Raw genomic sequence first — 142,159 nt, 5'->3', positions numbered from 1 at the left:
TTTAGGTGCAAAGAAGTGAGAGGAGGGAAGAGAAGAATCAGAATTCATGCTTTTGGATTTTAAAAAAGGTAAAGGAACTTGTTATTTTTTCAATGCAATATTGTTTTGCATTTTGCTGTTCTTAAAAAAGATCAGTCACCCCAAAATCCTTTCTACAGAGAGACAATATTGCAGCTGAATTATTTTTCTTTGCATTTTTAAGCAGAGATAAGTACCTTATTCCTTATTTTAATGATGCTGAGAGATAAGGTGTAGTGACTTTAATGTCACATGAAATTGTATCTGAGTGCTTCATATTGAATGAAACGCTGGATATTTCCAGTGAAATAAATAGCTTTATGAGGAAGGCAACAAATTCAGAATCTCTCCACAATAAATGGGAGACATTAATTAACTCCAAGAAATACATTTGGTATTCACGCAATACATTGTTTTTTAAAGGTAACAATAACGGTTTGAGCCACAGTTGGGAAATCATAGAATCATTTAGGTTGGAAAAGACCTTTAAGATCATCAAGTCCAACCATTAACCTAGCACTGCCAAGTCCACCACAAAATCATGTCCCTAAGCACCACATCTACATCTTTCAAATACCTCCAGGGATGGGGACTCAACCACTTCTCTGGGCAGCCTGTTCCAATGCTTGACCACCCTTTCGGTGAAGAAATTTTTCCTAATATCCAACCTAAACCTCTCCTGGCACAACCTGAGGCAGTTTCCTCTTGTCCTATCACTTGTTACTTGGGAGAAGAGACCAACCCCCACCTCGCTACAACCTTCTTGAGCAATAAGGTCTCCCCTCAGCCTCCTCTTCTCCAGGCTAAACAATCCCAGTTCCCTCAGCCGCTCCTCATAAGGCTTGTGCTCTAGACCCTTCACCAGCTTCGTTGCCCTTCTCTGGACACGCTCCAGCACCTCAATGTCCTTCTTGTAGTGAGGGGCCCAAAACTGAACACCGTACTCGAGGTGCGGCCTCACCAGTGCTGAGTCCAGGGGCACTGTCACCTCCCTGGTCCTGCTGGCCACACTATTCCTGATACAAGCCAGGATGTCATTGGCCCTCTTGGCCACCTGGGCACACTGCTGGCTCGTGTTCAGGCGGCTGTCAACCAACACCCCCAGGTCCTTTTCCGCCAGGCAGCTCTCCAGCCACTCCTCCCCCAGCCTGTAGCGTTGCATGGGGTTGTTGTGACCCAAGTGCAGGGCCCGGCACTGAGCCTTGTTGAACCTCAATCATTTACTAAAGTTGGCTCTAATGACTACATGTACAGATCACCTCTGAGTAACATGATTCTTCTAAAGGGCAAGTTATTAGAGCCTGTAATTTGTGAATATTTCCTATTTTTATTTTCTCCATTGCCGTGGGAAGGCAGGGGCTGGGAAAGCAAAGGTCATGAGGTCTGAGTAAACCTTTTGAAGAGCTGGATGAAGTGGTACATGTGTCCTACAGATCCTTACCTCTGCACCTGAGGATGAACGTACTGAGCTTGAGTACAAGCTGGTGGTAAAGCTGGTATAACAATACTGTGGTAGGACTGTGATTTTAAAGATATATATACTGTCATGACATATCCATATCACAATACTAATCTCATGCTCCGTTTGGGTCTGTTGATGTGGTTTGCCTTGGTCTTGCTGTGCCTTGGCTTTCATTCTTTCCTCTTCTCTCCCCAGGGCTATAATGGTGCCCCATATGGCACCTCCACTCCAGCGAGAGAAGGGCTGGAGGCAAACAGCACTTTCATTCTCTTCCCCATCACATCCCTCTCTCTTCCCAGCAAAGCAGCAGAGCAGAATTGGCTGCCTCATCTGCAGTTGTTGGATCCTAGGAGAGAGGTGTGCTCAAAAAGGAAATCCTGTATGCTAAAAAGTAACTCTGCAAGATGGAGAAGGTCCCAGCAAGTGCATTGTCTCCCAGTGACAGGCTGTGGGGTTCATCATGGATGATCCCCATTCACCAGTGAGATTGGTGAGGAAGAAAGAAGCTAAATAAGAAAGAAACAGTTCTCTGAATTGCTACTGATGCCTTCATCAAAAGCTGTACTAGCACTACAGAATGTGGGAGCAGTGTGACACTTGTTTGATATCAGCATCATGAAAAATTCAGCCCAATCCACCTGTCCACCGTTCTGTGGTCTGACAACCACACACTATGGCCATGTTGATGACAACAGTGTAAGTGAGTGTGAGGGGCACAGATGGAAAGGAAATGCCTGCTTTTGCGCTAGAATTGAGGGAATAGGTGTAACCACTGTTGGGAGTACCCGCTTCTTATCCCACAAGAGCCAGGCTGTGAACTCAGCCCCTGGCAGGATAAGGCCCACCCAAACTCCTTTCTGGCAGCTCTTAAGTTTCAATCATGTCCTGGCAACATTTTCTCATTTTGGTTATATGGAGGAAAAAGGCCAGAATTCACTTGGAGTGATTTTATAGCAGACAGAGTTTGTAAGATATGGTCCTTAATATATTAAGTGACTTCACTTCTCATTGACTAGATGGAGACTTGAGAGCACTCAGCCCTTTCCAGGATGGAGATCTAAAGAACAGTCAGCAAGAAGTAGCATGCTACCTCCTGCAGAGCATTGCCTGTATCTAAGTTGCGTTCATGCTGAGAAAATGTGGAGATAAATGAACGTAAGCCAACACATTAAGGATGTTCATTTTGTGTTAGAGACAAAAATGGTATGCACAAATTGCATTTGTCATCTCATTTCTTTGCAGGTAAGAAATCTGAGAGTTCAATCTGAGAATGTGAATACTTTATTCCTAAAAATCCCCACCATATTTAATTGTCTAACATGTAGTTTACTTTTTATCTGATGCAGAGTAATTGCTCATAATGCAGAACAAAGCATGTCTGTCCCTTTCAATAGCAGCAAACCTGGGACTGGAAGAAATTCTCACTGTAAACCCAATCTTCTCTCAAAGCTTAACCTTCCACCTATGAGGAGTTAAACTACCACTTCAGATAGAGAAGCCTTTCCCTCTCAGATGTGAATATGAATCCCAAACCTGCAGCACAGCCCCACCTCCAATGTTAAGGCAATAAGTAGACAGGATGAGACTATAAGGAAAATAAGTAGCTATAAACCTTCAAGTGACCAGGAGTTTGAGTGGCGTGACCTAGTGTTTGGCCAACTCAGATACGCATGCTGCCTTGGCAAACCTTGGAGCTTGGAAGAAGGCAGATATTTGGGAATGCAGCCAGTCAGCAAGGGCCTATAGAGAGGGACGATGCTGGCATGCTCTGTGTAGCAGATGATCATGGACTGTTTTCAGGTGTATTAACTGCATTTTTTTAAGATGAAGTGATCAGATCATTTGTGGGGGGAGGGAGTCTAGGTTAGTCATGGGAAAGCAGAGTGAAAGTTTGGGTTAATTATTGACAGCAATTTGGCCTGGGCCTGGGAGAGGGAGGTGAAAGGGAGGTAGAAGAGGATAGGGCTGGCATTCTGGGACTGCAGGGGATATCTCTAATTCTTATACCACCCTCCCCTCTGACTCCACTTTTCATTCATGGGTGGTGATTCACCGTTGTCTCTTATTATTCTTTCTTCTGTGTATGGATTTAAAGCACCCAGTCAGTATGGAAAATACCTCTCACATAAATGTCATCTGCTCTGTGGAGAAAAAACAAAAAGATCATAAAGTTTCAGCAAACCTATGCCAGCCTCACTGGTGAGTAACATGCAAGTGATCTTCTTCAACTTTTGATGAGTTTTTGGGTTTGTGGTTTTGGCTCTGACTCTTCACTTTGCTGCTTATTAGCATGTTAATGTGTGGCATTTGGAGTAAAGATCCCTCTAATACGTCACAACTGGAGAGCTTGTTCCACTTGAGGAAAATAATGTTCCTTCCAGGTTATCAACAGGCAATGTTTCATATTTATCAGCTTGGCAACAGCAAGTGGTATGAGAGGCTTAAGAGTCCTCAGTGGTAGCAGTAACATTTCAATAAAGTAATTTTCTAACTTATTCGGAATACCACAATATCTTAAATAATAAAAAAAAGAAGTAGTAAAGTCGTTGCATTGAGCAGTTACTCTATAGTGTTAGACAGGGGATGTGGAATAATACTTTAACTCACCAGGTAACTGTTAATTATGAGCCAGCCAAAAATAAAACCATCACAAAACATGCTTTGTGCAGCTGCTTGCATGTCTTTTTGGAACAGCATGAGGAAGCATAAAATATCCCAGGACAGAGAATAATGAGAGTGCAGAACTCTGTTTCAGTGATATAATGGGACTAAATTAAATCTGGAAGTTACACTTAGGGAATTCAAACACCCATAGAAGGCAGATCATTGGGCAGATCATTGGGCTGTATCTCAACAGTACTCAACACCCATTGCTAATCCCACACAGTAACATACAGGAAAAGAGAAATAGAGGAGCAACAAGCATACACAGTAGGGAAGGATGGAGTTAGAAAGGACTCTCCACAGCATATATCAGATAACAGAAAGCCTGTGGAAGGCATTGGTCTGTCTGGTCATTTACACCAGAGATAAAATCTGTAAAATTGTGTTGATCTGTGCTGTCAAGGACACTGGGCAATAGACAGCCAGGTTCAGCTTTATCATAATCTGCAAAACATTCTGTGGTTCAGGCTCATTTGGGGCAAAGTTGTGAGGCGCAATGCCAGGGGTACACCATCTGTTTTCTTGTGCTATTTGAAAAGCACATGAAGAAAGAGGAAAAGAAGGACCAGGTGAGACAAAAAGATTCTCCACCCAGGACATCAATCCAGAGGGGATGCAGATGTGCTGCTGTAGCAAAAGAATTCAGTGCAGGTTGCTTTCATGTTGTTCTTCTGAAACTGCCAAAGCTCACGCTATCATACTCAGCAATGCTTGCATTACAGTCACCCTTGTGACTTGCTTTTAATGGCAGATCACACGACAGCATGACACATTGTCAAGTGTTCACACCCAAATGTTCATACACTTCTGTACTTTTTCTAGTGTCTAACGTGGCAACAGAAATGCGAGAGAAAGATTTTTGGGGAAGTTATTTTCAGCCTTACAGATTTCAAATTATTCCTTGTTTCTGCCTCAGGAGGGAACAATGTTTGTGCAGATTTCAAGTCTCACAGCTTAAGATGATTCAGGGAAAAGTTTTGGCTTCTGGCTTATGCCTCCCCTAACATTTACAGTTTTCCAACTTGTCTTGCTCTTTCAGGAACACTGTGTTCAGTTCAGTACCTAAAACTCTGAGGTTTCAGTGGAAAATGTTAGACTAATCCCTGGTAACTTTTGGAATCTAAGCTCTTCTGAGTTTTTTTAAGGTACATCTTGAAACCGATTTGGAATATGAATATTTTAATGAATGTTCGGGCAACATATAGGCTTTCCAGTGTAATGACTAGGAAGAATATGATCCCACAGTATCAAAGACACATAACAGCCTTTTATAGAACAAGTTTTTAGGAGGCAGGAATGCTGCACATGCTTAAGAAAGGGATTTGAAGGAAACACCCAGGAGCATAATTTCTCTGGCAGTTACGGAGCAGACTTAACATATTGTTAAGCATAAATTGAGCCTGAGAATTAGATCAGTGCTTATCCATTATTTTGTGCTAGTGAGGAGCATAAGTTTAAAAAGAACAGTATCTCTTAATAAAGCAAAAATATCATCACTGTCATTGTTTCTTATTTTAGCATAAGGAAATATGGTAGTTTCACAGTGCAATTACATTATTAGAAACAATTTAAATGTCATCTTATTTCTCTATAGAACATAATTAATACATGTCTAATATACCAAGAATGTTGTTGGATCTTGTACTAATTTCATTTTCAAAACACAAGAACTTTAGACATAGAAACCTTGAAACCCTAAGTAGCCACTAGCTCTCAGTATTAGGAGTTTTACAGAATATTGCTTGTTTACATGGAAGTGACAACTCATCTCACTGTTTCTGCTGTGACTGCAGTTCCCAGGAGCTGTGAACATCATATTCTAAAGACTAAGAGTGCCATTAGACAGGACTGTAAGTGTTTCTTAGACTTCTGCTGTCTGTATTGATTCTGTCCCCTTTCCTGCGCTTCACAATCCTTTGCTCCATAAGGAGACACTGAGCTTCATGGCTAATGGAAGTGCACAGGCCTCTGAGTATGGAGAAGGCTCCCCAGCAGCACAATAGCTGTGGATGGGTAATAAAGAAGAAAAATACAAGATGCACGTAGCTGGCATGTAACCAGGAACTTGACTGAACAGAGGGTTAGAGATGGTGCAATGAGGGATTCAGGTAAATATAGACTTTTGTGATATTGCTGTCACAATGGAAGGAATCTGGCTTTTCCTGTGAATCACTTCTGCGGACTGCTTTGAGCTGCTTTGAGGGGAGGCAATTGCTCTTCAGCTGCCAAGGCCCAATAGCTGCAGGTTCTACTTCGTATCTGTTGACTCCCTTTCTGCTGCATAACTGCATCCCTGGCAGATGATGTTTGTCAAGCTGAACCTCTGGGGAATGATCAAAAAGCAGGTCACTAGTGCCAGAGATTAGGCGAGGAGGCGTAGCAAGAGAGAGCTGCTCTTCCCCAGACAACAGCAGCATGCTCCAGCCAGTCACAGCTTTGCTGCCTTGTGCGACAAGCGGAGAATTGGACCCTCACTGAAGATATTCAGGCATTTTTCTGTGTACTGGGGCTGAACAAAATACTTAAGGACTACCAGGCAAGCATCGCGTGTCCCAGCCAAATTAACTTCCTCCATTTTCCATTGCATTTTTCAGCAGCAAAAAGTAATGAGAAATACGTGGCTACTGGTATTTTCAACTACATCTATTCAGTCTTCCAGAACCAAACGGTTCAGCTGGATGCTAGAATATCACAGCAAAAGCCTCCTCACCCATTAATGCTCTGAGACCAGCTACATTGGGCTTCTACTTCTATTGGCTTCTACTTACATCCTGTAATATGTCAAACATTTTTCAAGTCTGTTTAAACTCCTAGGAAAATACACACTTGATTCACTCTTGGACGATGCTGCGTGGTTCTGAGCCTCCCGCTCTGCATCTGTGAGTCAGGAGTGCTTTTGTCAGGTCACAGCCGTAAGCAGAAGAGGCCTGATGCTGCCCTTGTATGCACCGGTGTCAGCTGGCCTTGGTTCTTTCAGAGCCCCTGGTATGAATGTCTCTAACCAATATCAGAATTAGGCCTTGAGTCTTAACTAAAAGTATTGTGATACTTCTAAATTAGTCAGCTTTCTGTCTTCTATGCTTTATTTTCTCAAATAACTCTCAGCACATATTTAATTATTTGTACTGTGGCTATGCATCAAGGTCTGGGCCAGAATGTCCGCTCTGTTGTGCTCAGTGCTACATAGTCCCTTTCCCCATACTCCTTTCCCCAGCCCTGCCAGCATGTTACAAGAATAGACAGAGAAAGGACTGTGGGGTTTTTATAAATCCACTGAGTTTTAAGATTTTTTGGGGAGAGGGAAAAAGAGTTACCTGAAGTACTTTTATACAAAGGAATAATATTTTTGTCACCAATGTTTGATATGTCTACTGTTTTTGAAGGACCAAAGTCCCATAATTTACAGGAAATATAGAATCACAGTAATAATCTTTTCATTCAGAACTTCCTATTCATCCAAGAACGACCTAAGTACCTGCTTGAAACTCAAAAGCACCTAAGTGATACATGTGAACATACAGAAGGAGAGGTCCACTGGGACATCCACAGCGTGTAGTTGTTTCACTGCAGTTGACTTCGGTGACATTAGCACCTAGATGCCTTGAGACACTCTTAGGTGCTTACCTGTGTCCTTAACTGTCTCAAACTCATCTGTGTGAGTGACGGGATGGTGGGAAATCAGGGAAAAATAAAGCCTCTCTAGTAGCTTGAAAAATGGGATGTGAACACTTTTAAAAGGTACTTTGATTGTTTTCCTGTGCCCCAGTCTCCCTGTTTCTAAACAGAAGTGAGTGATCCTAGGTATGCTGTAGAGGTAATGTTTAGTAGTCAAGTACTGTCTGTTCCAAAGTGCTTTGCTCCTGAACCCAGTCATGGTTGCTAAGTGACAGCAACCTAATTGTCTCTCATAACTTTGACTAAGCCAAGCATTTAAAAGCAAGAAAGTGAAGTGCTGAGGACAGTGCAGCTCTCCTGCTGTCCATATAACAAACCAGGTTTGGTACTAATCTGTTTTCTAGAGCAGACAAAGGTATTTGTTTGCTGTTCTTCTCCAGTAACTTTATTATTCCCAAGAGTATTATAGAGAGTTACATTAATTGCTATGGTAATCATAACAGGAAGCAATTACTTTCAGCACATAAAAATTACTTCACCTTCCCAAATTTGTTTGTGACCACACCTGGCCTTAATCCCAGATTTATAACAAACATTTTTCTGGAAAGTAAAAAAGAATAGATATTGGTTGCTCTTTGGTCGGCAGGACTTGCAAATTGTATGCTAGGGTCTTTTCCCCTGCCAAACCCCAAGGACATAAACAGTTACTTAAAAATCTCATTATTTTTGTAAACATCTCATTGTATTGTCAGGGGTGGCTTACGACTGCTTTTTATTTGTGATTGGTAGCTTGGTGTAGACAAAAATGCAAAATACTAGGAGCTGGGAGAAGGCTTGAATCCATGTAGAAACTTGGACCGGCTTGGTTTCACTTGAGATAATCCACTATGTTGCTGTTACTTTCCTATCTAAGGACTTTAAAGAAGGTACCTATGTGAATATAGATTTAGGAGAAAATCTTAGGAGAAAACATCACAGGGCAAAACTGTTTGCTGTGTTAACATATGATTGTTACTATGCAAACTGATCAAATACTGTGGCATTAACAGTACTAAAATGTTATAGAATGCCTCACGAAGACATTAAAAGATGTCTAAAGATCAAATTCTTTAAGTTAATACCGTGTATAATAGCTTTCCCCTGTGTTCCTTTTGTTTTTTAAGCAAGACTTGTATTTTACCCGGTACTGCTTGATAAATTGCACTGTGCCTGACCTAGATTGAAAATTTTCGTTGATAAACAACTCCAGTAGTGTTCGGCTATTCACAGCAGTATTCCTCAACATTGCTAATATTCATTAAACCTGGCAGAATGAGAAATCCCTAAACTACTAATTACCAAGGTGCTGTGCTGTTCACATAAGTAAACTGGAAAACATTTTGTCCTTGTTTTGAACTAGGAAAGATGGATGGCATTTTCTGCTCTGTTTGTGCTCTCCAGTGCAAGACCACCACTGGAAAATACTCAGGGGTATTGCTAGTAAGGGATGCTTTCATCTAGCCAGGGTAGACGGGTAGATGGAGGATCGATAAGAATTGATGTCCTGTTCCCCACTGCGCTTCCACGTTCAGAAGTGTTCTTCAGGGACTCCAGAGAAGTACAATCCATAGCTGGAGGCTGGAGTCAGCACTGCAGGCTAAGAAAACGACAGACAGCTCTCACTAAGTTGGCTCACTAAAATCTTCCATATGTACTTGGTAGACCAGGTTCTGTTTGCCATGACACAAGTACATCCCAAATCCATAAGGTGTGTTTCATGCCTGTAGCAACTGTATTTTCTCTGGAGGAAGAGCTCTATGATGTTAAATAATGTTGATGTTTTTCACTGCTACTTATTTATCGTACAATGATTTATGGTCCTGGGCCTGATGGATAGCCAGAGTAAGTAGATTCCCTGTGGGTTTGCTGGCTAAGAACATTTGCCAAGCCCCGAACAGCACAACACATAAACAGTGTTAAGGCCAGATTTGCTTTTAATCTCTGCTTCTCTCTATGTGCCAGCAGTTTGGAGGAATAATTGACGTTACCTTGATATCCGACGGTCTGCCTACACATTTTTATGAGCAGACATGATCTCACTCTGTGCTTGCTAGGAAGGTACCATCTCCAAACAATGGGTTAGCAAAGCCCTGACTCTGTGCCGGTATCTGCATTTGCTCAGCTTCAGGACTGTGCTATCATAGCCGTACGGCTCACAGCCAGCCTGAAACACAGGCTGGGAGAGCTGAGGAGAGAGCTGGAGAAGAGAAAAGAAAGATGGGCCAGTCTTAAGGAAGTTGAAGAGAGGTTTATAAAATGGACTGTAGCCTACTTCTCCACCAAACCATGTGAGTTAAGCACTTTGCTGCATCTCCTGATACCTGAATGTAATTAAAAATCTTGCATAATGTGAATTAATGTGATTGGCATCAGAATTCATCTTGCTAGGTGCTTTCTTTAAATGAAATATAACCTAATTATACATACCAATTATCAGAGAAACTGTATCATAACTCCCTCAGCACAATTCCAGAATATAATCCTAATGGTTTGGTGTTTTACACAGCACAATGCTGCAAGTTTGGGCACCATGTGATTTTTAAGTGATATGCAAAAAGTATGTGAACTGCCATTGTGCACATATTGTCTTCCAATACACATTTTTCAAACAGCAGTTCAGTTTTCCAGTTTTGTTTATGTGGCTCAGAAGGGTAAAGGACTGATACAAAACAGCTTTCCAACGAAGCCATGTAATTAAAACCTGACACTCAGCCACTAAAGAATTCCCCAGTGGCCAAATGAAAACTGAAGAGTGTTGAGGGATATTAGCGATGTGCTAAGTCATATCTGGCTCTCAAATTGGAAACAATCAATCAGAATTAGTTGACAAAAAAAATTGCTTCATTCAAGTCAAATTTTAAAAGATACTGAATTATTAGAGTGAGGTAAATTCACGGGAAATGTGAAGGACAGCTGGGAATGTGAATTAATTAGCAATATGGATATATAGATCATGAAAACCAAATTGTTCAACAAAATTGTAGCAATGTTGGTTTTTTTCCCCTTCCCAGACAATTAACAAATTAGATCATCTCTCCATTTTACCATTGATGAAAAAGCTGAGAAAGTCCCCTTCTGATGTGCCAAAGGATTGCAAGAGAAGGCGTCCAATTATAAAGCCAGGGTACTGCCATTGCCTCATGCACGTTTACCACTGACAACTGCTCTACCAGTTACCTCCCTGAATACACCAGGCCAGCGGCTCTTCATAGCTAAATTCTCTAGATTTGCTGGGATTTCTGATCACCATTGTGGACTTCATCACCAGAAGAAAATAAAGAACTTGAAGCACAAATGATGGGTAAGATACTGTACCTAGTATTGCAGGGCTAGTCAGAGAGTAAACTACTTTATTTCTGAATTTATAAAATTAGCTCTAATTATCAGGATTTTAATGCATCTGACAGATTATGTAAAGGACCATGTGCAGTCCTCCTATGGGACTGAACCAGCACCCTCTAAAGATAAAGACTGAGCTGTTGCAAGTTATGCTAAAAATGTGACCATCTTTAATGTTGGGCATAAAATTCTTATCCTCTAGGGAAATGGCACAAGAAAGCTTATAATACTGGATGACTAGTGAGTTATATCCACAGGAGCTAACATCTGACTACAATCCTTTCAGATTACCCAGAATCTTACTGGAAGGAGAAGAAAGCATATAATTTCAGTAGCCAAACAGTATAAGTAATAATGAAGTAAATTATCCTTTGAACAAGCTACAGATCCTTAATGTGTATGTGTACATTCTGGGAATATGGGAATTTTAAAAACACTTGCTAAGTCTATATCAAGACTCCACAAAAGTGATTTCATCTTTATTTTATGCAATGCAAATGTAATTCACTTTTGCTATTCATATTCCCTGTTCAAGTGAATAAAAAAACATCTTAGACTTTTAAAAATTATAGTATTAGCATGAAGAACAATAGGCATCTTTCTTTTGGCACCATGGGAAAGCTGCAATAACCATTTATTTAAATAAAAGACATAAATGCCATTAATCTAAATTACCAGGGAGCAGATGAGGAGGCTAGCCAACAAATCATTTATTGTTATAAAATAAAAGCATCCTTTTATGCATATGAGCATCAGTGATACTGGGATAGTTAAGATCACATTAAGAAGCTTGAGAACCAAGTTCACTATTCCAGTTTCTTTAGCATGACCTCCATGACTTTTAATTATTTCATCATGCCCATGTGTGGTAACCTCATTATACAATCCTGCTTCCAGTCTCTTCTGGGAATCCTCTTCTTACCACCTTCTTGCTTTTGACGCTAGGCTTGCACGAGTCACAGTACTTAGGCAGTGTGTCCTCCTTCCCTTCCACCAGCCCATTGGATTCTAACACCACTTACCTGCTGTGCTCCTCCCTGGTCTTAAAGCATATTTGACTGCTTTTCATGCTAGTAATGAGTTCGGGTAAGATGATTATTAAATGCTTTGCCATGGTTTGTCTCCTAGGAGCTTGCACAGATCTGGGAGGAGACTTCTCTCTACAAGAGCTACACTGACAGTCTCCTGCTCAACTATGATTGTCCATAGACTTGTTTCAGTTTTTTGTAATCATTTCCACAAGTTGGTCTAGTGGAGCTGTCAGCCGCAGTGGTCTTTTAATTCCCTGTAGTTCCTCTTGGAATACTTTTTAAATCACACTGTTCACCGGGGAGCCAGTGAAACACTTGAGCAGTTTTGACTGTCACTTCTCTCCATCAGAGAACAGCCCTGGCATGCACAGGTGCTGTCCCCCTCCCTGTATGCTCCCTGGCTCCCTTCACCTGCCTTCAGCCAGAAAGAAGTAAATACAAGTGAGAAAATAAGGTGGAATCATACAATGTTCTAGGTTAAAAAAAAGAATTAAAATATGAACTAGGCTAATTTTAAGTTTATATTAGCAAACCCACCCACCCACCCAAACCATTCCCCCAAATCCTGCTGTACAAGCAAAATAGTTACACAGCAAATATGTGTAAAACGCAATGTCTGTCCCAGCATCAGGTGTGGGCTATAACATATGGCTTTCCATTAGGGATTCCTCTGAGAGTCCTGCAAATTAATTGCAGTTAACAACTACTGCTACAATTAGTCTCTTATTTTTAAAAGACTAGGGTTTTTCTTCTTCGTTGCATAATTGGTAGCAATGATGTTCATTAATAGGGCCTCCTTTCGGTTTGCAGTTCTGGTTAAGGACTGCTATGGATTGTCACATAAATAGAGCACTAGATAGGAGCAGGGTTTTGCATATGTTTCTCCTGTTAAAAAGAAAAGTCAGTCAAGGGAAGAGCAGCCCAACACAAGTTTTACACTGGCTCCCTGCAGTGTAGACTGGTAGAACAGAAGATGTTCTTTCAAACTAGTAATTGAGGAAGGGCAAGGGACAGACAAATGTAAACTTTTCAGCAGTGTGCCTGTGCATGATTCAGTACTCATTTCAAACATCAGAATTCCTGACTTCAGAGTTGCTGAATTTCCATCTTGAACCCATGCGAAGGTTCATTTCAATCCAGCAGCTGCCTCAAGAGTGCCCATTACCAGGTGCTTTGCAGGAAGGAGGTTAAAAAAACAGTAGTACATGGCTAGGGAAGAATAACAATGTGCCACTGAGGGAAGGAAGTTTCTTCTTTAATCTTCCTGGCTTTGTCCTGAAAGCAAGAATCTTGCTTATGTTTTGTAAAACCAAGCAGATCTTTTAAAATCAAAGCAAAATGGATACAGCTGTAAAGGGTAGATGCATCTCACCTTGTTTTAGCTATCTAAAAATTAGCTGATTTCAACTATTTTTCTCACCTTATTTTAACTATCTACTCAGCTGTTTGTCGACACTTTTCCTGTAGCCAATGGAAATAATTGACAGTAACCAGCACTTGGCAATTCATCCTGGCCCAGAAGAGATATTTCACCCTGTAGCAACACATGTTCCTGCCATTTGCTGTTGGAAGGGACCCAGGTGGCTGTCTTGGAGCAGAGGCCTGCCTTTCAGATATTTATAGGCAGGTGAGATGAACCCCAAACGGCAAGACTGCAATGTGCTTACCATTAACAATAGGTAAACACTGAAAAGCAAAGAGATACGTAAAGTTTTTGTCCCTCTCTCACAGTTCCCACAAATGTTTATGGAAGATGCCAAATGCAGATCAACTCACACTTTGATAAATATACTGTATTGACCTTACATCACTGAAATCAGCAGAAAAGCAAGCAAGCAGACATCCATTGGTACTGATACGAGTGAGCAAGGATCCAAAACTACCCATCATGAAAGCTGCTGGTAACTGCCTCACGATGCCCTCCTTGCTCCTACTGCTCTCCAACAAACCCATCAAACATTTGCACTGTGCCAGGAGGGAGGTGGCTCTGGTACATGGGTGCACCTCTGACTGAGAGTAGCAGGGAGGAGGCATTTAACATTTAAACCACAAGCAGTGTGTGATATCCTAGCAGAGCTGTGGGATGGCATCACTGCGTGTTAGAGCATAATGAAAATCTGTTAGATAAGGAGGTGCCTCAGGCTCAGAAAGGTTGAAACGTTAGTACAAACTGCAGATGGCTATTTTAGCGGAATATGATCCAGACATTTCATTGATTAAATGTTTTTTTCCTAGTCTGAATGAAAGAAATGCACTAAACCATTTATTCATTACTGAAACACATACTAAGAAAAAAGAAAACCAGTTAATTTACTAAAAACATGGAAAGTCAATATAAACTTGCTTTTTAAGAATTGCTATTATAGTTCACCTGTGAAGTGTCTCTCTGCTTATCTGGAAATGTTTTGAACACCCCAGAAGTTTAGGCTGCTTTAAGGAGTGGTTCTGAAATGAAAAGAGCATGTAAAAAGCAATCTAATTGTCTGCTCAAAGAATGACAATTTTGTCTTCTGACAGTCAGATTCTGACCACGTTGATCAGAGCAAAATCTCTGGGCAAATCTGGCCTGCTGAGTTTCTTTTACTGGCTCTTGTCCATGGCAAATGGACATTTTATTTTATAGATGCACATTACACTTACTCTTACATGCCATCTGCAGTTTTCATTGCTTCTCACTGGTGATTATTCCTCTTGAAAGGAAAAGATCAGGCAAATTAACGGACAGCATTTGCCACGAATCCTTCCTCCTTTTCCTTTAGGACATTCCTGAAATGCAAATGATGAGAACAAGAAATGGTTCAATACTCTTTATGACAGCTGTCTGTGTCGGGGTTAATTAAACTCCATCAGGTAGCCAGATATTCCTAGAGAGAAAATCTTTGTCATTAATAAACACATCTGGCTTAGATTTTGTAGCACATAGTCTGGTAATATGACAGAATAAAAGACTGGTAGCTGACGTGGGCTTTCTTCCCAGCCAGATTTGACTCTTGCATTTAAAATGCATTAAGTGAATTTGTCTTTACTGAAGGCCGAATTCTGACTTGAAGCACAACCCGTGGCCCAGATTCCCTTAGGTCAGAGACTGGACTTCAATGAGAAGGGGGGATCAGCATCCACTGTATAAATACAGTTTCTGGATGCTTACTTAATCAATTTGTCTTCAGTAATTCAAACTTTGAGGCATGCAGATGATTTTCTAAAGCCCCAGAATGAAAATGGGTCATGGGTTTAACATAAAGCCTAATCTAAACCAGGAAGCATTTAATGAACAAGGTTAATCTCATTGCGATGAAATCTGAGCTAACGGAACAGGTTATCACTGTAAAACCTTATTGCTCTGAAGGGCATGTCCACTTCTGCTTTGCAGTCCAGCATCCCTTTCTCCCAGATGATGCAATTCCATCGTAATCCTAAATCCTGGCATTGTGTAACATGACAATTGCATGCAGGAGGAAGCAGCGGGGGTGTCAGTTTGAGGCAGAAAGCTGTTAACGTGATGCTGCCCAAGGGACTCAAGCAAGAGCAGACCTGGGAAGGCACCTTGGCAGTTCTCCGCCCTTCTCAACCTTCTCTTCTCCACTGTGAGAGAAGAGGGTACATTTTCTATGTAGGACAGGAGATAAAACAGAGTTACAGAGAAAGGAATCATGGAAGACATCTGTAGCAGATGTGGGAAACAAAACCAAATTTCCTGACTGTCAGGCCTCTGCAAATGTGAAAAGCCCATATTTCCCTTGGTACACTTTAATACAATTTGCACTCTGAAGGGTGTTTTTCTTCCTCCAAGGTTCCAGTGACTTGTACCTTGCCTGTTAGAACTGCTTACCTGCTGGTGCTGGCATGGAGCAGGCAGGTTTTCAGCAGTTTGACTGCTCACAGCTGCCATCTGGCAGCTCCACAGAGCGTTCTGAGGAGAGACAAAGCCAAACTTCGCCAAACTTAATCTCATTACAGAGATTTTAATAATTTTTAAAAAATGCAGAATTACTACACCATGGTGCCATAGCAGAGAGCTTGCCATTATTTCTTCTCAGCAGGGACACAGGAGTTGCTGTGCTCTCTCAGATCAGTACTTCACGTGCTCCAGTGGTCTGGCTCTGAAAGCAGGTGGGATTAACTCCATCTAATAAGGACTACCACAGAGAAGACAGTCCTGGGAGACTCAGAGAAAGTTACTACCTTTTGGAACTGATTTATGCCAGGAAGCAGAGTCTTTTGCATCCCTTTCATGTTTCCCTTACCTGAGGTAATGACCATTCTTAATATCTGTGATAATGGACAAAAGGGATTTTTGCTAGAGAATTCTGTGCATGAGAAACAATAGTATTTAAAGCTTTCCTGGAGAGCCGGTGTATGCATGTACAGGCACATTGCATTTCAAGCATTCTCTTACTGACACATCCTTCCTCAGCATTAACCATGATGCATGAGCTGTCCCATCTTGGCGTGCCCAAAGAACAAACATTTTATGTATGATGAGCTCTTCACTGAGTCTCTGCAATACCCAGAACCACAGGTTCAAGGTGAGTGAGAAGGAGTCTTAGGCTTTACTACAGTAATAATTAAAATACTTTAACTCAGTAAAACAGGGCCTCAGTTTGGCCAACTGGCAGGCCAAATCCCTAAATTCGGGTGGTGTGAGAAGTTGTTTTTCTTCCACAATCTTTATTCCTTCCCTGGTTGCAGACTTTTAATCAATTTGTTTGGGAGGTGCTCCTTGATGAACAAAACACCACAGAACTGGGACATCTGAACATCCTTCAGTGACAAGGTTTGCCATTTTGCAAGTCATCCACCACAGATTCACCCTGGGAGAAAGCAGCTTTAGCTGGAGGTTGGAAGAGCGGGACAGGAGGCTGTTGTGATGTAGCGGGACGCAGGGAAGAGTTGCCTTTGCAGAGGGCTCAGCCACTCCAGCCAGCAGTTATGGAGAGGGTTAGTCCCTTGAGTAAACCCACTCTTAAAGGGCTGTGGGGTTTCCATGGAAGTGTGCTTCAACTCTCCATCTGCATAAGCAGGAATAAAAGTCACCTCCCCTCAACTGAAGGCCATGTCCAGCAAAATGCTGTTCTGAAGTTGTTATTTCTGGAAAAGAAAAGCAAATCAGATTTCATAGCCTGGGTTTAGTCCCACATGTGGTGGTTTTTTTTTTTCACAAACTAGGGATTTCAATGGCAAGAACCTCTGCATGAAGTTCTCTTTTTCCCCTTGCACCTTTGCTGATGTACCCGGCTGGGTGCTGATGCACTGTTGAGCAGATAGCGGCTATGATTATGGCCCTGCAACATTTTGGTAAGAGAAGTGCAGCAATTTTCTATGTCAGACTGTGATGCAGTATAAAAGCCTATTTGTGTTAGACTATTTCAGCTTAAGTACTCGTGCACTGTTCATGCCAGCCTCAGCTAGAAAATAACACTGTGCTGCATCATGAAAAATTTCTAAGTGAAGGTAAGCTGTTCCAAACGCAAAAGCCAAGGTATTCTGGACAGGTGTAAAAACACAAGCACCAGCTCTGCTTTGAGATGGATCAAATGAAAGGACTTTGAGATGGACAAATGAAAAGTCCCAATGATATTGGGACTAAGCTAAATTCCTGCATCGAAAAACTTGTGGAAACAGGGATTAATCACTACGGTAGTTGCAAAGATGGAGGCAGTTGCAAGCTGCAGTGCTGTACAGCAGCTCCCACTGCTGCAACATGTTCCAGTTTAGCTCGAGCAGGGTGCACGGCTCTCCCTCAGCCGTTGCAGGGAGCAGGAGCTTCTGCTTGCAAATCGGGCTCAGAATATGGCAGCTTAGGACAAAACTCCTCCCAGACAGAGCATGTCTTTAAGCTGAGAGAGATACTTTACGCTGCATCCCCTTTGTGTGCTCCAGTGTAAAACATTACCAGATCACGATGCTGCATTTTACAGATCCATGGTGAAGATGTACGTGATCACATGGTGGGTAGAGCTTGGGGCAATGAAGAGTTATTTTTGTTGGTAATGAAAAAAAAGGGGGGGGAGGGAGTCAGCATTTAAGTGAAGGTGGGGTCGAGAGAGCAGAGAGTGGCTTTTCCAGTGCAGGGGCTCCAGGGCCTCCCTCTTTTGCCATGAGCTGTGGAGCAAGCGGAGCCACGTGCCACAGGCGCTGTGCGCCGTGAATGCTGCACACCTCGGCTCTGTCCTGGCGTGGGCCTGGGAGGTGGAGGGATCGCCCGACCAGACAGGGTGTGCCGCTGCTCTCCTCTGCCACAGCCACAAGACAATCCACTGGGCTTCTTTTCTGGAATTTGTCTTTATTCTGATTTTAATTTTTCTTTCCGTTTTTCCTCTTCCAGTACAGGGTGTTTCCCAGCGCAGCGCTCTAAAGCAGAGCTGTCCCTCTGCTCTTCCATGGCTGTCCCCTCCCACAGTGGCTGCTTCTTGAACAGGAATCCAACTGAAGCAGCAAGTAGGTTTTGCACTCTAATGGAAACCTCCTCAGTGATTCTCTGCAGATCTCATTTGTTTCCTGTGTTTATTACTATGTGTGTAGTTTCCAAAGCACAACTCCCATGGAAACATGAAGCATATTTAATTTAGACATATTCTCAGAGCTGCTTTGCTGCAGACCGAACTTGCTCAAATGAGTAAATATATTTCATTCTGCAAAACTTACTGGGTTGTTTTGTTAGACACAGACATCACCCACAGCAAACATTTTAAATTACTGGCTCTCTAGCAGTCATGTTACCTTTCTCACTTGCCCTACATTGAGGACAGTTAGTTAATTTCTGTGTTTATCTGGTCTGCTTGGGATGTGCATGATGTGCTAATGAACAGGAAGAGAACAATAATGAGCTTAGCACTTATACAGCACTTATTCCATTTTGCTGCATAAATATTAACTGATGAATCTTCACAAGAGCCCCAAGGAATAGATTAATACTATTATCTTTCTATTTAGGGAAATAGAAGCAGAGAGGTGAAAGACAATATGAAAAAGAAACAGAAGTGCATAGATGTACTTTTCTAAGCTTTTTTTATAGCATATGAAAGAGGCCTGTAGATGTTGTTTATAATTCCACTTACAATTGACATTCAGGTGTAACAGGAGTATTAAATCTTGCCTTCCTCAGGCTTTACTGGGAACTTGACAAATGAGGAGCAGAAACATCCTTAGAATTTAACAGAGAGGTGAGAAAGTTAAACTATCAGGGAGGATTTTTCTTCCATATGTTTTATTTCAACAGGCATTAAAGATAGATAGTAAAGACTTGGAAACAGAATGAATGAAAATCACTTATCTCAGTTAGGCACTGCTTCCTTGCCATTCTGCTTTCTTCAGAAGTAATCATCCTGCTCCTTCATGCACAGCCCTGCTTCAGTACTTTCTGGGCTGCTTTTGTGTCGGGTGCAGGTCTCCACACCACAGTCCCTGGACCTGTGTTTTAAACCCAAACTGCAAGAAAAACAAGCAAGAAAAAAGGGACCTGTTTTTGGAGAGATGATAAGCACTGGCTGTTCTATTGTCCTCCCTTTGAAAAACTCGGCAGGACTTCTTTAGTGACATTGAAGATATTTAGTTTCAAAGAGCAGAAATTAATCCCTTCAACAATTAAGATACTTCATTCTCTGATAGCATGCCTATCCTTGAAGAAACACATACATAAATGAATTTCATAGCTCGTATTCCTTGAAAGATGCATTTGTCCTTTCAAAACAGAGACATTATGTTCTTAAAATCCATTTTGAATTGAAAAGCCTCCCACTGCCTACATACAGATGTGAATGTTTTCTGATTACCGCTAATCAAACTTCAGGGTTGATGCGCTTCCTCTTCAGGGGAGAGCGAGATAAACTCATGTTAATGAAAGAGGGGAAGCAACATTAGTCTCAGGGGTTAAAACAGACGGGCTTATCTTGACTTCCATTAAGTTTACAGAAAGTGAGTAAAAATTTGTTTTAGATAGAGCATGTTCAATTAGATGCAATGTTTTTATATACAGAGTATATAATGAAAAATGTGTTTATATACTTAGTGATGCCTACTCTGCAAGCTGAGGTACGAGTGTAACCATGTCAGTGTGCCTCCTCTCCGTATGAAGAGTGGTGCTGCAGCATCTTGTGGTTTAGCTTGTGGATAGCACAGCTGCACTTGGGGCCAAACACACAGCAAAGATGTCGCCACAGCTGATTTGCCAAGACAGCATTCACTAGTGGGTGAAAGGGGCGACCCTGATAAGAGTTTTGAGGCAGTAATGCTAAAACTGAAAGTGCTTCAGCAGGGCAATGGAGGTAGGTAAGTTCTCAGAAGTACAAGTCCTCCCTCCTGCTTGCCACGAGTGTCCCTGTATTGACACCACGCATGGTCCTGACATGCTTGCAACAGGCACCCTCAGTAGCTTGTGCCTCTGCTCTCAGGGGCTTGCCCGGCATGTACTAAGCAGGAGAAACTTTGCGAGTCCTCGCACAAGCCAGCACACACCTCACAGTTCTCCAGCTGCTTTGTCGGCACACCAGTGTAAGGGTGAGCCTGGTGTGTCTTGTCAAAGTAAAGGGTTAAAAATTTCTTTGGCATATAGGAACCAAAGCTAAAGACAGATTAAAGAGAACAAAACACATCATCTGTAGTTAGTTACCTCTGGTTTCAACAAGTTTTTCAGGATTTTCTTCCAAAGTGCCACAAGCTATAAGGTAACCTGGAGTTGAGGGCAGATTCTAGTAACCATTTCCAAAGCTGAAAGTGGTGCTGAGGGCCCTGCCCTCTGCTGTGATCATCAATCCATGTTTGTACTCCAGGTTCGTTGGGGTAGTTACCTGAGTACAGAAGATTTTCCTCTCCAAAGTCTTTTCTCTGAGGTATTAGCAAATGTACAAATATTACTTTGACATCCTAGGTAGACCTGCCTTCTTCAAGTCTTCCCTTAATGTATGCCTTGTATACCTTAGTTAACACATTGCTACTTCTTGTATTATCAGGGCTGCCATGATGCTTTATAGATCATGCACCATGAGAAACAGTGGTTCTGCTGTACTTTTGTAGAGTTGTGGCTTCCAGCTCATTGTGAACTTGGCAGTGAGTCTCTGCTGGTGATTTTGCTGTCTGTATTAGGTAAGTGCTTTTCCTCAGTTAATGTTCCTCTCTCCACCACACTTACTGTTAGTCCTGTAGTCCTGCCACCGCAGCCATTTAAGGTGCAAAATGCAATGTATGACCAGAGCCACTTTGAGAGTTCCTTGTTTTCAGTAAAAAAAATTACCATTTTCTCATGTAGCTGTTGCAGCAAATGTTGCAGTTCACTTCTTTAAGTGGATTTAGCCATAGAAAAAGGCTGTATGACCAGCAGTTTGGGGGAGACTGCAACCATGCAAATCTGCACTCACTGGCCTCCTAGAGCCAGGGTAGTGTGTGCCACTTGTAGACTCCTGCAATGTCTGCTGCCTTCTTTGATGGAGTTTTTGCTCACACCAGTTTAATGCTTTGCATTTTTTGGTTCCAAAAGAAAAACAGTGAAATTACTTGCAGTGATGTGCCAATAAATTTTCATTTCAGTAAAATATACTGCAAGTGATCATAAGACAGAGGCTGTTAATGACTCACACTGTTACTTTTTTAAACAATGACACCTGCACAAAGCGCTGCACTTAAAATTGTTCATTTGATCTGAATTGGCCCCATTAAATCTCCTGGCAATCAGAGGAACCACGAACCCCATCAATGTAATTTTATTTTCTTAAGTGAGCAAATGCAAGCATGTACTGTGTCAGTATGGCCAAATTGAACCTCGCTGCATCTTCTAGTCACTCTGAACCATTCGCAGGCAAAAATCTTTCTGAATCTTTCTCTTCCTTGCAGCTCCCCCAGGTACTTTTGGGGAAGGTGCCTCCCCAGCAGGGTCTGGTAGTTGCCTGTGGTTTTCCAGGGGTCAGCAAGGGCAGGTGGATGGGGCTGGTCTCTTGTATGAGCCCATCAGCTTTTGGGAGAGAGACTTAAGGCAGAGACTAGAACATGTTAAAAGCCATGGGATCCTAGCAAGTATGAAGAATGCAGTTGTCTCATCTCTCTGCTTTTTAGTGGAGATTGCTCCCTCTAATATATACAAACGTATTGATTTCTCTTTTGAGTCAATGATAAAATGTGTCTCTGCAGCTTTTCTTTTTGTTAGGCTGCGTTTGTTACTTGCGTCAATAACTCATGATGTTGAGCTAAATGGAAACTATGGTCTGTTACTGCTGGCGCTCTGACTGGGGCCATCAGTCTGTTACCTCCGAGGAGAGCAGCCCGCGGTCAGAGATGCTCCCTAGGAGCACGGCTGTGCTTGGGAGGCCCAAAGCAAGGGGGCTGGGAGTTACAGAGTCTGGCAATTCTTCCTAGTGTTTGCTGGACCTACCAAGCTAGCACTTGAGATTTTAAATTGTAAACTCTGAGACATGAGGGATGAAGTGAATATTAATTCAGTTATATATATGACTGAAGCCCTTCTGGGGAGAGTGATAAGGCAACACTGACCTGACAAGGGCAGCTCAGAGTTTTAATGCAAAAAGGAAATGGCAGGATGTGCAAACAAGATCTGGTGTTTTATCCCTTGGAAATCCAAGATAATTGTGTCAGTGAAGGGGGTTTGAGGCCTTCTGCTAAATGAGGTGCTTGAAAGGAAATGGGCTGAGTCGTGGGGTCACACCAAGAGCCTTTTTACTGAGCTGGGCGGGTGAATGAGTGCTGTTTTCACGTGGTCCTCACTGGGCTTCCTCTGATTTCCTTTGTCTGAAATGGGAGTTTTTTGGCTGAAAAAATGGTATATTAAGCCGCCTGTGCGGAGGACAATGTATTCTTCCCTATTCCATCTCATCAAACAAACCTTTAGAGGAACATTTACCAGATGAGGGCTGGAAAACCATTTCAGGCTGCTTAGTCAGATCAACAGCTTTGGCCTTGGCTGTGCTTCCCAGGGTCGTGACAGAGCAGGGCTGTCTGTGCCAGCAAAGGACACTCTGCCATGGGCTCTCTTTTCTGGGGAACTGAACCGTAGCACTGGAGAGCATTCATTTTCAAATAAAAGTATTTTAAATAAAATCAGGATGTAGTGCACTTTATAGCACCTCTCCTAGGACAGAAACTGGGAGCAGCAGGTTTCCACTATTTGCCTTTCCTGTAATTCCAGATGTTAGTCAGCTGGCTGGGATTTGTGATGCAATCTTTGTACTGGTGTGAAAGTAGCAGGGTATCGCTTGGCAGGTAAATCTCTTTTCTTACCAATAAATAAATAAAGCAGTTAATTTCTAGCATGTTATTGCAATGACAGCACTAACAATAAAAATGAAGAGCAGTTACACTTTGACACAGTTGGAAAATAAATCTGGGCCAATCCTACTCACTAATATAAGAGGCTATTCTCATTTATTCTGCCTCTCTCTTTCATTGCAGTGAACTGCATTTTTACATTGACCCTTTGCTAGTCATCTTTCCTGATGCTGAGGGATCATATCTTGTCTGCACTTCCCACCATGCTGAAAGGACTGTTGTTCTTTGCCTGGTTGTAGACAATGCCCTACTGTAGTCAACTTGAACTAAATAAACGCTCAAACCAAGTAGGATTTTCCTTAGACTGCCAGGTCTTCTGCGTCTGTGCTGCTGTTGCAACGGGGTCATCCTTGCTTGCTTGCATATTGCCCTTTTACTGCATTCATTCACTGTGTCCATGGTGGTTGAGGAAATCGGAATAGTTTGGGTTGGAAGGAACCTCTAAAGGCCTTCTAGTCCAACTTCCCTGCAATTGGCAGGGACATCTTCAACTAGATCAGGTTGCTCAAAGCCCCATCCAGCCTGAGCTTGAACGTTTCCAGGTATGGGTCATCTACCACCTCTCTGGGCAACCCGTTCCAGTGTTTCACCACCCTCATCGTAAAAAATTTCTTCCTTCTATCTAGTCTGAAGCTACCCTCTTTGTTTACAACCATTACCCCTTGTCCTATTGCAACATGCCCTGCTAAGAAGTCTGTCCCCATCTTTCTTATAAGCCCCCTTTAAGTACTAAAAGGCCACAATAAGGTCTCCTCGGAGCCTTCTCTTCTCCAGGCTGAACAAACCTAAGTCTCTCAGCCTTTCCTCATAGGAGAGGTGTTCCACCCCTCTCATCGTTTTTGTGGCCCTCCTCTGGACCCACTCCAACAGGTCCATGTCTTTCCTGTGCTGAGGACTCCAGGGCGGGACGCAGTACTCCAGGTGGGGTCTCACAAGAGCAGAGTAGAGGGGCAGAATCACCTCCCTCGACCTGCTGGCCACGCTTCTTTTGATGCAGCCTAGGATACGGCTGGCTTTCTGGGCTGTGAGGCACATTGCCGGCTCCTGTCCGGCTTTTCATCCACCATGATGAATCATGAGCTTTCTGCTGGAAAGATCAGTAAACACAGGACAAAATTCCCTGCAGCGATTGTGAAGCCTCCAGCAGAGGTTAGACAGGGCAGATAGCTGTCAGATACAATAAACACAGATAATTCTGGCTTGGGACAGAGAAATAGACTGCATAATTCCAAGGCCCCTTCTAGCTTAATTTGCCCAGGTTTCTATATAGCACATCATACATTATTAATATGCATATTAGTGTCCCAGTGTGGTGCGTTTTAATATCACTCATACTGCAATAAGATTTTATTTCCCCAGGAGAACATTCATACAAAATTATCTTGTGCCATCTGCAAGAATGAAGAGAGTATGACTTTTGTATTGAAATACAATGATGTTTTCATGACAGAAAACTGGTAAGAAGTGGCCAATATGCTGAAGAGCAGTGCCCAGTGTGAGTGTGCATTGCTGTGCCCTGAACAAGGCTGGGGCATGCTTGAAAGTGGCGCCTCTTGAACAGACTAGGAAAAGCAGAGCCCCGGGTCATGAGGTGATCACAAAGGATTGGACCACTGGGAAATAGCTACATTTGCAACACAGACAGAGAGAGGCTTTGTAGAAATAAAATGGAGAGCTCAATTTTTTTAATAGGAAGATATGAGCTGCCACGGTCTGGGCTGGTTGCCTAACTCAATGGACCCACTCACTGGACCCCCAGCACTTCCATACTCTTGGATTCAGGGCAGTTCTTTGGTTACGGCTCCTGGATGCCATAGTGAAGGAGAACTCTTAACACTTTGTGCAGCAAGACCCTACAGTTTAACCTCTTTGGCCTCTGAAAAGAGAGGTTTCAGCCCTCACATCTTCCCAAGAAGAAATGCAAAGCAGGTCTCACAGGCTCAGCAAACCAACCTGCTAATCACCTTCCCTCTGTTCTTGAACTAGGCAGGAATGGTGCAAATTCCTGGAAAACAGCTAAACTCTGAATGCAGCTCCTGCACCAATGCCTCCCGTGTTCCTCCCCCTCCTCAGGCTGCCTTCTCTATCCTCTGAGCCTTTCTGGTGGGCAAAGCTAGCAGCCCTCCTTACAAAGATGGGATCGTTCAGCCTGTGCACCAGGCATGTCCCTGAATTACCAGATTTGCTCATGTTGCCATCTGGTATAGCCACAACAGAAAATGTAGGGGGAAAAATATAAAAGCAGTATAGCCTTTCTGTATTTGTGATTTTTCCTCTTTTTCTCCTAATACAGATTAGTGGTGTCAGTATTCGCTTGTGCTGTGCCACAGGATTTGGTGATTACAAATCACCACAAGTCCTTACCAGGTTCCCAGCTACCTAGTGTACAACTCTTCATCCACTCATCACATTATTGCCTCGTTTTCTGAACTTTTGTGTGAGATCTGATGGTTTCTGTTCATCTGATGGACCTGTGTTCTTGCTTCCTCGTCTGCCCTGTCATTAGACTGGTCTCCAGTTTCTATAGAGACAGCAAGCTTCACCTTGATCTCTGAATCAGGGTCCCTTTGTTGCGTTTCATAACTGCAGAAGGACATTAGTTTGCTCCAGGCACTTAAGTAGAGAAAAAGATGTATTTGATTCCCTCAGCATAACAGTAATTTAAATGAGAGCAGCCTCAGACTATGAAGGGACTACAGAGAGCAGGTTATTGTGCAAAGGTCACTGCGCAGAGGCTTTAATGAAAAGGAGTTTCATGGAGCACTTGATGGCAAATGAAGGCAGGACCTTGAGGTCTTGAAAGGAGACAAGACTATTCTCACTCCTCTAATGCAAAAGCCACAATGTCCTTAATACAGAAAGCCAGAAAGATTAAGCGACGCTGATTATAGCTCCCAGGCATTAGCTGTGTCTGCTGTTACCTGCCCCTCCTGTTAGCGTGAGACTGGCTGCGCATGTTATGCCTCATGATGTACTGCTGATGATGATGCATGTGGCTAAAAAGAAATACATCTGGATGGAGCAGCTGAAGGTAGCGTGTGCTATCATCTCCTGTGCAGGAGGGCAGAGAAACAAGCCCCAAAACTCACCTCCCGCTAGCACTTCTCTGACAAGGCAGCGGCCAGCAGAAATACAGAAATCTACCAGAGCAGCACCTGGAAGGGAAGGGTGCAGCAGGGCAAAACCATGCAGTGGTGTCACCTGGAGCTGTTGCCTACCAGAAACCTGTCCAGTTGTGTTCCCTGTGCTCCTGCAGGAATGAAAGGAAAACGGAGCAATGATGTTTTCACCCTGTTAGCTCTGAGTGCCCAGATGCCAACTATTAGAGGCCAGCACTGGTAGCCAAGGGAACAGTCCTCCCACAGGAAAATAAGAAAAACACAGCTGAACAGCATGTAGAGAGGACAGCACACAAAAGGCTCACCAGATCATGAGAACATTTGGGTTTTGTTGTGGGGTTAGTTTGGTTTTTTTTTTTTTTCTTTAAATATAGATGGCTAGCTCTAATCTTTTATCCATCCCGAGTGCTTAGACCACCTGCAATCTAAAGTGCTGGGGCACTCTTCAGCCTTTAATGGGTTCTGGGAATGCTTCAAATACCTACTGCAATCCCATCAAATAAATGCACAGCTGGGTCTGAACTAAAAAACTTGCTCAGTTTCCAAAAATCAGACCTCTGTGTGTGTGTGTGTGTGCACCTACCCACTGGTTCAGCCCTGGCTACGGATAGAAAGTGAAGAAGCCCATGATGAAAGACTGTGTTTCTGTCCCAGCCCTCACCTTCTCTGCCCCACAGGGGTTTAAACTCTCTGCAGGCCCTAATTTAATAAATGCACACTAACAGCCCTGTGTTGGTGCCATAGGGGCATATTCCTGATGGGAGTTTCACCCCATATGGATCATAGAGGAATTAACAGAGGAGATCTTGCGCTTGTGAATAATTTCTGTTTCAGGTTGTCCAGACACTTTGCAGATATCTGAGAGCTAATTTGATCTGATTTGGGATTATATTCCAGGAAAGACCTGGTCTGACTATGCCATGATCTGGATCTGGTTCCTTTATTAAAGTAGCAAAATAGGCTTTGGATTGTGATGATTTCCTTTAGGAACACACATACCTGGGACCAAGCTCTGGAAACTGTCATCTGTTGAACTCCAGAGCTACACAAGGTAGTCTAGCATCTATAAGGAGTCCTAGCAGGCTTTCTGTTGCACACAATGTTACTGTAGCTCTTGCTGCATTCTGGAGACATCAGGGAAGAAAGCAGTTTGATATGATGCTCTCCTGGGATCAGGAGATGCTTCAAGGGCCAAATTGAATGGCTTGTCCTTTTCTTTTACTGATTGAGCAATGAAAAAAAATAGAATTCACTTTGAATTAATTAATCAGTTGATCTCATTTTGTGTAAGGACAGGTAAGTTCTAGCTAGAAATAATTCCTCTGCTATGCAATTTATTCTGGCACATTTTTTTTTGTGAACCCACCCTCCTTTTCAGATTCTCTAGTATTTTGATCCTGTTTTTCTTCAACAGCTCTGCTACGAACTGTCTTCTTGGAGTGTCTGGGCCAAGCTAAGTTACACTCCAGCAAGTCCTTTAAAACAATCAATCAATCATCACATAGGTCCCAGCTGAGGGAAGCTGATGCTTGATGTGCTGCAGAAAGTGTGCAGAGTCCCTTTGGTTTTAACTATATTCATAGGCTGAGCAGTATCGCACATAGCAATTTCTAACAAGAAACAGCATTTATGTTTGTTGCTTATTAGTTCAAGCCTCCAAGCACAGAGAGTACTCAATCAATTCCTCTCCACACATTCATCTGATCAATTTGCAATGTCATGACAAAAGCAGAGAAATATCCCATACCCCAGACTGCACAAGGACTTTCCTGAAAGAAAATTTTCCAGTATTAAGATTCCATGCAATTCGTTTTCAAGGATATATCTGTTTCCCAGTCTCACAATATCTCTGATTCAGCCTAGTGAACAGGAACTGAATCAAAAATCTTTGTTCTTTCATACTTAAACATCAAAAGACATCACTTTCTTTCTGTCACCTTATGTATGTCCCCAGGAAACGTTAATGCCTTTCAAGAGCACTAAGCGAAGTGTGAGCAGCCTGAAGCTTGCTGCTCTTCAGTAGTGTTAGCAGTAGGCTCCTGAGCACCAGGTGTCTTCGCTTGCCTCTATATGCCATTTTCCCAGGTTGTGTGTGCGATGCTGGCATTGCGCTCTGACAAAGGACCTCGCCTTTGGCTCTCCAAGGGGGAAACGTTTTGACTGGTGCTTCTAAGATGTAAAACTTTTCCACAATTTGGCTCGAAGTTCTCATAGATTGTTGCAACATATCTGGTTGTGGGATGACAGCAAGTATTCTGGCTCAGCACTGCAAAATGCTGAGGGAAAATATTAATTGAAATCAAGTGGAGGTTATTTATTTCTTCAAATCATAGATCAAAACCCTTGTTTGAAATTGTTCCCCAAAGATTACAATGGGGAAAAACAGTACATATAAAATGTTTCCAGGACTCTGCTATGGTATAAATATAGCCTTAGGTTGCAACTTGTAACTGCACAATGTCTAAGGCAAAATCATCCTGCATTTGAAAGGGCTGAATGCTTTATGTTCTTACCTAAAGACCACTAGGGACACGTACAGGTACTGCATAAGAAAATACATTCTGACCATAGGCTTTAGTTTAGCACACATATTAGGATGGCATTAGATTAGGAAAGAAAGTTCATAGAGAATTAGAACTGATCACTAGGGATCACCTATCTCCTGTCATTTACAGAACTATATTAACTAGCTTTTAATTTGTGTTGCAGTTTAAAACATCAATGGATCAGCATTGTCACTACGGTGTGATAGCGTGATCGGGAAATGTCCATAGCCCGTTGTGGGAGCAATGAACAGAACAGTCAGCAAGCATCACACTTAGGTGTTTCATGCTGTAATACACAGAAAACAGAAATTACAAAGCCAAGTACACTGCAGAGACAATTTGGTTAACTGTTAAATGGTGTGGGAAGTTTTTACTGTTTGCTATAACAAAACCTTTGTGCTCCTCCTATAGAAACCATCCCTTGTACTGAATTTGTTCACACATTCTGTGACTTTTGTAACTATGGTGTCAGTCCCTGGCATCCTCTGGTATCAGCTCCTGGGTTCTGAGGAACATGTAAAACTTACAAAACCCAGCAGAAAAGAACTTAGAATAGGCTCGGAGTTTCAAAAAGATCTAAAGATCTCAAATTGTATATAATCTCTCTGAGGGCCAGTATCTGTTCATCATAAATACCAGGGGGCGTAAGCTGCCAGTCTGAGGCAGGTTCAGCTCCCTGGGACAGCTAACGTCACTCTATCTCAGCCTACCTGGCAAGTAAGACACTATGTATTTCCTTTGTACCAACTGCAGAACGAAAAAGCAAAATAACGCCATAGAGAAAACGTTCCACTTAAGAAGGCACACAAAATAACTTCCCTGAAGGTAATTCAGCAAGACTGCTTGCAGTGCCGACAGTGTCACAGCTTCTTATTTTCTCTTCAGCAGTTATTAATAACACTTCTGCTGAGGTGGCTATTGCATCTTTCCAGAATAACACTCCACAAATATTATCAGAGTAACATTCAAAGGCCAGTTTCCCATTTTAGTGTTTCTTGGCTTGTAAAGAATTGACAAGCTCTTGCCATGCTAAATATTGTTTGGAGAATAATCAGTTTGGGCCCCTACTGACATCGTGTGACCTGAGGTAGAGTCAATAGCCATTCAGTGCCTTTTACTACAGAGATAATACAGGTTTCCTTCTCAGGAGTTTGCAGAAAAGGTTGTGGCAAAGCAATGAGCGTTTCCCGGGCAGGAAGCTCTATAGGAACATGGCGTGCTTCCAGTCGCAGGAGAGCTGGAAAGAAACCAGCTCACTTCTTTTTTTGTGGTTTTTTCCAGTGTTTTTTTGTGAGACAACGCAATGCTCAGACCAGGCCATTAAGTGTCAAACGAGGACTGTCAGAGTAAGGAACTTCTAACACAAATTCAGGTTAGCCTCATCTTCAAGTTATGAAGTTACATCATGGCCAAACAATTAACACTTTTCTTTGATAGCTTTCTTACCCCAACTCCGTATGTAATGGCTCTGTGAGCTGCAAAGCAGCTGTTTCTTGTGATTCACTGGGTGAAGTGCACTAGAGTGCTGCGGGTGACAGCTGCTGTATAAACATGCAGGGTTTTCATCTTCTTTCTTTCTTCTGTTTTACCAGAAGCCTCTCAGTTGCTAAGAAAAACTCTCCAGGGTATGTTTAAAGCACTGTATTTCAGTTTTGCATAGACAGAATGAGATCTTATAGAGAACTCCCACCATACTCATGAATTGGAGCATATGTGTGCATTACAACTATGCTGTTCACAAATCCCCATCGGAAATCACCACTCCAAAGTGGCCTTAATTTTATAATTCCGTGTCACACAAATCTCTTACTAGTTGATCTAAGGGAAAAAAGGATTACAAAAAAACTACATTACAAAACCATATTAAAAATAAGACTGTAAAACAAAGTGGTACGTAAAAAGTATAAAACATCATATTTGTAATGAATATACCATTGGTAATTGTACCTAATGTTAGAGTAGAAGACAATAACAACAAATTAGAAATATGTGATATAGTCTGAAATTAGTGTAATTAGTGGTTATTGTGTTTGCTTCAAGAGTGGATACTGAAAAATGAAAGCACTGGGAGGCTACAGATATGGCCTATGAAATTAGACATCATTGAAAATTTGGCACAGAATTGATCATTAAAGTCTTAAGAGTCTTGGAGGAACCTGTTTTGTGTGCATTCTGGGCCATATTGTTGATACAGTGTCTGGAAAATCAGAGCAGGGCACTGGCGATTGATACTGAAATAGGTACTACGGACTTGGTGCAATCCTGAATCTTAGACTGTAGGTCTCTGGGTCGGGGTGTCATTACGGGTGCACACACATGGCCTAATATCAGGACCTGAATTGAACCCAGCAGAAATTATTGCAGTGCTAGTACAACGGGATATAGTGCTTATTTTCTAATCTGTTTCTTGCTGTGCCATGACTCCTTTTCCTCCCTCTGCCCTCTTGCTTCACCCCCGAAAAAACCCAACCCTGGGCAGAACCATATCATTCTGAGGTCTAGTGGATGAGATGCTGGGAAGCGCAAGGGAAGGAGGAATTCTTCCTTCTCCATCTACCAAAGGAGGAGAAGAGCTACCTGGGAGGGTTCCTCTCTTTCACATGATGAACTGAAAAACTTCTGAGAGAGTGAATTTCTTTCCGCACTGAACAAAAAGTTTATGCTGTAACAAGGAACACTATTATTTTGCTTTCTTGGTGCGGCGATTACACCGGTGGGTGTGTATAGCTACAAGAACCACCTTCACACATACACTGCAGAGAGGAGTTGTTACTGACGGCTGAATAAAAGGTAAGCAAGCTGCAAAACTGCTTTTATTACAATATAACACAGAGACAGAACTACCAGAACAAGTCTGTTTTTCTGGTTCTACTACGTCATGCGGCTTCTTTACCGGACAGCATCTTTTGTCCAGAATTAACCCAAATGACACTTAACGATGCAACACGATGTGGTACCCGTGTTTCTCACATCTCAGTACAAAACCAGCGCTCCACTGGTGATCTTTTCACAGCTGCAGGAAGCATCCTGCAGTGAATGCTTTCATCATTTAAAGCCATGCATTCATAAGTCTATTTAATTAATTAGAGTTGATCACCATTCCTTCTGAAGTATATTGCTGCTTTATTAAAGGAGGTCGGCTGTATGCTTAGATCAATACAAACAAAAGAGAAAGCAGACAGTGGTTTAGGAGCTGTGAAGCTGAGATAAACTCCTTTATTTCTTAGACAATACACTGATCCTGAAGAGATCAACAGGTCTTCCATATTTCCAAGTATGCTATTATGATCACATATCTATCACTCTTTCTTTATGACCTCATAGGCTTTGGAGGAACAATTTTCTTCCCAAGAGGACATAAAATTTAGCCTTTGTAACATCAGGTAAAAAGAAAGAGCAGGAAGATATCTGCCTTTTGGTAATACCCTCATAATACCAGATCAACACGGCTATAAGCCAAGATTTCCAATTTTCACCTCTTAACAGATTTTGATTACGTCTCCTGAACGTAATCTCTAGGTCGAGAATAGACTGCTATTACTAGAGTCTACAATCTCTGCTGTCGACTGCATTAATCACGTATAATTTATAATACACTGAAATCAGACTGGCTGATCTTTTTTTTTGATGCTTTGTCACTTTGAAGGGACAACAGTCAAACAGGAGAGGGCCTTACCCATCCAATGCATCTGTTACAGCATCATGGATACCTGTGTAAAAAAGACATAGGTGTGTCCGGAATAGGCAGCAAACTGTTCAGAGACAGCCTGAAAACACTTTAGACTGTTTTTGATGGTGTTTTAGTGTAACAAAAGAGCCTTCCTTAATTTGGGTTTGCCTTGTCAGCCGGTGGTACAAAATTGGATGATACTTCATAAACTTATCTGTACTAACGCACTTGACAGCTTTTATGAAAATAGTTCATTTTATAATATTTAAACTCTGCAAGTCTCTGAGTTCTCAAGTGCTATGAAAAAACCTCCCCGCAACATGCACTTTATATGTGGCTTTCGTTATCTGCAATGTGTGTCACTTTTATTCAGGATGTTCCCAGCTGCTTCCCAGTTTGCTGTTGTTGACTGGAAGTTCCGTGGGGGGACTACTGACAATCATTAGTCCTCGTGGAAGAAAGCCTGCTCTAGTGCAGCAGGTCTGTTTGGACTGACGATCTGAACAAGCCACTCGGAGGCAGTCAGCATTACAAGCTCAAAAAAAAAAGATCAGGGCTTAAAATGTCACCCAATTCTCCAACGCCTTGAGCTACCTGTAATTGCTTACTCTATACACACTGCTTCTCAACTGTTGTATTACTAGACTGTTACACTCCACAGAGGTAGCATTTACTTACCTTTCCCAAGTGAAACAGATGCCCAGAATAGTACCGAGCAAAGAATCAGGCAAAGTGTGTTCCTCTAAAAGAGCTTTCCTTTCTTGAACTGCCATAAAATATTAACTGTTAACAGAAAAATTAATCTCACTTTTGTCACCACTGCTATTTTTCTTTTCAGCTCTTGCTGAAAACAAGAGCCATAGGCCTTACACCCACGGTATGCAAGAATGGTTTTCATATGCTGCCATCTGTCGTTACAGCGTACCCATTTCATCACTATACTATGCCGCTGGGGCTTTTATTCCAGCAGTAAGCATATCCCTTCCAAGAAGTCTGTTATAAGTGCAGTTAAATCAGAATAACTGCTTTAATGCATACGTGCTCTGCCTGAGACAGCATGCAGTGAGATTCTAACAATTCTGCTTTCAATTGTGGCAATAGCCAAATTAGTGTTGTTTTTTCTCCTACTCAATTTACTTCGATAGTAAGCTTGTATCTTTATTCAGACCATAGCCAGAGCATTCATCTTCTAAATCAGCAGTAAATTTACAGCAAAACATACGCATCACAAACTTCACATATATTTATACACACCGAAATTATAAGGGACCATGTCAGTGCATGAATACATTTACATATACTGCCCTACTTATTTAGACAGCTCTTTCAGAATATGTATGTTTAGTTACGGTTTGCATATATATAAACTATGGCTTTGAGTCCAAAATCTGATCAGTTAGCACCTTGTTCCCTAAATCTGTATTATAAAAAATAAAACATCATGTTTCAGAAGGCGGCAGGGAAGTAAAACAATTTGTGCGTAATCGAACAAGGGGTGATCACCGTGTGTTGGAGAGCAACCCTAAAGCAGTCAGGCACACATGGCACTCGGATACACAGTGACAAACCACTTGGCAAGATGCTGACAACAACAGTCAGGCTAAAGGTATTTAAAACCTGTGTGCAAGCCTTGTCTGAAAGGGAATCTCCTGCCTTGGATACTTATCTGTAATTCAGCAGATCTAGGCCAATTCCTAGCTCTTTTACTTATTTCCTCAACAATCTGGGGCAGCTCTCTTAAGCTCTAACCCTATAGCTCATCTGCCCAGAAGAGCTAATTAAGTTCTTTCCTCTCCTGCCTATTTCATTTGCAAGATCTATAGGCAGAGATGTCTCTGTGTACATACTGCCACACAGGCTCATTACTGTTTTGGACTTGGCATCATCTGAACGTGACTTAAACGTTTCTAGATCTAAGCTGACCGGTGAAAAGCTTCAGGCTCTCAGGACCTAAAGCAGCATGCCCCCCGGGACCGGCAAACATCACAGACAGCAAGAGGCAGCGCCCAGGATCAACATGCAGCCTGGACAAACTTCTCACAGTTAATAAAGTTGACAGTACAAGCAGAGGACAGTATTTCTGTGGCTGAAGAGAGCAAAATAAGCATGGTTTTAAAGTGGAAGTGGTAAGACTTAAACATCATGTGAAAGCAGCTCAAAATCTGTGCTTGTTCCAGCAGCAGGTTAGCTCAGGAAGTATGTGGGATTCGTGACAGCCTCTGAAAAGCAGAAACCTTTACACAGCAGCAAGCTGTTCAGCCTGAGCCCGGTACAGAATTACATTTCCTGGTTATAAACATTTGCACTGGAGAAGGGAAAAAAAAAAAAAAAAAAGATGTTACAGACTAATTTTTCGGAACTCACTCGCTGCGTATAATTGCTGTTTATTCTGTTTGATGCTGTAATGCATTGAAGCTTATTTCCATTGGTCACCATGGATTTTTATTTTCAAAATGCAGGCTATATTCCTATATTCCACAGACTATTCCTATATTCTTACTTCATGTAGTATGGAAATCTAGGGGCAATATAATTCCACAATAAAAACTATGTACAGCCATCTTGAAACTGGCTGCTGATATTGTTCAATACATTTGAAGTAGAATATATGCGAAGACCTTTTTTCACTTGTATGTCTCAAGGTTATCACATGCAAAACACAAAAATCATACAGTATCAAAGTTTATTTGGACACTTGATTAATCTTCTAGTTTTCCTCTCAGTTTGCATCTTTTGGTGATTTATTACCCTTATCCAAAATCCACTATAAATGTAAAATTTAAATTTTGGATCTAGAAATATTAAAACATGTCAATTAAAAAAAAAAAAAAATTCCTTCCAAAACACTTGTAGCGAGCTTTGTCGATGCTGCCTTTGAGAGTGATAGTAGAGTTGCATCAGTTAACACACTTTGAAGCTTTCTCAGTATAGTGAAGCTTCAGTGACGGAAACGTTTAAGAACAGCTTTGAATGAACTAAGAGAGGACTTAAACAACTTGACTTTCAAGCCACAGCCTAAGAGGAGGAAGAAAAAGCCAGCTGCTATTTGTGCAAATCTGGCATGTTCTGCGTTTTTTAAGCAGTAGGTAGCAGGAGACATACTAACATATTTACTTCACTATTCCTCCTAAAAAAATAGTAAAAATTAGTTAGAAATCATTCTTTAATTTCAGCTGTTGCAATGGCTGTATGCAAGTTGAAATGCTGAGCATGCCGAGAAGCACACAAATGCATGTAATTTGCTAACTTGCCAAGCAAGTAGACATCCTTTCAGCAGTAGGATTGTAGCATAAACCGGTACCCAGAACTATCTTCTCGTCCTTCAAGTGTAATGTTCATTTTGGACTGGAGAACCCATATTGTTAGCAGCTCTAACAGAACCTCTTCGTGCCTTCTGAATGTATGTAACACAAACCCAGCAACTGAGCGCAGCATTCGGCACTTGCACAGGCGTGCCATATCCCACATCAGGATGTTTGCGCACCAACTCTGTTGTAGGTGAACTCTCAATGTCATTTTGCGCTCTCAGTTACTCAGGCATTTGTTTCTTTCTTTTCAGATTGAGAGACACTATTTTTTACTTAAAATATGATACAAAGCAACTGTGAGCTGCTTTTTACCATGAGGGGGGGGAAAAAAAAAAAAGCACCGTAGAAGATCCATATCACTATGTTTAGAAATGTCAATGAATATATAAAAATGGGACCAAAAAGCAGTCATCAGATTGAGTGTAACACCAAAGCATGAAGTTAAGCAGGAAGGAGACGAGTGACAATGGGATTCGCACGGGCACTCCCTGTGCAGATCAGTGTTCCCGGTAAAGCGAGGTCTGTGATAGAGCCAGGCACACAGACTGAGCAGGGGCCTGCACAGCCGGGCGTTTCAAATCAACGGATGCAGCTCACATCGTGAATGGCAAAGCACCAGCATTCAGTGGTTGTCGCCCAACAGAAATCCGTTTCAACTCTGTAGGCTAGACCTCCATTTAAGAAGACAGCAGCTTAGCACAACTCCATCCCCAGACTGCACACTGCTGTACAACAGCTTTTACTCGTGTGCTGAAGTGATCCACCCCTCAGTTTCTTCACAGCTTTCCCACCTGGCCCTTTTTCCTGATCCCAGTTTTTTACTGAAGATGTTCTTTGACAAGAAATTTTTGGCTTGGCTCCAATTAAATGCTTAATTATTTAGAAATCAAAGTATATCAAATAATTCCATAACATTGATTTACAATCAACTAATAAACATTTGCACAAATGAAATAATTATACTAACAGCCTGTAAAACCTAAAGACCGAACTGAGAAATCAAGACTTCTCAGATGAAATTATGACATTAACGTAATTTAAAAGTCAGCAAGACATCAAGTTATTATTTCTCCCTATAACAAGTCACCTCTTTTTTTCTCCTAGTTACAAGTGCTGTTTTGATGGTATGATGACAAAGTAACTAAATCAGCAAGTTTAAATACAACCTTAGGATAACAATACCTTCAGCAAATAAACTTACTCAAGTTTCTCAAGCCATCCTGGTATAAAGCAGCCTCAGAACAGACCACCCAAGCATGCACACTACCAAAGTTCCACAACTGCTTGTAAGAGAGATGGCACAGTTTTGAATGTCCACACTGGGATTGCCTTGCAACTGTGAGAGTGTGAGTGTGTTTTAGAAGTGGTCCAAGCACAGGCCTCAATACTGAAGCACTAGACACGAGAGCCTTTCATACTTGAAACCATAGGGACAAACTTCCAAAAGGCCCGAAGTTTTTGCCTTCCTTAAAGAGCAGGGATCTAAGCAATACACTTAAGAACTTGTGTATTTAAAAATGTAGAAAGGCACAGCAGAATTGGTCATGTTTGTTGCATCCACAAAAATATAAGTTTATTTGCATATGCAAGTACTTACAGGATATTTATTTATTATGAATGAAAACTGTATGCGCACAATTTAAACAAGCTCACTTGCCATTTAAAACTGCAGTCTTGATAATCGCAACTGACAATTTTACTCCCCAAATGTTAAAGAACTTGGGGCTTCTTTCTGTTCTTTATGCAACTGTTTTGCCCTGTTTTTCAAATCCTCTGCCTTGGCATCATTCTTCTCAATGCCATCTCCCAGTTTGTACATTCGACTGGCATTAGCACAAGCCCATATGTGACCCAGCTCACACCCTTTCAGCGAGTACTTCAAGGCACGGTTCATGTCCTTAGGGACCCCAGGTGCTCCTTGGAGGTATATTACACTGAGGTTGAAGCAGCTAGGAGCAAAATTGCCATCACAGGCTTTTGTGTAATAGTCTCTAGCGACAACGGGGTCAGGTTTATCATCATTTACTCTCCCATCATGGGCCAACAGCCCAACGTTATGACACGCATTTACTGACTTCTTCCCACCTTTCTCACATGACTTCATAAAAGAGCTGTAGGCAGCTTTCAAATCTGGGTCAAGTCCACCTGTCAGCCAAGAAACCAAAAGATTACTGTAAGGACATGTTAAAACAGATGGGAGCTCTCTGCTTTGCAGCATGCTTCCCAGTGCTCTTTGGGAAATACAGCATCCCTCCCTTTAGATGCTACAGTCAAAATTTAGGACTTCAGAGACACTATCATTGTTGCAATTACAACGGTTTTGCTAATGTCTTCAGGTTAGGAAGCCCTCCTCCACTCCCCAGTAATCACAACTTATGCAGACAAAAAAACCCCAAAATCCAAACCACAAAACATCCTTTCCACTACTACATCTACGGATTTCTTAACAGCTTACACTACGCAAAGTATTCTTTTGCCAGTATACCCATAGGTACACTACGATTGTTACTAATTTTAAACTACAGTAAAAATATGTTCCTTCCTAGTATTGTCATTTGGAAGAAGACTCCCTAGTTTAACTGCTTCCAATTACTGTACCAGCAGATACATGTTGGGAGACTTGGGGCCTACTTATATGTCTGTAAGCAGTGTTACCAGTCTGTAAGTTTACTTCTTCCTTACTTTCACTAAAAAAGAACACCCAGACAGGAAGAAATAAAAATTTTAAGAACGGGACACACAGCAACATTCAGCACTGGATATACTTACCACTTAATACAGACATAATTATAAAAAATAATACACATGGTTAACATAAAGTTGATTCTTCAGAAGGAAGCGATTTAAGGTTTTGCACCCTTCCCCAGCTTTTATTATGTGACCATAAAAGGGGCAGGAGAGGTAGTTCCTCCTTCAAGGTCAGGAGGAAATGCAGGTGGTTCAGCACCTTTGCAAAAGCAAGAGCCGTGTTTCCTCACAGGCATCAGCCGCCCTCCCGGGCCGCCAGCGGCTCAGGCCCGGGCAGCGGGCAGGAGGGGCTCAGAGGCAGCGGAAGGCACGAGGGCGGGAAACGGAGCCCCCGACCGGGAAGCGGAGGCGGCGACACGAGCGCCAGGGCTGCCCCCCCGGCTCACCTTTGCCGATGGCCTGGTAGGCCCCCAGCTTGTAGCAGCTCTCGCTGTGCCCGTGCGCCTCGCAGTTGTCGCGCAGCACCCGCGCCGCCGCCACGAAGTCCTTCCTCGCGGCGTCCAGGTAGTCGGCGAGGCGCTGGCAGCCTGCAAGGCAGCGGGGAGGGGGTTGAGGCTCCCGTCGGCCCCCGGGCGGCGGGCAGGGGCTCACGGCGGGGCCGCTTACCGTCCGGGTCCTTCTCCTTGAAGCACTGGTAGCTGTACTCGACGTGCAGGTTCTCCAGGTAACTCCTCACCTCCTCCTCGTCCTCGAAGTTGATGAACCCGGCCATGCCGGAGCTGGCAGGGCCGCCCGCGAGCGCCGAGCGAGCGATCCGGCGCCTCCCGCCTCCCGCGAGCGCCGAGCGATCGCTGCGGCCCCGCCCCCGGCCCGGCGGCGGGACTCGCCTCTCCCTCACAGGAGCCCCGGAGACGGGCGGTTCAGAAGCGTTCCGCGAGAGCACGCTTTTAGTATTTTCCTTTCAGAGTTTTGCACCCTTGGGTACGTATTTCTGAGGCCTTATTCAGGTCAATCAAATCCATAAGTTGAGACGTCACCGTATACATTAACACACTACGCGTGGCCTAGAAGGCAGGGCGGCTTCGCCGGTTCCACAGTTTCTTGCCCGCGTTGTTTTGTCTCGGATTAACGGCTAAATACTTTTCAACTCAATTTCAGAACGGGGGAGTTGGTGCTAGTGACTGTTATCCGCAACCGTTCCTTTTCGTGGAACAACAGGAGATCTTAGAGATGCTTTTTGAAGCGGCGGAACCCTGCATCCCAGTGCCTCTGAGCGGGCGGCGCCGGGCTTGCTGAAAACACCCGGAGCCCGGTGAGCCGTTAACACCACGCAGCAAACCCTAGTTCTCTGCTGCTGGATGAATTTTAAGCCAGACGTGATATTAGGATACTTATACAAAATATGGCAGGCTATCCAATTCCAGCGGTTTTGAGCACAAACTGAGTTGTCCGAGCACATTAGAAATTTACATGACGAAATGCTTAGAGTTAAAATGAATTTCAAAGAACGTTTGAGTTAAAATGAATTTCAAAGACTATTTGAGAATGCTTTGTCCCAAGTGATTTAGTAACATAACGCCGGCTTGTCAAGCTTTTGGGATAAATAAAACTCAGTTAAATCCTGTGCGTAGGCTCCCATAGGAAGAAACCCGATTGCCAATTAACAGCTGGAGCTAATTGCGAGAACCACTGCCGGTCGGACGGGTGGCACCACCTGCCGGTCGTGGTGTCGAAACGCCAGTTACAACTGCAGTTACCAGCATTTCCTTACAACTTTTCAGACTTTTCAGTATTTGCATTAACGCAGGTTGTCCACATGAAGCTAAAACCTTGTTTTCAAACCGTATCGACCAAAACCACGGACATGTCTGTGAGAAGGCAAGAAAGAAGATACACGTCGTTTGGCCCATGCTGACTGCTCTCTGAGAATTTTTGTGTCGAGTCCTCTGGTCTGGAGAAGGCCTCTGGAAGATGAACTGTTTTTGTACCAGCCATAGTGTTTCTCTGAAAATCCAGCTTTGAAAAATTTCAGTTCGCACAGGCTTCGTAGAAACTCTTTGAGCTTGTTGGTTTTAATCCCTGAAAAGTCTGTTCTTGCAGGGATTTTGTCTTTGCAGTTTCTGATGCCGATGTTGAGCCAGTGCCAACTCAGCCATACGGCCTCTCCATACTAGGAGCGAAGCGGCGCAGCGAGGCTTCCCGTGCTGCTGCGGCTCTTGAGCGCAGCGGGGCAGGCCAAGAACGGGCACTGAGAGCAGGGGATCGGGCTGTCGCTTGGAAGTTTGCACTGTCTGAGCCCAGGCAGGAGAAAGGAAAATAGTTCCTATCATAAATCTGGATGGAATGAGAAAAAGAAGGTAAAGACAAGACATCTGGTGATACTCAGGTTGGAGTGAATTTTTTGATAGGTATGGAAAGAACAGCCTGGAAGCTCCAAAAGACATTAGGAAGTGGAAGAAATGTGTAATGGGCTAAGAATAACAGTACTAGCCCCTCCCTTTACTCATCTAAGCTAATTTCTGTTTCCATAATTATACAAATTATTCCTTCTGAGCAGATTAGATTTTTAAGTGGTTAAACTCAAAACACAAGGACGTTTGATTCTGTTCTTGTCAGATCCTGAGCATGTAATTTACTTTCTCTACATCGACATCCTAAAGAATTGGGACTATAACTGCCATGTAGTCCTTAAACAGGCAAAATTGTGTTTGATAATGTTTGTACAATATTTTGTCATCTTCTAATGGCAGAAATATAAATGATTTTAGCAATTGTTCCTTAATGTTTATTTATGTGTTTTGCTGATTTGCAAACAAATATTATTTAAAGCTGCTGCATGTAATATCAGCGATTCCTGAAAAGCTTTAACAGTAAACTCTCTGTAATTTCATTTTACTTGGACAGGGTAATTGTATCACTCTTTACTTTGTATCCTGAAACAAAAAATAACTGTATTCTCTTTACCAACAATGCATGTATTTGTTGGGAGTCAGGTTTTCATCACTACTGCTGTATCTGAAACCTGAAATTATTTTGTATAAAAGCTTATGGCAAAGCTCCTCTCCAACTTCAAAGCAGGTGGCAAAACCTATTGTACTGGCGATTATTATTCATATTTCCAGAAGAAACTAGTTTGGGCAGGAAACAGATTTAAATTACAGAGGTTAACCTGTGAGCAACACGCATAAAGCTGACGTTGAATTCCTGGTGGTGAGAGGCTACCAAAGACAAGGAACTGCTACAGAACTGCTTCAGTCCTCAGCAGCCTCTGCGTGGACAGACTCAGCGGCGCTTCGGCGTTGCTTCACCCTCGCTCCGAAATGAAAGCAACTAGGCGTCAGGGAAGGTCTCACACACATCATAACACGCGAGGCCAATGCGCTTTGCTGCGTAATAGACACTTCTCCTGACACTTTAAACCTGGATTTTAAGGTTCCCACTCATCCAGAGAGCCGGCAGCGTGTGCCTGGCGCGGCCCCTTTAAGGGAGGCGGGCTTGGCGCTGCTTCCCGGCCGGCTGAGGCAGATTCACTTCCAGGTCGAGGGGGGTAAAATACGGGGGGGGGGGGGGAGGGGAGAAGAAAAAAAAAAAAAAAAAAGGAGCCAAGCTCCGGGACCCGGCTCGCTGGGCGCTCGCCTCCGGCACCCAGCGCCGCGATGGTGAGTGAGCGCCGCGGGCAGCGCCGGGCCGAGGAGCTGCTGAGGCGATGGGTGGGGGTCGCCGTCGCTCCGCGGGGACGGGCAGGCTGCCCCTCGCCCCGGGGTGACAGAGCCCGGCGGAGGGGAGCTGAGGTGAAGCGCCGTCGCCGCCGCCCCGGGGGAAGGGGCCGTTATGGCGGCGCCGCGAGCCCCGCTCCGTCGGGCGCGGGGCGGGGTGGGGGGCTGCCCCGCGCCCGGGCAGGTGAGGCCGTTGGCCGGAGCGGGCGCGAGACGGGCCCTGGGCACGCGCCTTTCCCCCCCCGCTGCCGCCGAGGGGCAGAGGCGGGAGCGACCCGGCGGGGCCGCGGCGGCTCCTTCCCCTCACGCACACGGACCTGCCCCCGGCCGGGCCGGCAGCCCCCGGTCCCCTCGCTGTTGTGTAACCGCTGCGGCTGCCGCCCTACCGGTTATATAAAAGGGCGACGGAGAGGCGGCAGAGGGGAGGTTCAAGCCCGGCGCGGTGCGAAGGGGCAGCGGCAGCCTTGCCCGGTGCGCCCCGGCATCACCCCAGCGCCGCGGGGGTGGCGGCCGGCCCGGCCTCGCTGCCGCTGACCAGCTCCTCTCAGAGCACCTTGTGGGGCCGGGGACCATGGGCTGCGGCCGGCTTCTCGCCAGACGGGAGCGGGGGGCAGCCCGGCGGCCAGAGCTCCGCAGCCGGCTGGCGTGAAAGACGGGACAGGACAGCCGTCTCTGCCTCCTCCGGCTCATGCCTCTCCCCCAGTCTGGGTGCAGTCCAACCCTCAAACAGCACTTTTCCCACTGGGGCTTGCTTTGTCCAGGGCCTGTCTGGAAAAAGCCGTGCCACCGAAAGCACGGGTTTTGTGGTATGCACGGTACGTGGGCCTTGCTGATCTGTGTAATGTGTAGTAGCGTGTTCTTGCAGCACGGAGCTGGCCAAAACTGGCAGTGGAGAAACAGCCTTTCTCCGTTAAAGACAGGCCTCGGAGCAGAACATATGGGTGCTGTTTTGGTTGCTCCTCTGTTTGAGAGATGAGTGTGCATATTTGCTTTTAAAGGACTAGCACAGGACATCGTGGGTTATCTAGCCTCATTCCTTGTTATTAAAAGCCTAATTTCATTTAATCCCCTAATAAAGTTTGTTGTCTTTATTTTAAAAGTAGGTACATTTTGCGCCTGCTGTTCTATTCAGTGGACTTGAGTGGAACTTCATTGTTGGGTGCTTTGGAGCTATGTACTGACATATAAATTTATGGCAAAAATTCTAGTTCATGGCACTTCCATGCACCTTTGTTGCTCTGCTGGCACTGTGCTTCACATTAATAGCCTTTTTCCTTCTATAGCCTTATTCACTGTGCTGTATTTATAGGTGGCATTTGTATCTCTCACCTTTTGATCTGCTAGGCTAAGAAAAGCTTGTTTAGTTTCCTACTCCCAACATGCTTTTTTCCCCCAGAGCATTCCAGTAGCTGTTATGTTCAAACTGAAATGGTGCAGGTATCTCTTAACATAAATAGCCCCATGGGATCTCTGAGTGTCTTGAAAATGACATAATACTTCCTTATTTTTGCTTGATGCTTCTCCTGATGCCTTCTTTGGCTGCCTCACATTGTTTTCTTGTGGTTAAGCAAACCATTCAGGTTCTTCTCTCCAGTCATTTCTAATTGATGGACTCATATCTGAAGTTCTTGATATTAATCTTGAAATACATGGCCTTACTCTGTAGTTTTAATGTGGTACTATTTAATTTTAGACCTCTCGTGATCTCTGCCAACTTGGTATCACTAGCAACTTTAATCAGTATGTTCCCACTTGTGACAGAATAGTTAATGTTAAATGTGAGTTTTGAGTATAATCCTTCCTTGAGTCTGGTTAATAAATTGCCTACTTCTGTTTCATTCCTTTTAATTTAGGATAATCATAAAGCTTTCTTCATAACATAAATCACTGAACTGTTTTTTTTTCACTGCTTTTCCCTTCCTTTATTAGCGCTCAGAAGAATTTTAATGATCATTACTTGAGTTGCTATTTCTTGATCATTTTAAGAATGTTCATTTTAAGAAATTAAGTAAAGTTTTGGGGCTATGGAGAGGTGGAGAACAGTGAAAAACATGGTATGTCCAAGACCAAGGATTAATGCTCTAAATTACCTCTTATTTCCTGCTGACTTTTTGGGAGAAATAACAGCCATGATTTGAAAAGTCCCTTATCCTGTACCCCTTCTCCTTCTTTGAGATTTCAAAGAGAAAAAAGCAGATGGGCCTGGCATACAGAGACCTTACACGTTTGAGTTTTGTCATACTGAGTCTGCAATCGGGTATAAAAATTGGGGAGCACATCACAGAAGTGGTTTTGTTGGAGCTGAAATTGGTATTTGTCTTAAAATCATAGAGTATCTCAAGTTGGAAGGAACCCATAAGATTCGTCAAGTCCAACTCCTTCCAATGTTTTATACTAGTTTATTGGGGGGGGGGGGAATAATAAAAAACTATCTATGGACAAAAAGGTTTGATTTTTAATGAGTCAGAAGGAACGGAATCTTTCAGGTTGGAGTTGGTAGGATCACCATACCTGTAGTGAAAAAGGCCCACACAGCAGTGGAATTTACTTTTTGTGCAAAGTTAGATTGCAGTTACTGATGGAAAACATCAGTTAAACCTCACTCTTTTTTTGGTTGTTGTATACGCAAGTGGTTTTGTGGTGATGCTTCCCCAAAGGAAAAGGATTTTGTTTTTATACTCACACTCAGCTGGTTAATCTAGGCATAATGTTGGGCTTCAGATTCTCTAACTTATTCCAGCTACTTCCAAGATGTCACCTTAAGTTCTGTGGTCTTTTTAACTGTATTTTGAAATACAGGGTAAATACATTCTAGCAATATTGAAAGTTGATTCAAGGAGTTTTTAAAAGAAAATGTGGAGGATGGTAAGAACCTAAGGATTTGTGAGAACCTTTCTAACTGCAGTAGTGTATGAGCTATAAGCTGAACTGGGTAACATCATACTGAAGTTGGTATTGCATTTCAGTCCACCAGTGTATTGGATTACTGTTAGATGCCAGTAGCCATGCAGTTTACTCCCCCCTCGTCCCCCCAGGCACTTTTTTTGTGTTCGCCTTGGTTATATTAAGCACTTAAAGTTATCCTTTTTTAAAAGAATTAATTGAAATAAGCCTTGAAAAGCCAACCTAAATGAAATTGTTCTACTTTTTTTTTTACTATTCTGTAAGCTAGTTGATTTTAGATGTGTCACATTATTCTTATCAATATGTGTTTTAGTTAATGAAGACACCCAGACTTGCATCATGTAATGCATGATTCTGTGTTTTGGGGAATTTTTTTTTGTATTTATTTTCTGGCCACTGAATTAATTTGATAGAATGAAAGAAACCATGAGGTTACGTGGAAGTATCAGATAGTTAAGATGGCTATGGAAAAGTCAAAGATATATAATAAAAGTTCTACTGAAATACGGGTGAATGATCTTTATTAAATTAAAAAAAAAAATCCTGTGCTGTGGTTGACACACATTTACAGTGTTTCGGAGTATTAGAATCAGAAAGTGAAATGAGCTGAAAATAAATGCCAGGTTTGTTTTCAAGTTGACATTCAAAAGCATAGCTAGAGAAAGGAACCACTTGAATCCTGACCTTGGAAGAGCTTAAATACAACTGAAGACTTTCACTGTGAGATCTTTAACTGGGCAATATTCTCCTTAAGTAAAGAGAAGTTGAGAAATGGAATGCCGCTGGCTTACATAAAAGGTTTACAGGCTGCATTCAAGCTGTTGTATTTCAGTAGCAGACAGTCCAGGAAATAGTTTTTTATGATGCTTGTCAAGGGACTTTATTAGATATAGATAAAAATGTTTCGCCTATCTGCCCAGGTTACCTCAGGAGCCTTCGTTAGGTGTGTTTCTTCAGCCTTTTTGCAGCAAGTTGAAGAAACATTCCAAATGTCTCCTATAACCGGTATAAGTGGAGTTAATAAAAATGATACTGTGTTGTTTGCAAGTGTAATTGATCCCTGCTTGTGGATTTTGTTCCTTTATTGTATGGAGATGTCCTGTACGGACTTCTAAAGTGATTATTTTATACAAGAATTAAAACAATATCTCCGAATTATAGATTGGCCAGTTAGAGGTACTGGTTGAAAAAATAGTTTTCTGCTAGCAGCCAATCTGCAAAGCTAAAAATTCTCATTGGAGTTTGCTCACTGATATATAAAAGTGTTTTAGCTTTTCTGGTAGAAATGATGGAACAGTGCCAGATGGAACGAAGAGAACCAGGATTCTGTTTTTGTCATATTTAAGCATCAAATTAGAAGCACAAGATCTAATGGGAGATGAGGATGTCTTTGCTTCAGTTGGAATAATTTTCATATGCCTTTGAGTAAGGATTCCGATTTTTGTTTGAATTGGCAGCTGTCATATAAGCCTTGGGCGTGTGTACTAATTTCAGGTTAAAAAGAAAAATTTCCCCTCTCCTTCAAAAAATGTAATATTTTAAAATAATTAGTTGTTTTTTCTCTTTAGAAGTATTTCAGGCATTGTTGCACATTATAAACAAACAAAAGACATGAACAGTTCCAAATTCTGTTCCTTTTCATATCAGGTTAAGATTGGAGGCAGCCAGAATTGCTGTTTTCTCGTAACATGAGCAAGTCGTGTCACAAAATAACTCCTGTTTCTTCAACAATAAAATGTAATAATCAAGCTTAAAAAAAAAAAAAAAAAAGGCACTTAGCAAAATCGAGTCAAAGGAGTTGAAAGTTGCATGTCAAAAGCTGCAGAAAGAGCTTGTATTTGAATAATTTGGAGTTTCTGGTTCCCAAACCTGTACTTAAGTCTTCAGGAGCTCTTAAACTGCAGTCTCCCATTGTTGTCAATACATGATTCATTGAAGATAAGCTCCATTCGATCTTTGCCCCAACGTGGTACCTCCCAGCCTTCAAATATATGCACCTTTATTTTAGAAGACTTATTTCTGTAATTTTCTTCATATTTCTTCTATATGACCTTTTATATATTTCTGTACTTCTGTGATGAGTGCATTAGGCAAATGAAACAACAGAAGTTAAATGAGCTAGGAAAGAAAGGCGAAATTATCCAGAACTTTCAGTATAAAAGGCAAGCTCCAGTTTTTCCTACAGATGAGATCTGGCAACAGTTGATGCTGTTATTTTCAAAATTGTCTGGGGGAGTATGTACCAGTCACTCGGCCTTCTTTTGTGTAGTGCTGGGGATGATTCACAGTGCTGCAAGTCATTCTTTATGTTGATTAATCCGTGTGACTGAAAACAGTAGGCTATTATTAGACACTGAATAAAAAAACCTTTGAGATTTTCATGTATCAATGTACAATCTCAAATGCTGAAGGAAAAGTTCAAGTTTATATTCTGCCTTGTCCTTTGTACCCAGGGTTCTACTACAGATGATTCCAGGTGCTTAGCATAAAAAGGGAGGAAATTGGTATCTATAATCAGAAGGAATACTCTAATAGTTGTTACTTTAATTCCACATTTTGTGCAGGATTATAATAGTTCTTTTTGAGTTTCCTTTTTTGACCTGAAGCTCTAGCTGGCCTTTTCAGTACCAAAAATTGCTCTGAACAATATATGAAATTTATCTAGATTTCTCAGGTTGGTAGTAGACTTCAAATGTGGGTTGACCTAAATGAAAGATTAAAGTAAATAGTTTAAGTGAAGAAGTAAAATTTTATCTAAATCTTTCAGCCTGTCTTGATTGATTAATCCCCAGTACACTTCACAAATTCAAATAATCTTAATCAGGAATTACTTTTCTTTCTCTGTGAACTCAAGCAGGGCTCAAGCACAACAGACCAGACTGGATGTGGTTCTGGGGTGACTGGGGGAGGAGGCTGCCATCAGTTTGGCCAGTCATTTATTGTGTGACCTGACTTACATGTTTGCGTGGCTCTAAGGGGGATGCCTCCTTTTGTGGTATTTGCCTGTTCCAATGAGGATTAGACTAACAAAAAAGAATGATTTGCCTAAAACCAACATTATAGAGGAATGGAAGATTCATAGAGAGAATGATGTGACTAAATCTCCTTTGTTTCACCGTGTTTTGCATGTGACAGGAGGAAGCTTCTCCTTATTCTTTACTTGATATCTGTTTGAATTTCCTGACTGCCAACCTAGAGAAGTTTTGCACAGAAAGGCAAGATGGAACGCTATGCTTGCAGGAGCCAGGAATGTTTCCTCAAGAAGTGGCTGATCGATTGCTGCAGACAATGGCATTTCATGGTAAAAACAATTATTTGTGGGTCATCAGTGAAAATATTTTACTGGAATGTGACACTGCAGTTCTGGTGTATTTTCTAGTAGAATCTGCTGTTGCAGCTGTTAAAACTGTGCTCCTTAATCTCTTAATAGAGAATTTCTGTTATTTTGGCTTTTCCACAGCTTCGGCTGAATGTTGCATTGTCAAATAGATAGTTCTAAATAGGAAGTCCTTTGTCTTGGTTTTATGATTTTAATCTAATGTTATTTTAATCGAATATTCTTTAATAGATCTTCTTTCAATCACTTTTTATTTGATTCTGTTACTTCTAGCAGCACTCAAATAATTCAATATCTCCCGCAGAGCAATTAATTGAATATTCTTTACTGTGTGTCCTTGTGATTAAACTAGGAAATAATCTTATTTTCATTAAAATAGTTTCTCATCTCTTTTGGCACTTTAGTTGAAGTGGAATTATTTGCTCAAAATCAGTCAGTTTCAAGAGTAGTATAAACATCTGTGAAAACCACATTGTGGTGTTCTTAGATTTTAGGTGCTGGCCTCTCATGTTCACTGTCAGCACATCTTTGGGGAGAGGGCTTCCCTCTCCTTTCCTTGCTTTAAGCCTGACAAAGGAAAATGTTGTGTCAATAAAAGATTCTCAGCATGAAAAGAGTGAATGTATAGATTACCCTAGAGACGAGGCAGGAGACCCATTCCTGGAGATCCTGGAGACTTTTATTTAGAGATGAGACATTACACTAGAAAAATTACTCCAAACAGACCAAGCACCCTATCCTATAGATGCAGATTTGATTGGGTCTTACTGTGCAAATACTGGTGTTCTAGTTTTCTCAAGTTGTTCTGTCAGATATAACAGAAGGAATGGTCCTAAAGAAAAAAAATCGCAAACCCAAAAAACCTCTTCATTTTCAACATACATTACTTTCTGATAAGTAATTATTTAGAGTAGTCCCAAGAAATCAGCAGCTTATTACCAGTGCTAGTAGTGATGAAGGCAGTTCCAGACACCGAAGCATCACAAACGCTGTATCAGAGTGCAGGATGTCGAGAAAGAGCATGCCAGGTGAACAGGGTGTGGCTAAGGTAGGCCAGTGAGAAAGCCCACCTTGATCCTTAAAGGAAAAGATTAGCAAAAATTAAGAAGTAATTTAGAAATACTTTAACCAAATTATAATTATTTATCACATTTAATTTTTCTGCTGGGTACCAATAGTTTCACCCCATATTTTTGCTTTCTCTGCACGAGAGGAATGCCCCGACTACTTGGTCAGAAATGACTAAACTGTTTGCTTTTTAGAAGGGTCTGTAAATCTTAATATTAATTTGACTTTGTCACAGAGGCAATTACTAACTCGTGACTTAAATACAAACTGTAGTGGCAGTGATGTTTTTATTCAAATATGTTGCATTTTCAGTTTCTTTTCTATGTTCAGTATGCTTGAAGGTAGGAGATAAAAAATGGGAGTGTTGGCATTTATAACTCTCCAGAGTGAGACTAGAAGGACATGTTCTTCCTACTCCTTTTGTGTGCATACTTGTGCAACCATACCCTTCTCATATGGCTTTCTATAAAGCAGTAATCCTTCTGTTGATAAGATACAAATAAGAAGTTTTGGTGTTTTAAATACATTTTGGATAATCCTGTGCATGGAACTAAATGTATTATTTCCGTTAAGATGTTGCCAGTACGCTGCAAGAGAAGACTACTTATGCAGTCTTCTTGCTACAGAGCAAAAAGATAATAATCTCAAGCAAGATTGTTGCATTTCCTTTTTTTCATTGCTGTCTTTCTCTCCTTCCCACCCTTTCCTTATCCTCCTCTTTGTATCACTTTTTAGGTTTCTTTCTCACATTCAGCTTGTTTCTGAGCAACACTCCTACCTTCCTCATGAGTGATAGATAGAAGAACTTAATTAGCTTAGTTTAGTGTATTGATCCTACTTATGAATTCAATCAAATGCTAAATTATTCAATTGAGTTAAAAGCAAAATGAGAACTGGTCATTGATTGTTGGTACTATCTTGAGATTAATGGAACTGTGACCAGGGAAGAATAACTCTCAGAAATTTTGAAATTCTGTTTTTAGCACATTTCTAGCCATTTGAGTGAGAAAATCCAGAACATGCAGGCAGCAGCCTGAATGTTTTTGAATCATATCCACATTTTATTTATTGCATGTTCCATGTTCTGAACAAAACAGGTAATGTGTATATACTACATCTTAATTTATCTGTCCTATTCTTAAACGTGGCATTTTCCAAAAGTGAGATCTAATCTTAGAAGTGGAACCTCAATTATAAAATTTTGGGATCATGGCATAGTGATCCAAGACAACTACTTTGCAATTAATTTTCTTTGTTAACGCTTTGTACCCTTTGGGTTCTTAAAATAAAAGTGGTGTTCTGTAACACTAGAGCCAAACACTAATGCTGTTTTCCAATAGGGCTTCTGAACGATGGAACTGTGGGCATCTTCCGAGGCAACCAGATGCGCTTGAAACGAGCTTGTATCCGGAAAGCGAAAATCTCTGCGGTGGCTTTCCGGAAAGCGTTCTGCCATCACAAGCTGGTAGAACTTGATGCTACTGGGGTGAATGCTGATATAACAATCACAGACATTATAAGTGGACTTGGCAGCAATAAATGGATCCAACAAAATCTGCAATGCCTTGTACTGAACTCACTAACTCTTTCTTTAGAAGATCCATACGAGAGGTGCTTCAGTCAGTTGTCTGGGCTTCGTGCATTGAGTATTACTAATGTTCTGTTCTACAATGAGGACTTGGCAGATGTTGCTTCACTTCCTAGATTAGAAAGTCTGGATATATCGAACACCTCTGTCACTGACATAACAGCACTCCTCACCTGCAAAGACCGACTCAAGTCTTTGACCATGCACCACCTGAAATGCTTGAAAATGACCACAACCCAGATTCTGGATGTTATAAGAGAACTAAAATACCTGAATCACCTTGATATTTCAGATGACAAACAATTCACATCAGACATAGCACTTCGTTTACTGGAGCAGAAAGATATCTTGCCTAACCTTGTGTCTTTGGACATTTCTGGAAGAAAACATGTTACGGATAAAGCTGTACAAGCGTTTATTCAGCAACGGCCCACAATGCAGTTTGTAGGACTATTAGCTACTGATGCTGGCTACTCAGAATTCCTAACAGGAGAAGGAAACCTAAAGGTTAAGTGGGGGAATTAACTTTACTGAAAAATTACAATGTGCAGGAAAAATAGAACTAATCATTTGTAACAAATATATATGGGTGTTTCAGAAGGAGGCTGTAGGTTCATTTTTTTAACTGTTAATTGTAATTACTGACTTTATGTCAAATTCCTACTTAATTCTGGCACAGAAACTGCTAAATTTAGATAATACTATTGTAAGAAGCATCTATTTTCTGTGCCTTTTCCGTGAGCCTTAGTTCCTGACTTAACATATCAGATCTCAGAGAGCAGAACTTTGTCTGGTCTGAAGTCATTTACTGGAATAATATTTTCTGGTTTCCAGCACAGTATCTAGCATAAGGCAGCAATATATAAGAGGTGGAGGTACAATTTGCATAAGCTTTGAGCAGTTCATTATTAACACAGTAGATACAATAAAACTTAATAACTGAGCTGCTATTGTACTCCATCACCACTTCTATTACAATATTTCTACCCACCTTGAAAGGTCTTTTGGTGATGAACATGTAATAAGCAATTACTTAGGAAGAAAAACTTCCTCTTCTTGAACAAATCCTAAATTATCTAGCCGCTTAGGATAAAGTCATGTTTACTGAAGTGCATTTATTTATCTTTTAGTGCCAGGCAACAAGACATTGTTCCATGTTCTGTAGAATATGTGTGCACTTACTGGAGAATGAGCCTATCCTGTCCCTGCTATGAAGGGGTTAGAATTAAAGAAGAAAAAGAGATGTTTTAAACGTGTCAGTGTCAGTGGTATATCATCTTTGACTCTTTGAGTTTTTTTTCCTACTGTGCCCTGAGGATGATGGAAGCTGCAGAGGGAATGAGGAAGAGTTTGCATAATGTGTCCATAGCTTAATCTGTCTCCTGTGCAAGTTGAGTTTTGCGCTTCAGTTTTAAAATTCAGAATGCTTTTGTTATAGGCAAGTGAGTTAACACAGCTACACAATTTTTTTTTTTTTTTCCCCTGGAACTTTTGACGGTTGTTAATGGCCAAGTCTCTTGAGTACTTAGTTGTCACAGCTGATAGCGATGTGTATGAACGTTGAAATGCATTGTTGGAGAAAGCAAGTTCCCGTTTGGCATGATTGATGTACGGCATCAAGAAATTGTACCTCTAGTGTGGTATAAAATAATTCCAATATAATCCTTGCTATTTAGAATACATGCTTCACATAGGTGACTGTGCTATGAAAAGGCAGGAAGGAAGGAGGTTCTAATAATGTGAAAATCATGATGGACTTGTAGCAGTGTAGTTAGCAAAAAGCAGTTTGCATTTCTTTCTTTTTTTTTTTTAAGGCATGGTTGTCAAGAAGAGACTGTAGGCAGCGATTGGGGTTTTTGTGTCACCCCCGACCCCCCCTTTTTTTTTTTCCTTTTGGTGGCCTGAAATTCATTAGTGACTCTACTGAAATATTCAGCTCCTTAGTCTAGATACTGCTAAAGAATAAACAGGACACAGCACTCATGTGGAGACAGTAAATGTAAAATATTACTGTCTTTACAGCAGTCCTGTGAAATTTGATTATAGAAATTCTTGAAAGATTAAACACATTGTAGTTGAGAATATGAAGCTAAGTTGAAATTCTTCATGTAGTGTATAATTGCTGCAAAACGTGTCAGTAAATGATTGCCCTGTTCTAATCAGTAGAGAATATAAAACAAAATCCAAGATGGTATCAGTTCTCTCAAGGTTGTAATATATTCCTGATCTAGCAAGTTTTGAAAAATTCGGCTCTATACAATACAGGATGCACAGAATGTGACGCTTCAATCTAGGAACGTTTGCTTTCCCTTATGTGACACATTAAGTAGAACAAGTTCTGCATGCTTCCCTAAGAATTTTGAAAAACAGTGATTGCAGCAATGATTCATTAAATAGTAGGACTGAGGAACAAACCATCTACAGTTATACAATTTACAGTTATAAAGTAGATAAAATATATTTAAGTGGAAAATATAGCAGATTGGGAAGTGGAAAAAAATTGCAGCTAGTTGCTGATTTAATATTCTGAACTTAAGGTCGTATTAGTTAACAGCTCATAGCTTCTAATGCAGTCTTCACCTAGCTTATTGTTTAGTTTTCACATGTATTTAAAGTCTGGTTTTAATCATTACCACTTTTGCAGAGAGCATGACTAAATTCTTTAATATGGTGCTGGAAAGCTGTTGCTACAGATATAGCTTATAGGAAACTTGATGTAGAGAAAGAATGGAAATCTTTTTTTATTGCCAGAGCTAGAACCCAGAGCCAAAAAACTACAGCCAAAATACCGTCTTCATCAGTTTATCAGCTGCATTTGACAGAGCGTTCAGTTACAAATAGTGCTTTTAGGCATTTGGTGCATCATAAGCAGTTTTTGTTAGTTATGAAGCGCTACTTTTACTTAGTGGTTTCATACAGTTCTGCTTAAAGACATGACTGAAGCCTAATTTGGGCTTATAATGTGGATTCTTCTTTATGAGGAATGTTTGAAGATTATGTCATTCTAGATTAATATGGCCAGATAAAGTAATCATTTGCTTGCGGAAGGATTTGGCTAAAAACATCACCACCTTTGAAACTGCAGCTTTGCACTTTTTAAGAACAAAATTTTTGAAGTAAAATGATGACATCTTGAACTAAAGATTATTTCTCTGCTCATAGGTATCAGGAGAAGCAAATGAAACTCAGATTTCTGAAGCACTGAAGCGTTACAGTGAACGGGCCTTCTTTGTGAGAGAAGCACTCTTTCATTTATTCAGCCTGACACATGTAATGGAAAAAACAAAGCCTGAAATTTTGAAGGTAAAATAATATAGTTTTGATGATTGTCGTGCATTGTTCCTTAAACTGAGCCCATCCCCAAACCCTGGTATAAATTATTTTATAAGCTTTTACATTTTTTGGTTGTGATTTTTAAGGTTAAAATTTTAATGTTGGGTAAAAATGAACAACTATTTAAACAACAGTGATGTAGAAGATGCCCTATAGCGTTTTATGTTAGGTAAAATTGATCTGGACTAATGTATCTAAATTTAGTAGCATCTCAATTATTTTTTTCATGTAATTTTGACTATGGTATGAAATTTTCTTCAGATGCTGAATTCTGTCATTAGAACTTATCTGTACTGGGTCAGATCAAAGGTCTGTCTAGTCTTATTCCCCAGGTACAACGGTGCCTTCTGCTGATGGTTACAAAGCAGTAACAATAAGGAAGGCATTCAGTGATATTTCTCTTCACTGTCACCTTCTAGTATGATAGCAAGTGAATAAATATAGTTAGTGGTGTTCTATATTGGGCTCTAACATGGAAAATCCTGGAAACTTCCTTAGAAAGCCGTTCTAGGCATTGGCTTTCCATGTCTAGAACACCAGAAATGGTTTAATTTTCACTGGGATCATAAAAAGAGGCATCAGTAGGACAGATGACTTTTGTTTTTCCTATCCTCTTTGAAGTTGAACAAGTGACCTTGATATTGTTGGCTTCAGTGTCAAAAAGACTTTGGCAATCAATAATCAACAAGAAAAATATTTTCTTAGGTGAGATCACAATCAATGTACCTAGCCAAAAACATAATTCAGGAAGAAGGTGCGAAAAATATATCCTGACCTAGCAGCTTAGGATGTGATCTGAAATGGCTAGTCACCAAGCACCAAGCTACATTATTACCATTACACTGCAGAAACTCTGTCATACCGTATTCATCTCTGAAAGGGTTTGGTGATTTTTATCCCAGTGTGTAGAGCAAACCTTGGATCTTTCTAGGAATCTCTTGCACTCCATGCAGCATCTCCTTTGAGAGGCGGCCACAACCAGTGCAAAAGTACTTGGAGAAATAGAAGTTGTCAGCTTTGAATCACTGAGCAGAAGGAAATGTTCTTCCTGAGAATTAAAATCGCACCAGATGGATTTTTCACTTAAATAAAAGGGAGGCAGTGTGCTGAGTCGCTGTGGCCTCAAGCAACAGTGGATTGCTCTTGGGGTGTGTGCACAAACATGTAACTAACTAACGTGGGCAAAACTCTTGCATTTCAGCTTGTGGTTATTGGAATGAGAAATCACCCCCTGAACTTGCCTGTGCAGTTAGCAGCAAGTGCGTGTGTCTTTAACCTAACCAAGCAAGATTTAGCAGCAGGCATGCCTGTGCGGCTTCTGGCCGACGTCACTCACTTGCTCCTGAAGGCCATGGAACACTTCCCAAATCATCAACAGGTAAAAGACAAAGTTTATTTTCTGTAGGATTCCCCGTCTCGTGAATCTTACAAAAAGTTTTTCCACATCTCGTGACCTCATGGAAATACATTTAATGATTCATAGCAAGAAAGTATTCTGAAATATATATGTCTCTGAAGTAATTTTTTTTTTCATTTCTCATAGCTGCAAAAGAATTGCCTTCTTTCACTATGCAGTGACAGAATCCTTCAGGATGTTCCATTTAACAGGCAAGTTTTATATGTCAGTTAAAACGAGTTGTAGCATTGCAGGATATTTTTCTTTGTTCCTTCAGAAGGTTTGTTTCTGGTCTCAGTTTTGCTCAATTTAAATCATTCCAGTGTGCTGAATTTGTTTGGCCTATATTATTTTGCGCCTGTAATTCACAACTGAATATAGGTCTGAAAAAAATCCTTTAGTGTACAGGTATCTTTTACTTCACCTGGATGGGTCTATCCCTAATTGCATGTAACGGAAGTCAGGATTTCTCTGGGGAACTGTGGGATTGCTTTTTGCAGAGATTTTTCTACTTAGATGTTTTGCCCAAATGCTTTGAAGTGTGTTGGTCTGATGTTTCAGAAGATTGTGCCAAATTTTTCTTCCTTCTTTGGAAGCGATTCCTGTGCACTTTGATATGTAATAAGAAGTTAGAGACCCTAAGCAAACAACTCAAAGCTGACTGAGGCTTATGCAATACCTGTATTTTCACTGTGTATTTCTAGGGTTTCTTTTTTGTACAAGCCATCTTCCAGTTTATTTTGTCTTGCATGCATTTCTATCTGATGCGTTGTCTGTGTACATTTTTTCTTTTACTGAGACATATGAGACTTCCGAAAATTAAATTATTTTTAACTTCCAGGTTTGAAGCAGCCAAACTTGTTATGCAGTGGCTGTGTAATCATGAGGATCAAAACATGCAAAGGATGGCTGTAGCCATAATTTCCATTCTTGCTGCAAAGGTAAGAAATTTCAGCTTTGAGGTGATAGGATAATATTTCTAAAGTCTAAAAAATTGTTGATACGGTTTTGTTTGTCTACAGCTTTCAACAGAGCAAACAGCTCAACTTGGTGCAGAGCTCTTCATTGTTAGGGTAAGTCAGATACTTTCCTGACAGTCAAAAATACCATCCTCTCCAGCTATTCATGCTAACACTATTCCTAAATATACAAAATAAACATAAGTAGATAGAATTCTGAGAACGCATTAACCTGTATTCATTTGGAAGTTCTTTAGAAGAGAAAAGCCTAGAGAATTTGTTGGAGATAATATTGGAGACAGTGGCAATGAGACATATTAGCACAGATGAAAAGAAGCCAAAGTGGAAAAACTTGACACAATTAATACAAAGTAAATTAGCAAGACATCTCTTGATTTGAAATCCAGTGTATAAGACGAAAGATGATCAAAACCAGAATATTTGAAGTAGATGGTTAGTGCTGTCAATGGTCATGTGGGATCCAGAGTTCTGTGGATGGCTTTGTGCCATCTGTAATAGTACTTACACATGTAATTATGGTGAAAACAAAGGAATTCCTCTAGCAGACAACCATGTTCAAAGGGGAGGTAAAAAGTTTAATAGCTGTTTTATTTTGTATAGTTTGACCCTAAACGCGTGGATCTTTACTCAGCAGAGTGAAGAAGCAGAGGAGCTAGTACATTTTTTTTGTTACGCAATCATAACTGGGATTTTTGGATGTTTTTCTTTTTTTCCAGCAACTTCTACAAATAGTTAAACAGAAAACGAATCAGAATCTTGTAGATACTACCCTCAAGTTCACATTGAGTGCACTTTGGAACCTCACCGATGAATCTCCAACAACGTGTCGGCACTTCATTGAGAATCAAGGGCTAGAACTTTTCATGAGAGTCTTAGAGGTGAGGAGTACAGTTTTGTCGGTGCATTATCAACATAGGTTTATAATTAACATTGTTTCAATAATAAGCATACATGGTTACCTATAGTTTATTTCTTTTTTCCACAGTCTTTTCCATCTGAATCATCTATTCAACAGAAAGTTCTTGGACTTCTGGTGAGATGAACAAAAAAAAAAAAAAAAGCCTGAAATATATACTTTTAAAAATCGATTTTATTTTTTTATTTTTTTTACCCCATGTAAATCTGAAAACTTGCCTAATATTTTTACGTTCTTCTTTAATCTTTATAGTGTGCATTATTCACAATTGACATCGTTTTGGACTGTTTTACCAATTCTCCAAAAGCACTAGTTATATTGAAATTGATGGTTACAGTAAACAAAAAGAGCTTTTAAGAAACAAAGGGCAGTGAGTGAGGCTTCAGATGAGTCCAAATGCAAAAAGTAGGTTGAAAATCAATGGAATTCAGAGTTGTGCACTGCTGAAGTTGACTGAAATTGAATGTGTTTGAGAGTGTTAAAACTACTCTTTAATTCAGTGTAATCTGCATACTAATGGCCTAAAATTACTTATGAGAAAACCTCTTTGTTTTGAGGCAAATTCCTGCATTAGACTGGAAAAGTTTTCAAAAGCAAAAGTAGTATTTTGGCATTTGGTGGTCACCTGGATGTATGAAGATCTCATCCTGGTGCTCATATGTGTTTACTTACACAATGTAGTTCAAGTTTATATGTTTATGTCCCTCATATCATATTCTTTTTGTTGATATTTTCTCTTTTCTCCCCCCCCCCCCTCCAGAATAACATAGCTGAAGTTAAAGAACTCCATTCTGAATTAATGTGGAAGGACTTTATAGACCACATCAGTAAATTATTGCACAGTGTGGAGGTGGAAGTTAGCTACTTTGCAGCAGGGATTATTGCTCATTTGATATCTCGAGGAGAGCAGGCCTGGACATTAAGCCGCAGCCAGAGGACATCTCTCCTTGAACAGCTGGTACAGAAATGATGGTGAATTTTATCATACTCTTTAATATTTTTTTCAATGTTTGTATTTAACAATGAGTGTTCTTGGTTCTGTATTTTGCAGCATTCTGCCATTTTGAACTGGCCAACCCCAGAATGTGAGATGGTGGCTTACAGGTAACTATTGTCTTGATGTAGAGTTTGGAAAATAAACTGAACTAGATTTAAAACTTGTTCCCAAAGCAGAGTGAGCTGCTAGCCAGACATGGTTTTGTCCAGTGGAAAAACACCTATTGGCTTAAAATACACAGTGTGTTAGTTTTCCCTTTGTGACCAAAGAGGGTTAGGGACTCCTATAAAAGAAAAATATAATATTGTTCTGCCTGCTTTTCTATTAAAGGTATTCAGCTGCATGTCTAAAAGACTTGGACACAAAGATTAACCAGTAAGGTTATATTGGCTAGCACTAGGTTAGCCCTATCTGTCCTAGATAAGGAAGCTTGAGGCCAAAAAGCACAATTAGATAATTACTCCATCTAATTCTTATAATTTCCACTGTTTTTACTCCTGTTTTTAAGGAGCAGGAGGCATCCAAATGCTATGGTAAAAGCATAGCACATATCCACTATATATGATTTTTGCTAGTAAATGTCTTAAACATTAAAAGGCTCGCCTGCTGCATCTAAAACTCCAGTTTATCAAGTGTCTCTCCTAGTTGAACCTGTAGCTGAATGAGTAGATGACATGTGACCTCTGAAGTAATAATATCTGGTAGTAAAGCAAGTTGCTGTTCTTCTCCTTTTTTTTATAGGTCTTTCAATCCATTTTTTCCACTACTTGGCTGTTTCATGACACCTGGTGTCCAGTTATGGGCAGTGTGGGCCATGCAGCACGTCTGCAGCAAAAATCGTATGTATTAAGATAATATTACCCTTAAAACTCTTATTTCTTAACATATTATTCACTAGCATGAAGTGGGGAAAAATAAGAATTCCTAGAGTATTCACTCCTAATCCTCTGGAGAAACTACATTTAGGCTTTGACTAAATGGGGCAGGAAAAGAGAGTAATAAAAGTTCTTTATGTCCTTTTTATTTACTGGAGTTTTACTGTTAAATGCACAGTATTAATTCCAAAAGGTGGACATGTGTTAAGATTAACTATATTTTGGCTTGCACAGGTGTTTTTATTCAGAAATGTAAATATTAATAATGGGCAACAAATTTCTTCTAAATTAAGAACAATGATTGTAGCAGGTAGCTCTCTCTTAGTATCAGAAGTTTTAGGTAATCCTCATCTCTAATCTCCTTTTTGCAATAACTTGCTGTGACATGAAGGTCAGTTTCTTAATCTGTCTTTCCCATCTGCAAAATGAGAACACCAATGTCTTGTTTGTAAAATGATTTGAGAGCATGTGATGAAATGCACAAGTGTTGGGAAAGGAAATAAATCCCCTGAGCATACTTAAATGTAAGACTGGACAAACCTTCCTGGCTTTTAATGCCCTTTTTTTTTTTTTTTTTTTTTTGACATAAATTTATATGATGTGAATGTGTGTATTGTCATTAACTTCTACCAGATAGAAAGTGGCTTTCCTCCAAAGTATTAAAACTATTTTCCGTGCCAGTTTTTTTAATCTTCTTGACAGCAGTGTATCTATGCTTGTTTATCCCTGTCCCATAAATCACTATTTCTACAGCGAAAAGACATCTATTCAGGACCAAACAATAACATGGTATAACATATAATTGCACATAAAGTACTGTTTTCCTACTCATTACAGTTACAAGCTCTATAAAAAGACACTGTTCCCAGGGTACACTGTCCAGAGATCTGTGAGGGCTTTTCCCATGTTGCAGTAGGGCTGTTCTGACAGAGTTGTTTTACTGCTCAGACTCTGGATAACAGTTTTTGATTAAGACCCTGTAATTCCGTATTAATGAAATTAAAGCAAGCTTTCTCCCCCTCTTTGTACCTCAGCCCTGTTAACTTAGTATAGTCCTATTTGTTCTATTTATTTTTAGTGTTTATTTTGTGGTGCCCTAACCTCTGGGCTTTCAGCATGCCACAGAGGTTTGTATTGACAGTGAGTAACTGCTCTGTAGAACGGAGAGGCTGGAAACACTTGGATGGCGTACTCCTGATTTGAGATCAAGACAGTATTCCTGAAGTTTAATTCTGACGGTAGTCAGTGCCAGAAGCTTCTGGACAAAGTTGCAGAGAAACCAAATGTTTGGTAGCAAATGTAATAACCTACTCTGAAGGGAAATGTGTTTAATTCTGAAATATGGAGATTTATTTGGGGGGAAAATCTTAAGCTTTTGGTGCTTGGCACCAAGAAGGCTTTTTGTCCTGGAAAGGAGATGCATTTTATTTTGACCTCCTCTTTTAGATGAGGGTGAAAAGTAGTCTGGAATTAATGGGATTGACTTTTCTTGTTTATTTTTTTGTCCTCTTGCTGTTTCTCTATATCATGTCCACCACAATGAGCTAACTTAACAAAAAAATTAACTAAAATATTAGTAGCACTGCAGTAAATGTGATCCCCAGTGAAATGCTTAATGTCAGCATTTAAACAACTCTGGTGTTGCTTCACCGAGATTGAACGGTGAAATAGGGCACATCTCAGGTAATGCTCTGTGGATTGCATTACAGTCACGCTGACCTTTTTGTAACAACTTCTGAAGCTTGCCTGTTACATTAAATATATGGCTCTTTTTATAGCTGGTCCCTGCACGTAATAACACTGGAGCTGATGTAGGTGTGCTTTCAACTTTTAAAAATCGATAATGGAAGTGGAAAGAAAAGTATAATTTTATCCCTGAAAAGGCATTCATAGCAACTTATAACTAGTTAAAGGCTGCTATTAATAGTATTTGGCAAACTGTTTTGGAAGGAACTAGTTCCTATTCACTCTACAAGCCTGTACAAATTATGTGGTGTATCTGATACCAGTTTTGGTAACTGTTCTATACTGAGGCTTTTTGCAAAGGTGATATTTTTACCTGGGTACTCATAGATACTGTAGTACTTCTGATTCCCATTTCTTAAATGGGAATTTCTTTATATATGTTCACTTAAAGTGCCTGTAGAGGAAGTGGGGGGAGAGAGAGAATATTGTGCATATTACAAGGCATTTTCCAGTCAGCTAAGACAGACACGGAAACAGACCTGATTACAATCGTAGTCCTGTCCAAACAACTCTGTTGTTCTGTTGTCACTTGTTAAAGTACAAATGCACTTCTGTAGACACTTCAGGGAGTGTCCTAAGTGCTGCCTGGTCTAGGAGACAAAAATGGATTTGAATCAGCGTTTAGAGTATCTGCTACATTTATCCTAGATACATTTTTTTTTTTTTTTTTTTTAATTCCCTTTTTCTAATCTTATTACAGCTGCCAGGTACTGCAGCATGTTAATTGAAGAAGGTGGTTTACAGCACTTATACAACATCAAGGAAAACGTTCAGACTGATCCACATGTCCAAAGGATTGCTATTGCCATCCTGGATAGTTTGGAAAAACACATTATGCGTCATGGGAGACCACCTCCATGTAGAAAACAGCAACAAAATAAACCAAACTGAAAGCTGCAGGTATAGGGAGTGTAAAGTATTGTCTCTGTAATAATCCTTTCTGATGTGTGTGTAGTTGGAGTAACTTGTAATATAGTGGTCACCATTAAAGTGATTTGCCGCTAATTGTGGTACCCGGAACCATGTGTGGTAACCTTTGGTGAATGTCAACTTTAATGGCAACCGCATATGCAACTTGTAAGGGGTCACTGCTTGAGCTGGTCATACCTGTAGGATTACTGCTGGCTACAAGGAGATGGGACTTGTACAGATCAATATGCACATCTGAAAAAAAAGACTTCTAGGAATATCTTGTTTTGTGACTTCTGGGAGAGAAAGTTATTTCATCCCTATGATTGCTGTTCATAATACCGTTTACCAGTTTGGTGTTTGAATAGAACTGCGTGTGGTTGTGAGATTCAACACTCCTACAGATTAAAACAAAAGTACGTGCATGCAGGTTACAATGAGACTTGTAACTAAGGCGACCAAAATGTCCATTGTCTCATAACCCTTCTAAACACAAATGGGGTCTTCAACTTCCTTTTCCTTCTGCCTGCAAGCTGTGTTCTTTTGTTTTCCTTACTGCTATAACAATGCCTTTGCAGTTCAGCTCCCCTGAGTCCTCCCTACTCTTAGTAAGGTGGGGATCGGCATTGCATCAGGGAAAGGGGAAACCTGCTGAAGAAAAGCAATAGAAACAGGATTAGAAGGAGACACAATACTAAAAGGATGAACTAAGTTTGAGATTTTAAACTTGCTAACAAGAAGGGGGTTTTGTTGTTGTTTGACTACGTTTGGTTGTGTGTGGTATCTTTTGTTTTTAGAATACTGATAGGGAAAGGAGAAGGCTCATTACAGCAAAATACTGATTTGTCTTCATCATGAAGGGGATTGCACAGAGGAGGCCCAGGATATTTGGTCACCTTATTTATAAGAGACTAACGATTGCTCTGTTGTTTTCTGTAAATATTCTGTCAGTATTGTGTGGTGAATTATATTTCCAAGTCATCACAGTGCAAAATATCACCCAATGTTCTATGTAAGCCCTGTGTCAATTTCATTGGTTTGTGGAGTGTGAAATTTTACATAAAGATGCTAATTGTAACAACTTACTTCTTTCTTGGTTACCTGTGGGTTTCAAATGATGTGTTGAATGAAACATATTGCACAGCATACAGATGCCTGATAAAATACAAGTGATGGAAGCAAACTGCATGTCCGTTCAAATTCAGTTTTGTTTCAGGTATTGTTTTTGTTTATCTGGTTAGTCTCCACGTTTCCATGGCAACTGATTAATATTCAGAGACTCTTCTGTAAATATATTGGTAATTGAGTTTAAAAAGAAAACTTATGTTTGGTAGCTTACTAGCAGGGATGGCTTCTCATGATGACCACATTTTACTATTTTTAACTCCTTCCCTCTCCCAACTCCCATCCTTCAAATAAAAACATCACCTCTAATCTTCAATAATCTACTTATTGTGTATTTCAGCAACTTCAAAAGGTACTGATCCAGTAATTTAGTCAATGATGTCGTGTAATTGCTTTTTGTATGAAGGTATAATTTGGCTAGCATCATTTTCATGTGTGTATCTGGTTATATACAGTTTTCTTGATTGGGAACGAAATTGAATTGGTTGTAGCTTTGAATTATGAATGTGGTTTACAAAATTAAAAATGGCCTGCGAGTGTTTACCCACCACCCTTCTGAGGTGTCTGCTATGGTACTTCTGCTACAACATTTCCATTACATGAAATGGAACACAAAACTTGTCAAAATTGGTGTTAATAGAATGAATATAAATCAATTGCTACAAGATTTTAAAATAAAGATGACAACCCTCTGTACAGTACTGGTTTTTCCTAATAACAGGAGAACTTGCTGAAGCATCTTAACTGAAACTGTAGGGTAAAAAAAAAAATATCTACTACTACATGCAGCACAAAATGAATGTGATACTGGCATCAGTCCATATGGTGAAGCTGTCACTTCATGAAGTTCTGCAACCAGCAAGCAGAGAGATTGCAAATGGTTTTTCCATACCCTTCTTGTTTTGTTCCCACATGCTTCAGGCAAACAAACAGTGAGCAGAATTCTTTTAAGCTGAAAAGTATAAATGCCTACAAGGTATAAATCTACTAAATTTACTTGCATGTGCCAGTTACAGAAAGATCTCTTCACATTCCTGAGCAGCTTCAGGAGTTCCTGCCAGGGTAGAATAATTCTGGAAGCAACTTTTAAACTCTTATATTTCACCTGTGGCATTTGCCATCTTTTTTGTGAAGGCTGAAGATCGTGACTGCTTTATCTTTGCAGATCTTTACATAGGAAACTTGTACATGTATAAATCTGGTAGGGCTACCTTACCCACAGAACTGTTCGGTTAACTTTTGGTACAAGTGAAATTGTGGTGTGCTTCAAGACTATCCTAGCATGAAGTGATGCCCAGTTCCAATGCGGTAAGCCACATTTTGTAAGTATATTTTGATAATCTATAAAGTATTTACTAAAAATACATTTCTCTAACTATACTAATTCACTTTTGCTTGAAAACCCCAGTCTAGGGAAGTAAGAAGCCATAGAGCTAAATTGTGTGGCACATCTCAGTGCTGGAGAACCTCTAAGCAGAGGGAGAAAACAACTTCAACTTCCAGTCAGGCAACAGAGGAAAATAGGTGACGGGAGAGAGGTGACACGCTTGAGATGTCTGGGGTGAAACACCATTGCTCTGTGTCAATACTGCTGGTTCTGTCTGATTAATTGGAAGAGCACTGCTAACAGGAAGCAAGCTTAGGAAGGTTTTCTTTGTAAGTTGACTTTCTTTTCAGAGTGATTTTTTTTTTTTTCCTATCAATGTTTAGATACAGCATGTTTTCTGCCTTTTTTTTTTTTTTTTAAATTTGCTTATGGTGAGTCAAAGCTTCTCCATACTCCTTACTTGACATCTGTTTGAGAGCCATAACCACTGACTTAAGATGTATGCACTTTAAAAAGATCAGCTGTACAAAGTTAAATCTTTATTTGGGAATTCTTACAGCAAAATGATCCAGTGGAGCACTCAGAAATGCAGTCCAAGGCAAGGAGCTAAGTACATAGAATGCAGTCATAAAAATAATCCCAAGAAATCAGTAGGTCCTCCTCAGTTGTCCTTTACCTTCAAAAAATCAAGGGGAAGCTAGGAAGCATTATTTGCCGATAAACTGAGGTGGTCGTTTCTCCCTGAAGGCAGCCATCCCTTCCTGACGGTCTCTTGTAGGAATATTCTACATTTAAAAAAAAAAAAAAAAAAAAAAAGGTATGTTTTTCATTGACAAGTCTGATGTGTTTTTAAGTACTGACTAATTTGGCAGTAGCGGTCCAAGACTAAGATTGCTTTTCTTTCAATGATACACAAATTCCACCTTCCACGTTTTGCAGTTAGGAAAATAAAGAGACTGGGTTGTAGTGGAAATCACAAGCAAAGCATCTGAGACAAAGACCACAGACCAGAGAACTATATAGGAAGACAGTTTTCCATAAATTTAATACTTTACCATCTTAAAATACACTCAGAGGCAGAGCGATTACATCATTCTGTTAGCTGAGAAAGGTGCGTGCTCTTGAAACTTGTCAGAACGACTACGGGAGGAATCTGTTTTTTGATTTGTTAAAACTAAAACCATTCGTAAAGATTATCCTATAATGAACATATTGTTGAAACTAAGAATGTACAGTTACTTTAGACAGAAGGGTATTTAAGGAAGGACTTTGGTCTTGGGCAGGCTGAGAGAGGCAGCTATGCATGACAACAATTAACATTCTGAAACAGATACCTGGAACTGCACTCAAGTATGTTCTCAAAGCTTTAGATGTAGCTGTTAGAGTTCCCTTATAGAGAGGAAAATACAAGAGGATGCTGCGAGTACCTGGCTTTAGAAAATGTACAGTTGTCCCTTTCAGGAATATATTCTGAAGGTAACCTACCTGGGCATAACACATCCCCTCAATAGCCATCCCTGACGCAATGTCAACCTGGGGACGAGAGGGAAGGAGTGAGAGTTGTCTGAAGTATAGCCCTCAAATCAGTAACTAGCATCTGCAGAAAAAATATCCTGCCGCATTAATTTTGTCTTTAAAGAAAATCTTCAAACCCCCTGAAATGGTTTTAAATGCCTTGTCTGAACAAGGATTATAACTCATCTGTTCTAAATATTTTTACTGTAGCAATTTGTAAGAGCTGCCTGTCTGCTTCAGTTACCTCAGTATTTAAAAAAAAAAAATTACCTCCATTCCTCTGTTTATTGCCAGTTTTCCCATTTTCACAGCAAATGGTGCCTTTATTTAAAAAAACACAAAAACAAACCACAACAAACATTTAAAAATAATTAAAGCCACACCAGTTCATAATAGTGTAGTTGTTATATCATTATCCTACCTCCAAATGACCTTTTAGTCTATAGAAATTTGCAGTAAGTTAATAAGTATTTTAAAAAACCAATTTGGCGTTATCTACAGTTAACAGATATACACGGTGCACGGTTTCAGTGTGTCCTGCAGGTCTGCATAACTGCAGCTGGGAGGTAAAACTGTTCTATGGGTTAAGCAGCTGGACGTTAACACTTGTTCCTACAGAAACTGCATTACAAAAAAGGGCAGAGTTAAGAGACTTAACATTTCTTAGAAAGGAATTTCAATTGTTTGTTTGCTCTCACATAAGGGAAGCAGAAATGCCTTCTTTACATTGACTACATGAATAATACACTTACCTGAGGAAGGATTTCTTTAGCCAAAGTTAACGCCCTCTGGTAAGCTGCATCTCCCTCCTTGTTCTGTGGCACTGTGTGATTTACTAATCCCATTGAGGCGGCTTGTTGTCCATCAATCTGTCTGCCGGTGAAAATGAGTTCCTTTGCAAGACCTATTCCAACACATCTAGGCAGGCGCTGTGTTCCACCTTATGACAACAGCAAAAACACCATTTTCCATTTCTGAAATGCCCAAAAAACCAATTATATTTTGTCTCCTTATATAAGAAGGAGGTTTGAAAAATAAAGGGATCGTGTGTTTCTTTAATAACTACTGGCTGAATATGTCAACATTTTGCAAGGCATCTGAAAGGCATCAGCATCCTTCTGAGGATTTTGATAAACAGAAAAAGGTGTAAAGGGACTTTCCTAAATTCATAGCAAGTCTGAGACAGGGCTTGGAACAGAACTCTGGATTCATACCGGTCACTGTAAGATGCTACTTCTAATTTACCTTTAAGACACTTCAAGTGCTCTAATAGCAAAGTATTTACTATACAGCTGAGAAACTAAGAGACTGAAGATTTAACGAAGGTTACCTGCTCCAGGAAGAAGCCCTCTTGTGGTCTCAATAAGGCCCATTTTAGCTGATGAAGCTATTAAAAAAATAAATATAGGGTTTAGTTACTTTCTGATCAGTATAACTACAAATTTTCCATGCTGAACTGATTAATAAAACTACAAACTGTCAATACTGAACTGGAACTCTTGTTTCTCCAGGTAGCTATAAAGTCTGAATATTACAGTGCTTAATCAATGTCCATCTTAAGTCAGATGAGGGGGGTGTATGGCTGCTTACCCCTAATGTCGCAATTTTATCTAGAAAAATGAACCTTGGGTCCATCCTAGATGAAATGTAGTGGATGGAAGAATGGAAACAGAAGGAGGAAGGCTTCCACTCCAAGCTGATCTAAGTAGGGAAGATTAGATCTAGCCAGAGTGCTAATCCAATATTACACGATAATAACTATTTAATTCTACCAATAAATAGTCTTCTGAAAGAACCCTAATCTTGTCTAAAAATACGTTTCACTTTTTAAGCAGGGAAACTGCTTTCCCAATAGTAACGAAATGTGACAATTTCTGGACAAATGCCTACTCATTTCCTGAACTGCGTAAGTTCCTCTCTTAGCCTACTGGATTCGATTAACAGTCAGCTAAGTTCTCTTTAAAATATAGTCACTGATTACAAGAAGAATCCTACATTAAGCAACACACAAACCTGCTACTCGAAGGTCACAAGCTAACGCCAGTTCTAGTCCACCACCCAATGCGTAGCCATCTATTGCAGCAATCGTGGGTACAGGCAGGGCAGCTAGAGTAGACAATACAAATTATACGGTTTTGTTCCATAAGTTCTGTTCCACTCACTTCTGGAATTTCAATGCTTGAATTCTAAAGCTTTTAGTAGTTCTCCAATTCAAAATTGTTCAAGAATTCATTTTCTTCTGCCACAAACTTTCTGTCTGTCTCTAAATAGTAGAAACTGTGTCTTTTCGCGCTTCTCCCTCCTCTGTAAGAAGAATGCAAAACGTTCTTCTTACATGCAAAGAAACATGCAAATACAAAACAGGATGAATTGTCTCCTTGCAAATTTATGATGTGACTACCCAGCTATTGCAGTTAAACAGTCAAAGACACCATCCCTAGTCACTGTTACAAGGATTAGCTTTCATTAGCCAAGGCTCCTGAACTTGGTAAGCATTGTTGTCACCTCATAGTTGAGGAACGTGAGGTACCTGGAGATTCGCTGCTTGATCAGATACCTTTTTAAATACTCGGGGAGCTGGAAGCAGACTTCAGACGTGTGCTAATTCTGTGCTGTAACTACCTGGACAAGCCCCCCCCATGCCACCCCACCCCCCCGACTGCTTCTGTGGTTTGTGAGACAGGGTCATTCTCTCTACATCGTTGTTTGGTTTTTTCATTACTGCAATTCTGATATTGGTATTTTAGTCAGATTTCACTTTGGTATTCCTCTCTAGTGAGAGCAGACAATTCATAAATAGGGGAAGAAAACCAATTGCAGAAGTCCGTATTCCTTTTGGGGAAAAAAAAAGGGGGGGGGGAGGGGGAGGGAGTTGTAGCTACAAAACTCCTGACATTCAACAAATCCATTCTGAGATCAAAATCCATGTTCTTAGGTCATCACCATATCATGAATGCTTCAGAGTGTGTATTAAAAGTGGGACAACCAACATGGCTCATTTTGTCTAGCGCTGTCTCCCAAGGATTACCTAGAACTGTATATAGAATGCTTTGTTATAGCAGGTACTTATTATATGCCTCTGTGTGTGCTGCTCTTCATCATGCAAAAGGCAGTACTGAAATGCATCTTGTCCTTGGAGTGGCAGCAGGATGGTTGGTATTTAATTCTAATCAGATCTTTGTTTCAAGCATAAGCTAGAGCAATTTGGGAAGCTACTCCTAAACAGCTAACCTGCTGGGGCTAGCATCCTTCCCCTCCTGCAGCATTTCTAAATGTCTCAGTACAGGCAGTCTAGGACAAATTTCCCAACCGAGATCATAATTTACCTATTTCATCCATGAGATTTCTCAGCCTTTTAACAAAGTGTCCAACTTCTGCATCATCCATCTTGGCACGCTCCTTTAAGTCTGCACCTAAATAGAGGAGAAAAAGGTTAGAATCCAGGAACAGGGAACAGACATCTGAACTGTGTCCCCGCCTGTCCATCCCAGAGGACAGACCACTTCAGACGTCTTGAAATACAGCCTTCTGGTGAAGTAAGGTCAGCAGAAGCTGGAGTGAGGACATTTGGGCTGGAGCAGTGGCTAGGGTGCTCCTCTGTGCCCTCTGAACAGATTTCACAGAGGAGCACTAATCACTATGTAAGGATGATAATCTATAAAACTGGAAACCAAGGACTCCGACACCAGAGGCACCTGTGCTTGAAGATGGTTATAAATGGAAAACAAATAGTAGCACCACGCAGCCTGTGCGGCTCACTCCATCACACACGTCTTCATCACTGAAGCCGAGAGGCAGACAGGCAAGAGAGATAGCAATGTGTTTGTTATGTGCTACACCAAAGCCAGCCCGTTTTTCTTTTAGCAGGCATTTCTGACTGCTTTTCTGCACAATCTGATCAGCACACAGCCCTAAGAGCCATCACATTTTTCAAAAATAGTTTGCAGAGCCTTTGTTACTTACCAGCACAAAATACACCTTTCACCTCACTCTTGAACACCACCACGCGAACCTTCTCATCAAAGCGGAGTTGTTCCAGAGCAGTGAACAGCTATGAGGGAGGGAGTACAAACGAGAGACGAAAAACTTTAAGCATATGGATGTATATACCTAAATTACAGCAAGCTCCTAATCTATGATAAAAGTTTCTTTCTTTTTTTCCCTGCAGGTGCCAGGAATTTCCTAGAAATGATATATTTGGAGCCAGCAGGATCCTTCCATGACAGCCTCAGAATGACACATTTCCCCATCTCTTTTTTTCTTCCATTCAGAGATGAACCTCTGCTGTACCCTAAACTTCCCTTCCTGTCCAGGCATGAGCCAGACTTCCCTAGACCTTAGCAGATGAACAGATCATCTGCTAAGGTCTGACAATGAGTGTGTAATGTTGTAATTACACGAGTGAGGACATTAACTTGCATCGGAGTTAGCTAATTTAAGTAACTCCTCCAATATCTCTGTCCAGTCCGCATCTGAAGTTACTGCAGTACAGACATATCACGATCTCTTTTTCTTCAGGCTAACCTGCCTTGCCCCAATGCAGTCTCGTACTGACCTTCAGCAAGAGATTAAGTTTTTGTTTCAGATCTCCCACAACTATTCTTATTGCATTTAGTTATTGATCATGATTCCAAACACGTTCACAGGCCAGGCCCATACTCACTTCATTTACAAATACTTTTCCCAATGAATTTCTTGCGTGGGGTCGGTTCATTATGATTTCAGCAATACCTTAGTAATAAGAGACAATTTCAGTTATACTTCATTTAATTCTCTGACACAGTAATTCAACTGGGAACATTATCTGCGTGTGCTGCATCTTCTCTGTCCTGAAAATGCATATAAAGTATATTCTAAAACAATCAGTTATTTTAAAAGTGGAGGTGGTAGATCACGTCTACAAAACCCAGTTATGCAGGTCAACTGTAAAATTCAGTAGCACTGTGAATAATATAAATAAGCAGACTTTTAAAAAATGAATGTGGCATCCAAGAGTATATGTCTTAGCATCACTGCAGGAATGGAAAAAAAACCAAAACCAAACTGAAATGATGCATCTTAGGTTTCTGTTTCGAATGTTACTTAATTCAGTTTTTATTGTACAGTCTTACTGTGTTCAAGTATATTCCTTAATGAAGAAAACCATCCTCTTGGGATTGCTGTTTGCATGAGAATAGCACAAACTGGTCACTTCGGTTCATGTTCCAGAACCGTTCCGAAATTGCAGCTCCATTCAATTTAAAGTTAATAAGCCCATCAGTGGAAAGGACTTCACTCAAAGTTGCTAAGTCCAAGCAGAAAAATAAGACCACAACATCTACCTACTTCTCCCTTGCACTTGTGTTTTGTAAATTATTATCCAATGGTTTCTGTATGCTTTGGAGAGAAAAAACATCTCCTGTTTCCTTGGCTGGACTTCTGCTCCCTTCCCAGGTCTTAACATCGTAAGGTGCTGTTGCTGCTGCTGTGGGTGCGCAGATGCACCTTGCGTCTGTCACGCCAGGTCCCGCTGCCCTGCTAGAAGACCTCTGTCTGTATTCCTCTGCCTGTGCCAGTGGCCAGTTAGTAACCAAGAGATGCGTCACGTAGGAACCGACACAGCTAACAGCGGGCACCAGCAAAGAATGGAAATTCACAGTTTGGGTAACTACATTCACGTATATGTAACGAGAAAAACTACCACGAACTGTTTATAAGCTCTTGCAATAGTTACTCTTACCAGAAAGTAATTCCATTGGCAATCTGAACCAAAACTCAAATTGCTTAGTGACTCGCAAGCATAGATACGCACAGACATGCTCTGGTCGTACCCTGCCTTTAGCACTGCACATTACTGATCTCAGAAAAACCTAAGGTACGCAAACCAGAATTTCTTGTATTGAGATCTCCTGCATACAGAACTTTCTAAAACAAACAAAAAAAAAGGTATCTGGCTATTTATTCGGCAGCTGTGTTCTTGAGAGAAGTATCAAGGCATAACTTAAAAGCAAAGAGACCCTACGCAACCTGCCTGCTATGGACTCCGCAGGGCAGCCGGTCGCCTTTCGGGCTACCAGGCGATGGGAGCACGGGAGGGCCCGGCGGCCCCGGGAGCAGACGTCGGGGCAGCGCGGCCGGGACAGCTCGGGTGCTTCCAGGGCCTGCCTGAGGGACGGCAGGGCCCGGCAGGGCAGAGGCCCACGGCGGGGCTGGGCGCACGCACGGTCCCACTCGCGGCAGGTCGGGCGCGGCCGCGTTCTTCCCAGGGACTGGTAACACCAAGCCGATCAACGCGGCCCCTGCTCGCAGCACCAGAAAACCGGCTCTGGCACCACAGCAGCTCCACGGGCCCCTCGGAACCGGCGTCCGACGACCGCCGGGGCCTCACCCCGGCCCCCCGCGGCCCAACCCCGGCCCCCGCCGCCCCCGCGCCCCCCGGCCCGCAGGCGGGGCCCGCCCCACTCACCGCTGCTCTCCCCGCCGGCCGCGCCCACCAGCACCTCCGCGCCCCGCCGCGGGGCGGCCCAGGGGGCCCCGCCGCGACCCCCGCGCAGCAGCTCGCGCCCCGCCCGCCCCAGCCGCATCATGGCGCCGCTCCCCGGGCTCCGCTGCCTCCGGGAACGGGCGGCCAGGGGCCGGGCCGGCGGGGCGCTGCGCCTTTAAGGAGGAGGGGCGGGAGGGGAGGCGGTGGCGGGCCCCCACCTCCCGGGCGCTCCGCCCGCCCCTTCGCTCCGCTGCGGCGTGAGGGCTGTCGGCGGCGCCTCGGCCGGAGGGAAGCGGCAGGAGGGGGTGCGCAGGGGCCGCCGCCGTCATGCAGCGCCGGGTGTTCGTGGTGGGCGTCGGTATGACCAAGGTAGGGGGCTGCCCGCCGCGCCGGCCCAGCTCCGCGCCCGCTGGCCTGCGCCTTCCCCGGCACCGCCGGCGCGCTGAGGCCGTGCGGGAGGGCAGAGCGAAACTTCGGGGGGGTCGGCCCGGGCGGGTCTGGCCTCTGAGGCGTCCCCGCTTCGGGCGGCCCCGCCGGCGGCCGAGGGGGGCCGCGGGGGGCCGGCGGCGCTGCGGCGGCCGTGCGCTGCCTTCCCAGCTGGGGCAGGGCCCCTCGCGAAATACGGTCGCGGCCTCAGGAGCGCCTTTGCGGAGAGGGGAGGCGGCGGCGCCAGCCTGGGCCTGCGGGTCAGGCCGGGGCGACAGCGGCTCCGCCGCCCTCCGCGCAAAGTTCACCTTCGTTTGGTTTGTGTGTGTGGGGGGCGGCTCCGCCGGCCGAGTTAAACGTTTTGGAGCTCCCTTGGGCGGGTCGATACAACAGAGGTAGAGCGTCCCCGTGTTGCTGCAGCCTCGGCTCCCCTGGCTGTGAGGGGCCGGGTTGCTGGTGGCTGAGGGAGGACTGGGGGCTGCGGGGCAGCTGCCCCGCAGGTGCCCCCACGATGCGTTTCTGTACCTGGTCGCTCACTTGCCAGCACGGAGCTCACCCAGCGTGGCACCTTGTCAAAGGGGAACAAAAGCTAAAGGAACCTTTTTTTATCTGGGTGGATGAAACTTAAGGCGACTTTGATATTTGCCAGAGTAGTCAGACACACCCCCCCCCCCCCTCCCCCTTTTAAATAACTTTTTTTTGTTGTTGTTGCTGTATGGGTATTTCTCCAGCATGTGATGCGATAGGGGAGGAAATAAAAGGTAAAAGACTCTGTTCTGTTAATTGTGTTTATTGGACTGGATCACAGAATGTGGTTTTGGAAGTGATTGGACCTCACCTTAAACTCATTTGTGATGTGCTCGAGGAAGGAACAGACCACTAAAACTTGTCAGACCCCATATTGCGTCTTAAGCGTTTTATTATGAAGTCTTTTAGGATTGTATCCCTTCTCTTTTTTTAATCTTAATGGTGTAATGTCTGCTAAAAACTGGCATACCTTCTCAAAACAACAGCCCGTGTTTCCTGCGTGTGGAACTGTCGGTTCCACAGACCATGCCTTTCGTTTTCCAAAGCTGATCATCTCGGTTACCAGTTTAGTGTCATTTGAGAAATTGTCAATACTCTTTTTTCCTCTTTGTTAGCCCAAGTAATGTCAATCGCTCTTACAGGCTTTTACAATGATCAATTCACTGACTGACTTTTCTTGTGGCCTTCAGTATGAAGGTTCTCTGTCTAAATTAAGGAAAGGAGGCACTACAGAAAGTACAGCTAAGTGTTGCGAAAGACTGGAGTTGGGGAGGTAAGCATAAGGAGGTAGCAAATTAACTTCTATATACTAACAGTGGTCATCAAATAATTTGTAAAACTGTAAGTAGTTAGTCTGAGGATTTTTTTTTTTTTTTAGCAGTGACACTTCTTGTTAATGATGTAAAAATGCAAAGCACATGTATTTATTGGTAGATTCTAATGAGTCATACTACAGATAAAATAGAAATACCACCAATGGTGAGGGGTAAGATACGATATGGTTTGTAACAAAGTGGAATAAGGCTTGGGAAAGGGAGGCTTATGTAGAATTAAGTTCTGTATAAAGAACATGCGTTTTCTTGTTACAAATAGGAGTATAACAAAATAAAGTGGAAGGGAAGTATTTATCAAAGTCTTAGTGAAGATCATGTCATGTATTATAATGAATCAGTGAAGATGGCAGTTATTCTCGGTCCCACCCACAGGCTTTGGACAGGGTTATTGTCCATCTCTGTGCAACTAATGGATCTTCTTTAAGACTGAGCAAAAATGGTCCTCAGCTTCCATAAAATTGCACTATTTTCTGGTTTTAGCCATCACAAGGCTTGGTAGTAGCACTTGGGAATTGTGCAGATTTTGTGCATGCACTTTTGGGTCAATTAAGTTAAATTGTTTGCGTTATTTGAAAGTGATTGTTTGCAAACCTGTTTCTAAGTTAAATAGAAAGCTTTTAAATATACCAAATTGAGCAAAAGATGTATTAAATCTCACTGTGGTTTGTTCTTGTTTGTTTGTGTTTTTGTTTTTTTTTTTTCTTTTTTTCTTGTCAGTTCACAAAGCCTAGTGAGAATAGCGTTGATTATCCTGACCTGGCTAAGGAAGCAGGTAATTTAATAGTAAAGAAGGCATTTAGTTTGATTGCTGACACTTATTTTAAGTCTTACAGTTAATCTTTTTATTATACATATGAAGGAACAGCTACTGTTCACTGAATAGATACATATAAGAAGCAAATGTAAAACTGATAAAAAAAAAAAAACCCCACTTTCACAAAATCAATAACTTACCCGATCAACTCACTGCCTTCCAGCACTGAAGTCAGAAGGATAGCTTAAAATTTAATTGGATGCTTAAATAATTTCATACCTACATATATTACTCAAACATACTTTCATTGGGACAAACAGCCTTTGTGCATGAACACAGAATTGATTGCATGAAATTTTCTGATAAAGGAGCTTGTTCAGAACTCAAAATACTGCAAAATTGTCCTAATGAAAATTAAGATGCAAGACTATATTAACCATTCTCATCATATAATAAGGAATTTTTACAGCTTACTCTTTTTCTTGTTTGTGAATGCATGAATTATACATACTACTCTAGGTTTGCTTGTTATGGTTGTGAGAGGTGCTTTTTTTTTTTTCCTTCAACTTTTAAACTTTTTTTCAACTTCTAAACTTTTTTTAGGCCAGAAGGCTTTATCTGATGCTGGGATTCCTTATTCAGCGGTGGAGCAGGCATGTGTGGGTTATGTTTATGGTAAGTAATGTCATTTGATTGGGATGTGACATCCATGACATATGCAGACATTGTGTGGATAAAGTATGGGGGATTCTATCAATTTCAGGTTATAATATTTAATCATGTCAGTTTGTAGAACTGTCTCAAACTTTTTAAAAATTATTCTTTTTAGTGATCACAGGTCTATGTCTGTTTATTTGTGCAGTTTACGGTTCTAGTCATGGAAAAGACTTCCATAAAATTGTGTCTTGCAAATGTGTTTTTGTACAAGTAGCTCTTTCAGCAAGATCAGATGGTATATTTATTCAAGTGGTGCAAAACTTAGGCATTGTAATGTTTATGGCAATAGACTTGAAAATTCTTTTATCGTTTCTGTGATGCTGTGTGTACGCTAGAATGGATATGCTTGTTTATCCATTGCTCTTGAGTTGAAGACACTTGCTAGGGGTATTCTGGGGATCAAACATGTACTGTGTCCTTGCACTTTCAGCCCAAGAGCACATAAGAGATATCTGCTTGGACTCAACTCTGAGTGATAGATGAGATCTACTCTATGAGAGGTTCATAACTATTTTAATCCTATGGATATATATAGAACCATTAAACAATGGCTTGAGTACTGTATAAGATTATTGAGACTGCATCTATTAGTATCGCTCCAGAATAATGCTTCACAGCTGATGTAGACAACAGTTAGTTGTTCACATACCAACACAGTGCTGCCCTGCCTTCATTACCAGCAGGACCCTTGTTGTGGTTTAACCCCAGCCGGCAATTAAGTACCATACAGCCACTTGCTCACTCCACCCTGTTGGGATGGGGGAGAGAATTGGAAGGGTAAAAGTAAGAAAACTCGTGGGTTGAGATAAAGACAGTTTAATAGGTAAAGCAAAAGCTGTGTGCACAAGCAAAGCAAAACGAGGAATTCATTCGCTGCTTCCCATGGGCAGGCAGGCGTTCAGCCATCTCCAGGAAAGCAGGGCTCCATCACACCTAACGGTTACTTGGGAAGACAAACGCCATCACTCCAAATGTCTCCCCCTTCCTTCTTCCCCCAGCTTTACATGCTGAGCATGACATCACATGGTATGGAATATTCCTTTGGTGAGTTGAGGTCAGCTGTCCCAGCTGTGTCCCCTCCCAACTTCTTGTGCACCCCCAGCCTCCTTGCTGGTGGGGTGGGGCGAGAAGCAGAAAAAGCCTTGACTCTGTGTAAGCACTGCTCAGGAGTCACTAAAACATCCCTGTGTTATCAACACTGTTTTCAGCACAAATCCAAAACATAGCCCCATACTAGCTACTGTGAAGAAAATTAACTCTATCCCAGCCAAAACCAGCACAGTCTCCACCCCTTATTGCATACTATTTATGTCATGCTCAGGTCCCGCACTATCCAATACATCCTCATTAACCCCCACCTCCATTCCCATTCTTTGATATAATACACAAGTATCGTTCCCTTAGTCTGTGGACAACCTCTGTGAAATGTCTGTAAAACGTCCACTGAGTTCACTTAGTCCATGACTTTGGGCTCCATCTGTTATGGCGGTCACTCAGGACAGAAGAAGTGGTGTGTTGCATGCAGTTACTGGGCACCAAAGCCAGCTCAGGTTGAGTTCCTGCTGTACTTGCACTGTTTCTTGTGAGGCTTGTCCTCCATTGGTTCAGGTGGTTGCTGCTATAGTAATTCCCATAATGTGCAACTCAAATCCTGGGTTACAGCAATTTAAAGGTATATCCATTACAATCTCCACCCCTGGTCCCTTTGGGCCAGATTATAGAGATTAACATTGCAACGAACTCCTCCCCTTGCTCCTTGCGTGGTTAGCAACAAGGGATTGCTGCTATAGTAATTCCCAAAACATGCAACTCAAATCCTGGGTTACAACAATTTAAAGATATTTCCATTATAATCTCCACCCCTGGTGCCTTTGGGCCAGGTTATAGGGTTTAACATTGCAATGAACTCCTCCCTTTGCCCCTGCTCCAGCTTGGACTTATCCATAGACTGCAATCCCTTGGGGGTGTACCTGCTCCAAGTGGAGCCTTATCTCTGAGGCATAGTCTTTTCTGGGGTATGCCTGCTGTGGCATAGACTTATCCACTGCCACAGTCGCTTTGAGGTGTGCCTGTTTGAGTGTGGCCCTATCCTTGGGCCACAGTCCCTTCAGAGGTATACCTGCTGCGGCACAGACGTAACCACGGCCACAGACGCTTTGAGATGTACCTGCTCTGGCATGGGCTTATCCACAGCCGCGGATGCTTCGGGGTGTCCTGCTTCTGCGTGGACTCATCCTCAGGTCACAGTCCCTTCAACTTGAGTTCATACTGGAGTTCCAGCCTGTCCAATACAGCAGCACAGGTTTCTGTGTACAGCAGCGATGCCCTGGCCATCTGCCAGCCCAGGTGCATGGCCATTGCTGTTATCAAAATGTTCCTAGGCACAGCAGAGTAAGATGAGAAGCAGTACAGCAAGCAGCAAAAGCAAAAACCAGCCCCTAATGAGCACTAGACTCTAATATAGAGTAAAGCAAGCAAGCACAGAAGCCTGCCAATTAATAGCTAAACAGCAATAACAGCTGTAAATTTTATCTAGCACGTTCCAGTCAAATCTGTCGTTATCTCGAACCCCTCGAGCCCCTCATTGGGCACCAAAAAGGACTGTTCTGGTTTAACCCCAGCCGGCAATTAAGCACCACACAGCCATTCACTCACTCCCCCACAGTGGGATGGGGGAGAGAATCAGAAGAATAAAAGTGAGAAAACCTGTGGACTGAGATAAAGACAGTTTAATAGGTAAAGCAAAAGCTGTGTGCACAAGCAAAGCAAAATGAGGAATTCGTTTGCTACTTCCCAGCAGCAGGCAGGTGTTTAGCCATCTCCAGGAAAGCAGGGCTCCATCATGCGTACCAGTTACTTGGGAAGACAAAATGCCATCACTCCAAACATCCCCCCCCTTCCTTCTTCTTCCCCCAGCTTCATATGCTGAGCATGACGTCATATGGTGGGGAATACCCCTTCGGTCAGTTGGGGTCAGCTGTCCCAGCCGTGTCCCCTCCCAGCTTTTTGTGCACCCCCAGCCTCCTCGCTGGTGCGATGCTGTGAGAGGCAGAAAAGGCCTTGACTCTGTGTAAGCACTGCTCGGCAGTCACTAAAACATCCCTGTGTTATCAACACTGTTTTCAGCACAAATCCAAAACATAGCCCCATACTAGCTACTGTGAAGAAAATTAACTCTATCCCAGGCAAAACCAGCACAGCCCTCAAACAGATTTCTAGTAGACGCCCTCAGCAGAAACTTTTAACTTGCAGTCACTGCTTATTGTAGTGAGAGGAGATGGTGCTAAATGGTTGGTCTGAACCTTTTCCTGTCACTCCAGTTCACACATGCCTGATGTATGTCTCAAAGCAGTCAAAATCAGATTTATATTATGGGGAAATCTGTTTCCATTCCAAAGAGTTTTCAATTTACTTTCTTCCTGCTTCTCTATTAATGACTGTATTATGGCAACTGAAATAGGGTCAGTCAGCTCTGATAGCAGCTTCCAAGCCACACCTCTTAAGACGTTTCTGTCCAGTCCAGTTACCTTCCATTGATTCACGGCCTGTTATCACAGAAGCAGGACACACTTCTGTTTTTAAAATCTGGTGCTTTTAATCTTGTTTCTAAGGTTCTTTTACTGTGGATACTTGAGAGGCATACTCAAGATGACAGTTCAGAAGTTCAAGTTTACAGTTTAAATGGTAGCATTGCACATACATGGTGGGATTTCCTTTTGCTAGTGAAGTTTGAGTATGTACCTTATTTTAATGTGTCTCTATATAAAGGTGACTCAACCTGTGGACAACGGGCCATCTATCATGGTTTGGGTTTAACTGGCATTCCTATCATTAATGTTAACAACAACTGTGCTACTGGATCAACTGCTTTGTTCATGGCCAGACAACTAGTAGAAGGAGGTGAGTTGTTTTGCACTGGGGCTGGGTAATACATATTCTCTATTTCTATAAATATAACTTGAATGAAGAACAGAACTAGTGAATGTGAGTACTCTGAGTTGTAAATGTCCTATCCTTACAGGCAAAAGTGTGTTTTCTGCCTCACTCAGATGAAAAGGTTGGTCAGTTGTATATACAAATATAAGACCAAGCACTTAAAAGAGTATCACTATGAACTAGAGCATTATGTGTGCACCTAAGGGACTATGTCTGTGATGCAGGAAGATGGTGTGTATGGATATAAATGTCCTTTCCTGTGTCATAAGCTATGTGAACCTATTAAGTAGTAAGCCAGTTAAGTTTTTTCTGGAACAATTGTTTGGAGTAGTGCAGAACAAGTTGCATTATAGTACTGCAAGACAGTAGACTCTGCAGGATGAAAAGGAGAGAGGAGTCTGCTAAAAAGCTTTTTTTTTTTCTTTTTTTTTTAACTTGAAGTTAACACAAGTGTTTGACTAATGCATTTTTGGAAGGGAGGGGAAGAGAGTACTTTCTTATGACAGACTGTGCTTTGAACTGACAGATGAGCGTTTCCTTCTGTTTCTACAGTTCTTTTGTGGACTTTCATACTTTCTTGCACTTAAATGCTGATGTTTCTGTAATGAAAACTATAGCAACATTCTGTATGATTTTTCTAGTATTTGTAGCAGAGACGTAAGTGCTTGGTCATCTAAGATAATTGCTGTCAAACAGTTTAAAAATAAACCCAAACTTTTTAGTGATCTCTCATTCTTCAATATCAATATGTTTGTATCAATACCATTCCCACTCCAATTTGACTCTCCTTCAAAAATGAAGAAAGGAGGAAGAGCAGCTGGTAGGTGTTTATGTATATTTCTTGTAATTGAATTAGTACAAAATGTAATTTATAATTATATTGTGTTTTAAATAGCCACAAATTTTATTTTAAGGTTTGGCAGATTGTGTTCTGGCACTTGGCTTTGAGAGGATGGCAAAAGGATCCCTTGCTTCAGGTGTAAGTGTCTGAAACACTTTATAGGTTTCATTGTATTCATAGATGAAATACACCTCCTCATTCTCTGAGACACATTCTCATAAATGCCAGTTGCTTTAAGATGTTGCTGTAGATGATTACAAAATAAACCATTATTTTGATCCATGGAAACTTTTAATGAGTGATGATTCTGATTGCAGCTATGACTACAAATTTTGTATGGAATGTTTTAGAATTAATTTTATGTAGTATGTCATGCTTTTAGGATTTTGCCAAGAATACGTGAAAGGCAGGGTTAATAGGGAATAATGAAAATACCAGATAGAATACTGAAGCATTGAGCAATTGAAGTGTCTTTCTCAAAATGACAAAGCAAATCAAAGAGAGAATCTGGGTCTTCTGGCTTTTGGCTTGATGCTTACTCAGTTGACCGGTTAACACACTTTCCCAAAACCTAAGGACTTTTGTAAACCTTTCTTTCTTGTCTCTTTTTTGTTTTTACTGGAGAATTGTGGAGGGGTTTGTTTGTATTTTGCCTTATGGCAAGCAATATTAGAGCCCATATGTCGTTTAACTACAGAACTGCCAAATCTCATAATATATGCAGAGGTTTGGGTGAGAAATGTTAAATTTAACAACTGATTTAAATGAGTAAGAGGTATCTTTAACATGCTTCACGATATTTCATCTAAGCTTCATTGAAAATACTAATACAATATCCATTTTATAACTTGGAACTATATTAACTATAGGATTTTAAACTGAGATGAAAAATACCTGAAGTCCTCTGCTGAAAATAGTGACTGTGATAGAAATCACATAGGAGTGGTCCTTGCCATGAAGCAGTGCAGTGATTATAATGTTAAGCATTTTCTGCTTATTAACTCTTTCTTGTAGTTGGGAAATTATGAATGCTTCAAAACATGTCACTGAAGTGCAACATACTGTCCAGTGGAATTGTTAAAATATCAGAAAAACCTCTCTTTTGCTTGAAATCCATGGCATTTTTGTGGTGATGTTGTGAAGAAAAGGAAATTATGACTTGCTTTATAACTATTTATCTTCTTTTTAGTTTTCAGACAGAACTAATCCAATGGACAAACATTTGGAAATTATGATAAATAAATATGGCTTAGCAAGTGCTCCAGTAGCACCTCAGATGTTTGCAAATGCTGGCAAAGAACATATGGAGAAATATGGTATGCTAAAATACATTTTTTTCATTGTCCTCTTTTAATGAACTTATTTAAATATATATATATATATATTAGGATTTAATTTTTAAAAAATGTTAGCATTCGGTGTCCTTTCTTTTACCCAAGTACTACAAGTGCAACATCTACAGCTAACATACACAGGAATACATTTGGATAAAGAGTTATCTACAGAAAAGTTGGTGATGTGTAGGCAAACAAAATCATCAGGAGACAAAATTAAGGCTGTGATACAGAGTGTCTGGTAATCATGCTAATGGTATGGTTTGTGCTTCTGTAAGGTCTCAGCGATAAGGTTTCAAAACTTCCTGCATTTTTCCCTTGTGTCTTAGGATGGGTAGATAGGCTTGGGACTGAATCGTTTGACAAAAGCTTTCGGATATTCGATTCAATATAGAGTACTAGGCTGCTGCCACTGCCGTTTCTTACCCCCTCACCAGACAAGGGAATTGGCTCCAAGGTAATAGGATGGCCTGTTGAGCATGTTTTATTTGCACTTAGTTTTAGACTACTGTATGGAAAAATTTTGGACTTAGACTCCAATATTTCACTGCAGCTGTTTTGCACTGATAGGAAAATGAGCATTCAAGTTTCAGTAATACAATAATGGCTTAAATAAAATGCACTTATTTTCTGTATTTCTATGTTAGTAAGTGTTAAATACCCAAGTAGGATGTTCTGTTACCTAAAACTCAACCATGTTTAGTAGTCTTTATCTAAATTTTAGACCTAAGTTGAGTTCTAAGGAAAGCTTTGGTAACAACGAGTCTCTTGTAAAGGTCAAATTCTTACGACACAATATTTAAAATGCTATGTTAGCACTGTTTAGGTAAACAAAGTATTTCAACACAGCTTGCTTTCCCCTTCCAGGGACAAATCCAGAATACTTTGCAAAAATTGCATGGAAGAATCATAGCCATTCAACTAATAACCCGTGAGTAATGTACTCTACCTCTATATTGAACATACATTGCTGTTAAAAAATCCATGCAAACCTGAGTATTATTTTTAGAAATAGTGTGCAGAGTATATTCTTTATTATGGAATGAGAATTATACCCAGCATAAATTCTATATCCAGTGCCTTATACTTTGTAAAAACAGCTCTATGACTGCCTAATAGTGTGATAATAGGATGTCTTCTGCTAAGGGCTGTGCTAAAACTAAGATGGCATCTGTATGTTTTTCTTAGGTATTCCCAGTTCCAAAAGGAGTACACATTAGATGAAGTTCTGCAGTCTCGCAAAATTTTTGATTTCTTGACTGTCTTACAGTGTTGGTAAGGAGAGAACTTAGCGTTGTGAAATAAATCTTGATGTTAAGACAAATATGGTAGGACATCTATTTAAATAAAGTCTGTTTGTGTGTAAATTAAAATTTACAGATTATTTTAAGTAAAACTTCTTATAAATAAAACAAATGTGGAATCTCTGTCTTGACTAAACATGATCTAGATATTTGTTCACAGTATAATACAGTAAGCTGAAATACGTTTCGTACTTTGAGGCTCTTGCGTCATTCTGTATCTTTTACCAATGTGCACCCATTGCTGTTAAGTGTTAATTCTTCTCTTCAGCCTTTCCTATACACTCCTGAAAGGCTTGTTGTTAACAATGTTTATAGCCAAGTAGAAGCTTTGATTTTTTCTAAATTGAAAAACCTTAATGATACGTTTCTATTTTGATGTCATGCTTTTCAAATGTCTGCTATAAATATTACTGAAAGTGTCCAGCAAACACTGAAGGAATTTATAGTTTCAGTGGCATCATCCAAAGAAAGTGGTTTTCATTTGTCCTTTTTGTTTTTTTGGTTTGTATTAAAAGATAATTCTGTGAAAGATTGATGTTACTAATTTAGAATGATTACATCATTATTTTTCTTTCCATCAGTCCAACATCAAATGGTGCCGCAGCTGCAATTTTGAGTAGTGAGGAGTTTGTGAAAAAGCATAAGTTGCAGACAAATGCTGTGGAAATTCTAGCCCAGGTGATGGCTACTGATTATCCAAGCACATTTGAAGAAAACAGTTGTATGAAGATGGTAGGTTTAGAATTCTGTATTCCCTCATACTCATCAGTTTGGTTTTTTTTAATACCTGCAAGTCCTAATGATACTGTAGACATTTCTGTGTCATTAAGCAAACAAATTATACTTTGTGGTGAACGTAAAAGTAATTTCATTTGAGCAGGTGGAGTAAGCAGAGTATGGTTGTGGAATAACAGTAAGAAATTTATAAACAGGCTATCAAAAATGTAGTTTTTAACAAAGTATTTAAAGGCTACTTTTTAAACAATTTGAACAGCAAGAAACACATTTCTTTAATTTTTCTGTTTATGAGAGTAATGAAACTTACAACAGTTTTACTTATGCCTGTGTAATACTGAAGCTGAAATAACCTGTCGGGTATAGTCATGATTACTTGCTTAAGTAGGATGAAGGGAAACACCTGAACTGCAAAATTTGCATCCCACTGCAAATTGACTGAAATAATTGGATGTAAGTCAAACTATTAGAATACCCAATAGTTTCTACTCTAGTCATGTTCTGTTTGGGTTTCAAATACAATTCTAGTCAGATGGCTGATAGAAAAAGGTAGCCAGACAGTTTGAGGATTTGTTTCAAGGCTGTTGGTCTGAGTCACGCAAAGGAGCAATTTGGCTTGTGGGCAAGGTTGAGAAAATAGGATATTCCCCAGCAAAGTTTCCACATGCCAACAATGAGACTTAGAATGTATTATTTCTTTCTATACAATCCATACTGTATGAATATTAAATGCTGTGATATGTGATGCATTAAAATAAGTTAGAATGCTACCTCCTACAGGTTACTTTCACTTACAGGATATATAGAAGCATGTTTAAAATTAAGTGTAGAAATGAAATTGCTAGCTATGTTTCTTTAATGATATTTTAATGTACAATTTCTTGTTGCAGGTTGGCTATGATATGACTAAAAAAGCTGCGGAAAAATGTTTTGAAAAAGCACGCCTAAAGCCTACAGATGTTGATGTGATTGAACTTCATGACTGTTTCTCAGCTAATGAGTTCATTACCTACGAAGCTCTGGGACTCTGTCCAGAAGGTAATACATCAATGGAGAGAATTGAAAATATCTTTTTATCTGTTCATATAATATATATAATTCATATATATATATTATTATAATATATATATTATTATATATATTATATATATTATATATATATGAATTATATGAACAGATTATATGAATTATATATATTATTATAATATATATATTATTATATATATTATATATATTATATATATATATGAATTCATATAATCTGTTCATATAATTAGAACTTGGAGTTGTTTACTAGACAGATCTTCTATATTTGAAAGTCTTATTAGCTAACCTCATAAGATGGAAAAGCAAGTTACCACTGTAGTAACATAAGGAAGACCTGCAAACTCTAGAATTAGTTTAACAAATGAGCGTGTTACTGTGATTTCTGAAGAAATATACAAGGCAAATTAAAGTGTTGGACAACTACGAGAAATCATATGGCTAGCTTGTGCAGGGATGGCTCTTTTAAGCAAGTAGAGCAAGGAAATTAAAAGCTCTTGTGATCTTTCTCAGTATTATGCCCCCTTTTCAGGGCTATATACTTACCCACCCCAAGATTTCCCTCCATCTTTGTATTTCCTTTTAAGAAGATAAAAATCGGACAAGAATTACCTATAGAGGGCCTTACCAACTTACTTACCCTTTGATAGGACTTCTTTAAAAATCTTGAAACATTTTTGCCTTTGAAAATACAGTTATTGGCAAGTTGTGAACATGTGTCTGAAGTCAACTGTATAACAATGCACAATCTGTCCAGATTAGTTTAATTTCATTGAAGTGAGTGGATTTACACTAAGTTAAATGGCAGTGGAGTTTAGTTCTATGCATGTAAGTCAAACCATTAAAATTTTCTACTGAAGAGGTTTTTGTTTGATTTCGAGTAAATAATGCATTGAACTGCTACTTCAGTATTTTATATATTTAAACTCTAAACGTATTCTTGCTTTGCATAAATAATCATCTGATGTAACCTTTCTCTAATTTGTTTTTAACTAATTTTGAGAAAATACCATACTCTATCACTAGGTGGTGTGTTGTATTAAGTCTAAGCTTTCTCACTGAAACAGAGAAGTTCATAGATCTTCAGGAAGACTTTTCATGTGTTTGTAGGTCTTCAAATATTTGCCTTTGAATGCTTGCTTTTTACTGTCTTCTTTGCTGTGTTTTTGTGGTATCTGCAGTAAAAATGGTAAATGTTTGACATTATTTAGATAGGTATATTAAACTTTTTAGCTTCATTCCTTTAATTGAAGATACAGAAGAATCCTGATGGTACTTGTCTATTTGACCAGTAAGTCTTGTATATGGTAGTTTAATAGTGCAATTCTCACCACCTTTCAGTCAGTCTGACCTTAACAGTATGTGAAACTTATCTTGGAACAGTAGACTAATTAGACATAGAGATCAGTGAAATGGCATAAACCATATTGTGGATTTAGATGTACAAGACTAACCTGCTATTCTCATTTAATGGCAGAAGTAAGTTAAAAATACAGAAAATGTGGCACATCTTTTTTAGACTTTGACATTAATAACATAGGCTGAAGAAGCTGGTACAAGAATAAAGGAGTAAGGGACTGGTTAAAGGGGAGAACTGTCTGCTGAAGGCATGGGAACTAATAGTCTGGAAAGCTAAGCAATTCTAAGCATTAGTCTTACGAGTGGTTTTATTTACTATCTTAATGTCTTAATGCAGCCCAGGGTACCGTTAGCCGCCTTTGTGGCAAGGGCCGATGTTCAGCTTGGCGTTTACCAGGGCCTCTGTGTCCTGGGGGTCACAAATTATGACTAACCAGTCTTTTACAAAAACCGTAATTATCACTGCAGTTTCATTAATAAAATAATGAACAGCTTCATTATATTAATTATATCATAATACTGTGTATCAACAAAACAGCAGATTTAAAAAAGCTGTTGTATCAAACACTAGCGCTTTTACTTCTTTTCCATGTTACGCTTTCTCCAGTAGTATAAGCAAGTCTCATTAATATAGTTGAGCTAATTTCAATCTGCTCTTTGTAAAATCTCTGGTGTACTATTACCTGGGTCTTGACTGATGTGCAGCACCTTCAATAAGTGACAATAGAATTGAAAAATCACTTAAACCCAAAAAAAGAACATTTTTCTTTTATAAATACTATTTTATAGGAAAAGCATGTGACCTGATTGACAGAGGAGACAATACTTATGGAGGAAAATGGGTTATTAATCCTAGTGGTGGCTTGATTTCAAAGGGACATCCACTTGGTGCTACAGGTATGCAAAAAAAACATTTCATTTGGTCATGCCAGTTAGATACGAGATACAGCTCTTGAGCAGGCAGATGCTTCCCACTTGTATTTGTCTGTATGAAACATGAGGGCTTCCTAAGACTAGAAGGAAGCTCTGGAGTTGCTTCTCATTTCCAAGGAATGCAAGCATTAGGGGAGGTTGACCATGCAGGATTGCTCAAACCAAAAGAGTTGGAGTGTGAATTTAATCATTAACACTTGTTTAATCTTCTGGTGCTACTTTTTCTGTTGTTAAAGCAACCTGCGAAACAGCTTAACTTTTTTCCTAAATAATTGCTTAGTAGTACAACTTCTGATGATTGTAGTTTGAATAACCATTTTTCGTATGTTGTCATCCCTTAAAATTCAGATTTTGGAGATTTTTACTGCATCTGAATAGCCTGTAGCCTTGTTAGCTGTAATAAAAGCTATTTCTGTTAAGCCTTGGATGTCAAAATATTTATCTGATGTTTACAACAGAAGCTCAGTTAGTCACCATTTCCCAGCAACATAGGTTTTCCTTTTGTTTTGTTTTGTTTTTTGTTTTCTTTAAATTGGTACGCTTGCTTCCAAATGAGATGGCTCTTGGATTAAATGTGTTTGGATTTGTGAAGATAATTCACCTTCCTTATTTGGAAATGAGAAGTTGTCAGAACACTGGAAAAGAGGAAACCTTGTAAAACAACAAACCTTAATCTAAACAGCTGTAACAGCTAGATAATCTGCAGTTAGCGTGGGTGTGGGCGGGAGTATTAGGAAACTTCGGAAGAAAAATATTCTGGGTAAATGAGACTGTGGGTATCTGTAACAGGATGAGAGTATTCCATTGCTAGGTATGTGTTAAATTTCTGTCAGTTACACAGCGATAAATGTAGAGGCAATTACTGGTATTCATGCCTCTCTCTATTGCCAAGGGAGGGGGGGGAAGAGTCACTGAAATGCAGAAAATGATATGTCTACAGATTGTCAGCTTAATTTCACTATAAAGCAGTCTTGAGGCTACCTGTATGCTAATCAGAGGTCATATCAGTCATCTTAAGCTTCCAAACCATTCCAGGGCAGGATGTGCCAGGGTACACATTCTCTCCTTGAGGCTGAGAGAGTGTAAATGAAATCTATTAATTCCCATCTATGACTGGAATTACAAAATTTCTTACTCATCCTCTTCATAATGTTTCACTTGGCAATGCGTAAAATTCGGTGCATAAAATGCAGATTCCTCCTCTGCCTTGCCCAAAGGCCTATACAGTTGTCTAGGGGAAGGGAGAGGAAGGGATGGAGGTCTGTGGACGATGGAGGGAAGAAGAAATGTGCATGTGGTGGAACTCGATCGTAATTGCAGAAATAGCTGATAGAATAGTAGGGGCAGACCGAGGGTAAGTGTATTCTGAAAATCAGGGCTATAATGAAAAGGGATTCACCTTCATTTTGAGCCTCCCAAGAAAATATATTCCTAGGTATTTGAGCTGTCAAGAATTACCTTTATCAAATCCTATTGCATGTATTCACTTAATATCTTATTAGGGAAGGAAGTTTATGGAATATGCCTGTAGTATATGCCTTACTTCATTTAACCAGCTATGCCCAGCACTAATCTGAATCACAATTCAGTTATGTATTCTAGGGCTTTTTCTTATCTTGTAGTATAATACATACTTATTACAAGCATTTTTAATAGTAGGCATTTGTATTGCAAAGAAAAAAACAGTTTTCCAGAAGGTCTTTGGTTACATTTTTATGTTTGTTAGATTTAGCAAACTAATGTTGAATTCCAATTTCCACTCTGAGGTGCGTGCCGATGGTGAGGTGAGCTCTACTTATGCTTCTGGGGCATCTTTAGCATTGCTATAAAGATGCCATAGCACATAAAACTATTTTAAAATGCTTACGATTGTCACGTATTTGTGTCTTGGAGACTGAAAAGTCGATGCCGGTTGTGTGTTCACAAGGGCCCTTTGGAGAGCCGGCGTTTTTAAGATGGCTCACGCTGTCCGCCCAGGCACGTGACCTCTGAGGGAACAGCTTCCTCTGGCTTCCCTCTATGCAGTCTTGTAGGAATGTGAAAAATGAGTAACTTTGAGTCTCAAACTTGAGCGCACTCAAGAGCGTGCGTCACTCCTGTGACGACCAGTTTTTCTGCAACTTCCCCAAAGTGTCTTTGCCAGAGTGGCACTAAAGCGGCCATCTTTACGGCCGGCGGGGAGAGCAAAGCTTGCTCGTTTGTTTTTAAATCCCCTTCTGTTATCGCCTCTCGTGTTGCAGGAGGGCAAGGTGCGGGGGATGCGGTCGGTGGAGGGATGTGGGGCGGTTCCCTGTCGCCCTCGCCCCACGCCGGGCTGGCAGCGGGGCCCACGCGCTCTGTGCTCGATTTTTCAGGCCTGGCGCAGTGCGCCGAACTCTGCTGGCAGCTGCGCGGTCTGGCCGGGAGGAGGCAGGTCCCCGGGGCAAAGGTCGCGCTGCAGCACAACCTGGGCCTCGGCGGGGCCGTGGTGGTGACCCTCTACGGCATGGGCTTCCCCGGAGCCGCCAGGTGAGAGCCCCGCGGGGCTGGGGCTGCCCACAGCGCCTCAGCGAGACGAGATGGCCCGACTCCACTGCGTAATGCCCTGGGAGAAGAGGTGGTGGGGCAGTTGAGGGCCTACCCGCTGCGTGTGGCTGACTTCTTGCGGAGAAAAAGCGCGCCGTGTGTACTGAAAGAGCGCACAAAATAGTCAGCTTTCAGCTTGTATCTCTGTAGAGCACAAGAAAGTGCGCTGCTGAATGAAAATGCTCGTTCAGCATTCGTGTACAGGTATTGGTTATGCTCTCATGGGAAACTTTCACTGTGGGCTCAGTAGTGGTGTAAACTAAGCTCGCTTTGTGTTGACTGTGCTCCCATCTCTTTGTGTTTCAAAACGTATTTTTTTTGGAATTGGCGTTTGCCTCTGTGCAAGGAAGAAATTGCACTGTAAACTAAAACTTGCGCAGCAGTTGGAACTGTTGTGTACCTACAGCGCTGCAGGTGTATACAGAGATTATAACTTACGCAGTGTCTTGTTTCTGATAAAACAGTATGCGCTGTGAGTTATAAGTTACTGAAAAGAGCAAACTGCCCCATAAACATGGCTCACATGATTTCCTGTAAGGAAAAGTGTAATGTTTGGAGGAAAAAAGCCCAGCAAAACAAACAAAAAAACCCCTTCCAAGAACAAACCAGGCCACATTAAAATGAATTAATTGAAACTAGGGACTTGCCAAAAAAGGAAGACATCCATGGGAATAGAGGTACCCACTGCTTTCACTGCTAAAATTGTTACTAGTTTGGTTTCATGGAGAATTGCTTTCAGCTGTGTGTGTTACATGTGGTATTCTAAGTACTTGTTAGAATTCAGGCATGTTACTTGTCCAGTCCTGGTAAAGAATTTGCACTTGCAATTGTAGCATACTTCAGAGTGAGAGGAGAATGCTGCTATGAAGCTGTCTTGCAATGTTATAGTTCCATGCTAGGAGGGACAGGAATTGAGAGAAAAATACCTAAAATTTGTAAATATACCAGAATTCCAGGTGACACTTTTTTAATACATGGTTCGCTGTATGTTTTCACTTTCAACTTTGCTTAGAAAGATTGAGCTACTTGTTGTGGGTATTACAGTTTTGGTTTTAAAACTCTATGCCAATACTTTATATTTGCTCTAAAGACCTGTGAACAGTAAAATTTATCATGTACTGGATTTCCAGAAAGAAATATTCCCCTCCCAACTCATATTTCTAATGGCTGTTTTAGCTAGACCTGTACAATTCCTGGGAGGTGACAATTTAGTCTCTAGAAGAGATAATGAGAGAAGCAATTAAACTTTGAAGGGCTGCAGCAGTAACTTTTTGTAGTACGGTGTCAGAAGTGATAATCCTGTCACTTCTGTAATCTGTAAGAAATTAGACCGTATGAGAACATAGGTGTGATACAGGAAAAATCGTGGATTTTCTTCAAACATGCTCACAGAACTTGGCAGTAGGTGTTGGTACACAGTTTTAAATCACAGGGGGAAAGGCTGTTATAGGGAATATACTATTTTCCATTGCTTTGAGCTTTGTCTTTAAAAATACTGTAATTTTATGGAACAGGGAATCTGTTGCTTTTTGTATACTGTTAACCTTGCGGTACTGCTAGAAGTAGTGCCTTCCTGTCAGGAAAAGCTTTGCATGTATAGATAATATTTCTCCTGAAGAAATTAAGCTTAATTTACTACAGCTCACTTCACCTTTGTTGGTATTGGGATTTTTTTAAATTCTTTCTTAGGTAGTTTCATCTTACATTGGAGAAGCTTAAAAACCTTTAGTTCTCCCAAAGGCTTTTGTGTGGGGGAGATACCTGACACAAGGGGTTGCACCAATGTATATCAGACTTTGGAATGAAACAGTGTGGCTAATACGTTTAGATACCGCTTATGTAATTGAATGATGTTTGTATATTGTGTAATTAAGGGGAAGGTGGTGGCATTTCATGTTTATGAAGACACTTCATACCATTTTTTCTACAGCAATGCACATAGACATAATCATAGGATTTGGATCTAGCCTGTAATTAGTGGCTTTAGTAACAGCTGCCAAGAATGTACATCAGAGTAAATGACAGCTGAACTTGATCCATTTTGGATTAGTCTTTGAAACAGCTCTGCTTTTTTTTGACACCTTACAATTTTACATCCTGTTAGTACAGCCTTGGTTTATTAGCAAAATTGATGTGTCTTCTTCAGATGAGACAATCCCTACTATTGCTACCCTAGCATACATTTATAGGGTAGTGTTAGTACCACACAAATGTAAGTCCTAGCAACATTTGTTAAGTGATTCTGTCACTTTAATAATATCAGACCTGACCACAGTTTTGAACTCTGCTACCAAGAGATGGTAATAATTGTAAACTCATTTTTCCTGCTGCTTGAATTGCCATTTCTTTGGACACCTCTGTACTTCAGCTTTGGGTGCCTCTGCAGAAATGAAGAATTTAGATTTCATGCTACTGTGAGGCCATGCAGAATGACTGCTCCAGAGAATCAGGAATAATGCTTAGTGCCTCTTGTGACTGTTAAAAGACCTATGTGAATTGGGAGGGAAAAGACGATTTGTTTTGCCCCCCCCCCAAAAAAAAGGTAGTTCTTTGAGATAGTGCATGTGCTGCTCTCTCTTCACACAAGGTGTGGCAGTAGTGTTTGCTGATTTATCTTAACAAGATAAATGATTTATTTTCATTATAAAATTAGCGTCCTGTCCATACATGCAAAAATATCTAGATACTTGAAATGATTGTAATTCAAGCTGTCAAACCCATCAAAGAGTAAGCTTCACTTTGATACCATATAGTTTCTCTCTACTGCTAAGGTGTTTTAGTATGACTGTTGTTGCTGTTGTTAGGCCTATTAATGATAATTTGAAGATATTGGAAATGTGATTAAAAGTATGTAAATGAATGGGTTTTTCATTTCAGCACCAACCGTATTGTGGCTGTGCCTCTCAGTGCAGCTGTTGATGGATTTAAGTCACATTTTGTCTTCAAAGAGATTGAAAAGAAACTCCAAGAGGTATTTGACTACTTCTTTTACCTACAACAGGATTTTAATTTATGACAGAACATGTGTGAAACCTGATGGGAATATAGTAGCATCAATTATTTCATTAGTACTGCTCATTGAAACAAGCATTACAGCTTTGAATTTCACTGTGTCAGAAATCTTTCAATACTGTGCCATGATTTTAAATTGCCTTTTTTTCCAGACAGTTCCTACCTGCGTAAGGGTATTTCAGTAAAGGCAACTTTAGATTGTATGTGAGGAGCTTGCTAACTAACGCAGGAAACTTTGTGTTTGGTGTTTGTTGCTTGCTTTGCAATTGTGATTAGAAGAAGAAATCACATTTTGTCAGACTTACAGCAAGACAAGACTGTTAGGACAGTGGTAATTTTTTTAGTTGATAGTTTTTAATATAGATAGTCATAGTTTGAGTGTGTGGGGGAGAGGTTTGGGGTTTTTTTAAATGGCTGTTTAAATGAAGCCTAATAGAGGGAAGTAGATATTTCTGTTAGTAGAAAGGGTAAAGGTTTTTAAATTACTTTATGTTTAATTCAAACTATTTTAAAATTATTTTTAAGTAAATAATTTGCACATTACATGGTCATTACAGGAAGGAGAGCAATTTGTCAAGAAAATTGGTGGAGTCTTTGCCTTCAAAATAAAAGATGGTCCTGGTGGGAAAGAAGCAACTTGGATAGTAGATGTGAAAAATGGTAGAGGCTCTGTGGCAGTTAATTCAGGTCAGTGCTACTTTATTATATTATTGCAGAAAACATATAAAATGAAAAGAATATAAATTCATATTCTATTTAAGCTGTAGTGACCTTGAGCAAAAGTGGTGTAGAGCTACCTTAATTTTAAACTTTTTTTTATTACTGACACTTTTAATCCATGATGTTTCAGACCAAGAATTAAACGTCTTCTACTCTGAATTCTGTATAGATAATTGCATGTTTTATTAGAGGCTCCAGACAGATCTGTCGTATGACTTTTACAGGCATCAGAATAAAAAAAAAAATAATTCAAACGTCAGGTGTTTTGTTGTTCTCACCTCTTAAAATTTGGGCCAGAAATGTAATTTGTAGCTGTTTGTTCAGTTGCTTTGTTGGAGACACTGGTAGGCGGTAAGCTGGTGTATCTCGTTGAGTTACTTCTCCTCTGCAGCTAGTTAAGCAATAAAACTTGACTAATTTCAGTACTGTACCAGCTGACATAAACTTCATGTTCCATTTTAAAAAAGACAGACACAAATAAGACACAGACTAGGTGGTGGTGGGGAACCCCATGAAAGTATTGGAAACAAAGGATTTGTACCCTTGCCATGAAAATGTCTTGTCATGTATCTGAAGTCATGCATCCTAGTAATGTAAATAAAAAGCAAAAGACAACAGTCTGTCCTCAGAATCTCATATATCCATGGACCTGCATCATAAAGCTTTTAATTAAAAACATGACAGGTGTTTGGTTTGGAATTCGTTGGTCTAAGTTATTACAAAAAGAAAAGTACTGTTTTCTGTTGTATGGACATTTTTTTAAAAAGCTAAGTTTAATAATAAGATGACTCCAGGAGATGATGTGTGCGGTTTTTAGCCCTTGGTTCATACATTATATTTCTATGAGAGCTTATTAAAATTATTTTTCAGCTTATTTCTGGTAAGAAGGTCCTAAAAACTTCTAGATTTGAATTAATTCAAATGAGTGCTTTTAGAATGCACATGTTGTTCCCATTGAAGGAGAGGGCAGGAAATGCCTGAAATTTCAGTGATGATTATCTTCAGAGTGTCACGGGGGAAAACACATTTATTCTGAGTTGATCTTAATACTAGCAAATTTAAGCTTGATAAAACTTAAGATGATTGTCAGTGCTTGCAATTAAAATTCTGATTACAAGTAGATAATTATTTCTTTTCAATGAAATAATTTGCTTAGTACCTTTCAGAAAGGTCCATCTTTCTTCAGTGTTGAGATGGTCTGTGCTACAAGGTGGCACAGATGCCTCTTGGCTATGGGATGATCTCTTAGTGATATTTTTATAATGCCCTTTATTTGTATGTACTTCAGGTACCATTTTCCTAACCTGTAGTACCAACAGATTCTTCATGGAATTGCAGCTTCTATTACTGTTTCATCTCTCAGTTTGAATCTTCATAGTCAACTCTGTCTTACAGATAAGAAGGCGGACTGTACAATTACAATGGCTGACACTGATCTGTTAGCTCTCATGACTGGCAAAATGAATCCTCAGACAGTAAGTATAGCAAAGATGAGACGATAAGAGGACTGACTTGTTTGGTTTGTGTGTGTTCAAGTTGAAATCATTTAAATAAATCCCCTCCTTCAAAACTGCTGTGGCTGATATGAATAATGACAGTTCTTGACTTTCTTTCAACAAATAGGCCAAAGTAAGATTAATCAGGAAAGACAGTATCTGCTCTTCTGAACAGGTACATGTTATCTCGGACATCCTGTAGGTAATCCAGAAGGGGATATAATCGTGCTTGGTTTGCAGAGAAGAGGGGGAAACTAGTGTTTGCAGTGTGACTTAGGAAAGGAGGAATGTTGGCCCTCTGTTTGGAGGGCTTTATGCTCATAGCTGGCATTAGTGTGAAGGGTAATCTTGATGCTGAAAAATGGAAATTGAGGTGAGCATCCACTGAATGCCTATGATTATTTGTTTTTTTTAATTCCTTAGTTTGTCAAAAGTGGCCATAGTGTACAAGTAAACTGGATGTTAAAGTGAATTTTTAGTTGCTGTTCCGTACTTCTAAATTTGAAATACTCTGAGTAACATTGTCGTGGTTTAACCCCAGACGGCAACTAAGCACCACACAGGCACTCACTCACTCCCCCCCAGTGGGATGGGGGAGAGAATTGGAAGGGTAAAAGTAAGAAAACTCATGGGTTGAGATAAAGACAGTTTAATAGGTAAAGCAAAAGCCCCGCACGCAAGCAAAGCACAACAAGGAATTCATTCACTACTTCCCAGCAGCGGGTAGGTGTTCAGCCATCTCCAGGGCTCCATCACATGTAACGGTTACTTGGGAAGACAAACGCCATCACTCTGCATGTCCCCCCCCTTCCTTCTTCTTCCCCCAGTTTATATACTGAGCATGATGTCATATGGTATGGAACAGCCCTTTGGCCATCTGGGTCAGCTGTCCTGGCTGTGCCCCCTCCCAGCTTCTTATGCACCTGGCAGAGCACGAGAAGCTGAAAAGTCCTTGAGTGGTGTAAGCACTACTTAGCAACAACTGAAACAACAGTGTGTTATCAACATTATTCTCATACTAAATCCAAAACACAGCACTATACCAGCTACTAGGAAGAAAATTAACTCTGTCCCAGCTGAAACCAGGACAAACATTCTTTGAAGGTTTTAGTCTGGTAATCACAGGGTAAATAAGAATTTTCACAAACTAAAGTGTGTCTAGGAGAAGTTTGAAGGTAAAACACAGTACAGAAATGTTATAATGTACATGTAGGGTATTCAGAAGCAATTACAATTTTACATCTACAATTTGGATATTTTAGTGCATGCAGTTCATCTTTTTACAAGGTCCGGAGGAAAAACCCCAAATCTTTAGTGTGTCTGGTCCACAAACTAGATTTGTAAAACCGAATTCATCAGTAACAAAATCAGTAATGGCTGGGGGGGATTTGAGTAAGAAATCAGTTGTGCCATCTACTGTACACTATTGCTTTATCATCTTCAATTGAAATAGTGAACTGTTATTCTATGAACTGTCATCATCAAACATTGGGTATTCTGCCCTGCTTTGTATACAGATCCATCATTACGACAGCACAAGAAACATGCAATACCAAGTTTATTCTCTTTAGGTATCACAAATATAATCATACAACTTCCTCAGTTTTCTGACACTAGAAGGTAGACTAGGAAACACATTTGTTGATGAATATGAGCTACCTGCTAGAACTGTTGGAATTATAAAGCTGCAGGCCAGGACCTGCACATGCATAATAGTCCATAACTTTTGGGAGGGGTGCATTTGGGGTAATATATTGTAGTGCATTTCATACCATCTTTCTTTCTTTTTAGGCATTCTTTCAAGGCAAATTGAAGGTGTCTGGGAACATGGGCATGGCAATGAAACTTCAGAATCTACAACTTCAGCCAGGCAAAGCTAAACTTTGAGCTCGTTAGAGTAAACAGTCAGTACTTGATATTCTTTACAGAAAAGTAGAATGAAACTAGACATCGTCAATAATACGGCACAGGTTGGGTTTGACTGGACCTCTCTCACCTAAATTCTGTGGTTAGAGAACTTAATTCTCTTAAGAAATTCCATCAGTTTGTCTGTGGCAAAGATTTTTAGGCTAAGCTTAAGGCACTAACTCTTATGAATGGTATATATGGTGGGTATTTGTGACAATTTTTGTTTTAATCAATATGAAAAATTTTATAAAACTTAAAGTTGAATGAGGCTGCTTACTGTTGTTCAGGTTAGTTGGGAAGAGAGTAAGGAAGGTTATAAATAGTTTGACATATCAGTTAAATGAGTTGCATTTTTTTAAAAGCTGTAATAGGTCATACAAATGCTTTCAGACTTTCATCCTAACAAATCTGCTGCTGCTTCAATTAAAATGGTCTTATAAAGGGGATCTCTAACAACATTTTTTTTTTTTTAGAATACGCTTTAGGAATTTGCTAGAAGATACTTTTCTTATTACTACTTTGGAATTAAAAAATAAACACAATATCCAGAAGTAAGTAGGAACTAGGAACGTTGCTTTGAGATTCGCAGAATTTGGTAATACTTCACCTTGAAAAAAGATTAGGTTTGCCAGGAGAGCAGAGAGGGAGTATATCCAACATTTTCTCTTGTCTTCTCCTGAGAAAATCTGGTGTTGATCATTATGAAATTCTTATCAGTAATGTAAAGGCTTTAACTTCTGGTTTGGGAAAATGTATTCTGGTTGGAAGTTTAATAGAAAATTAAATATACTTTTCCTGTTCTTCTGTGTGTTACTTCTTTGGATTTGTAAACGTGGGATTCATGTTAATGCTCTGAATTGACTGTTTGGTACAGATGGTCATGAAGGGCTTCTGCAGCCACTCATTTTTTCCTCCTCAGGCATTGTCAGTAGATACTCCATAAATTACATCTCGGTCCAGTATATACACCTCATATCCTCACATATGTTGGCCATGACTGAGGAACTTACGCATAAACTTCCGCTTCCCTGGTTTAACTAAAATCATAATAAAAATTAGCTAATTCAAGCCAATCATTCTGCTTATGTGGTGTGAATAACTAGCAGATTGCTGAGCAGTAAGAATAGCTGTACTGAATCAGACCAAAAATTGATCTAGCCCACTATATTTTCTGACCGTTGATACCTTGGAAGGAATATTAAGATGGCCTGAGCACTTGTTTACCTAGAATACTTTACTAGATGCCAGTGATTTTAATTTTCTTTTTTTCCAGCTCACAAATTTGAGCCAGAAGTGGTATGTTTGTATCTAAAGTTCTTGGTGGATAGTCTTTCATGAGTTTGTACAGTCCCTTTCTGAATCCTTGATGGCTTTTTAGTATGGGTCAAGAATTTCTGTAGCTTACCTACGTGTCATGTGGAATTAAATTTATTCCTTTTTATCTTATACATTGCAGCTTTATTTTATACCTCTTGGTTGCTTTTTGTTGTTGTGGTTTTTTGGTGGGTTTGTTTTTGTTTTTTACTGGAAGAAACAGTGAGCAGCTTTGAAGCACTCCTGGTATTTATATTCTTGCTGTATCACCTTCAGGCTTCACAGCTTAAAGAAGAGGACGTTCTGTTTAACTGTGTCACATGGACAGGCCTTTGTAACCTTTTGGCCATCCATGTATCCTTCCTGCATGCTGCATTCTGATTGTCCTGTTAAAAAGCTTTCAAGATACAAGAGCATTTTCTGCTTTTATTTTTCTTTACCCAGTTGATTTTCTGACCATGGCTAGTTTTGAGCTCATGTTTTCTTAATCTCTTAAAACTGGGGCCTCATTTCTTTCATATTAACTCAGTGCTTATTTCTACACTGTGAGGCTGAAGCTTTTTTTTAAATTATTGCATATTCATTGGTCTATTTATACTGAATTTCACCTGTCTGTTTTACTGTCCAGGCACTCAGTGTTCAGACCTGTCTGCAGCTTTTGTATTCAGCCCTCGTCTTTAATAATCTGGATGAAATCAACTTTTATCACACCACTGTTTATCTTCTTTTCCAAAGCATTAGTTTAGTGTTGAATAGGACAGATATTGCCTTGCTCCACTGAAGACTTCTTAAAATACAATCTGGTTACACGAATCAGGTTTCCTCTTGAGGACTTGGTTATTGACTTACTCAAAGGATTATAGTAGATAGGAGTCAGGTCTGTCAAACGAACGCAGGTTTAGCACTCTACAAAATAACATTTGCTAATGTATCCACTGCTTTTTCCTAAATTCTTGCCATTTGGCTTGTGGGTTAAAATAAAGGGGAATTACAGGATTGCAGCAGTAATTCTGTACTGAAAACAGTTTGTTCCTCTACACAGTTGCACATATACCCTTTCATTAGCAAGCTTTGTCCTCCTTTTGAATCACTGATACCACCAGAAGAGCTTTGGGTAGATGCCTGCCTTTTCCAAGAAGTTTGAGCATAGACGCAACATATTCTTGGCTACTGTTTAATTAAAGAAGCAAATGAATTTTGAAGTATAAACAAGCTAAAATGGATCATAGTAATCCATACCAATAAAAGTTTGGCTAAGATGTGCTCACCTGCAGGTTGAGATCACTTTTTAAGGGGCAAAAAAAGCTGCACAGGAATATTAAAAAACTGCAAAAATAACTTTGGAGTTTGTTTGCTACCAAGAGAAAGAATATCCAAGTCTGAGACCCTGGCCTTCAGAGAAATCTCTAGGTTTGTACAGGCCCAGGACTTTTGGGTTCGGGCACTTGCAGATATGATGTCATTATCCCAGGTTAAATATAAATGTTTAGGTCACTTACTGTTCGTAGCTGGAGGGACTAATGCAGAGGTTAGCACAGCCTACTTTCTCCGTTTGAAAGTAAGAGAACTAGTCAATTTTGTATTTCTCCTTCTGCAGTATTTAAGAAGATGGAGTAAAGGACAAAGTCGTATATTTACTCCATCTATCAGTTAACATCTTATTTAGACATCTGTCTTGTTACTCCTTCACTTTCAGTACCTTCTTTGTGTCATAACTTGCTGAGAATTTTTGAAGTATGATATAATGCTTTTTCTGATTTTTCCTTGTTCTGGGAGTGAGGTGTGTGTGAGGTGTCTTTTCTAAAAATCCCAGATCCCCCATTTTCTTTTTGCAGTCTTAGAATCTGATAACTTAGAATAAATAAATTCCACAGTGGACAGAAATCATTTGCCCTGTTCATCATGATGAGGAAGTAGACAAAGCTCTGTGATACAGGGCAGATTTTGACATTGTCTTTAAGTTCTGTTACTTACTTTGTTGCATAACTCAAAGCATTACCTAAGTTTGTACCATTTTAGAAAGCTCTTTACAAAGGTTTTCTTTCTCACTCCATAATGCTCTCTTGACCAAGCAGCATTGAGCAAGCACCTCTTCTTCAGCTAAAATCCTCTGTAACTTTAGATCAGCCTTTCTTCTGAAGTTTACGTGTTATTGCAATTCTGTTAACTTGATTCTTTGAGAGCAGAGAGGTAGCTAGAGATACCAAGAGGTGGCTAGTCACTGAACATAGCAAAGTTTAAATTTTTGGTTTCAAAGGCCTTGTGTAAAGAAAAAACCTAATCCTCTAGGCACAGGGTTTAGTGTTCTCAGACTCCCAGTTCACATGAGAGCAAAATTTCAGCTTTAGACATTAAAATGCTTGGGAGGGTTGCTTTTCTTCGTGGACTCTGGTGAATATGCTTTGCAGCTATTGGTGTGGTGTTTTTTTTTTTTTTTTTTACCAGCTGTGATAAATGTGTTAATCATTTGACAGCCAGACATGCTGTCAGGTTGGCAGGTATATCTTATCTTTACTTTCGTAAAATTCATGTAATTCTTTCAGATATGAGTTTTCATAATAAAGAAAAAACGTAAAACATGTTTCAGTGCTATAAGAGAAGCAAATAGATTTGTCAGAGTTGGAGTCAGTGAGCAGAGCGATGCCTGACTCAGCAGATCTGGCTTCCAGGAATTTGAGTGAATGCTTTGGTTTTGGAGCACAGATTTTCTTTTTAAACTTTTACTTGAGTTTTGTGTTTCAGTCCTGCCGCTTTGCCTAGTCAGAAGTAGGTACAATGCAGTATGTGATACTTCCACCCTTTATACCATATGCATTTTCAAAAGTGATTGCTGCTTTTTGTATAATTAATTTGAGTTGTGAGAAGAAGAGCTGATGGTCAGAACATGGCTCCTTTCCTTGAGAAAACGTGCTGCTTCAAGAAATCTCAGTTCCTATGTTGATCAAGATAACAAATAGGAATTTGTTACAAAATTCTGAGTTGGGGATATTTGCAAGAGAGCTCTCTGTGGATAAATGAGGGCATATCCATGGGCAGATGAGGCAGTCTAGGGGGAAGGCAGTTACTGCAGCTGTATGTTGTTGTATGGGGCTGACCTTACCTCTTGAATAACTTCATGGGGGTGTGTGACACAGTGCCTGGTACAGGTGTTCATAACTGCAAGTGTTATAAGGGGAATGGAGAATCTGGCAGGTGGCTCAACATGGCTTTATTTGTGTAAAGCGAGTCCTCCTAGTACGAGGTAATCTGGAATCCCTTTGGTAAGCAGCAGAGAGATTAGTTTGCTCAGGTGAGGAGGTTGTGAACAGCTGAGCATGGTTTGTGGCAGCTGGGTTAAGGAACTATTCTTTTGGCGATAGATCATTTCAGGATGCGGGATGATAGGACAAAGGGACTTGACTACATCTCTCTCACGAGAGAAAAAAATTCAAATAATCACAGAGCTGGATTTGTCCATTTCCCATATGTCCAATTCATCTGAGGTCAGTTTAAACTGTTACCTCCTTGGAACAGGAACTACATCGCTTCCTGTTTTACAGAGCATTGAGCTGGATGTCAGCTCTCGTTAAACAGAAAAGAATAAGAGTGCAATTAGCCTGGTGGATAAAAGGCAGGAAAAAGTCTCTTAACTATGAAAAATCAACACTTGAGGAAGCAAACCACATGTGGAGAACAGATGCTGGAAAAAAACTCAACTGTTTGGAACGAATTCCTTTATTACTTAAATAAACAGCAGGGTAATTTGTTGGAGTGACAGTGTGAGCTGTTCTGTACCCTGTATCTGTAAGAAGAATTCATTGTTAACTTAAAAGCAGCTGGCTTTATATGGGCCTGGGTGGGTTCTCTGGGAAATGTTAGTTATATACTTTGATACAGGAACAGAAATATATAATAATGCTGCAGCAGGCTAAAAGGAACATGGGTAGTATAAAACAAGTACAAAATATCCTGTGTCTGCATCCCATATTTCAGGTAGATTAAAAGCAGTCATGGGTTGTGTTTTTTTTGTTTTGTTTTGTTTTTTTAAACAGTACATGTCCTCTGGGAGAACAGACATCTTGAAGTTCATTCGGATCAACACACAGATGCCAATAGGCTCATGGCCAGGCTCTGTTGTGCATACTTAGGTTTGAAAAATACTTCCCTTCCTGCTTTGGAGACAAAACCTCCTTTTACTCTTTGTGTTTTGATTATTCATTTTTTAAAGCAAATGACAGCAAGTTACTTAAAAGAATTTTAATGGGCTTTTTTCATTTCAAATAAAGGCACAGTATCAGCATATAGCAGTGGACACTTCAGGAATGCCAGTATTTCTGTAGAGTCTTACTTAAATAAATAAAGGTGAGAGTAAGGAACGTCTTGATCACTTTTTAAGATACAAGTAAAACTTAAATCTCCTGAATGCCTCGTGTCTCACTGTGCTGATCACAAGTGAGCTGATGTGTAGCTGCCTGTCGGACCACTGTTCTTGGAACTTATGCTTCAATGGATTTGCTTATACCTTTTGTTCTCTGCCATGTTGTTGCTTGACTGGGGTGTCTGTTATTTGAGTTTATCATATCGCATATAAATTTAGCCTATAAACTCTTTAGGACAGTGACAATAGTTGTGAAGTCAGAGCTGAGCAGGTCTAATGGGTTTGAGCTACCTCTGTGCTCTCCTGATCCTCCATGGTTCCACGAGGCAAGTGCAGCCTTGGTGTAACTTAGCTAAGTCGTCTGGCTTTCTTGGTTATAGTAGTGGAATATAGTGTACTGCACACTGCAGCTTGGCCCTGGACATGTCCTTATGCTGACGTCTGCAAGAGTACCTTTGAAAAATAAGAGCTCAAGTTAGCGAAGTCTGTCCTTGATGACCACTGGGGCTTTTTTCTGCTGGAGCCAGTGCAGAAGATTGGGTCTTGCATAATGCACCGTGTGCCGGGCCCATTGCAAAAGCACTGGCGTGCTGTGGCACATGCGGTCTGTGATAGCTGTTCAATGAAGTACCCTAGCAGTTGTTTGCCCAAGGACCTCTTTCTTTGGTGTCTACGTGATCTAAAGAAGTGATTGTACCAAAGTTTAAACTGAGTCTTCAGCTTCAGTTTTTAAACCTGAAAATGTTTCTTCACTTAGGCTGCAACCACCATTGTCATCCATCAGCAGGGAACATGCAAGAGTACAACGGCGCGAGTTTGACTGGAAATGTTTCCTGCAACTAATTCTAGGTTGTGAGTCTTGCAGTGGAAGTTCTTCCCTCTGAAAGCACTGGAAACAGTGGTTGCCTGAGTCCACATACCATGCTAGGGCATAGCCTTTGGCTTAGTGGTGGGTCAGAACACCCTTAGATAGGTTTGACTCCAGCTCTGGTTTTCCTGTGAGTTTTGTGGGTCCTGATGATGGAATTGCAGCACGGGGCCTGGAGACAGGAGATTGTGAGTTTGGGATATGTTCATGTAAGAGGGTAAGATGTGGAGGAGCCTGGAAAAAAACACCCTGTATAGGTAACTTGTACCATAGTGTAAGGCTGTTAAGTGTTACCTTTGCGCATGGGATATGTGGTTTGTAGTACTGGCTCTGTCCTGCTGGATAATCCTGGGTTGGTTATGACACTGGTGTGCCTCTGTTTCCCCACTAAAGGAGGCATAATGCCCCTCTTTCTATAATGTCCTGTAGCTGTCACGTAGCATCTAGAGGTACTAAGTACTATACTTACACAACACAAGCACAGATAAAAATGCACTTTTGGGGAAGGGTAAATCCTGCTCTCTTCCTCTCCCTCGTGGGCTGCTCTGGCATCAGTAGTGAGCCAGGTAATTGCCCTACTCCTCCTCTCTGTCTGCAGAGTGGGGTAAGATGGGGTGGTCCCCCAACATAAGCATGCTTTTTTCCTCCTCCCTGAAAACACTTGTGTAAATTTTGTTGTATGGACTCAGGGTACTATAATAGAGAAAGGGTAGCAGGATCCTGGATCTCTGAATCACTAAGAAAAAGCAGCCAGCTTTGTTTTGTTTTTATTTTTGCTTTAGTAAAAACACACTTCCCACACTAACTTTTGAAACTTACACGTGGCACAGAGAGGGATCTGTTCCAGTTGATATGAGCCTGGAAGAAGAGAGGGAGGAAATAACTTAATTGCTTTAGACTTTAGTTCAGCTGGAATCGAGAGGAAAGAATCAGTGTCCCTTTTTTGGAATTCAGCAAGAAGGTCGTGTTCTTGGTGAGGACAGATCCTCTGCAGATTTTGTGGAGGTACTGTACGGAGCGCCGCAGGGCATTCACAAAACAGGTGGCTTTATATTTAAAATAGTAACTCTGCTGTCAGTGACAAAAAGCTGTGTTGCTTTCTTGGAAGTATTGCTGCACTTAGAGCATTCTGTGTTATAAACAGCACGTTCCTCTCTTTTTTTACCAAGAGGGGAGAAATAAGAAATGGGAGGCTTCTGGGCTAAACATGACCAGGGCTGGAGTGTGTGTGTGTGGTGGAGGGTTGTTTTGATGTTTAGTGCTGTAATATGGGGCTTAGAAGATAAAAAAGAGAGTGGGTAGATGGGGTGTTACATCAAATTTGGGGACTTTGCCTCTTTGTAGAGGCTACAAAGAGGCTACAAACTACAAAGGCATTTGTAGTTTCAGCCTATCTACCCCTGGTCCCTGAAGATCAGTTGATGGGTTGAAAACCAGGGGGAGTTAAAGGGGAGGGAGATGAAATGCAGGAAAAACTGCTGATCTGTCTGTTCCTGGCTAATTTGAACGAGACCCCCAGGGAATGGGAGGACGTTCCCACCTGGAATTCAGATTTTGTGTTGAATGCAGCTAAAATTAAAGATTTAGTAACAGATAGTGCAGCGCCGGTATCCTGCAATGAAACGCTAAAGCACACGCCGTCTCTGCTTCTCTTCTGTCAATTCCAGCATGCTTTCTTTTGGCATCTCTTATGGATCTTGCAAACTGTGTTGACAAAAAGCAATGGGAGATTGTTCCTTGCCCAAGTCTTTATATTCGGACTATAGCTGCTTCCTCTTTCCTGCTCACATTTTCCCATATGGTGACTTTGGAAAATTCCTCTCCGATTTTGTTGGGAAGTGCAGGAAACTCTCGTTGGTAGAGGGTTGCCTATTACTCTCTCTAATTCTGCAGCTCACATCTGGAAAGGATCTGGCTTGGAAAGGGGAGACTCGCTCTGAGCTCAGTGCATGTAACTGACATGGCATGAGCCGAGGAAGCCTGTGAGGGCAAGAGAAATGTTCTTCTCCATTCATCTGGTTTCTGACAGCAAAGGTGAGTTTTTCAGCACTTTATTTTTTTTAAATGCTGGGTTGTCAGACAACATCCAGCAGCCTGCCTTTCAGCTGCAGCTTTTAGAAAGGATATGAAATGTAAGTTACAAACTCAGTTAACCTGTTGATATTGAAGGAGAGGATGTTTTTCCATCTGTGTGTGTGTGTCCTGTGAGAATGTGTGTGGAGAATAATAAATACAGAGATGAGATATTTTGAATATGATTCTGTTGTTTATTGAGGTAACTGTAATCATTGAGAAGTATACAGTAACTCCTGAAACTTCAGCTGCTTCTTGAGACTGTGCCTTTTGCAGCACCCTGCCTCTGGTGCTGTGTGGCTGCAAAGTGCAGAAATCGGTGCTGGTTCTGTCTGGACGCAGAAAGATGCAACCACGGAAACCCCTGAACTGGTTTCAGTGTAACTTCAGTCTTTGGGTGGAAGGACCTGATCCAAAGCCCACCGACAGCAAGGGAAGAGGACTCTTTCTAGTGGGTTTTGAGCTACACCTTTAATAATGTTTCTTAATAAGGCTTTGGATCAGGCCCCTGGGAATGAGTTTAAATGGAGTGAGTTACTTCAGACTTTCTTTGAACTAAAAGCAAATCAAAATCATGCCTGGTTTTACTGCCTGCACTCCAGATACAAGCAGATGTTTCTGTATCCAAAGTGTCTCCCTGTGGCACCAGAGCAGCAGTCACTTCAAAGGCATTGTAGCAGAAGCATGCATATTAATAACAACAGGGTGAGATTGCCTAAGAAACTTTAGTGTGCAATAGATACAATACTTCATGTTAATTTTTTAACATCTTTTCAGCTATGTATGTGGAAAAGTCAACATGTTGCAAATCTGTAGAGTCCAATACCAACCAGGATGTAACTGTGTGCTATGAGAACAGTGTTGGTATTGTTACAGCAGGGCTGGTTGTGACCTGCATGTAAGAAATTCTTTTTTCTTTAGTTTCTTTTGTGAGTATCTATAAGGGTAAGCTGATATATAGGAAAAATGCTTTGTTAGAGATCTGATATATCATACTTTCGAGATTATTTTCTGAGATTATTTTCTCTAAGATTTCTGAAATATTTTCTGAGATTAGGTCACCAAATACTAAGGATTTTACTAATCCACTGTTGGCATACTTATATGGCCAATTTTGATCTCACTATTAATATCTAGCTGCCATATAAGGAACACCATCTGATCTCTGGAATGTTTTATAAAGGAGATTAATTTCATTATATTCAGCTTTTACAGATATGGAAGCTGTGGAATAGTGGAGCAGGGGGAAGAGGGATCAGGCAAACAATGTTAAATGCTTAAGATCACCCAGCACGTTGGTAGCAAAGACGAGGACCAAAGCAAAAACATCCATGTCTCGGGATGCTCTGTCCTCTAGTTCCACCTTCTGCCATTTATTCAAGTATAAGTCAGTGTTTAAAGAAATTAGTTAAGATTTTCATGACTGTGATTGAGAGCAGGACCTCTCCAATGCTTCCCAAGCACCCAAAGTCTTTGAGAGCCCCAGACAGAGTTTCAGCTGGTGCAAAGCAGCAAAGCCCTGTGGCTGTAAACAGAGATGTGCCAGATCTGACAGCTGCCAGTCTGGCTCTGGGAGGTTCTTGTTTCTGATGCAAAGAAAGAACCTGGGCTGGCAGAGGTGAACAGAGTACTTATTTCATATTAAGGTCATGAATCCATTGTGCTTTTTCACCTTAAAAGATGAGCCTTAAGAATTTCTCATTACTGTTGAATACTTCTGCGGAGAATAGCTGAAAGGATAAAAGACAAGCCATTACCAGCCCTTACTGTAAATCACTATATATGAAATCTGAGAAGGGCAACAAATGAGACCAAGGGGGCTGGATTAGGGCCAGCTGGCCCGTCCAGTAGATATTGAACTTCTGTTTGAATTATTTTAACCTGCTGCCAGAAAGATAAAAGCTGAATGTTAGCCAGGCCTCTAAGGTTCAGATCAGCACTGTCCAAAATCAATAGGAAGCCCGTTTTGTTTTCAGTAGCCATGAGATTTTGTTATTGTTCGATGCACGTGAAGCAGCCCTCCGAGAGGCATCCTGACGGTGTGAGTCACTCTTGTCCAGCATACCTTGTTTACATGAACGAGAAGAACTTCTTCCCAATGCAGAACCGTGAGGAACAGTATGCCCAGCAGTGACATAGAAATAACATTGCATAACCTCCTCCATAAATCTCTGGGATTATCTGGCGTTTCTCAACATGAAAAAAGCAATAAATAACTTGAGGAGCCGGGGGCGGTGCGGGGGATGCTGCCAGGCCGCCGGCTGCAGCCGGGGTCCCGCTGGCAGGTCAGGCCGGCGGGGCAGCGGCCAGGATGGCGGCCCGGGGCCGGGCAGCGCTGCTCGGCCTCCTCCCGGTCCGCAAACCGCCTTGAGGGCCCGTAAAAGCACCCGGGGGAAGCGGGAACGCAGGGCGGCGGCGGGGCTGGCGCCTCGGGCCCCCGGGGCGGGAGGTGCGGGGGCTCGGCCGGGCCGGGCCCTGGCGCCGCCGCCCTCTCCCGCCGGGGCCTGACCCCGCGCCGTGCTCTCGGCTTTCAGGGGCGATGCCCGCCGGCGGCCGGGCGCTGCTGGCGCTGGGGCTCCTGGCGCTGGCCTGCGCCGCCGCCCGCCCGCCGCCGCCGCCCGCCGGCAACGACTTCCCCGAGGGCGGCCCCGAGCGGCGGCGGCCGCCCGGCCCGGCCCCCGCCTGCCCCCGCGACTGCGGCTGCACCCAGGAGGGCGTCGTGGACTGCGGCGGCATCGACCTGAAGGAGTTCCCGCTCCAGCTGCCGGAGCTGACCAACCACCTCTCCCTGCAGGTAAGGGAGCCGAGCCGCGGGTGCCCGGGCCGGCGCGGACCACCCAGCTCCCACACGCACCCCCGGCCGCCTCCGGGCTCCCCCCGGGCCGGGCAGGCCCGAGTCCTGGCCTTCGCCTGAACCGGCTCCTTCCCGCTTCCCTCAGCGGCTCCTCGGCTTGGCGTCCGAAGCAGGAGGTGCCGCAGGCCCGGCGCTCGCGCTCGACAAACGCGCCGGGTTATTGGCATCGGTTCTCTTCTCCACAGATCCAGGGAGGAAAAAAGATAGGAAATTTTTCTCCTTATTCTCTCCCAGCTCCAAGAGAAGAGGTTTTGTCCAATCTAATAATTACTGTTTCTGGTGAAGGTCTTTCATTTTGAGGCGTCTTTGAAAAGGATGAGCTAAATTACTTCATTAACGAGAATTTTTCTGGCAACGCTACATGTTAGTTAAAGTGGCGTGAACACAGCATACCAGTCCAGACCCAGACCCAACCAGTGCCCCGCAGTGTCTCTCCCTGCAGCACGTGGGCTCAGCAAGGAGCGTGGCCAAAGCCAGCCATCATGCCAGCGAGCGGCGTTGCTGTGACATCCAGGCAGCTGGTGCTGCGCTTGCGGGGCTGCATGCGGCTGGGAGACTCGTGGGTCATTTTACCTGGAAAAGTCCCACCTGCAGCAAATGGTTAAGCTGCAGAGACATCGTGTCTTTTCAGAAGAAGGACATGTAAGGATATGAGATTCACGCTTCAGGTAGAAGAAGCAGTCTGTCCTAGACTGTCAGCAGGTTTCCGTGCTCTGCTGTTAGTTAATTGATCCTTATGACCAGCCTTTGGGCAGACACCCTCTCCCTGCCTGTGCTCTGACACCTGAGGATGTGGGCAGGGCTGGAGCATGGCAGCCCCGAGGCCGTTCCTCCTCTGACTGGTGGCAGTAGTTCCAGGCTTTTCAATGCCTCTTTGGCCCTTAACCAACTGCTTTTTGTTTATTGCTCCCATTTGCCAATTCTATTCAATGGATGAATTGCAGATTTTGTTCAGAGCTTTCCATCCAAGTGCAGCATAGTTAGAAAAACTGTAATGTAAGCTGGCACCTTCCTCAGCAGATCTGTCCCAGGCGTGTGCTAGCCATGGCTCCCACCTCTACTGCCAACAGCAGAGAAGCTTTTTGGAGCAGCAGCTGTCACTTTCTGTGTATTGGCCTGGCTTCCAGCCCAGTGGTTCCTTGACTAGTCCCTGAGATGCTAAAACACTAGAATCACTCATTAATAGTCAAAATGGTAGCCAGCATGTTAATGAAAATCTGATGGCAGTCACCCCTGACAGGAAAAACAGAGGTAGTGAGCCCAGTTTGACTCTCCCTGCCCATGAGGAGTTGTTTTTAAAACAACATGTAAATAACAGAAGTAATAAACTTGGAAATCCATAATGCTGAACTTGCAGCAAATGCTTTGCTGCAGCTACGAGGTTTGGCTGTGGCAGATGGATTATAGGCCTTGCCAGGCATAATCACACTCTTTGTGCGCTACCAGTGCATAAGCCAGATATTTCTGGAGATGAGCATAAGCTACAGAACTTGGTTCAGGCCTTCAGATGCTGCTGGGTTTGGATGTCTTGGTTTTGAGATCTGAGTTTGGCTCATTATGGAGAGAAGTCTGTTGACAATGATTTGACATGGTGGGTGGTTCACTTCCAAATTTTATTGGAGTTCGCAGTCTGGGTTTATTGGGATCCTTCTTGGATTACTTTGCTGATGATTAATACTCTCCATTTTCTTAGAATAACCAGATAGAAGAAATCTTTCCAGAAGAGCTTGCTCGTCTTTACAGACTGGAAACTCTCAATTTGCAAAACAACAGGCTAACTTCAAAAGGTAAGCCAGCAGAGCCGTAGACAGAGCCTGTGCCTCTACAACACCAGCTTATGCAGTGAGACCAGTGACAGCTGATAAGGAAAGCCACAAAGTGATGGATTGACTTGGTTGGAGTGGTTAGCTATAACCCTCACTCCTTTGGCCATCACACAGATCATGGAGGTACTTTATCATCCGAAACATAATACTCAGTGTGTAAGAATGCAGCCTTACTGAACCAGTGGAGGAGACCTGGCAGCAGCACTGTGTACTGTGGCGTGAGATCTTCTCATCCAGGAAACTCCCTCCAGTCCCACAGGCACATCAATGCAATGCACTTGAGAACCAGAAATGTCTACATGCTGAATGATTTCCTTCTGACTGACCTTGTTTCTTAATCCACTTGTTTAGTTCAGTCTAGTCAGTCAGTGCAGTTTAGTCCAGTTCAGTCCTTGTCGAATTTATTATAAATAATATATATTACAAATAAGGCAACTTCTGGCCGCCTTCTAAAACCATTTTGATTTTTGTAGGCAGGTTTTGCTTGCTAAGTTATATGCTTATTAGAGAAACTTGACAAGGGGTTAGTAAAGAAAGCAAAAGAAACAGGAATTGGAGTAAATAGTAAGAGGAGGATATGCAATACAGAAGATATAGTTGTTGTTAACTTGTGTGTCACCCAGTTGCTCTGAATGCTGTTGCTGTCTTTGTTCCAATGACAGAGAACTGCCTTTATTGAGAATGTGGGCATCTTACACATGGGACCCAAAACAGAGCACTCTTACATAGCACAAGGAGGGCTGTGCTTAGTAAATTCAGACTTTGACATTATTACCTTTGGGGCTTGATGTTTCTTTCACAAGCTTCAGTGCAGCCCTGAGTTTCCAATATGTTTTGACGTGGGAAATAGCTTCACCTTTGACTTATGGTTATCTAAGTGCCAGGTGAAAGTGTTATTTGCAGCCTTTCCATTGTGACAGCAATTGTGCTTGTGTGATCAGCTGGATGTGGAGTGATTCAGCTGAAAATTAATAATTATTGGGGGAGGGTAAGCTCCGAGTTGGATCAGCTCTCTGAGCTGGTTACCGCATGGCTATCCAGATTGTGGGGGAACAGAACAAGGGAAGGGTTATGACATGCAGATACTGGTGTTATTTTGGCAACACTGTAGTCATAGATCAGATTTATCTGACCATTAAAAAACCTCAGATCATATCCTTCCAAGAAAAATGATTTGCAGATTCATGAGCAAATGACAAAAGAAACTTCTCAGCATGGTTGCTGTGAGCACCGATAATCAGCTGTACAGCAAGTCTACACAGCTCTGTACCTGACCCTTGCCAGTGGGGTTGGCTTTTCATGCTTAGGATTTTTATTTGTCTTCCATTTCTCTTGACAGTCTGTGGGTTTTTTTTTAATTAAAAAAAAAACAAAGACAATAATAGGTCTGAGTCAGGTTGTTTCAGTGGCAATCAAAAATATGTAAATCTCACATTAAAGATATGTGAGAGAGAACGCTACCCTCTGATATTTTTCACTCAGGGAGGCAATAAGGTGCTAATGTCACTGATTAGTTATTCCTGTTTTTAAGGGTTGCCAGAGGAAGCATTTGAGCATCTGGAGAACCTGAATTACCTGTACCTGGCAAATAATAAGGTAAGAGGCTCACAAGGCTTTCAGAATTCTTTTCTAATTGGGTCCTGAAAGTTAAACAAGCAGGTCTTCCATTCTTTTAAAATATATATCCTACATAAGTAAAATTGTGCTAAAGTAATATTCTAATGCAGGTTCATCTAAGGTGAAGACAATCAGTTAGTATGCTAAAAAATTAGAGGATACACATGCCAGTATATTTTGAACACTTATTTATCTGTGCAACTGGTGAAAGGTTTCCTTTGTGTGTGTAGGGAGGTGCAGAGAGCCCCTGCATTTATAAATTACCACTGTCGTCAGTAGGCTTTGGATCAGCTTCACACAGAGTTGGTAGCTGCCTGTGTGCAAATAAGCTGTGGGGTAATGATGTGAAATGCTGGAAATCTCATCAGATGAGGCTGGTTGAAAAAACTGTGAACAAACACATCCTAATACCTGTGTTTGAGTCATCAAGATCTGTAAAAAGCTATCCAGTTTTCCCTGACTCCCATTCTTACGAGGTTTGATGTGGGGGGATACCCATACACAGTGAAACTGAGCAAGTAATGAATTCATTCTTTTAGCTGCAGTGGTAGGAGCTGAATTTCTTTTTTAATGGAGAAGATCCTAGGTGCTTTCCTATTAATGACCTAAGTTGGATGTCATGACAGAAGCACATCTTTCCTGCCAAGGCTAGGAATGAAATAACCTCTCACATACCCTTATATCTGGGTGGTTCCCATTATGGCTTTCTTTTTCCCCAGTGATTGCCCACAGATATTTGCTACAGATGGAACTGGGATGCCACAGACAAATATAAGTTAAAACATCAGGCAGAGCTTCTTTTGTCTACAAAAACCCTGCCCTTCCCTCCCTCCCTCCCTCTCTCTGTTTATATGCATGTCTGTATATATATTTTATTATCTTAAAATCCGTGACCTTTTGATGTTTGGTTTATATACATGTGGCCACATTCAGGTTTCAGTCAGGCCAAGACACATCCAGAATCACTCCATAGATTTCTGTATGGAGTGATTGAGAATAGAACCCATTCCTTAGTACAGTAACATTGTGTTCTTTTCTCCCTTTCAACCACCATTTCCATATAACAATCTTGGCAGTTAATAACTCCATAAAAAGGAACAAGCCAGACTGTGACTAATATTCCAGAACTTTGCACTCCAATTTTCCCTGTGTGACAAAACAAAGTGTTTGGTTTTTCTGGCTTTACTGCAGAGAGAAAAAGATCCCAAAAGAAAATGCAAACATCAGCGAATGTCAGAACTAGTTATAGTGAGAAGTCGTGGACCCACAAAAATAACACATTTCTTTATAAATCACAAGCCAGGACAAACCAGATTGGCTTCAAACTGCATCCATTCTGCAGCAGGAAACACTGCAGATCAAGTAACTGTGGTGTCTGGAGGAGAGCAAGGATTTGCTGGTAGTTTGTTCCTTGTTTTATGGATTATCTTAATGCTGCTTTATCTTCAATTGTGATCCTGTCAGATGTAGCTAAATTATTTTTCGTTAAATTAACATAGTTGGTTGGAGAAAAGAAATGTCATAATAGGCTAAAAGCCTTCTGTGGCTTATGAGTAGCAAGTACTTCAAGTAAAGAACAGATGCTGTAGTTTCCTTTTTAATTTTTCACCCCACTCTCATAATTTGTATATCTTTCACGTGGTAAAGTAAGCCTTGTTAAATAACAGAAATCTCTTCCACCAAACTGTAGACGAGGTCCTGAGCTGTCATTTTTATTTACTACAAGCTGGTCATTTTGATGACAGAAGGTTTTACATTTCTCCGTATCCCCAAAGTGATACGGGATTCACCTGGGTCCAGTACTTTTGTTTATATCGAAGCTTGTTATAAGCAAGAAAACTTGTTCCAAAACTGGTAATAACTTTTGTATAATCCTTCTGAGTTCATTGGTTAACTCATTAGTTAACAGTGGAGAAACACTGCCTGCTATATGGAAAGGAAGATCCAGCAGTAAAGCTGCAAGAAAATTGCAGCTGGAGAAATGCAGATTGCTACTCAGTAGGCAATATACTAGACAAAGCTACTCAGTCAACTTTATTTTTGCTAAAAGTTACAACAATCCAGCATTAATCCTTCAAGCAGTCAACCAGTGGAGATCAATTAGTCTCATGCCTAAGTGCTGAAATGCCAAAGCAAAGTCCTGAGCAAGTGAAAACTCTTTTTGGATGAAACTTCTCTTTCTCTTTCCTCTTTCTTGTGGTTCTGATGGCTTTCATTTCACATATCTGAGCTGCGCCCTTTGTTTTGTATAAAAGTAATGACCTAATAGACTGTGTTTCAGGAGAAAAGCTTTAATGTGCCACTGTGTATGAAAGTGATTAAGTCTATTTCCTCTGTCTGAATTCTCAATATTATGTCATGGTAGAGACTTATTTCTTTCTGAGGCACTGTCAGACCTTCCTAGTCAGAGACGAGTGCCTTTATCCGCTTCCCTGAAATCATATCTCCCAGGTCAGGAAGTGAGAGATTACCAGTAAAGCCAAGAGCAGTACTGTGGCACCTGTAGAAATAGGTAAAATGCCTATTTCCACTGCTTACATACTATCTGGAAATACTGATAGGAGTGTAATTTGTGGGAAAGATCTTTCTTGTGTTTGTGACCATTAAACATTTAAGACAGCTTAAGGGTGGAGGTTTTGGCACAGGTGAAAATGAAAAATGGTAAATAATGTACTTTCATCTTTTAAAAAATAGGACTGTATTATGAGTCCAGTAAATTGCAAGTTCACGGATATAGTCCATCAGTGTACACTTGACAGACTAGTAGAGAGATCTAGACACCCTTTAGGTAAACACATAGTTTAAGGTTTGGGTTAGGCAGTTCTCCAGTAAAGTGTCTGTTCTCTCACACATTGTTCATCTTTTAAATATTTTTGTTTTTACACTGTTATCAATAGCCAATTGCAGTTTTATTGTAGTAAAAATTTGAAAAATATGTTTTCTCATCATGTGAGTCTTGCTGTGCCCTGTTGGCTGTAAGGACTAAATTCTCTTTCACGCAACAGAGCTGTGAGGAAGAAGCTTTACAGATGCAAAGAATTTCAAGCTAGGAGGCAGATCTCTTCCATTGCCCTGAGTTTCCCATCCTGATCTCAAAGCTTTAGATGACAAACACTTCAGTATCTCCCTAGAAAAGATGTTCTCTCCAGAGCCTTTCAGAATGTACATAAAATAGCCTTTCAGAGTGTACATAAAATATTCTAAGAGTGGTCTCATTAGTACTATAGTTGACATCTGTAACCACAGTGATTGCATCTGCCTACTGCAATTCAGTAGTCTTCTGCTTATGTACTCAAGGATCATACCTGCTACAGCACCATGTTAAGAATTTGTTTCCCATGGGCTTAATGTTGATGCATAAATGTTCTGGGTCTATGCTTTCCAGAAAACTGTCCTCCAGCCTGTATTGCAGCCTGTATTGTTGATTTCTAGATGAGTGACTTGGCTATTAGCAGCCACTCAGTGAACTTAGCCATTGTATTATCTGGATGCTCTGTAAAACTGAGCTTTTTTGATCATTAGTTTTCACTCCACCAATTTTTGTTCAGATGCAGACGTTCCTAGCATTAATCACTGATAAAAATAGCAATAGGCCAAGAGCAAACGCATCAAATCCTATCTCTTGTCAAGTGTAAAGTTTTGGAGACAGGACCTTTCTGTATTTTGTTTCTGATACATCACTTGTTCAATGAACAAAGTATCACTGTACAGTAGGTCTTTGCTTTGAAGTCCCATTTGATAGTCTATCATTTGGCTCAGAAGCATCCCTGTCCTTTGGGCACCTCTGTGGAAAAGATCATTGTAAATGGATGCAATATTAGAACAGACATATTAAGTGACACTTAACCCCACAGTATACGTTTATATGGGAGTCAGTAGTAGGCCACTGTGAGGTGGGTCGGATTTTTTTGGCACAGCAGACTGAGGGATTAGGAACAATAATAAGCAACGTGTTTGCTCTCTGAATAACAATTTCTTGACTTCTTCCACCAAAAAGAGACAGGACTCTTCCAACCAAAACAAACATTCACATATCTTGGAGCAAAAGTCTGTCTCCTTCCTGGAGAGATTAGTGAGCAAGGACAATTTGTTTTTGTTCATGCAATCTGCGTTCAGTTTCATTTATTTTTACCTGTTTAGAGAAAATAAATTTGCAAGTGTTTTGTTGCCGGTCTAATACTTTGTTAAAACATTTGTTGCATTTAATTGGAATTCCCCTGTATATTTCTTTTACAGCTAACAGTGGCTCCGAAATTCCTACCGAATACCTTGATCAGTGCAGATTTTGCAGCCAATTATCTCACTAAGATATATGGGCTCACATTTGGACAGAAACCAAACTTGAGGTAAGGGATCGGGAAGTAAAACAATAGTAGTGTTCTGCTGCTGCTTGGAGGCAGTTGGTGAGTGATAAGAAGCTATCTGGCTAAACCATGTTATTGCCTACTTATGTTTTTTGGAAAGAAACTGCCTGTTTGTTATTCTCAGCATGAACGAACAAATAATCTCACAGACTAACACATTCCAAGGGCTTTTACTAGCTGCCAGACACTTTTGCATAGATAAAAATTAAATTGTCTCCATTTTATTTGTGTATCAGTTATGAGTTGAAAGGAAAGGCTTTGGTTTCTCAAGATGGAGACGAACTGTTTAAGAATCCCTAGTTTTATTATAGTCCGTCATTTAAAAGCATAGAATCAGGTTGAGCGTACAGTACTCAATGCAGTTGAGTATAACTTGACTATATTAAAGCTAAGCGCTTTAGCACCTTCAGAAGTGGTTCATACCCTCAGGTCAGGTTTGAAAGGTCTCTCTGCTAGTTTCAGGTTGTGATTTTGCTCAGGTGGATCCAGTGCAGCACATTGGCCCATCTCAAATTCGCATGCATATATGCATATCTGTGAGATATGCACATATGCATATCTGTGAGAGATGGTCTTTTCCAAAGGCATGTTGAGTAATCTGTACGGACACTGCAGCATCTAAATCCTGCAAAGGCATCTCAAACTCTGTTGGTAGCAATTTACACATCCAAGTTTGGAAGCAGTTAGTAATAGCTGACCCATTTGAGCTCCTAGAGCCCAGTCTTGTGACGAACTGAAGAACTCCGTTCCTACTGAATTCGTTGAGAGCTGAAGCTACTCTGTACTTGCTAGGCCTTTAGTCTTGTAGGCTCTTGGTAGCTGAAAAGGCTGAATCACTCACTGATTTCTGGCAATATCTCATCATGAAAGAAGCTAGATTTATACGTGTGTTCTTCCTTAATCTGAGTTGCAGAAGCTTCTGTCTTTTGACTTCATATTAAAATTCTTGCACTCTTCTGAAGTGATTTTCACACTCTCCTATACCAATACTAATTTTAATCAGAATAGTAACTCATTGATTTTCAAGATTGCTGATATAAAATCCTAACACAGTTGTTTCAGTTGGTTTATTTGCCCTCAGCAGAGTTCATGGTCTGAGACTGATTATTTGGAAAGCAACCTTTTCAGAAAGGCAAATATTTGTGAGTTAAAAGTACAGCTGACCATGCAGGGTGAACAATATTTTCAGTGTGGCTCTGAACTCCCTGGAGAGTGGTATCACACGATTGTGTTTGCATACTGAGCCTTTCCTTCCTTCTAGAAAGTTGTTGCCAAGTTCTCTGCAACTGGTAGAGAATTCAAGAACAAGTTAAAAGAGCACACTTTGACGCTGTGCCCTTTTGTAGTTTTAACCTGCCTCTACAATTTTAGCTGCCTGCTGCATCTTGGGGTAAACACAGGAAAGGAAGGGGTAATCAAAGTCAGTAAAATCCTGTAATGTCTTTTGTTAAAAAGAAGTCAAATGAATTCATTTAGCAGTTAAGCCGATGAAAAGCAGAAATAACTTCATAGGGGTCGATTGTTTTATACAGAATTAAAACCTGTGTAAGAAAGAATGAATCAATCTTTTAAAATCTGATTGGAGAAACTCTTCTGTGAATATTAAAGGTTAAAAGTAAGAAGGGCAAAGGGAAAATAAGAAACTGTCTTTCTGTCGATCCCAAAGGTTCATTTAAAAACAAAATTCTTCCAGACTGAGTAAATCTTCTCTGTCTTTCTGTCAGTATTCTATGCCTTTCTGAGTTCTAGGAGGAGGAGAGAAACTGTTTCCTGGGGTATTTCCAACCTTCATGGGAGCAGAAAGAATGGAGGGGTGAGAGACAGCTCTTTTCCTTAAGAGATCTACAGGTTGATTTTGCAAGCCAAAGCAGCCCAGAGTTGATTCCAAACAGAAGTTAAAATTAGGGGCATATCTATTAATCAGATATGAGTTCTAAACCTCTCGAGTGAAGCCACCACACCGACAATCTCAGACTTGCACTCAGTTACTTGTTAAGAAGGTAAGGCTACTTGTGAAATTTGTATTCAAACACAGGTTTGGATTTTGAATAGACCTAAATTTCAGAAGGTATTTGGACCAACCATTTGGTTTTGCATCTCTATCCCTTGCTAAATTAAAGGGCACAATTTAAAAACAAATCTAATTATTTCAAGGAAAGAAGAAAAGATTGAAATACAGTTTTTAAACAGCTTTCTCTTGGTAAACAAAAGCCCCTGTTTAAGTTAATCTTTTTTCTCCTTCCAACAGATCTGTGTATCTTCATAACAACAAACTTTCAGATGCTGGGTTACCTGATAATATGTTCAATGGCTCTGATAATGTGGAGATACTCATCATGTCCAGCAATTTCTTGAAGTATGTTCCAAAGAATCTCCCTCCAGCACTATATAAATTACACTTAAAGGTAACGACAACAAGGTTTTGTATTCCTTTACGATTGTGACCGAGTACTGTGTTTGTGTGGGATTCAAACTACACAGCCAAGCCATTTCAGTGCACTTGGAAACATTCCCAGGCCCATTGTAAGTCTCGTCTGCTATATATCCTCAACAGTAGCTGTCTCCCATGTCCTTACTTTTTTGTTCATAAGTAACAGTGTGTTTTTGCAAAACACCAAAATGCTCACAGGGGACAAAAATGCTTTTCTGTGTTTTCAGGGGAATGTATTGCAAATGCCTGTGTGATAGCATTGTTGGTCTCTTCCCTGCGTATAATGATATTAATACATATTAGTACAAGGAGGTAGATCATTCTCCGTGGCCATCCAGTGATTGACCTCCCAGTTAAGTTTGCCACTGATGATGCTGTTTTTCCTGACAGTTGCTTACCCACTATGTACTGGCTTTGCTCACTAACTCATTTCACATAGACTACTGTTTCCTAGCATCAGTGATTTTTGTTTGCTACTGAGCTGGCAGTTCAGACAACACAGCGAAAGTTTGAATCATCTTGACTGCTACAACTTTTCCAGCAATAGTGCAATAGCAGAAGCTGTGGTATTAACTAGTCTCCAGCATTTTTAATTCCGTGTCATCTGACTTCGATAAAAACACTTCATCATGTCTGTGCGAGAGATCTCAGCCTTGTTAACAATGAGAGAGCTGCAGCGGTGGGGAATCCTGGTTCTGCTTGTTCCTAGTGTTGACAGCTCCTTGGACGTGTGCAGACTGGAGTCTGTTATCAGCCCCTGGACTTAGGCAGTTTTGTGTTGCCTCCCAGCTTTCTTTTCCCTTGAAGGTTTCACCACTAATTCCCATTAAAGTCTTCTAGAACGCAGGCTTCTCCAGCTTGAAGAAAAGTAAAGGCAAACAATCTGATCCTTTAAATTGCTGGCATTTCTCTGCGAAGTGTGAAGTTACTAGTCCCCTGCATTTTAGTGCCATTTATAGGTAATCATTATCTCCCAAAGTGGTCTCAGACTTTAAGGACTGCGCTTTGAACTCGTATCCTTCCCTGCTGTCACCAGTTGCATTAAGGGCAGTGAGCTGAAGAGAGAAATGAGCATTTTGTTTTCAAGTGCCTGTCAGTAGTAACATTTACCTTGATATTTTGACTGGGAAAAAACAGGACAATGAGAAATGAGAGAGAGCCAATAGTGGACCAAAAGTGTCCAACAGGTGTACTTTAGATGTGACAGATCTTTTTTTTTTCTTTCACTATTCATTGAGACACTCAGCCAAATCTGTCTGTGGTGGTATCCACTTTCTATCAGTTGGCACATGAAGCTAGTCCAGTCTCTATCACATTATTGCGATACGTGGATTGTGGGAAGTTTAACAAATTCAGTGGATTAGATATCCTTTTACAATTACTAGTGGTTTATATATCCTTTTATAATTCCTACAGTTCCTGTATGGAATTTCTAAGTGGAATTTAGTTTTATATTTTGTTCATGTCTGTCTTCTGGCTATTCCAAAGCCACCTAAGGCAACAGGACTAATTATTTTGTAATCTACATTGCAGGAACTGTACCTTTTGGAATGCCATTAATGCTGGAAGGATGGCTGGTTCCCAGCTTCCAACCTAATTCTTCTTTATGATGAAATCTGTCTTAAAAAATGCAGAAATTTTGAGCAAACTCCAGAGGTAGTTGACTAGATTACATTATACATTTGCACATAGGTGGAAGGACTAAGAATACAAAATAAAACCATCTGACACACAGGCAAATTCTAACTCCTTAGCCCAAAGATTCCATGGGGAATCAATAAAAATAAGCTGTAATATTTCAGTCTAGTATTTGTATTTATTTCTTAAGCAGAATTATAATGCCCCGTGAAATATCTTATGTCTAGCCCTTTTGAAGTTCTGTGGTGTTAGTTGAGCAGAATCTGAATGTCCGATGTTGTTTCACGCCAAATCATATGCTTTGTGCTTCTGGTAACTCTAGAACAACAAGCTAGAGAAGATTCCCAAAGGAGCCTTCAGTGAACTTACAGGTCTGCGGGAGCTGTATTTACAAAATAACTACTTGACTAATGAAGGAATGGACAACGAAACTTTCTGGTGAGACTGAGATCTGTAGTTTGCACCTCTGTTTGTGTCCGTCTCTCTCTTCTGGTACAGTAGTATATCTATTGAAAAAAGTACATCTTTAAAAGTGCATTTATTAAAAGCTGCATGACATTATGCATTTTTCTGCTACGTCTATATGAAAAGGCTTAGATTCAGATGCTGCCATTCAAAAGCAAAAGTCTGGGTGAGTGGTTTGAATTCACACTGCAGGATACTTTTATACAAAAGACAGAACACTGAACATCAGCCTGCATCACTCCCTGATTGCCACAGACCCAATCTCACACCAGGTACTAAGTGCTTTCTGGGAAACGGCCACCTAGAATGATGTTGAAAGCTGGTCTCTGTTCTTCCAAACCAGTCAAAAGTGAGGTTACTTGGGACTCTCCGGTTTCAAGAGCAGTTCCCTGGAAGTTAAGGCCAGACCTTCATCTTTGCTAAAGCCAATTCTGTGTTTCTGTGAAGGTGACTTGAAAGCTGCCACAGATGCACAGTTGTGAATTTATCTGGCACAGCGGTACCCCAGTGCAGATGGATTGCTGGAGAGGAGGGCATGCAATGGTGCTGCTCAATAGCCAGATGGCTGCAAAAGCTTTGCTACAAACTGATGCAACAGAAATAGCCTTTGGCTGTCCTAAATTTAGCCTGGGACTTAGCACTTCAAAAAGTTTAACATTGGTGTCTCTGCTTGCACTGAGTGCTGCCCTTGTTCTACCTGAAAATCCAGATCACACAATCTGTCCTGCCTATAACTTAATTCTGTAAACTTTTCTGATCTCTAGACATGAAAATGTATCAAATTGTGCTTTCCTTTTCTGCATCCCACTCCCAGAAACCTCCCTGAGTAATTCACTGTAGCTGTGTCGTGTCCGCCTCCAGGTCATGTTGGACATCTCATTTTTGTTAAGGTTTTGATGAACAGAGTGCAGTGGCTATAGCTAAGGCACCAGTCACAGTCAGCAGAGGGGGTGGATATTGCTCCTTGCTCTCATGATACTGTCTGTACAGCACAGCATAGTGCTATTGAGATGTACCCAAGCTGGGGAAGCGTTACAACTTGCAGCAATGAAGTGTTTTACCCAGGGAGCATATTTGCTCATTCAGAGCATGCTTGGATAGCTGTGAATGGCAGTGTAGTAACCAGTAAGTAATGTCTGTAAGCCATTAGTTCTCACATTTCCTGAAAACTTTCTAGTCATGTGCAGTGGGTTATATAGTGCCATGCAGATTACAGTCTCATTTGAACTCAGAAACTGACTTGAAATACCAGAGACTAGAGGACTCCTTAGTCCTGGCATATAATACCATTGATCCACATCCAGTTGGTATAAGTGGCTGGTCTGAGGATTTATTTTAGCTTCAACTGAGTCCATGGAATCCAGATTCAGTAGCTTACACAAAGCAGCTCTAGCCCTGACTCACTTCCATAATGCTGGAGGGTCAGGAGAAGTTCACTACCTTAGCCTAGGACACTGAATTAGCATTTCTGCTTTTCATAAGAGTAATATTTCATCATCTAAAAAGCAGCCCTGCTTTTTAGTTTCAATAGACACTTTCAGAGACAGAAATTACTCATGCTCAGGCTGTGCTTTTGTGAAACCAAGAGCTAAATTCTGTGTTCTAATGGTGCTCCCATGGCATTTTTCTTGTGGTATTTGTTCACTGAAATTGCTCGTATATTGCTGTCTGTGGCGTCAAATGAGAGAACAGTTAACGGCAAAACTGATCTCAGGTCTCAGCCCAGTGGCAGTTTGGATGTCTGTGGACCCTAGCAGGTTCTCTTGCTAGTGTGGCTGGGGAGCAGTGGCAGCACCTAGTTCTAATCCCTAACGGCAGTATGGGAGCTACCTGTTCTGCTGTCGACATCAGTCATATCATGAGACAAAAAAGGGCAGTGATGGGAGCTGTGCCGTTAAGACTCTAAAGCAAAGATTGTAAAATTGTAAGGGAAGTTGGTTATCGTTTCACCTTGCAGAATCTAAATGGAGAGTATTTTCTTTCCTGCTTTCCCAAGGAAACTGTCTAGTCTTGAATATCTGGATTTGTCCAGCAATAACCTCTCACAAATCCCAAGTGGTTTACCTCGAAACATTGTCCTCCTCCACCTGGAGAAGAATGCAATTAAGGTGATTGGCAGAGATGTCTTGACCCAAATTAAGAACCTGGAGTACCTTCTGCTTCACAATAACAAATTAAAAGCCCGAGGTATTCACCCATTAGCCTTCCAGGGCTTAAAGAAGCTGCACACTGTCCACCTGTACAACAACATGCTGGAAAGGATTCCCAGTGGGCTGCCCCGGCGAGTGAAAACACTTATGATCCTTCATAACCAGATCTCTGAGATTAACAGGAATGACTTTGCTACCACTTACTTCCTTGAAGAGCTGAACCTGAGCTACAATAAGCTCAAAAGTCCCCAGATCCATCGGGAGGCCTTCCGTAAACTGAGGCAACTAAAGTCCTTGGATCTTTCTGGAAACAATCTCCACACGGTGCCCTTTGGCTTTCCAAAGAACTTGCAGATTCTGAAGCTGAAGGAGAACGAGATAAGCGTCATCCCAAAAGGGACTTTGTCTGGGATGACAAAGCTGCGGGAACTGTATTTGAGCAACAATAAACTGAAAGTAAATTCCATTTATTCAAGAGCGTGGAGAGAACTCAGCAGTCTCCAGGTAGAAACATTACCTTCTCTAATTGTTTTAGTAATGCTGATGTCCTCGTCTGTCTGTCTAAGCCAGTTTGTATAGCACCAATAGTAGATGCCCTTGGTCCTCATGTTTTGAGCTTGCATTGTAAGTGCTACACCTCCTGTTTCTAGAGTAGAAATGATGTGCTGTTGTGCCGGAGTTGGGTACCTCCCACTGCTGACCAGGCTGGTGGTCCACCATGTACTGCTAATTCTGGGAACTGTAAAGACATCTTTGTTTCTGAACCCTAATGGTGTCCTATATTTTCAGATAAACATTAGTGAATGTTGTCATTAAAACTGAAATTATGCCTTTCAAATAGCTTGTCTCCCAGAAGATTTAAAATCAGCTCTGAAGAGACACAGCAGGAGGAAGGAATGCATAAACAAAAACACTCTTAATTCTCAAAGCCCCCGCATCAGCTTATAGTCAGACAGGCCAAGCTGTAGGATTTAGCAGCTCAGCTGGCTAAGGCACCTGGATAGCAACTAGGAGGTCTGGATTCAATCAGCAGTCTTCTCATTTGCTTAATTGTTGGAGAAAGTTAAACACAAACCATAAGGCAGGCAGGAACAATCACATTTGTGCTGTGCAAAATGACCTTTCAGAATTGTTAGACTGGCTGAAGGATTTGTCTGCATTTCCTTTTAGGCAACAGCCTGTTTCCTGCAGTAAAAGGTATTACCTATGTCATATGGCAACCATCTATGGTGCATATGGTTAGGTTACTGTACAGGCAAAGTTTGTACATCTCAGAGCAGGTCAGGGATAAGGGACATGGAGCATGTGTCACACTGGCCCCCGGTGTGTTTTCAGACAATCCAAACATTTATCTGTGTGAACATTTCTCTTTCTGGTGTTTCTGGGAATAAACAATAGCTTGTATTTCAGTTAACGTGAATCAGCAATGCAGCAACCGTATCTGTAGAGCTGTTGGTGTGTTAATGTGTTAATGTTAATTAACATTAATGTGAATCAGCAATGCAGCAACAGTATCTGTAGAGCTGTTGCTTTGCATCAGCTGCAGATTTGGTCCATGGCTTTATTATTACATTTTGCATTTGTTTGGTGCCTCAGTGATAGGTAGGGGTGGGTGGGTGTGTGCAATGCAAATTTATCTAAGATGAAAAGTAGTCTGGAAGGAAGATGCTGTTGAGAATTACAGATGCTGGAATTGTTCCACTGCAGTAGCTTAATGAAACGTAGGCACTGCCACTTCGCTTGCTTTTGTTTTGTTTTTTTTTTTTCCAAACAAAAACAGGTCACAAAACTCATTAGGCAGCTTTAGTTGTTGGTTGGAATGACAAGCTTTCCTTCTTGAAAGGCCCGATTCATAGCTGCTTCACATTACTTTTATTTTACTGTCACTCCCTTGTAGTCAGCGTCAAGCCAGAGAAACACTTTGCTAAATCAAACATTGGCCCTTTAGTTGTACCTACCTCACAGTAAACCCTGTTCATATTAAAACACATACTTAAAATTTTGTTAGACTAAGGGTGCATTTTTAGCTGTTGCTTTTTTTTCTGAAACAGCGTTACTACTTGTTAGTTATTTCCATGATAGTAGATATGAATCTTTTTTATCATTAAGGGCTTAACCGTGCAGTTGGTTTATGAGTTGGTACACTGGAGTGGATTTGACAAATAACCATCACATAAGATCCTGATTGTGCATGTACTTAGCATACGCTTCAGTCCACACTGTTTCCATGGAAATCACTGAAGACTATCTGCAACTGCAAAGCTAGACATTTACATAATTGTTTGCCAGACTGGGATTATGTGGAGAATAAAACCACTGAAAACATGACAATCATTTGCAGATGTGTAGCTCTGAATAATGTGTAATTAGTATGTCAGCTTGGTGCTATGAAAATGCTACAATACAGGATAACGAAACACTTACTTTGATCCATTTCCTTGCTTAAAATTTATCTGAGAAATATTGATGGCCTTTAGTCCTGATATCTTCATGCCTTGGTCCATGTTAGAATATTTCCATGTGTTTTTACATGTAACTCTGACTAATGTAACCTTAGCTAGTGAAGTGTTTGCAGTAGCAGCTTCCAAGGAATTCCCGTGCATATCTGAAACACTGCTTTTAATTCACTTTAAGCAGGCATCTCCTAAAGCCTGGGGACAGAGATAAAGAAACGTTTGGACTCCTAAACAAATCAGCATGATGTCTCGTGTGAAGTCATGATGCTAAACGGTAGTGTAAGAGAGCAGAATTGTCATGGCCACACTTACCTTGATGCAAATTAGAGGTAGATGAAATTAGTTTATGCTACAGTAAATAACACTTCAGTTTTCCACCATGAACTCAAACTGAACCTTTCTGAATGGCCGACAATGTACAGTTTCCACTGTACACATGGCGTTTGTCATTTTCCTGACCTCACCAGAAGCGAGAGGATCTGAAGCAGACTCACCAAAGTACCATCTGAAAAATAAAGCCCATTTCCAGATGATTTTCAAACACAACAAATCCTAGATAAGCTTTGCGTAAACATCTCACTTCTACACTGTAACTATATGAAGTTTTTTATAACTGCATACATATATATAATATATATGTATTTTTCTAGACTTATACGTTTGTGTGTGTGTGTGTATATATATATATATATATAAAAAGCAATGGATAAACTTCCAGAGGGGGTGTGTGTGTATACAGCCATCCTTTGGAAGCTTATTTGCTGTCAAACTTAAATCTCTTTTTGGACTGCTGCTAATATTTAAATACAATTATTTATTTGACCCCTTGTTGTCTCTTCCTTGCAGTCACTAGACATGGCTGGCAACCAGCTGACTTCTATCCCATCAGGCCTGCCAGAATCTCTAGAATACCTGTATCTTCAGAACAACAAGATCACAACGGTTTCAGAGAATGCTTTTGAATCCACACCCAAAATAAAGGGGATTTACCTCAGGTAAGGTCAAATTTCCACTTCAACACACAAGATTTTTTTCTTCTTTACCCACTTTATAATTGCTTGCTTTTTAGAAAGTATTTAAATTCCTAACTTCCTAAATAAGCAACTTTGTTTTATCGTAATGTATGATGAAACTATGTCCACCTGCTGAGGAAAGACACGGATACACATAATAGGCTCTTTCTGTTTGGAGAGTTTGTCCTTTCTGTGCTTATTAGAATGGATTAGGCATGTTAGAAATTCTGGGAAATTAATGGCATATTCCAGTATTCATCTGTGAACTGAAAGTTTACAGTCCACTTGTAGGACTACAGCTTCGCCTGGGTCTGTTAGCCCTGGATTTTGACAAAATCCACCTCTAGTGAGGCATGTATGACTAATCTTGAAGTTGTGCACATTCCCTTGATAGTTTTGTCAGGAACAGATGACAAGCTACAACTGTGACAGTTATGTAACTACGTTTAGAAAGCTTTTCTGTTTTTTTTCCTACTCTGTCGGTTGGATGAGGACCTTGTTTTCACAGGTGACAGACACTGACCTTTTTCACATACAATGTAAAGTCACAGTATTGTAACTGATTTAAGCAAAGGTTTATACTACAAGAAGTGAAGAAAGAATCTGGCCCAGTAATATATTAAATTTTAATCTGATGGAACATTATTGAAAATATTGCTTAGAAGTAATTTGTGAAACCCTACAGAATATTCGATTAAGCTGATCTCATGGATGTGTTCAAAATGCCTAGGCTGCCTGCTGCACAAGACTAAATAAAGCCTTATTTTGTCTATATGCAAATAAACTGTTCTGTAGTTCTGAATAGTTCTGAATTATACCTTTTTGGATGAATGATTCCATACCAAGCAAACAAAATTACAAAGTCTGGTGTAAATTAGAGCAGTCTGTCTATTCAGCTGCTCACGTTTATGAGATTTTTGTGAATGCTTGGATGCAAACCAGAAACCACATTCTATATTTCTATATAAAGAGAAAAAAGGAATTTGCAAAAATGTTTTGCATATTTAGGAGGCAGCTCCACCCAAGCTAAATTGTATTTCTTAATGGGAGGCTATTAATCACTGCAGTGCTGTGAAACAGTAATATACATCTGGAATATTAGGCAGAATATGATTTTAAGCATGTTCAAGAGTAACGGACCAAGCAGTATATGTGAGAAGTTCTTAAACTGCAGATTAGTTTATTTATATTCTTGGAAACCCAAATAACAGATGAAAAAGTACTGCATGTTGCTTTGTTTCTAAAGGGATCCTTTGTACTAGTATTTTGAGTTTCATGGGAGAAGAATTAAACTATCAAGGGATGACACAAAATCTCATGAAAAAGCAAGTTACAATTTGAAATGTGGGCTATGGAGCAGATGCCTTTCCTCTCTGGGAAGGAGAAAGCAGAACACCAAGAGAAAGAATTTGTGGGGGAGGAATTCCAATATTATAATTTTTTTTTTCCTTGCAGAATACAATTATAGAAGGGGGAAGAGGGGCTGGGGCAGAGAAAAGTAGGAGTTTTTTGAAAGCTCGGTCATTGAACTTGAAATCAGTGGGAGATACTTAATATTTCCCAGTATTTTCCTGCAAGGTCCTTTGTGATGATACAGAGCGCTGTGAGCAAACTTTGTTCAGTCACTGCATTTGCCTGCTTGCTAATTGGTACCTGTTTTCCCTTCCTTTTTCCATCCAGAGGAGTCAGTACTCTTAGAATGCTGTTGTGGGTCAGTGTAAAGTTAGAGTAACTTGGGTCAGTGTAAGTTAGAGCAACTCTACAGAATGGTTTCCTCCTAGTCTCCTCATTTCTGTGTTGGATTTAAAAATGGGCTTATTTTAATAGGAAGACCTTTTGTTTGTTTGTTTAAAGGTTTAATAAGATTGCAGTTGGAGCACTGAAGGAAAGTACCTTCCAAAACCTAAAGCACTTACAGGTACTGGATATTGAAGGAAACCTTGAATTTAGCAATAGTTCAAAGAATAATGATGACTCAGAAGAGGAAATCGAAGATGAGGAAGAGGAAGAAGAACTGAGATAAAACATGAACTCACACAAGCACATCATGTGGGAGGTAACAACTGTCATTTGGTTAAACCAAGGACCCAGTTCTCAGACTCTTGTGTAAATAATTCCAATTTACAAGTATGATTGAAACATAATCAGTGGGTGTCTGAGCCCTAAACTCAAAGACTTTCACTATAACATGTCTGGGAATTGCAGAATCAAAAAGGGTTGAAAATACATTATTTTGTAAAATGAAAGAGTCAGTATCTATCTGTGTTTTATTGGAGGCAGCGGACTGTTCATAGTGGCTTCTGCTTATGGCCACAGCAGACACAATAGGTAAATATGAAGGTCATTATTTACTAGTTCTGATAACAAAAAATGAAAAGGTATTTCATGATATTTTTAAGCAACTAGTTCAAAAGGAAAACAAAGAACAAACCGTGAAGCTTACTGATGCAGAAGACCATGTGAGCTGAAAATGGATTTAAAAAATTAGACAAATTAAAGGAAGGTAGATCCAGTGGTGTTTGTTAAATAAGGCATTAAGATTATGACCTCCATCTCAAGCAGTCCTTAAATCACTGACCGCTGAGAGTGGGAAGATAATACTATACTTGGCATATTTCTTATGGAAAGAGTATCTACTTCAGGTCACTTTTGGAGATGGTATACAGGACTGGATAGATGCCTGGTCCAGGACAGCCAGTTCTCACAACAGCCTGTGCTTTTGCTACTGCCAAGTCTCGGTGAGGGTTCATTGCTCACTTTGCCCAGATTCACTGAAAGGCCTGTGGCCAGTTACAGGTTGTGATTGCTGCTGACTTTGATTCCAGACTGGTAATCTTGAAATTAAGATCTCAGTATTCCATAAACAATCTGGCCAGCCACTTGATCTCTCTAGTTGAACCTCTTTTCTTTTCAACTGCAGAAGAAAAGATGAAGGGAGAATGATGTTTGAAGAATATGCATTTTTCCAAAAGAAGAATAGGGATCTGCTTTATGCATCTGTTCAGCATTTTATGTTGAAAGATGAAGAGGTTCAAGACACTACCCTCTACTTTTTGAGATCTAAACTCTAAGACTGGAAAAAAAAAAAGTTTGGTTTTGTCCCAAACCAACATTTTGTCATGGAGAATGACACAAGCAAGGGCTAGGAATAGTGCTAATATGCTGAAAGGATGATGGGGCTTGAAAAGGGCAGAAGCTATTTGGAAAGTCAAACATTAGACCTCCTGGCTGGGCTGTATGAAAACATTGTGAGAGAAGAAATAATTTATATCTGCAGTACATATAACTTCCGAATCAACACATCTCTGGTTTAGTTTGGGGCACGTGCGACATGTCAGCAGGTACTAAGTCTAGCATATTCTGAATTCTGTATTCCATTATGTAATTGATTTTGTTTTTCTGATGTTTTGCAGGAAAGCATATGGAAAATTACATATATGTCTATGTGTATATATCTATATAGATATATAGAGAACACTTAGCAAAACGTGCAATGAATTACGCAGAAGCTGTCATGGCACTGGGCCAGGCTCATGGAAGACAGTGTGTTACAGTGCCTTATTCAGGGAGAGACCCTGAATGCCTTTCCAAAGCTTCCAAATCATCTTATACAAGACCCTGGATCATAAGGGATTGCTCTGGAACTCACAAAAGCTGGCTTTTGTTCCTTCTGTTTCTCTTCCTTCACTGTTTCCATCTGTAATAACAATATGGGACTGCTTTGAACACATGCCTTCAAATTCTGTTTTTGTCACTGCATTTTAAGTGAACCATGTATATGCTTCTTTTCTTTTCCTCCACCCCAAAGAAGCTGTTGTTGATCAGGCGAGATGGATATTTGCAGTAGTTTCATGTGTGGAGCAGTATATGAGGCATTTTGGTCATCAAGCAGCAGTAATAGTTCTGGATGCAACTATTCCTCTGTTATAACAATGTGTATATTTGGATGAGAAAAACAAAGTAAGGCTGGATCCCATAATATTTTATCTCTACTGCCAAAGCCTGCAGTATATGCCTGTTTTAGAAAGGTTTTAAGATAAAACAATTGCTCTTGTGAATATATATAAAAAAATCTGTATGTCTGCCTTCCAGAGCTTTGGTAAAGTTTCTGTCTTGCTGTTGTTTGCCCATGTGGCAGTTGTGTGAATGTCTCCGAAGGTATGTCCAGAAGACTGAGTAACAGTATGCAGTTTAATATATGTGGTAGAATTTTTCACATATTGTGTATCATTCACTTTAAGAGTCAGAAGTGAGACTAATGAAGCAAAAGAGATACGTGAGTGTGGAGAAAACTGTTAGGTGTCAAGAGAAATTTCTTTTTTTAGTTCAAGTCTGGGGACAGTACCTGTTGTGATACTCTCTTAAAGCCTGTCTTATGGTTTTGAGCATTCTGAGCTCCTGTTGAAATCATGGAAAATAAGGAAACCAAGGAAAAGAAGACTTACAGAGGTACCTGGATGGCAAGCTGCTTATTTGATGATGTCCTTCATCTGAGGTAGCTAATCTGCTTGAGGAAATGTTCTTTTCTTTTGAGGATTTCGGATTGAACACGTGTTGTTTTGCATTCTGCATTCCAGGATTTACTTGGAAACACAGTTGGCTTAATTTTTTACCATCTGTTTTTCCTGCTGGAGAAGATCTAGTTCCACACTCTCCCTTTGGGTTCCCATAGCACATGATAGTAATTTCAAGCTGATATTTCCTACCTTAGACAGTTCAACACGATGATGAATCATAGAAGGAAGGATTGCTTCCTGAAAAAAATAAAAGCTTGGCCCTAAAAATTGCAAAAACCCCACATTTTTTAATATCAGCTATACAGCTTAGTGAAAAAATAGCCTTCCAACTGACTTTTGGGATAGATTTCTATGTAAAATCTCTACAGAATATAGCTCAAATCAATTAGCTATCTCCAGCAAACCCCAGTGGAAGTTTTGCCAGTCTTTGGTGAAACAGACCAATTTATTATACTACTGAACAAGCTAGGAATATGCAGATCTGTACAGTTTTTTTGAGAACTGTTTGATTATCTTTAAACTTCAGTCCCTTACGCTGTGATTCTGTGAGAAGTCAGGTGCCCCAGACTCCCTTTGAATCCCTTGAGAGTCTGATGTGATGAATGCGGGGGTGAAGGTACATTTTAGCACCTTGTAGAATCAGGCCCAAACTTTCAGGGTGATACATACACTATTAAAAGTCTTAATCAAGCATCAGCCTTTGCCAAAGGAGACCCACCGACAGTTGAAGGAGCATATCCTGTAGACCAAGTAGCGTTAGGAAACCCTTTCCCAAGTTTATTTCAAAATAATTGCACACTGAATCTGTCCTTTAAAGGGGACAATGTTTCCCAGCAGGAAAAAAAAAAAAGACGACACTCCTTCCCCCCAGTAAAAGCCTCAACCCCCCCCAAGAGGAATGTCTTTTGATTGTCACGTGAGAGATTGATGAGGGAGAACCACAGGCTTGATTCCTCACTTATCTGGTATCATCAGCACCTATGACATTGGACATAAAACTGTCAAACCAAAATGGTAGTTTGTTTCTTTCTTTCAAAGGAATAAGAGGCTTTATGAGTGATTAGGAGGAAGAGTCAGAAGTCCACAGGACTAAGCCTGCATATTTTTGCCTGTGGGTGGTACCTGTAAACCAAAGGTCCAACCCAGACCTTGGGTGGAGCAGGACCCAGGAACAGGGTCCAACTTTATTATTTCCTTTAGTGAAAATTATGAGAGTTGGGAAGTTGGCCTCTCCCTAGGCCACAAAGTTGAGCCAGAAAGAAACAACACAACAGTTGTTTTCATGTAACTTTCTTCCTATGAATTGCTTGGATTTGGGAAAGAGAAGAATAGAAAGTTTTTAAGGCTGAGATAGATGTGTGGATAGTGAAAACTTGAAGTCTAAAACATTCAGTTGGCAACTTTATTCCTAAGTATGCATTTGCACATGCTTGGTATTCATGCGTGGTCTGTGTGGAAACTGAGGTCTGAGTTTATTTGCTGGTTTTCTTTTAAAGGCTATATTTCCTCATTACAGAGCATACTGCACAAAATGGGGGGGAAATGGGATTTTTCTGAGATTGGGTATGATTTTTCACAGCAAAAGGAGTACAAATGCAACACGCGAGCTATCAAAAACTCAGCAGGTGCCAAAAATAGCCCCTGGATAATGCGCTTTTATTTCAGACGGTGGGCACGCAGCCCGGCTGCGTCTGCAGTGTGGACAGGCCATCCTGCAGCCGTTCTCCCCCTCGTCCCCGTTCCTTTGGGCTCCTCGCCCCCATGGATGTCCCCTCCCGAGGACTGGGGCACCCAGCGCCCACTCCCTTCTCGCTCCCGTCTCTCCATGCCCTCCCCTCGCTCCTGCCCCGCACTGCTCCCCTCCAGGTAACTCCAGGGGCTTGTTATTTGGGGGCTTCTGGGAAAAAAGGCCAAGGATAATTGTATATTCTGCAGAGGTTTTATTTCCCCACAAGGGGGTTATGGGGCCTTTTCCCTCCCTGGGTGCTGGGAAGGGCCGCAGGGCCCATGCTGAGGTGCTGGGGGGTCAGACTGGATCCGGGGAGCCTGTTTCCCTCTGCTCCCCACGTTCACAGAAGTGGAGCGGTCCTCCTGCCCCAAATGGGCAAAAAGGCCCCACAAAGGAGCTGGCGCCATCCCGCCTGCTGTGAGGAGGCGAGAGGCCCCAGCCATGGCAGCTCCTCTGTGGGGAGGGAGGTGGCACAAGGCCGAGGCCTTCCCGCCTCCAAAATGGCGCCCTGTGAGCCCCTCTGCGAGGGACAGCAGGACCTCACGGGTGACTGGATGTCCCTAGCCTTGGCTGGCAGGAGGGGTGAGTTGTGGGGGACACCAGCAGCCATGCTGCCAGGGAGGGAGGCAGGGTGAGGGGCTGGGGGCACCTGGTGGGGGAAGCACTTTTATGGTTTGGTGAGGGGGCTCCTGCTCTGCCTCAAAGGCCTCGCCACACCATGCTGTGGTGTTTGGGGTTTAAGTAAGTGTTACATTTAATGAAGAAGAGGTGCTTTACACAGTAAGTAGATACTCCTAAAGAAAAATGAGTTAAGAAAGAAAAAAAAAAAACCTCCAAAGGAAAACTTTCGACCAAATTTGAACAGGGATGTGGTGGGGCAGGAGGAAGGCTGCAAAGTGCTCCCTTGAGGGAGCGACAGCAGCTCCTAATGAACCGCCAACTGCAGACCTCTGGCAGCAGCACAGCATTTCTGCGAGGCTGCTTCCTCCGAGAGTTGCCAGCCACCCTCCTCGCAGCCAGCTCTGGGTCAGACAGCCATGCTGGGGTGAAGATCTGCTGTATCTTCTGAGCTTTGGGGACTTGGAGATAATTTTCATTAGCTCCCTCCCACAAATACTACAGGACTGTCCATTAAAAGGGCTATTGTGGAAAGAATCCTCCTGCAGGTGCTGAAGAATTGGACTGGCAGGCCTGCTCCTAAGGCGTTTGGGGTACAAACCCCCTCCTCCTCTTCTGCTGCTTTGCAAGAGGGATAGAGGGGACTTTTTCCTGAAAAGGCTGAGGATCTGGAGTAGCAGAAGTTAGGTATGTGCAGGAGTGAGGCTATGGATCTGCATTAACAAAGTGGATGAGAATGGGAAGTGTCCTCCTCCCTGGCACCCAGCTGCAGTTTCTTCTGCTCCTCGGTGGTCCATGCAGAGAGGGGAGGCAGGAGGGGTCTGATGGAAACTTCACATTTGTTCTCTTTTGACAGTGGTTCCTGATGGTCAATAAGAGTTTAGTTTATGATGCTGTTTGTCACCATGTTGACTGAGCCCACTAACATTTTTACAAATTTTGCTTACCAAAAACTAATAAGAATAAAGACATATTTTACAAATAATGTTTTTGATGGGAAGCAGTCTCTTGGAAAGCTTCTATGATCTAGTCCAATATCCTATTAATTGATTTCACTCTATACTGTAATACTGGTGAGCCTTTCTCCCTGGGTTTGGGAATAGTTGTCCTAAAAACTTAAACGTATATAGATTTTTATATAATATGAATTTAACCTTGTTTTTCAAGGTATTTCCTTCTCTAATGTGATTAATTTATGGAGATCATTGTAATTGCTTTATTATGTTGCTAATATAAGAACACTGAGTAAATTCCCTAAAGAACTCCATTTCCTTTAGTGAGGAAAATATTGGTGTGCCCTGTAGCTCTGATTCATACTGCTATTGTATAAGTCAGCCAGCTGTGAGATATATGTGGAGGCAGTGGATGATAAATGTGTTCTAATAATCCAGTATACAAAGTGTTTCCATAAAAATTCTTTAGTAGTATCCAAGGACATTAAACAGTCCATCAATAAAGTCCTTCTTTAAATGGTTTTGAATCAGGCAAAGGCTGTTTTAATGCACAGTTGTACAGGCTATCTCAAGTTTTCCCCATGGTAGTTCCAGAATCTGTTTTTAGCATATGATTGATACTGTTCAGAACGTTGCTTCCCATAAAAATTCAGATTGATTTGCAGTATTCTCAGCTCCAGTTGCAGACAAGAAATGAATGAGTCTCATTCTTTTATTACTTAGGATATAATTGCATGTTTGTTGACAGTCATCAAAGAAATTAGCCTTAAAAAAATCTTTTCTTAGGATATATCTTTTATACAGGATTAAAATTAACTTCAATTACTTATATAGCACTCTAGGTCTCTCCCCTTCTTTGTGGTGGACCTCTGCTTCAGGTCTGTTTAATTCAAATGCAGCAGTGGGATAAAACCCAAAGCACTTTACTGACGTGCTGAAGATGATAGAGTTGCTGCACCATGAGGCACCCTCATCATCCACAGCTTAAAAGATCTGGCACTGGAAGATTCACTTTGGTTGTTCCTACTCTCTCTGTAAAGCAGGTAGGAAGAACCAAAGGGAATCTTCCAATGCCAAATGAAGCAGGAACAGCTGAAGTGAGTCTTCCAGGTTGTTCCCACCCACTTTACGGAGAGGGGACAAACAAAATGTCTGGGATGCAAATAATCTCTAATACCGTTTGTGAAATTTACTCTGGAGAGCTGCAGATTACTTGCGCAGAAAGTATAGTATGGAGCTGTACACTAGTCCTGTGCACAGCACCAGTGAGAAAACAACAACTGAGAATGAGCAGTCACAGTGGAAATTCTCTCCATCAGAGAGCTTTGAGACTTCTTTTCTGAACTTTCTGCTAGAGCTAGCTCCGACCACAGTGCTGGACTGATACCCTCCTGTCCATTCTGATTCCTCCCTCCCCAGCTATTTGGTTAGGAAGAATTTCATGTCAGAGATGCTTTCTTCTGTTAAAAAAACCCAGAAGATTGGATGATTTATTCTAAAACAAAAATCATACATTTACTGATTAAACCATCGATAAAATATAGACTTCCCAAATCTCTGTAGTTTGAGTTTGTTTTCAAGAAAACTCATGAAATACAAAAGAACTATTTAAAGTATTTAAATGGAAAAGAAGATGGAAGATTAGGGTTAAAAATACTCAGTTTGACTTAGTTCTGTATAATTTCCACATGTTTTTAACAGCCTACTGGTAAAACCCAATAAAACCACTAGAAGCAATGAAATCATAATGAAACATCTCAAGGTCAGTCCTGTTTTTCTTTTGGTTTTGCCATCCAGCCCATACAGTATTTGTAGCAAATGTAATGTGAGATATCTCTGAACATAAAAAACTTCTTGTTTTGCTTCCCCTGCTTTTTCCATCTTATTAAAATACCCTTCTTTGGGGGGGGGGGGGGAAGCTAGAGATATTATATCCTTATTAGGAAAGTTCAAAAGCAACAGTTAACTGCAGTAAGTTTTATGTGGTGGGTCAGATCCCGGCTTTCAGCTAGTGTTGTGTGCAGACACATACAAGCATATGTTTAATTCCTAAATGAAATGCAGATACCTCTTTGTGATGAAAGATGGCTGCTTTCAAAGCAACAGATGCAGAACTCTGTACCTTACAGAAGAAAAAACTCCTATGATGGAACCTGAAAAGCAAAACTGTGACTGACCCTCAGCACATCTGTCATTCCCAGTGGCGTGAGAAGTCTAGGGTTTTGTAATGACTTAATTGAAAACACTTCAGCAACAATATTTGCTTGTTCTTGTGCTGGAGTGAATGCTCTATGCTAGTTTGGAAGGAAGGACAGCATGCCCTACCACGAAAAGTCTTTGTGAAAGTACATATTTGTACTTTTTGTAGTTTTCATTGTATCGCAAATCAGAGAGGGAAAAGAGTTGTTCCATGAACTGCATAGTCTGTTCCAATAGTTTTCAGTGAGTGAGAGGTAGCCAAGAATTAGCTATGAAGGGGTGACCAGTGAGTCACAGATGCTTGTGAATACCTGCAGACCTGTCTGCTCTGTCTTTAGTGGCTGTCTGCAAACAGAAGCTTCGTGACAAGAGGGGTGGCTTGCTCCATCCCTACATCTCCAGCTGTTGGTACTCTCTCATCTTGGAGCCAGCAAGGAAAGGAGGTTTGATTCTATTGCAGGAGAAGTGATTAAACACTGTTCCTCTTCACCTAGCAATACTCACCATCTTGTCTTCCTGAAGCCTTCTTTATTCCTTCCCCAAAATACCACTCTCTCAGTAACAGATTGCTATGATTTTACTTTGACAGCCTGTAAAATATCTGAAATATCCTGTGACACAAATCTGCCAGAAGTCTCAGCTGTGCCAAATCCTTCCCATATATCATCTTCAAGGCTAAGGAGATGCAACTGTTGCTACTTTATAAATGATGGAATCTGAGTTTTTTTCACTTGAAACAGGAGCCTGGCAATTCCTGTGAATATTGTGGGTAGTGATCCTGTGCTTCCAGAGACAGTAGTGGCTAATCCAAGGTAATCATATGAGTCTCCTTTAATGTCTTATGTAACTGTCTCAGTCTTCAGCTGATTTATCCTTACCATGCAACACGCTGTTGAATTAGAAAACTACTTTTTGTCTGCTTACAGATGGGAAGCAAACCCTGCGTTCTTGTGGTCACTTGGCCATGAGACCACAAAAGAAGTCTGAGATAGTGAATAATGAACTGAACTTAAGCAGTGACCACCCTTCCTGTTCTATTGATCTCATCCATTTTGGGTTTTGTGGGACAAACCCTCATATAAATTCCAGAAGTACCAATCAGTATGCTCCAAAGTAGTTACTGAGGAATGTAATTTCGAGCACATAGTGCCTCCTTAGTTGTATGTGAAATCATAGGCTAAAGTGAGAAATTTAATACATGTATTTCATCTGCAGCTCAGCCCTTAGTGAATGGATGCATTACATTTGTCTATTCTGTGGCCTCTTTTTCAAATGCAGCAAAGTCAGATATTTTCCAGCCATTATTATTGCAAAAAGGTGTGCTCCCCCACTGGAAGATAGGCAGCAGTAGCACCCCTGTGGAAAAACCTACATCGCTTTCTCTCCTCGCTGTATTTAGTCCTCAGCTGGAGGGCTGTGATCTCAGCCAGCTTAGTGCCTGGAGGGGAAAACCAGCAATTCCTCATTGCCACTGTGACTGTAATGAAAGATAGCTGTCTTGATGTAAAAACGCACCTGGTCGTTCAGTAGAGACACAGACACAGGAGTACTTAGCATTGGGCAAGATCAAAGGCAGCCTGAGTTTTCCAGATTCAATTCATTTCCCAGGTTACCATTTTGCTTGCACACATCAACCACTTTCTGCTAGTAGTTACCTCATTTTTATGGAAAGCACAGAAAGGACTGAGGTCATTTCCAAGACTATCCATCTGGCTTAAGATGAAGCTTTCCATCTGTTTTGAAAGTATTACAAATCAGTTTGCCGTTGTTAAAAAGGGACTAAAATTAATTATTGTTGTAGAATTGAAAGAGAGAGCTCATCAAATGGTGATGTTACAGAGTTACTGTGTTTTCTAAGTGCTTTAGAATTGCTAGCATAGCATGGAGGGAGTCTATGATTTAATGTTTTGGCTAATTATTTAGATCATCTTACTTGTATGTTGGGATACATATGCAAGTGGCACAAATAAGCTTAGCTGCAATTAGGTCATTTAAGTGGCATCAGTTAAGACTAGCTGAGAATATGAGTAACTGTATTAGTTCCATAAACTTATGTATTTGCGTTGGCAGCCAAAAGCTCTTGGGAGTTAGTGGGATGCGTGAGTGCTCTGGTTGTGTCTCTCTCAGTTCTAATTCTTGCACAAGGATTTATTACAGCAATTCAACACTTCAAAACATCCTTGGCATTGGCAAAATCCTCAAGAACCTGTTTTAAGATGTCTTTAGTCCTGTTTTATGCCACAACAATCTGCAGTGGCTTCTTTCCTCTCAGTAGTATCTCTAGAGCAATGCAGTTGCAAATTAACCAGCATAAACCAACCGTCTCTGATAAGTATGTGTTAATTTGGGTTATTTCCCAAATTGTTTCTTCCATAGCTGTATACAATGCATCACATTTCTTAATTATTTTCTCTCCCTCCTCAACATTCTCTCCTAGTGTGTCTTGAGTATACTTTAATTGGCTAAGTTCCCTTTCTTTTTAGCAGGGGGAGGCAACTTCAAAATATGGTTGAATGTTGCCGGTTAACAAATATGTTCTTTCCACATATACTTGAAAGTATTCCATGCAAACTGTTGTAATTAGTGTTTGACTGGTTGATTGATTGATTTTTTTTTAATATAAAAGTTTCGAGACTATAAAGGTCACATGTTTGTTTTTATGCTCTGAAAGTAGGAGAAACATATTTACCAACACAAAGCTTGCACTCTAACTTGATAATCAACAGCTTCATTATTTTTGTTGGAAGGAAGCGTGATTATAGCTGGAAAAAGTGAACAGATCCATGCATGCAAATATGCTAGCCTAATTGCACCGTGTGTCAAGCTGCTTGACAACAAACACCATGAGACACAGAAAATAGCTAATATGGAGGAAAGCTTACCGTAAAAATTATTTTAACTTCAGTGTTTACCTCTCCACAGCTAACAGTGGTCTCTTGTACTCTTAGTGGAGAATGACTGTAGTAGCAGTCAGATGTTCCGGTCAAGGTCACACTACACTGAGCAACGCATATTTACCGGAACAAAGAACTAAAGTGCTGTAGCCCTCTAGTTAGCAGTATTTGATACCACAAATGATAAAGGTCAACTGAGAAACTGGACCACTGCCTTCCTCCCAGCTGGTTTACACTGCAGCTGCCACTGTGGTGCAAGGCCCAAGACAATGTGAACAGAAAATAAACTTGCCTCGAAAAGAGTTTGTAAAAGCAAAGCTTAAGACACCAAACAGTAGCTCCAAACTACAGGAGACAGTGACTCACAAAGATAACAGTAAGTGATGATTGATTAGTGTAATTTTTAGGGTGAATGGGAGGCATATATTGGTATAAACCCCAAGTTTTCAAGATCTGAACAATATAACGTAAAAAAAAAAAAAGGGGCATTTCAAATTATTGCTGTCCAGCAAAACTGGACAGTCTATGAATAGGATTTGAATGCAGAAGATGACTGATTTTAAAACAGCCTGTTGATTCCATAAAAATATGCCTTCGCGCATGACGCTTTTGCATTCCCTACTTGCCAGAGTGTAAAGGGCAAAACTGTGATTTTCTTTATTGTGTAGGATTTGTGTAGCTCAACCGGCTGCTTCTTCTGGTCTTTGATGCTTTATCTCATCTGAAGTTCTCCTTGTAGAAGTCATAGCTTCTTAGCGCCGGAGTTGGCTTAGACCTCTTGAGACATGACTCAGCTGAAGCATGTCAGACTAAGTAAGCTGTCTCAGGCAAGCAGGCAAAAAGATTTGCACTTCGTCGTTAGCCAAAGGTTGTAGAGGTGGCTGGAGAAGGTGGTGGTGATAAGGCTAACAGCACTTTCTGCTTAGCAGACCATGGCACCCTGGCATGGTGTGTGGTCAGACTCATCCAAACCCACTTAGTTTGGAACTACTCATTCCAAATCTTGGATCTACTTGGCCTCTTTCTTCATCATTTTTATCTATGCAAAGTGATTGTAAAGTGATAGATGACTGGCAGGATTTTACTATCGCTTCACACAGCTGTAATTGACCGTGTGAATTTGAGACTTTATGGTATGTTCTCTTTGCTGGCAAAGTCAGCATGCAGAGGTCCTGCCCTCTCCACACGTGCTTAGGCTGTTTCATCCCTGGCTGCTTGTTCTTGTCCCTGTGTCACCCTTTCACTTGTGTTGACACAACTGTTTGTTAGGACTGTGCTAGAAACATATGTGAACTGGTTTGAATTACAAACACTTCTCATATGATTCTTCATCTGGACTCATAAATAATTGGGTCTGTACAGCTGGGAGAGGAGGGGAGGCAGTGCATGGAGGAATGGACCGCTGGGGAAGGATGAAGGGGACCTCCTGGAGCTGCCAGTGCTGCTGAGATGAAAGTATCAGATGCTGTGTTTGTCAGCTTGTGCTTCTGCCCATTCAGAGAGGCACAGACCAGCCTCAGCTCTCCCAAATCACCAATTTTAATGGCACTCTGTAGAGCAGGTCCATTACAGGACTTGTTCAGGAGCAAATTGTTTTGAATAATTTCAGTTCTTCCCTATTCTTTGTGTTCTGTGTTTGTTGTTTTCACTCTAGGATCAAATCAGGAAAATAGTTCCCAACTGTATGTATTTTCAAATTAATACATCATTTCTGGGGAATTATAGGCAAACAAGATGTAAGTTTGTTCTTTCTGGATTTACCATTTGATATTTAAACTACCTATACCACAGCCCTCTGAGGCAACTAATTAGTGCATGACAAAAGAAATAGTCTGAGCAGGAGCCCTCAAAGAAGAGGTGAATATGCACATGCCAGGAGAGCCATTAATCATGTGTATGAAGCACTTTTGCTTCTGGTGAGTGCAGAAATTGTCCTTTTTGACTGGGTTATTTTTTCTCTACAGACGAGAGGAGCATATTATAATACCAGGCACATGTTATCTGAAACTGGTATTTCACAAGTAGCTAAATATGATATGTCAAGTGTATTGGTATGAACTAGTATGTAATCTCTGGATCAAATCCCAACTTTTCAAAAGGTCTCCTCACTTCCACTCTCCATTTTGGCAGAGAAATAAGAAGACACTAATAGTCGAAGTGCACAGACAGCCCGTTTTTAAATGGCAGGTTTATTAAAAATGTTCTCTATCACAAACATTGGAAACATACTCAGCAGATTTTATTTTAACTGAAAGATTCAGTAGATAGTGGAAAGGGAGTAACTGCCAATGTAGATCAACCACTGAATTATGAGAAATAACGGGCCAGTTTCCACAGCAAACTCCTCACAAAACCCCAATATTACTCAGCATCATCAGGTTCCAGTTTGTGTTCAGTCTGCCCTGAGGATGAA

At 41.0% G+C, this 142,159-nt stretch overlaps 5 protein-coding genes across 11 annotated transcripts; 3 read left to right on the top strand and 2 right to left on the bottom strand.

Moving 5' to 3' along the window:
* Positions 1-37,686: 37,686 nt before the first annotated feature.
* On the bottom strand, positions 37,687-39,550 carry COA7 (cytochrome c oxidase assembly factor 7). Its single transcript, XM_082313983.1, has 3 exons — positions 39,437-39,550; positions 39,217-39,357; positions 37,687-38,227 (listed from the first exon to the last, which is right to left on the bottom strand). Exons 1-3 carry the CDS (start codon positions 39,540-39,542, stop codon positions 37,779-37,781), a joined length of 696 nt encoding a protein of 231 aa, XP_082170109.1. The 5' UTR covers positions 39,543-39,550; the 3' UTR covers positions 37,687-37,778.
* Positions 39,551-42,375: 2,825 nt separating this feature from the next.
* Positions 42,376-64,352, top strand: LOC309591644 (protein zyg-11 homolog B). 4 transcript variants are annotated; one of them, XM_082314285.1, is made up of 14 exons: positions 42,376-42,429; positions 48,526-48,691; positions 51,136-51,890; positions 54,546-54,686; positions 55,918-56,094; positions 56,260-56,324; positions 56,954-57,053; positions 57,135-57,185; positions 57,809-57,970; positions 58,078-58,125; positions 58,769-58,966; positions 59,060-59,112; positions 59,747-59,844; positions 62,327-64,352. In XM_082314285.1, exons 1-14 carry the CDS (start codon positions 42,427-42,429, stop codon positions 62,515-62,517), a joined length of 2,208 nt encoding a protein of 735 aa, XP_082170411.1. In that variant the 5' UTR covers positions 42,376-42,426; the 3' UTR covers positions 62,518-64,352. The 4 variants fall into 4 exon arrangements, with proteins under 4 accessions (XP_082170411.1, XP_082170412.1, XP_082170413.1 ...); XM_082314288.1 differs by lacking the exon at positions 42,376-42,429 and adding an exon at positions 42,511-42,670; XM_082314286.1 differs by lacking the exon at positions 57,135-57,185.
* A 1,154-nt stretch (positions 64,353-65,506) lies between these two features.
* On the bottom strand, positions 65,507-73,144 carry ECHDC2 (enoyl-CoA hydratase domain containing 2). Of its 2 annotated transcripts, XM_082312690.1 has the most exons (10): positions 72,948-73,101; positions 71,166-71,233; positions 70,466-70,553; positions 69,829-69,915; positions 68,516-68,608; positions 67,833-67,889; positions 67,255-67,442; positions 66,773-66,823; positions 66,473-66,520; positions 65,507-65,772 (listed from the first exon to the last, which is right to left on the bottom strand). In XM_082312690.1, the coding sequence occupies exons 1-10, from the start codon at positions 73,066-73,068 to the stop codon at positions 65,695-65,697; spliced, it is 879 nt and encodes a 292-aa protein (XP_082168816.1). In that variant the 5' UTR covers positions 73,069-73,101; the 3' UTR covers positions 65,507-65,694. The 2 variants fall into 2 exon arrangements, with proteins under 2 accessions (XP_082168816.1, XP_082168817.1); XM_082312691.1 differs by lacking the exon at positions 68,516-68,608 and having other exon boundaries at positions 72,948-73,144.
* A 9-nt stretch (positions 73,145-73,153) lies between these two features.
* SCP2 (sterol carrier protein 2) lies at positions 73,154-105,914 on the top strand. 3 transcript variants are annotated; one of them, XM_082312688.1, is made up of 17 exons: positions 73,154-73,334; positions 75,470-75,524; positions 76,110-76,181; positions 79,992-80,123; positions 81,074-81,138; positions 82,190-82,316; positions 83,202-83,265; positions 83,523-83,609; positions 84,220-84,370; positions 85,264-85,411; positions 87,566-87,673; positions 90,064-90,217; positions 93,152-93,245; positions 93,844-93,973; positions 95,402-95,481; positions 97,294-97,406; positions 105,843-105,914. In XM_082312688.1, exons 1-16 carry the CDS (start codon positions 73,293-73,295, stop codon positions 97,387-97,389), a joined length of 1,605 nt encoding a protein of 534 aa, XP_082168814.1. In that variant the 5' UTR covers positions 73,154-73,292; the 3' UTR covers positions 97,390-97,406; positions 105,843-105,914. The 3 variants fall into 3 exon arrangements, 2 of the variants coding, with proteins under 2 accessions (XP_082168814.1, XP_082168813.1); XM_082312687.1 differs by lacking the exon at positions 105,843-105,914 and having other exon boundaries at positions 97,294-98,211; XR_014228253.1 differs by lacking the exons at positions 95,402-95,481; positions 97,294-97,406; positions 105,843-105,914 and having other exon boundaries at positions 90,064-90,478; positions 93,844-93,863.
* On the top strand, positions 105,855-134,662 carry PODN (podocan). Its single transcript, XM_082312686.1, has 11 exons — positions 105,855-105,983; positions 108,557-108,816; positions 110,570-110,663; positions 112,234-112,298; positions 116,556-116,665; positions 118,932-119,088; positions 121,075-121,190; positions 123,214-123,871; positions 126,670-126,818; positions 128,691-128,892; positions 130,250-134,662. Exons 1-10 carry the CDS (start codon positions 105,947-105,949, stop codon positions 128,857-128,859), a joined length of 1,815 nt encoding a protein of 604 aa, XP_082168812.1. The 5' UTR covers positions 105,855-105,946; the 3' UTR covers positions 128,860-128,892; positions 130,250-134,662.
* The last annotated feature ends 7,497 nt before the right edge of the window (positions 134,663-142,159 follow it).

Source organism: Platalea leucorodia (genome assembly GCF_965183815.1).
Source record: "Platalea leucorodia genome assembly, chromosome: 5".
NCBI classification, from domain to species: domain Eukaryota; kingdom Metazoa; phylum Chordata; class Aves; order Pelecaniformes; family Threskiornithidae; genus Platalea; species Platalea leucorodia.
Note: the sequence above shows the minus strand (reverse complement) of the source record. Positions and strands in the feature narration are given on the sequence as shown.

Bases quoted from the DNA above. Each gene is read 5' to 3' on its own strand.
- COA7 (XM_082313983.1), bottom strand. From the start codon at position 39,542: ATGGCCGGGTTCATCAACTTCGAGGACGAGGAGGAGGTGAGGAGTTAC. The intron at 39,358-39,436 runs GTAAGCGGCCCC...GCTGCCTTGCAG, and splicing joins CAAGGAGAAGGACCCGGACG to GCTGCCAGCGCCTCGCCGAC. The intron at 38,228-39,216 runs GTGAGCCGGGGG...CTTGGCTGACAG, and splicing joins CTACCAGGCCATCGGCAAAG to GTGGACTTGACCCAGATTTG.
- LOC309591644 (XM_082314288.1), top strand. From the start codon at position 42,602: ATGGCGGCGCCGCGAGCCCCGCTCCGTCGGGCGCGGGGCGGGGTGGGG. The intron at 58,126-58,768 runs GTGAGATGAACA...CCCCCCCTCCAG, and splicing joins AGAAAGTTCTTGGACTTCTG to AATAACATAGCTGAAGTTAA. The intron at 58,967-59,059 runs GTACAGAAATGA...TGTATTTTGCAG, and splicing joins CATCTCTCCTTGAACAGCTG to CATTCTGCCATTTTGAACTG.
- ECHDC2 (XM_082312690.1), bottom strand. From the start codon at position 73,068: ATGATGCGGCTGGGGCGGGCGGGGCGCGAGCTGCTGCGCGGGGGTCGC. The intron at 67,443-67,832 runs GTAACCTTCGTT...TGTTGTCATAAG, and splicing joins AGGGCTTCTTCCTGGAGCAG to GTGGAACACAGCGCCTGCCT. The intron at 66,521-66,772 runs GTAATTTTTTTT...TCTCGTCCCCAG, and splicing joins CAATAAACAGAGGAATGGAG to GTTGACATTGCGTCAGGGAT.
- SCP2 (XM_082312688.1), top strand. From the start codon at position 73,293: ATGCAGCGCCGGGTGTTCGTGGTGGGCGTCGGTATGACCAAG. The intron at 83,266-83,522 runs GTGAGTAATGTA...TGTTTTTCTTAG, and splicing joins AGCCATTCAACTAATAACCC to GTATTCCCAGTTCCAAAAGG. The intron at 93,974-95,401 runs GTCAGTGCTACT...TCTGTCTTACAG, and splicing joins CTCTGTGGCAGTTAATTCAG to ATAAGAAGGCGGACTGTACA.
- PODN (XM_082312686.1), top strand. From the start codon at position 105,947: ATGTTCTTCTCCATTCATCTGGTTTCTGACAGCAAAG. The intron at 105,984-108,556 runs GTGAGTTTTTCA...CTCGGCTTTCAG, and splicing joins TCTGGTTTCTGACAGCAAAG to GGGCGATGCCCGCCGGCGGC. The intron at 123,872-126,669 runs GTAGAAACATTA...TCTTCCTTGCAG, and splicing joins GAGAACTCAGCAGTCTCCAG to TCACTAGACATGGCTGGCAA.